Source organism: Haliotis asinina, chromosome 1, assembly GCF_037392515.1.
Source record: "Haliotis asinina isolate JCU_RB_2024 chromosome 1, JCU_Hal_asi_v2, whole genome shotgun sequence".
Lineage (NCBI taxonomy): Eukaryota > Metazoa > Mollusca > Gastropoda > Lepetellida > Haliotidae > Haliotis > Haliotis asinina.
The window spans coordinates 54,280,431-54,410,436 of NC_090280.1; the positions used below are offsets into that span (position 1 = coordinate 54,280,431).

Genomic DNA, 130,006 nt, shown 5'->3' on the forward strand with positions numbered 1-130,006 from the left:
AACATTTTTGACCAAAGACCAACTCTCCAGACATTATCGAATGCTTTAGAAAAGTCAATGAAAGCACAGTACAGCTTGTACTTATTATGTTTTAGAAATTCAGTGACTGAGTTAGGACAAACATATTTTCGATTGTAGAGTAACCTTTACGAAAACCGGCTTGACAATGTGATAATAAAGAATTGATATCTAAGAATCTGGAGAATCTACAGTTACGTATGCTAGTAAAAAGTTTCCCAAGACAGCTTAAGATTGTAATAGGTCTATATGAGCAGCATGCTTGATCAGTGATACCACTATGTCTAATTAGGCAATACTGACACTTGCAAACCACAACTGGCAAACATATACTGTCAAATCATTCATTATTCTTATTTGCATTACGCGTTTTCCTCATTACACAATCTGTCAAATACGTGATATAAGACCATAAATGGTAATTATGTACTATGTACTAATGGCAGCCAGCGTTAGATGGCCAGTTCCGGGCAAATGCAACCACTTTCATGGAAATGGCACCGTGAGCACAGTGAAAAGACACCCTTAAGAAAACGAACTTAAGAAAACAAACATACTGAATCATCATTTTGTTTATTGAACCCAATCAAGAATTACAAAAGTACGAATTATTTTTTGTTTTTATCTCAAGATATCAATACTAACAATGGAGCATGGTACAGAATAATCTGTGAACCACACGGGGTGAGTGAGTAATGATAGTTTACATGTTTTACAAAGGTTCACATGGAATAGTGACATCTATCTCTAGACATCAACGGAACAATTAGTCAGTGGAACATGATAATCAAGAGCAAAATAAATATACCCCTTGAGTGAAAGAGTAACGGAGTAAATGTCTTTTCCCCCATTGAAGACTGCTACATCATCGAACGTGGTGAATGTGCAATATTTTCATCACCACTTCAGATACAGGTGTTGCAAACAAAGACGCTGTGTGCTGTGCAAGTGGGTTTTGGGCACTTCAAATGTCTTCAATCTGAAGTCAGAGGTCTGGGGCAGGATGCGCGTCTCCGTTACTTTGGAGGAGGTCATATTGGTTCTTGAACAGCAGAAGTTTTGCCCCGGGAACCTCAAACAACTAAGCATTGTTGCAGGAGACTCTGAGATGCTTTCTTCTATTTTGAGCCATTCTACGAACCACTTGTTCATCTAGCAGTTCTTCACCAAACTCCTACAAAAACGTCCGTCGTTTGCTTAGACTCTGATGATTCCATTATGGAGAGGAGTGTCATGTTCCTGGCTCCAGAGGACGTCTGTGCTTAGATCATTGCTGTATGTTACACCCGAGATTATCAGTATGGCAGCAAGAGTCAGGATCTCTGCATCATCTGTGTCCACCATCCAAATTGTATCCTTGCTGGCACAGATGTCACTGGCATATCGATTCGTGTAGATGACAATGCTATTAACAATTTCAGGGGTCATGAAAAGTCTAAAGGCATGTCAAAAGAACCATTAACGTTTGTCACCTTACCATTTATTTGGCCTACAATGTTTCGGGGTGGTGTGAGTGAAGTTTGGAATGCCTTTTTGAACCACTGCGAATGATCTCGGCAATATCTGTCAGCCTCATTACGATCAATGATCTGAGTCAGATCTTCAGATTCACTTGAATCTCTTAAATCATCAACCTCTCAAAGAATTCCATGAAATTACTTTTGTTGTGATAGCATACCCAATTAACCTTCTATCAAGTGTAAACTCTTATTAGGGCCCGTGCACACCCCATCTGGAGGGAAAGGAGTGTTGTTGTATGTTCTTTGATTGTAACAACAACTAAAGATATTTCCAAAAGATAAAAATATGTATATGTTTGAATATGAACATAATAATATCATAATTTTGACGTGAACCATTTTAATATCATTTAATAAAAATCCGCCTTGGATTCCGTTTGGACCACGCTGTATTGCACAAGGGTTCTATCCAGTTGGCTTCTTCTGTTAACCGCAATATTACTCCTGACGCTAGAAGACCCACTTTAACGGACATATATGTCTGTCCATTTGACATCTTGGATTAAGCACATTGCGTTTCACGTATGGGCCCTAGAAGAACGGACATATGTTTGGGCAATTACCTTAACCTTACCTTTACCTTTACCTTTACCTTTACCTTTACCTTTACCTTTACCTTTACCTTTACCTTTACCTTTACCTTTTGGGGCATCCTGGATGATCAGTGACAGCCAACGCCATTCGTACAACTGATGACGGACCTACATACATCGTATATATGCTTGTCTTATTGACACCTTGGGTTAAGCACAATATTACTTTTCACTCGTGGATCCTAGAAGATAACTGTTAAAGGACATACTTGTCTGTTCATTTGGCACCTTGGGTTAAGCACGATATTTCCTCTCACGGGAGGACCCTGGAAGAACCTGATTAGCAGTGGTCTTCAGCAATACATGGTCGGTATCAGGTGTTCAGGTTCACTGTCTTGTTTGACGAATGTCATTATGTTGCTCATTTTCCAAAATACTGGATTGTCTGGTCCAGACTCGATTATTTACCGACCGGCACAATAAAGCTAGAATATTGCTGAATGCCTTTCACGTATGTATAGTTACAATTCCCACAAACCTGTTTTCATAGAAACATAGTTTGTTTTTTTTATGATCGTCATTTCATTTCGGATTATGTGATAAATTTCTATTATCTGGACCATTTTCCTACAGAAGATGTCCAAAAGTCACGTAAACAGTTGATCATTTGTATCCGTTTGATTTCTTTTACCAGTGATCGGATTAGGCACAGTAGTCATCGGGCAGGCCTAAACTCAAGTGTAAAACGAAAAACATCCAGTTTACCGTCTTCTAAATCAAAGAAACTTTCTAAACATTAACGGAGACTAGTGACGCCTCCTTCCGCTACTTGTTTTCATTCGGAAATATGTTCACATGTTTTAGTACTGATCGCAAGATAAATACTAAACAAGTTTTTTTAAATTTCATCTAAAAACTCAATTCAAGAATGAATAAATGTTCAATCTAAAGATTATTTATTTGATTTCTTAAGCCATCGCATTGAAGTGAGTGCTGTATGGATTAATGAATTAAATACGAGTGATGTCGTAATCTTCAGCCATTTGAATAAAAGTAACAAAACACTTTCCACATCCCTGCTAAAAGCGGAGTCACATAATCACGGCGAACCAGGAAGAACGAAGATCACAGGATTACTGCACGACCAAGGGAGACAACTCCGTGTTTATAAATCCTTGGTCCTCTGGCTCGTATATGAAAGTACCACTAGAATATATATTACCAGCATATCATCAGAGTCTGAAATGCATACACAGGTTTCAACATATATATGTTATGTTCCAAAGTAAGTAGCCTACTCATGGTGAATGTCAGACATTTTGTTGTTGTCAGTAATTAACATGTATGCTAACTTTCTTCAACTTCCTTGTGACAGTTTCAATCTCGAACATACACCATTTGTCTGCAGCATTTTTTCGCAGTCAAAATTATTTGACATTGATAGTTGTAGTTGTTTCCTTCAGGTCAAAATGTAGTCTTCGTCACAAAAACTGATATGGATTGAGTGTTGTTGTAATTCTTTTCCGTCACGCTTCAAGATAAATTATGGCGAAAATCAGAAATGTGACGCATTTACACAAGATAGATGAACAGGACAGGGCCATGTAATACACAAGCAGTTTAGTTTATCCACTGGTTTGCAAGAAGCTCAGACATCATGGGTTATCTCAGCTGCCTCATGGTATTCGTGTGTCTGGTTGGAAATGGTGTGACTCAGTGGCCCGCGCGGGTAAGTCTGTACGCGGTATGCATATACTGACAGTAGGAAATGACGAAATCATGATCATTTCCCATTTTGAAATAATTTGTCTGAGGAATAGTTACGTACATCAACTGGTGCTAGTTCGACGCTGAGTGGGATGCTTGGGGCCCTGACGTGAAAGTGCCAAAACGGCGTAAAATAATGCTCTGTCAGTGACTTAAATTCGCTTGTTTCAGCCGGGGTCCAGGAGAGCTGAGTGGCTGCGGGTAGTGAGCCCAACCCTCAATATAACTGAGTATGCGTACATCTGGAATGAGTTATCTGGGATCGGTTTAATGTCCCGATCCAAGAGTCTGATTGGGTCTGGCATCTCTAGGAGCCGCACCTTCACAGAATACAACAAGGTAAGGCATGGTGGTAAGGAGATGAGGTGTATATAAGGGGAAGTGCAGACAGGGCATGTCCACTGTATCATATGATTGATGGAGAGTGGGGACTGTGATTTATGGATATACAACTTCTTTTATTTAGTGACTGCACTATATCATAGTCCTCATTCTCAAGGAACTCAACTTCTAGAATGCCTATCAAAGATGTCATATGACTGCGGTCTGGGCAATAAGGATGCTTCAGTGTCAGATGTGGCACATATGACCATTGTCTGATCTAATTGGTTGGGTCCATTGTGTGACCTGACCAACTCTGTTCATTCTGTGGTCTTGTTAACTGGGTTCATGGTGTGACTTGACTGATGGGGTTCATGGTGTGACCTGATTGATTGGGTTCATTGTGTGACCTGTTTGGTGTCATGTGGCGACTTCGCTGATCGGGTTCATTGTGTGACCTGAAGGATTTGGTTTGTGGTGTGACTTGACTGATAGGGTTCATGGTGTGACCTCACTGATTGGGTTCTTCGTGTGACCTGTTTGGTGTCATTTGGCGACTTGGCTGATTGGGTTAATTGTGTGACCTGAATGATTTGGTTTGTGGTGTGACTTGACTGAATGGGTTCATGGTGTGACCTGAATGATTTCATTGTGCGACCCGGCTGATTTGGTTCATTGTGTTATCTGACTGACTGGGTTTATTGTGCGACCTGACTTACTGAATTCATTGTTTTATTTGACTGATTGCGTTCATTGTATTATCTGACTCACCGAGTTTACTGTGTTGTCAGATTCATTAGGTTCATTGTGACATCTGACTGATTGGGCTCATTGTGATATCTGATTGATGTGGTTCATTGTGGATACATTGTCTGGCCTGGATACATTGTCAGGTCAAATTGACTGGAATCATTGTCAGATCAAGCTGACATTATTCATTGCCAGGTCAAACTGACTGGATTCATTGTCATGTCAAACTGACTGCATTCATTGTCAGGTCCAATTGACTGGAATCATTGACAGATCAAGCTGACATTATACATTGTCAAGTCAAGCTTACTGGATTCATTGCCAGGCCAAACTAACTGGATTCATTGTCAGACCAAGCTAACAGTATTCAGTGACAGGTCCATTGTGAAGCCAATGAAACTGAATTCACTGTGAAGCCAAACTGACGGTATTCATTGTCTGGTCAAGCTAAATGGATTCATTGTGGCGTCAAACTTACTGGATTCATTCTCAGGTCAAACCTGCTGGATTCATTTTCAGGTCAAACTAACAGTATTCACTGTGTGACCAAACTGACAGGATTCTTTGTCTGGTCAAACCGACGTGATTCATCGTGTGATCAAACTGACTGAATTCATTGTCAGGTCCATACGTCTGGCCAAAGTGACTGGGTTCATTGTTTGATCAAACTTACTGTATTCATTGTGTGGTCACAGTGACCGGGTTCATTACCTGCTATCTCTCACTGGTTTCATTGTGTGATATTGTTTCCCTCGATTACTGACAAAGGTGGACTGCGTTGCCACAGCTGCATGTTCACACACTAAATGAGAATAAACCGTCTTCTGACTGTTACTTATTTTCAGGCTAAGCTCGCACTCAAGCTACGAAGGGACATTGGTAAAACCTGCTTCCTATTCGACGTTCCTCCTGCTCTCATCGGCACGTTCAATAAAACAAGTACCGATTTACAGGCGCTAGTAAGTAGCGTTCAATCTCGACTGTATCTTTTTAATAAGGGATGGGGTCTTACAGTCGTTGAAACAGAGGGTCACATTCCATAAAAAGAAATAGGAGTGCAAAACATAAGTCAATTTAATAGTGCCATTGTAATGTTTGTTGAACACCTGTCATCAAATGGTATGTCATATGTTCTTGTGTTTGTCAAAAGGAGGGAGGTGTACATCCATACCCCGAAACTCACTATCCCCCTTTAATACCCCGGGAGTTTGGTTGGTTCACGCCGCACTCCACAACACTCTGGCGCTGGTCTCCAAATCAATCGTGTCAGAACCAGGCAAAACAATGACCAACAGCATGAGCATGGATTTACGTAATTGGGATACGATGACATGTATCAACCAAGTCAGCGCGAATGACTACCCGATAGATGGGTTTTTGAAGATATAATGTAACGCTATGGGTTTAATACGCCGGGATCAGACACACATTGGGTGTAGTACATACACTATTGTATTTCTACTCTTTCAGAGAGTACTAAACACGACAGTCGAGAAAAGCTACCAGACAGTGGGTGCAATCTTGAATGCCACCAGCCAAAGAGCATTTGACCTGCAACATCCCTTCATTAAAGACAAGTGTTCCAAATGGGCCTACAACTACATGTCGACCACAGAATTGGCTGCAGGTATGGGTGCTGTGTTTATTTTCTCGGTCATTAGCTGGTATTTTACTGGAATTGGACATTAGGCTTTATTAGTCTCTACATTATGTAAGTAATCAGAAATGCGATGATCTATGTCGATCTGCTAATTTGAGAACCTGTTTGTGTTTAATGATAAGGATTGGTTTTTCTTATGATGGTGGATAATGATTAGCATTGCTGTTGATGATGATGGTGACAATTGATTGAGGAGGTTGTTGTCGGTGATGGTGATAAACGATTAAGAATGTCGTTGATGATGGTTGTTAATGATTGGGAAGGTTTTTGTTGCTGGTAATGACTAGGATGTCTGTTGTTGATAATGGTGGTTAACGATTAGGAACGTTCTTGCTGGTAATGACTAGGATGTCTGTTGTTGATAATGGTGGTTAACGATTAGGAACGTTCTTGCTGGTAATGGTCGTCAATGACTAGGATGTCTGTTGTTGATAATGGTGGTTAACGATTAGGAACGTTCTTGCTGGTAATGGTCGTCAATGACTAGGATGTCTGTTGTTGATAATGGTGGTTAACGATTAGGAACGTTCTTGCTGGTAATGACTAGGATGTCTGTTGTTGATAATGGTGGTTAACGATTAGGAACGTTCTTGCTGGTAATGGTCGTCAATGACTAGGATGTCTGTTGTTGATAATGGTGGTTAACGATTAGGAACGTTCTTGCTGGTAATGGTCGTCAATGACTAGGATGTCTGTTGTTGATAATGGTGGTTAACGATTAGGAACGTTCTTGCTGGTAATGGTGGTTAATGATTAGGAACGTTGTTGCTGGTAGTGGTCGTTAATGGTCAGGATGTCTGTTGTTGATAATGGTGGTTAACGATTAGGAACGTTCTTGCTGGTAATGGTGGTTAATGATTAGGAACGTTGTTGCTGGTAGTGGTCGTTAATGGTCAGGATGGCTGTTGTTGATAATAGTGGTTAATGATTAGGAACGTTGTTGCTGGTAATGGTCGTTCATGATTAGGAGGACTGTTGTTGCTAATTGTGGTTAATCATTAGGAACGTTGTTATTGCTGATGATGGTCGTTAATGATCAGGATGGCTGTTGTTGATAATTGTGGTTAATCATTGGGAACGTTGTTGCTGGTAATGATCGTTAATGGTCAGGATGGCTGTTGTTGATAATAGTGGTTAATGATTAGGAACGTTGTTGCTGGTAATGATCGTTAATGATCAGGATGGCTGTTGTTGATAATAGTGGTTAATCATTAGGAACGTTGTTGCTAATGATCGTTAATGATCAGGATGGCTGTTGTTGATAATAGTGGTTAATCATTAGGAACGTTGTTGCTGGTAATGATCGTTAATGATCAGGATGGCTGTTGTTGATAATAGTGGTTAATCATTAGGAACGTTGTTATTGCTGATAATGGTCGTTAATGATCAGGATGGCTGTTGTTGCTAATTGTGGTTAATCATTAGGAACGTTGTTGCTAATGGTCGTTGATGATCAGGATGGCTGTTGTTGATAATAGTGGTTAATCATTAGGAACGTTGTTGCTAATGATCGTTAATGATCAGGATGGCTGTTGTTGATAATAGTGGTTAATCATTAGGAACGTTGTTGCTGGTAATGATCGTTAATGATCAGGATGGCTGTTGTTGATAATAGTGGTTAATCATTAGGAACGTTGTTATTGCTGATAATGGTCGTTCATGATCAGGATGACTGTTGTTGCTAATTGTGGTTAATCATTAGGAACGTTGTTGCTAATGATCGTTAATGATCAGGATGGCTGTTGTTGATAATAGTGGTTAATCATTAGGAACGTTGTTGCTGGTAATGATCGTTAATGATCAGGATGGCTGTTGTTGATAATAGTGGTTAATCATTAGGAACGTTGTTATTGCTGATAATGGTCGTTAATGATCAGGATGGCTGTTGTTGCTAATTGTGGTTAATCATTAGGAACGTTGTTGCTAATGATCGTTAATGATCAGGATGGCTGTTGTTGATAATAGTGGTTAATCATTAGGAACGTTGTTGCTGGTAATGATCGTTAATGATCAGGATGGCTGTTGTTGATAATAGTGGTTAATGATTAGGAACGTTGTTGCTGGTAATGATCGTTAATGATCAGGATGGCTGTTGTTGATAATAGTGGTTAATCATTAGGAACGTTGTTGCTGGTAATGATCGTTAATGATCAGGATGGCTGTTGTTGATAATAGTGGTTAATCATTAGGAACGTTGTTGCTGGTAATGATCGTTAATGATCAGGATGGCTGTTGTTGATAATAGTGGTTAATCATTAGGAACGTTGTTGCTGGTAATGATCGTTAATGATCAGGATGGCTGTTGTTGATAATAGTGGTTAATCATTAGGAACGTTGTTGCTGGTAATGATCGTTAATGATCAGGATGGCTGTTGTTGATAATAGTGGTTAATCATTAGGAACGTTGTTATTGCTGATAATGGTCGTTAATGATCAGGATGGCTGTTGTTGCTAATTGTGGTTAATCATTAGGAACGTTGTTGCTAATGATCGTTAATGATCAGGATGGCTGTTGTTGATAATAGTGGTTAATCATTAGGAACGTTGTTGCTGGTAATGATCGTTAATGATCAGGATGGCTGTTGTTGATAATAGTGGTTAATGATTAGGAACGTTGTTGCTGGTAATGATCGTTAATGATCAGGATGGCTGTTGTTGCTAATTGTGGTTAATCATTAGGAACGTTGTTGCTGGTAATGATCGTTAATGATCAGGATGGCTGTTGTTGATAATAGTGGTTAATGATTAGGAACGTTGTTGCTGGTAATGATCGTTAATGATCAGGATGGCTGTTGTTGCTAATTGTGGTTAATCATTAGGAACGTTGTTGCTGGTAATGATCGTTAATGATCAGGATGGCTGTTGTTGATAATAGTGGTTAATGATTAGGAACGTTGTTGCTGGTAATGATCGTTCATGATCAGGATGACTGTTGTTGCTAATTGTGGTTAATCATTAGGAACGTTGTTATTGCTGATAATGGTCGTCAATGATCAGGATGGCTGTTGTTGCTAATTGTGGTTAATCATTAGGAACGTTGTTGCTGGTAATGATCGTTAATGATCAGGATGGCTGTTGTTGATAATAGTGGTTAATGATTAGGAACGTTGTTGCTGGTAATGATCGTTAATGATCAGGATGGCTGTTGTTGCTAATTGTGGTTAATCATTAGGAACGTTGTTGCTGGTAATGATCGTTAATGATCAGGATGGCTGTTGTTGCTAATTGTGGTTAATGATTAGGATGGTTGTTCCTGATGATGGTGGGCATTTTATGTTTCTTTTTAAACAAGTGCTGACCGATAATTAAAAGCAATTCATATATACTTCCACTGAAAATTCACATTAAACTGTTTATTGTTGTCAGTATAAAACCCTGCTAGATGTAGAAAAATACTTGAATTGTAATATTTGCTTACATATGAGATCTGCCCATTCCAAATTCAGACGTGGAGACAGGAGATATGAAAATATTGCCTGTAATGAAATATTTTGTTTACTTCGTAAATCAAAAGGTATTACTGTTGTTGAAAATGAGTGGTATATTTTGCATATTTGTGAATGAATGTTTATGATTTTCGAGATAAATATATTGTGAAATATGTAAGTCAGCCTCCGACAATAACCAACGTTATTCACATAATGCAATCTGCTAATGTCGATGTGATTAAGAATTTTTCTCTATTTTGTACAAATTAGAATCTACAGCTGAACATGTTTATAAACTAATGTGTACCGTTCGTGTGATGTGTGATCATGCATTTGACTGTACTATAGGCCAGTGACGTTTTACCATATAAAATTGTCTGCCTGATAAGGATTGTTGGTGGGCTGATGGTGGTGGCAAATTATAGGAGTGGGTGTTGTTGATAATGGTAGTCATTGACAATGATTGTTGTTGATGCAGAAGATTAACGGCAAGGATGGTTGTTAACGATAATTAGGATGGTTGTTAACGATAATTAGGATGGTTGTTAACGATAATTAGGATGGTTGTTAACGATAATTAGGATGGTTATTGCTGGTGGTGGTGGTTTATTATAGTGATGTTTGGTTATGACTATGATGTTGATTATGAGATGTGTAATGATAATAATGATTGTTGACGATGGTTTCCTCTTCCCAGGAGCTGCTCCCCCGCCTGCAAGTGATAAGTTCACAGTTTTCACCACATGGGGGAAGGTGCATCTCTACATCCTTCAATCAACCGGTCTTGTACCCACCACTGAAGCTCCTGTTCTGTAAAGCAGCATCTTGTAGTCTTCAGTATAATGAAACACGATCGCTCCTCCATGTCTGTGTCTTATGTACCTTGATACAAGGCAAACCTCATTCAGTACAAAGGCATATGGTGATGTGATGTGGTGTTAGATGAGTGATGTGATGTATTTCAGTCGTGATATGAAGTGGTTTTTGTTTGATGTTTGCGGAAGTGAGGCTGATGAGAATTGTGTAATGTGAAATGAGTTCGTGTGTGATGAGATGTGTGCGACGTAAGATGAGCTGGTGTGTGATGAGTGATGAGTAATGTGAGATGACTTGGTGTGAGATGAGAGGTGTGTGATGTAAGATGAGCTGATCTGTGATGAGTGATGTGTAATGTGACTTGAGCTGGTGTGTGATTAGAGGTGTATAATGTGAGATTAGCTGGTGTGTGATGAGAGGTGTGTGAAGTTGGTGTGTGGTGAGTGATGAGTATTGTATGATGAGTCGCTATGTGATGAGTGATATGAGATTAGTTGGTGAGTGATGAGTGATGTGATGCGTGATGACAGGTGTATGATGTGAGTTGAGCTGGTATGTGATGAGTGATGAGTAATGTTAGATGTGAGTGATTCAGGTTGTGTTGTCTCGGATGAGTGATGGACCACTGAATGATGTGTTGTGTGACGCAAAATATTGTGACGTCAGGTTGATGTGTGCGGAAAGATAACATCCCCGGTCCGTATTTGTGAAATGGTATTTACCGAATTATACACTTCACCAAAATAATTCAAATATATTTACTGTAGACACTCGGCAATGATTGGTGTGTATTGGTCGTCTACCAACCGGTCGACTTCATGTGGGAGGAGAGCCCTGAGCTAGTCTTAGACATTTAATACCAGGGTGAGACCTACGAACGTGGATACTGTGTTAATAAACCTCCAAACATAAACCATGCCGAACCGGGATTCGAACATCGATTGTAGATTCCGTTCACGCCCAAGGGAAGCGACTCTTCAAAGGTGACAGCTGATATGAAGAATTATGGCAATGGTCAGCAACACATGTATTAATGGTAATACAATATATATTACACAGAACAAAGGTAATGGTCAGCACAGATCAACTGGGTTCAATATAAAGATTATTGGCATCTTAAAGATATCTTTATGTCTATATTGATATAGGCCTTAGAAGAAGAATAAAAAACGCAGACGAATTACTCGGGTCCCGAAAAGACAGGAAATATTTAATAAGTATCTTTAGATTACTTCTGGCTACATGAGTAGATTCTTCCAATTCGAAAATGACTGACTAGTACGGGAAAAAGCTCGCAAACGTCATGTGTCACCCATTGTAGAAAACAATACGATAAAATATATGAAACATATAAGAAGTTTCATTACGCCATTATTGGAAATATTAACAACATTAATTTACAGACATGGTATTTTAAATATTCAAAATAATCATAGCATCAATTCAAGACATGAATAATTAATTTATGAAATATGTATTTCATTGCAGGATATCAGGAATTGAATTCGGACATCATAACAAAACATGATGTATAAATATAATTAAATCCTACCATGATAGCATTAATGTCGATATGGACAAATATTTTAAGGATATCTTTAATTCAATTCAACATCTCCTTCATTTCATGATATCACGAATCGTATTGTAAATATATAATAACTATATTTAAGATATCTAGAACTTTTATTCAAGGTACATGCACACATGTATGTCTAACTTATTCAAGATATATTTTATCTGTATCTTTCTATCACTAAATAATATCGCATAAAATGTGGTAACGTCTGGTCAGATAACATGAAGCTGATGATACGATTTATGTTTGAATACATTGATTTGTTTATTCATTCACATTATTCGGTAATTAAAACATGTACTCTACCATACTAACAACATTTTCCATAATGAAAATCTTTTATTGTGCGGGATAAATCAACAGCATGCCACATCCACTACAGATGAGTAAAAACAACAACAAAAGGAAACATTTTTAACATAAAATACATACAAACGCATACGTTTATGAAACAACAGAGAAACAGTAGATTATTGGAAATGAAAATGAGCTGGTAAATGTTCCTCCACAGATCGACAGGGAGTGACAACTGCAAGAACAACGGACAGTTATATTTATGTGTGACGATTAAAGAATTCTTGAACTAAAGACAGATTTGAAATTATAATTTATCTCATAATCATATTTAGCTCATCCTGCTTTTATTGAAATTGATCTATATGTGGATCTCAACAATCGGGGCCTAGATTTTGTAACCTCTTTTCGCGCTAAGATAGTCGTAAGTTAATGGTAATGTTAGTGAAAATCTAGGTCCTGGATCTTTCAACTCAGCATTCCAGTGCATGGCCCATTTGGAAATTTTCTTCCACTTTACTTGCATTCGAACGTGACGGTCTGTCCAACGATGAACTATCGTTTTCCAATTACAGAGGGTCGTAGAATCACCTGGAGTGGTGAAGTAAAGATAGAATTACTAGGTCATCACCTGTCCTGGCTGAAGGGGAACGATAGGGTAACCAAGTGGTTAAAGCGCTCGCCCGTCACGCTGAAGACCCGGGCTCGATTCCCCATAAGGATACAATGTGTGAAGCCCATTTCTGAAGTTCCTCGCATTGCAGGAATGTTGCTAAAGCTTGTGTGCCATACTTGGACGATGAGTAACATAACGTGTCAATGCGACCTCTTAAACCTTGACATGAACTTCACGTTCACTACCTCCATTCCAATTTTACTGGAAGATAGATTCTTCCGTTGCATGCGGAATGCATACTTTCGCCATAACCCAAGTGTTGCTCTCGTTCTTGAAAGGTACGCGTGATAGGTATGAATATACAATTCGTGGGGATTCTGACGAAAAAAAGTAAAAGAGAAAAGGGACATTTCAGAGCTCATAAAAATCTCAATCCAGTTATGCCACAAGCATGTGGTTATACATCCCTAGTAAAATCATCACATAGTGAAGACACCAAGTGTCATGAGCAGTTTCACATAACCACCCATTGGTTTGTCAAACCTAACTATATCAGGGTGTTGTAGAGTTTCGTTGGATTTCATACTGCTGACCCGTGAAGATCCGGGTTAGAACTGATCTTCATTAACACTTGTTTGTCGCAAGAGACAGCTAACTGGATTGGCAGGTCAGGCTCGCTGGTTGACCGATGTCGATCGATATTCAAGCTTTTGATCACTGGATTATATGTTCCACAGCTGATTATTTACAGACCGCCGCCATGCAACTGGAATATTGCTGAGAGCGGCGTAAAACCTATCTCACTCACTCACATACTGCTGATTGTAGCCTAAACATACAACCAATCACTGATTGTTATGGTAATGACTTATATATCTGCACTGCCTATGAAATGGCCCCATGGAGACTGGTGAACTTGTTAGGTGTGCATGTAAAGATGAATACCTTACAAACTGAACGGTTCATCTTCTCTTGTTTGTTTGTTTCTTTCTTTCTTATTTATCGCCACACTTAGCGAAATTGTAGCTTTATGACCACAAAATGTTAATAAGTAAACCTAGACCAGACAATCGAGAGTTTTGCGTCATGCGCATCGATCTACGCAATAGGGTCAAGATGACATGGCCTGATCAAGCATCAAGCCTTGGCCTAGATTTTCTAAGCTCTTGGTGAGTTAATGTTAATGTATGGCACTTACGACTATCTTAGCGATAAGAGAACTTCGAATCTAGGCCATGTTTGCTTCATCAGGTTAATCGCCTCTTACGGCAAGCATGAGTTACTGTAGACCAATTATAACCCGGATCATCACTGGAGACAAGTATGGGCTGCTGAAGACCAATTCTGACCCGGATCTTCACTGGAGACAAGTATGGGTTGCTGAAAAACAATTCCTACCCGGATCCTCATAGGTTCATCTCCTCTAGTTCATTTAACTATTGACGTAGATGTTTTCGACTGAATCATAGAGATCCCCATCTGCGGACGAGTCATCGGCGATGTCTTTCGCCCAAGCTCCATTCGACGACTCATTTCTTCGTGGGATCTTCCCAGCAGTACCACCAACTCTCTCTCCGGAATTTAAAAAACACTGACGGACAGCGCTGTTGTTAGTGTAAAGGTTTCTAGCTCCAGAACAGCTTGTTGTCATGTCCATAGCATCATTCAAAGGTCGGGACCCATCTTTGTTTCTTCTACGATGTGCGCAGTAGCATGCAGTCCTGTAATACACAAAAAGAGCATTGTCCATGTCCGTACCTCTGGTATGACACTGTGTATCTTTTCAAACACAAACACATACACTAAAGTAACCTACTGACGCGATTTGGAAAGTATATATTGCTTGACCACTTTGATGAAATATTACAGCGCTAGCGTTGCTGAAGTAGTAGGTCGTCTGGAGGTATAGTTTGTCGTCATGTCAATGGCAGTGAACTGTCTATAAATTGGACAGGACTATGAAAATACAATGTATACTCCTCTCCTCTTGATAGGTAGGTGATCATAAAATATGAATACCAAGGATCAGAACAAAAGTCTGTGTTCAGGGCGAAGAGAGGCGATGTCTAGTGAAGACCCGGGTTGGCTTCCTGACATGGGTACAAATCATTAACTTGTTTAATAAAAATGGCATTACACGGAAGGTCGTTTAGTATCCTCTATAATCCCCACACATCCCGTGATATGGACTAATTATGATGAAATATATTCTATTACAATAGTATCAGGTATGCCTACCAGACCAGCGACGTCACGACGACTGCAGCCACAGAGGCGATGACAGCGTACATGATGTGAACTTGTGCTGGGTCTGAAACACATAGCAGTGATTTAAGAATGAACGCCTTTACTCCTTGGAACGAAAACTTCCTAACCTTTGCCAGTACATCTTATTCACAATCCCTCCCTTTTTTCTATTAAATTCTTCTTGGTTCCATTATGTTACAGGATGTCTTAACCTCAAAGAATCAAATCAATGTTTCAGTGATTTTACCTCTCCACAGACCCATTGCGTTGCTGCTTAAAAGCCTGAAATAATCTAGTTTTTCACCTTTTAGAAAGGGGCATGACTGCCATTGCGTAGCTTCCGTCGTTTCAAGTTTGCATTCATCAAAACACTCTCTGCTGTTCTGCCCAATACGACAGCACGGCTTTCGGTTCCTGGACACTCTTCTGGTGGATGTGTCGCAGGTGTTCCAGCCTCCCCAGTCTCCCCAGGAACACTTGGAGCAGTTTCCATCAGTCACCTCTGAAACCAGCATTCCGTATCATGAACACATGCATGGGTATTTAACAAAACAGTATTAATCTATCTGGACGTAAATCTGCTTCTGCTAAAGCATTAAAACGCTGTGTGTGGTCTATTGTCACATGGAGCGGGTTGGAGAGGACTGGAGTTTCGCAGATCAGGGTGAAGCGGAGTGTAGAGTAGTGGAGTGGAATGGAGAATGTAGACAGCTATAGTATGTTGATGCCAAAATGGTTCAAATCCATTATGTCCGAATCACGATATTTGACCTGCCAGTACCAGTACTTGTTCAAACTGATAAGTGTCTACACATATTTTTTTCATTATTTTCATTATTTCTCTCAGCTGCTAGGACATTTTATAACTTAATATAGAATGTTGTTTCACTAAAGCACGTTGTCAGATTCACACCATAAAGATATACCTTTAGAACAGCACTGGCCAGAGTACCCCTGTGTGCAGTTACAGGTGCTGAAAGAGAAACTACCTCCGTTGTAGCATACGTCATTACAACTATCCGACTGAACTGTGTCCTCTTCGGCCAGTCCACAGTCAGACAGACAGTCCTCAACGTTCTGACCTTCACAGCAACATGGTGACCTTGACCTTGACCTGTAACCTCCACCACAATCTTTACTACAGCTGGTCCACTGTTGCCAAGTGTTCCATGAACATAAAGTGCAGCTGGGTCGTCCATCTGTACAATCGACATTCAGTAAAAGTAAACACATAAGTACGTCAACACACGATTAGGAAACCCCAAGGTATCGCCAAATTCCTGAGCGTCAACGTTAAATACACTAACAACATCTTAAATCCGGTGCTAAATCGCTGGAATGGACCACATCAGGGTTTAACTAACCACAAGAAAACAATATGAACTTTTTCAGTACTTTAGCACCTAAACTGAACGAAAGTAATATTTTGGGGAAATATATTCACGAACTGTTTGTAAATGAGAACTCTGCATATAGGCCACCTTACATGCTGCACGTTAATTGTGTTCTCATAGCCTCGCAACTTTCTTTATGGCGTCTAAAATGCATATCTCGGAGCATGAAAGTAATTCACGTGGAAAACGTATGAACCACCTGAATAGCTGTCCATATTGGTGGACGTATTGTGAGAAGAAATACTCCTTTTTACAAACGGCCGCCAAATTGCGTGGACGTTCGATGAAAAGAGTGATACTGATAACAAGGAAACTTTTTTAGCCTGTTTGGAGACACTCGTTTCCATTCAAAGATCAGCTGTGGGAAATAAACTCAGAGGCGAAAGCTCTTGTGACAGGAATTTCATTTTGGAGGGGGGGGGGGGGGGGGGTAATCCTGTGAACGAATGTTGGGATTAGAGTTGTGTTCACAGATATATAACATGCAGTTGATGTTCACAGTTTCCAAGAAGCATGACATATTTGAGAAAACTGGCCTACAATGTTAACTTTGAAAGACCAGTCGACATGATATTTGTCCATTTCACTCAGTGCAGTATGAGGAAGTGCAGAAAAAAATCTCTGTTCATAGTTTGTTACTTCACTTTGCTCGTTGATGCAACGTCCATAAAAACGCCATTTGGCACGTTTCATCAAAGTAATCAAGTTAAAGATATTTATCGTTGTTCAGGGGCAGCAATAAGGCGAGTGTGGCTTGTATACGAATCAATACACAAAGTGGACACATTCCTTACTGACCGTGTGAACTTTCTGGTGAAGGTCCATCTGGTGAGTCTACTTTTGTGCCGCTTTTATCAACATTTGGGCAATATCACGGCGGGGTACACAATAAATGGACTTCACACACTGCACCCATGTAGGGAATCAAGCTCTGGGTCTTCCTCTTGACGAGCAACGCTTTAACAACAGGGCTACTCCCATCTTGTGTTGGGGCTCATCTGCATATGTCACGCGCACTGACAGTTAACCGTGTTCATGAAACTTGCCTGTTCATTTAGTAACATATCATTCGCCGTTGTAAAAAACAAAAACAATAAAACTCTGACTCTGTTTGCTGTCCGTGACGCAACTATAGCCTTTGAATATATGAAAAGAAGATAATTCTTTCAGACCTGTTCCAAAATAGAGGTAGAAATTTGCTACATACATTATATTGTCAATTACACTTTCTTAGTTAAATACAGATTCTAGTACATTTTCGAGTTAAGTCCCATCCTGGATTTGCACTCAAGGCGGATACTTACCATCACATAAAGTCAGCGGTAATCCCAAAATTGTGTTGAATTTGACAACTTTCTAAAATCTTCCAATATGAGATGGTGATCCACTTTAATGGAAATCGTGACTATTGGATCCACTGTATTGGATTGCTGAAAATTGCCATTTTACCTGTACCAACTCTCACCATAACTGGTGCACCGTTTGGTGCAGACCCTCTTCTCAGTACTGTTGTCTCGAAAGTTGCAATCCTGTGTACATTTAGACGAGCTCAACCCTCTTCGACAGCAGCGCCATCTTTTCCTGGTTCGTGTTCCACATCCACAGTCTGTGCTGCAGTCTCCCCAGGAGAACCAGTTGAACCACGTGCAGTGCCGGGCACAGTCACCTGACGCAGCCGTCTCGTCTGTAAACAAATTTTCAGCCCACACTACTTTTTATGTATCATGATTTATCATGAAAGATATTTACGGACGAAAACATTCGTGAAGTCATAACGAAGAAGGGTAGCAAGCAGTGATTATCTTTATTGCAATGCCCTTTTCGAGCAGCATAAGATCTCAAGATCTGTTAGTAAAACACAGGGCTAGGTGACATGAGACGTATACTCCAAGGTAATTCGAAAACCTGATTATTATCCTAAAACTCTCACCTCGTTCACAACAAATTCCATATTTGAGAGGAGGACAGTGACAGTAGCCATCGATGAAGCTACCACCATTGGGGCACTGAGTCGCACATGGCTCTGTCTCCACAGACGTGTTGGGTCGGTGGCATTTGCCGATACAATCTGGAACATGAGCTCCACAGCACATCTTCCGTGTTCTAGTTCTCACCCCAGCACAGGTTCTGGTGCAGGAGCTCCACACACTCCAAGACTCCCACTCACAGGCCTGAAGGCCCGATTCACACACACAGTACACAACCAGAGGCAGAACTACAGCGATGTACACCCTCACCAGATCCATCTCTGGAAACCTAATGGATGAAAGGATAATAATATTATATAAAACTGAAGTTCTTCGAAGCTTACATAAAATCATAAGCTCATGAGAGACATCTGTGTGTGCCATAATCCGGAAGTGGTCATACAAAGGAAAATCCTCATGGGGCTTTAGGGCGCGTGAATTTGTGAAAATAAGACATTGGTGGAAGTTTGGGTTATTGTGTCCAGACTAACCGTGCTAAATTTCTCAATGCATGAGCGTCAATTTTGTTGTGGTTTGTGAATTTTGTAATGATTTAAGTTGATGCTTGTTTGATGTAGATGAATGCAACTTCTGTGACTTATCTTATATATAAACATAAATATAAACTTACACATTCACTTAATTATGAATGGATTATGAACTCTCTCTCTCTCTCTCTCTCTCTCTCTCTCTCTCTCTCTCTCTCTCTCTCTCTCTCTCTGTGTGTGTGTGTCTCTCCCTCTCTTTCTTGGATTGTCTGTTCTAGACTCGATTATTTACAGACCGCCGCCATATAGCTGGAATATTGCTGAGTGCGGCGTAAACCTCAGCTCACTCACTCTGAATATGTCGTACCGACCAAGATGAAAACAGTGCTGTTATCACCTCTGCAAGAAAAATCTCATCTGAATCCAGGCGTGCTCGAAAACTACATTCCGGTGTCAAATGTAACCTACATCTCAAAGTTCATAAAACGACTAGTTGCCTCTAAACGCAGCGAAAATGTCCTGCTAAGTGAATCTTTTGACCCCATGCCATCGGCATACAGGAAAGATCACAGCACATTTTGCGGACCGTGTATGTTAAGGGTTTGCTTTATTTTACTTTATTTATTTATTTATTTATTTATTTATTTATTTATTTATTTATTTTGGGGGGGGGGATATTTGTTTGATATCTATCACAGGCTTTTCTAGAGTACTCTTGCGGTTCGTATGCGATTCCATTACTCATCTGCGAATTGATGCAGTACAGATCAGCTGATTTAGTTGCAAACACATAACTTTTATTAGTTATTTTGCTGTTAATCAAAGATATGATTGCTAATTCAGAAATTACCACAAAAAGATGTTTCAGCAGCGGCTCATTGTTAATTAGTGTTGCATAAACATTCTGTTTTAAGAAAATAGCATTTTAGATAAAGGACTCACGTGAGGAAGGGGGGATAATGGCAGCGGTTTTTAAATATATGATGAGTGCCTTTCTGGGGAAAGCGACATCCTCCAAGATGCTAAAACTAAAGGAAAGACGTTCACATAACAACTGCTGACTCTTTTGCATTAGGTCGACACAAGTAATGTTGTTGCACGTCGTGTATGACGACTGAGTTTCCATATACCTGGAGAGCCGTTGAAACGCATAGGAACTTTTGTGCATGAAGGAGTTCTCACAAGTACAGATTTACCTTTATTCACCTTTACTTATACATTATTTATACATGATTTTCCAAATTATTAATTGTTAGTTTTTCAAGTTATGTTTATATATTTTTGCATGTTGTGTGCATGCGTGTGATGATATTCTGGATTAGTGTCTTTTGGAAATATATAATTAGAACATTTATTAATGCAGTTATTTGTACTATTATGTTTTACAGATTGAATATATTACGTAGCAAAGAGGGTTCGGGTTATCCTGGGGGCGATGGGGTAGCCTAGTGGTTAAAGCGTTTGCCCGTCACACTGTAGGTTGGGGTTTGATTTTCCACGTGAGTACAATGTGTGGAGCCCAGTTCAGTCACTCTGAGTAAGCTCATCATCAGCTCAGGACTATTGCCCTTGCCCTCTTTACACAGAAAGATATGGCAAACTGAAAGAGGTGTTTATTTAATTAAGCATGTAATTTGAATTCTGAAGTTTGACAGAAGTGGTTGGATGAACGGAAGAAGGTGGTTATGCTGGTAATTTTAGACAAAAAACGCGTCAGGGCCGCGTTTCACAAAGCTCTCGTAAACCTTAGATCTCGTAACCTTTCTCGTTGCATCCGCATCTCCTATGCTACAGTATAGTAGGTACAATGGCTACGAGAAAACTTACGTGATCTTAGGCTTACGAGAGTTTTGTGAAACGGGGCCCTGGTATACTGTAACATAGGAGATGCATATGCTGCGAGAAAAGTACGAGATCTTAGGCTTACGAGAGTTTTGTGAAACGGGCTCCTGTACATAATGGAAACAAAGCAACGTCAGGACCTGCCGGCAAAGAATACATACTCACAGAACAAGAGTGATCAGTTACGACATAGAAGCATGCTACGTCTTAGAAATAGGGATTATGAAAGGTGTGTTAACAAATATCAAAAGCAGAATGTGCGTTTACATTATTATGTATCCAGAGTATGTCAAATTGTGTGTGTGCGGACGCGTGTGAGTGAGTGTGTGTCTCTGTGTGTCTCTCTGTCTGTGTGTGTGTGTGTGTGTATGTGTCTGTGTGTGTGCACAGTTCAATTTCATCCATTTCCGCCAGTTTCAGTGGTCATGCGGTGTGTGTGTGTGTGTGCGCGTGCGTGTGTGTGTGTGTGTGTGTGTCTGTGTGTGTGCATAGTTCAATTTCATCCATTTCCGCCAGAGTTTCAGTGGTCATGCGGTGTGTGTGTGTGTGTGTGTGCGCGTGCGTGTGTGTGTGTGTGTGTGTGTGTGTGTGTGTGTGTGTGTGTGTTTTGTTTCATATAATTATGTGCAAGTGGATTATATAGGATTACGTGCGACCTAGAATGCCAGTTCCGATTAGAAATAGGGCCATGAAGATTTGGCTGTTTTAAGTGGACGTAGCAATGTCTGTATAGTGTTAGGTGTGTGTTTGTGTCCAGTGAACTCAGGACCATCATTCCGTGAAGTTTCTTGTGTGTGCAGTATAGTTGGACGTTCGGACGTTTCTGTCCCTACACATGATCTTTTGTCGAGAAAAATCCTTTTAGTTTCATTACTTCAGTCTATCAAACCGTTCCCTTTACAGTTCTACCTTCATTGGACCCTCCCATGTCTCAGCTCGGTTGGTCTCCCTTGCCCCCTCTACTGTGCTATCTGTGTATCCTGTACCAACGAGGGCAAGACAACGGGACAGTGGGAGATTTCTGAACATGGGCGACGGTATAAGGTAAAGCACTCTCACCTGGTCAGAATCCTCCCACGACCTCGCACTCTTGATTCCAGCTACAAGTTAGGCCTTCAAACATCTGCAACCTGTCCTCTCAGAGAAATGCGGCGACCAAACAAATTCTCTTAAAAGCGAACAAAGGTACTCGAAAGAGCCAATCAGACAGTATTAGGGTTCACTATAACAGCAGGAAAAGTGATTCAAGTGTTTCCCCTTTGTATTACTGACAAACCGGACGGCAATAGTGACGAATAGATGTCATTGGATATGTAAATAGCACAAACCAGGAAGCAAGTCGGAAACTATTTTATACAAAGCAGACGACTTAGTATTACGATACCCATTTATTTTAACGAAGAGGCACTTAGAGTTTGTTTTCTGAAAACGTCTTCTAACTGTCGAACTCCATTAGCGTTTGCGAGTGACCCTCTTGAGTATCAGTATGAAGCATTCCTCCGACACCAAAAATGCAAATCATGGCAGTGTCGGAAACAGGTCAAAAGGGCCAAAACTGCAAGAGTCAAAAGGGCCAAAGGGGAAGTCAAAAGGACCATAGATTAAAGCCAAAAGGGCTTAAGTTTAAGAAAATGGTAAGATTAGAAGAAATTCATTCCATGTTGTTGCAGTAGTTCTAATCCTATACATCTCAGAGTGGTTAAATGTTTATTTTATAAGTACAGTCAACCATGCAAATGTTTGTTTAATGACTACAGGTTTTACCACAGTCACTGTGACAATAAACACTATTCAATAATTCAAACACGATTAACGATTTAATTAGATGTAAATGGTCTCATGACTCAGAATGTTGTAGAAAACAAGCAGTTCAACCACAATTCAGACTGGTAACCATACGTTTAAACTGAGTTGTTTATGACAAGACACTTAGGACGAACCAACATGCCCTCGAGTGGAACAGTTCTCAGAGATGGGCCCATCGTAGCTGTGACACCAACATGACCAGAGACCCTTGTCCTTTGGCCCTTTAGATTCTAACCCGGTAACAGACATCAAGACATTACCTCGGGCAAGAATATAATTCGTGATATTGCAGGAATTCTCTGAAATGTGTATGCTACAACCTCCCGCAGTACGTGGCCGACACTACACGGCGGGTGTTTCAAACGGAAACCGTTTGTAAAAATGTGTTAGGTATTAAAGGCTGTTCATGGCCGGAGCTGATCGTGGTCGTGTTAGGTCGTCATCACTCGCCCCTTTCCGCAACCTGCAAGAAGACGCATTCCCCTATCAACGAAACAGTTGTGCGAAACCAAGATTGTAGTATGATTTCCAGTACTTTGGGCAAGGAATCCTTCAGAATAGTTTTCATATACGTTGTTGTATCTAGAATTCTATTATGACTTTAGTGAATACTGAATTGTGATTGGTTGACTAAGGTCATTGACAGGTATGTAATCATGTTAAAAAGGTCTATATTTTCAGTGCGCAATAATACATAGTTTACGGTAATTTACGTACGGTTTACTATAATTCAGTTTGCTTGCCAACATGGTGGTCACCAAACAAAATACCGATATACACATGTCTTTGAAAATGGATTCAGCGATGGTGATCTCGACACATTAATTGAGTAAATCGCAGAAATGTGTGATAATACAAGTACAATTACATCACACGCACGGAAAAACAAATATTCAGCCGACAAGATCAAAACATCGTCTTTCTTTCGAGTTCAGCAAGCAGAATATGTTGCATATTCATGCAATGTTATACCAAAATGACTGAACGATACTTTCTTACACGAGTTCCACATTAAATTCATCATGAGACTTCGTTGACATACTTAAATTAAATTTAAAGGTATTATAATGCCGTTATAATACCTATAATTTAAAAACAGCGTGCTAGTATGTTTTCTCTTTAATATACCGCGGTCTTGCAGGTAAAGCGTTCAGTCGTCAAACCGAAGTTCGACGTTCGATTCCCAAGTTGCGTACAATGTGTGAAGCCCATTTGGTGTCCCCTGCCACGATATTGCTGGAACACTGCTAAAAGCGGCGTAAAACTAAACTCACTACCTAACCACAAGCCCAAGTGTTCTTTCAATAACTTTATCTTTTCGAGTAAAAATTTGTTTTGAGAGATGGCAAACCTATACCCCAACTCAGCACTAAAGTACCTAGTCAGTCAGCCCCTGAACTGCATTATTGTCTCTTTAGTACCCAGTCCTGCCTGCCTGGTGTGCTAAAGCCATAATGACGTAAGTCTGAATCTCCCAAACCAGTGGAGTATAGTTTCAATTTATTTGTTTATTTGTTTCTGTCAATACTATACATATTCACAGACTATTATGACGATTAATCTTGTCGTAAAGAAGTGTATGATCATAGGAACGAGCTTGGGGTCCGTTCAAACTTTATGGCTGAGGGTGGGAGAGAAAGCTAAGGCCACCTACTTTGTTCAGTGGAGATGTGTGTTCATCATTTCGAGCCCGCACGGACGCACACACGCACGCGTACGGTCCCTAGGTATTGTTGAGTATCCCCATAAGAACTCGTGTCACTCTCATGCTGAAATCTAAGTAAGAGGGTAAATGGAAAAATCAGTTACACCCCATCGTCTCCTCCACCTCCCACCCCTCCCCGTCCATACTCAAGTCTTGTAACGGGTGGGGGCTCTTCGGAATCTCCGTATTGGTCGGTAAAATGGAAATATGCAGCCTGGTTTACAGGATTTAATTCCTAAACATCGCAAACAGCTAAGTCACCAACCGGAAGAGAGAACCAATGGGGTAAGATCTGATGGTAACTTACCCTGGTAACACAATGAACCCTAAGGATGTAATTGACACCCGAGATCAACAGAGCAAGACAATGGTGTGCAAAGCAGCGTTGTTTTGTTGTTTTTTATCTTCAGCTTGATGAAACAGTGCGATAATTTGATTACAATAGCTAATTGTTACACTTCAATGGCGAATACTTTGATTTTAGTACTGTAACAAACAGATCCGCCGGAGTGGATATCATAATATGTGTCTTTGAGGCGATCAAACTTTCAAAAGACGATGACAGCCGTGGCAAGTCTAGATGGAGCAATTTGGTTGTCAAGGGAGGACAACTCTCGCTTTCGCGTGACGTCAAGCAGTCAACATGGTGAATTCAAGTTCCTGTTGGGCCTGAATTTATTGGCGACGGAAGAAACAGGCGGCACATCGACTGTGAACCGAAGACTGAATAGATATTGTTCGTAATATGTGTGATATTTATTCTCGACGTAATGTTTAGAGGATGATATTATCCAGGCGGGAGTCGTAACTTTAGATGTTAGGCGAGACCCTGATTTTGACGATTGTCTTCGATTTTGACCAGTTTTATCATCGATTACTGATCATGTGATTATAATCACTCACTTGTCAAATAAATTATCACGGTGATCCAGCAAAATATACTAAATTATTCATGCACCATGAACTAGGTCAGTCTGTCAACATCTTGATACAAATGTTGATGAGATACCTACACCCAGCTGGTAGCTGATACTCGATAGTGATGAGAAAGGCATGTCATTTGGCTGTGTATAGGGTCCTACTCCATGGACGACTCTTGGGTCAATAGCAGGGTGTTTCGACGTAGAGATAGTTAGGCAGGTGAAGTTGGTTCACATTTAGTGTCGCTGGTATTTAGTCCATATTACTTATCCTAGTGGTGTATACATTGGTACTGGTAGGAAAATGGTCCCCAGTTGGCTGAAGTATGTATATATATGTTTATAATTTGTATTTATATTTTTATATTTGACTTTCTCTACCCTGATCAGGGTCATGTCTTGACTGTATAGGACCACATGACAGATCTGTCTGATAGGGATAACCACAAACAGGTGTTCAATAGCTCACTAGCTAACTATTTTGTCAATACCAAGTATATGACATGATATGAATTGCACAAAAGCCGTCTTTTCGTATGAATGTATGTCTTTGATTGCCCTTTCCAATAACCGTTTCAAGGTATAAATGTATGTGGTTATAAAGTGTTAATGTGACGTTCTTAAATGATCATTTGTTAAGTGAGATGTTTTCATGGTAAATGTGTAGGTTCAAATTAGAGACTTGAATGTCAGGTGCTAAGAATGAGGTACTTTGCAACTACCCCAATAGATTTTGCTTTGAAATGTTTCCGGAATAAATTGTAGCAATTTAGTTGTCACTGTGCGTAACATGTGAGGTATACTCAGAGATTTAAAGATTTGCATTTTGTACTCTGTCCTGTCATAACTTTGTCCCAACATATACCACCCAGATACACTTGCTAAGTTAGTTAACAAAGTACATGTGTACAAAAACTTCTGCTTGAAAAACAGTTATTAGGAACAGTTCGTGTGATGTGCGTCGGTTCCATTTACAATAACAGCCGATACCATCAGGACTTGTAATGTCTGCTTTCAGTCTGTGCCATAATTGCACAATGCTTTGGTTCCTCATGTTGATACAATTGTTTCATCCCACAAAAAAATGTTACGTCAATACCACACATTCATCTCATAAGTCAGGGGAAAATATAAAACTCCTTATATCATCCATTAGTTTTCTGTTATCATGTGGGGCCACTGGGCTAGCCAGGTGGTCAAAGCAATCACTTGTCATGCCAAAGACCTGGGATCTATTCCACAAATGGGTACAATGTGTGATGCCCATTTCTGGTGTCCCCAAACGTGAGATTGCTGGAATATTGCCAAATGCTGAAGTGGCGTAAGACCAAACTCACACACCTACTGTTATCATGTGTGACTCATTCCAGTCACAGTGTGGATACTATATTGCTGATGTGACTATAAATTTTCACTCACTCACTCACTCACTCACTCACTCACTGTGGCAATAAGATATACTACACTTTTAAAATATGTATAAGAAGTATGTAACAAAAAGCTACTGAACTGAACTGCAATCTCTGCTCCTATTTGGCTGAAACTATGCTGCTGTTTAATGAGAACTCAGTCATTAGGATCCGAGCCGATGCTCAATTGTGTACAGCACAGACTCCATATTGTCATGCCAGCCAGTCAGCATGCAAACTACTGTTTGTCAGTATCAGGAAGTGAAGAATTCAAGGAAACGTATCTGATTTTCTATCTTAAAAATAATATAAACTGACAGTTCCTAATAGGAAATAATGGTGACTGTGCTCATTCCATATACGTTTCATGTTTCTGGCCAAATCAAAGAATTGTGTTTCATTTCTACTACACTAAAATGTAGTAAGAACTGCCATGACATCATAGGCAAGAATGTCCATCAGATCATGAAGGCTCATGCTTAAATAACTTGCTCTGTCATTGGCTCAGAGACCTTTGCATCCTGTATTTTGATTGGTCGAAGTTTTACTGAAGGTGTTCCTGAGTTACACCTTTGGGGTTTGCCAGATGTATATTCCTGTCATTATCTTTTCATTTGTTTGTCATATGCAGGACTGGAGTGTTGACCTGTGGGCATTGATGCTTTGTGGGTGACTCGGGTGTGGTCGGATGGGGGCGGGAGCCGTGGGTGGCCAGCAACAGCAAGGGACAATTGTAACCAATCAGGAGATCTTGTCAAAAACCATGGCATGTGAGTCATGTGCTACGGAGTTCACAATCTTCAAACGGAAGGTATGTACACATTGTGTTTAAAGAACAACTGTGTGGTTATTTGACATACATTCAAACTATATAAAAATCTGTAAATAATCGAATCTGCACCTGACAATCCAGTGATTGACATCATGACCAGTACTCTTCACAATTTGGATTGAGCGTGAACCCAGATGAAGATATCATACAGAAACTTGAAGGCCTTATGGTGCCAGTTAAGTTGGAACATTCCTCATAATTTATGTGTGACAAGAACAAAACTGTTAAACATAGTTTCTACTTAAATTTCAAACTGCACATTACCACCTGGTGTTGCTCTCAATTAGAAAGACAGAAACATAAACTCAGGTATTTCTTTTATTCAATGTAAATAATATAAATTAGAAATGATGTCTTGAAAGTTTCTCATTCTTGGCATATTCGCCTTTATCAAGATTTAACACTGATGACCTGACAAGATTCTTACATGTATGCTCTGTGTTCTTTCCAAAAGCTCAAGTAACCATATCTTAACTATTTTTTGAGCTGTAAGAATTAATTTCTTTATGAACATTATTAAATACATGTATAAACAAACATGACACCTATCAACATCTAAGATGAACATGGTCATGCAAATAAATGTTACAGTAAACTAGTTATAGGAAGCTCAAAGGGATCACTAGTTTTATTTGTCATATCTGAAGCTCATTATTGGTGCGTCTTCATAGTTTATATGATTGTTTGAACATCTTTGTGGAAGTTCATGAGTCAAAATTGAAGCATGCAACTGTATTGATGACAACGTCTTGTGTATTGCATCTATTTGGTCAACGAAGATACTTGTACCATTATTTGGTCAACGAAGATACTTGTACCATTATTTGGTCAACGAAGATACTTGTACCATTATTTGGTCAACGAAGATACTTGCACCATTATTTGGTCAACGAAGATACTTGTACCATTATTTGGTCAACGAAGATACTTGTACCATTGTTTGGTCAACGAAGATACTTGTACCATTATTTGGTCAGCGAAGATACTTGCACCATTATTGATACTTGGTGTGACGATACAGAAAATTCTTGATACGATGCGTATTGTGATATCTTGGAACAATATAATGTGATTTGATGCACATCATGATATGCTATCTTTTGCTATTTCTTTCAAAAACGTATATTTTGATATCCAGTAAAAGTGTAATTTTTTACATCACCATCAGGTTTTAGTGAAGATGAGCAATTTTTAGGTCAACAATACATATCATGATACGGACAAAAGTATCGATATATTTATCGTCCAGCAAAGTATCATGATTATCGATACTACGATATATCTTCACAGCTTTAGTAAGAATCTACATTGAAACATCACTCTTTGCAACATACAAGAAGTTGTTTTCAATAAAGTTGTATGCGTCTGTACAAGCCATATGATTTCATTTTTGAGACCTATGAATCGCTCACTAATATAGAATCTAATAATTGCCACAAAACCAAATTTTGAACAGTCACATGAAATCAACAAACCAACAGTGATGATTTGTCTCATAATTTTGGACACCCTAATAAAAAAGTTGTTAAACAAATAATTCATGACTTTGTTGTCACGTTTTACTATTTTTTACGAGAGGAGACCACTTCCTAGTAGTACAACAACGAGGTGTGGGAGTTGCAAGTGTGGAATTGACATTTCACTACATGTGCTTGAGGATTGCCTGGCTGTTCTACCAGCAAGTGGTCCCTCCCCCATACAAAATAGCCAAAGTGACAACAAAATAGAGTTTTTTGATATTTCTTTTAATTTAGGTAATGGTGTGAATAGGTACACTGAGTGTAAAAAATTTGTTAGACACAAAACAGTCATTTACTTTTCTTATGTATTATGTTTGTTTTTTAATTTTTTTTTCAGAAAATGTGCAGAGATTGTAAACGTCAATTTTGCTCAACTTGTCTGCCAAAAGAAGCAAATAAACGTGATAGACAATGTGAAAAGTGCCGAATTATTGTCTCTGGGAACTTTAGCCGCCAAATCTTGCAAGAGTGGAGGGTCAAGGACATGCGATGCTTCCTTGACAGCCACAACATTCCAACCAATATGTGCCGTGAAAAACATGACCTCATTGACCTTGTGATACTCCACTACAGCCGAGGATCTGTCTCAAACTCAGAGGTTGAGCATGAGAGACTGGTACAGCAGTTGGTGGTAAGTCCTGCTTGTATTGGGTAGAGAAGGTGGGATTTATATCTGTCAGTCAACTCAGGGAGGCGCAACGTGAGAGACTGGTACAGCAGTTGGTGGTAAGTCCTGCTTGTATTGGGTAGAGAAGGTGGGATTTATATCTGTCAGTCAACTCAGGGAGGCGCAACGAGTGAGAGACTGGTACAGCAGTTGGTGGTAAGTCCTGCTTGTATTGGGTAGAGATGGAAGGATGTATATCTGTCAATCATCGCAAGAAGGCGGAATGTGAGAGACTGGTACAGCAGTTGGTGGTAAGTCCTGCTTGTATTGGGTAGAGATGGAAGGATGTATATCTGTCAATCATCGCAAGAAGGCGGAATGTGAGAGACTGGTACAGCAGCTGGTGGTAAGTCCTGCTTGTATTGGGTAGAGATGGAAGGATGTATATCTGTCAATCATCTCAGAGAGGCAGTTGAGATAGCTATATTGCTGTTGTCATGTTTTTAAGATGAATTTTTCTGCATCCTTGTTTGTTTACAGGAGCGGATGAGAGAAGACAATGAGTCAGATGTGCCCCCAACAGATACACAGACAGATGTAGTCATTCCCCCAGAGGAACCCATGCAGGTACTTAGTTTACTCCAATCCATAGTGATTTGAACCTTAATGACCAGGGGTTTGTTAAAAAGTGTTTCTCAACAACTAGATGAGATGGTTATTTATTTACCCAATTCAAGAGAAGTAGTAGTAGCAGTGGAGAGTATAAAATATGTCGCTCAGGTGACAGATTTAGTAACACCTGCTTCATTTAATCTTTGAAGAGGATTACAGTGAAACAGTTTAGCTGTGGCAATGACCAGGGTTTGCAGGGGCTTGGAAAAGTCTGAAATTGGAACGTTGTAACAACAAATATGTCCTAAGTTCCTTTGAGCCGGGGAAATGTTCAGTTTGCCTGTGGTTTGTTCAGAAAAAGGCCTTATTTATCAAAATTTGTCAAATTATAGAACATCGAATATAGAATGGAAGTGTGTGTTGATTAATTTGCTATCATGAAACAAAACCATCCCAGTGCCATGATGTAGCTAAAAGTTACCTCCCTTTATAAACCCTACAATCAACCATGTGTTTCTTCAACTACTTATATGTTTTACATATGCATTTCTAAACGAGCTTAAAGTTGTTGATTTGGCCTCAAAAGGTGCCTTAAGTTTGAAGACTGTAACAGTTGTGAATGAGATGGTGAGACAGTCAGCTTCACTTTTAACGTACAGCATGCTTCAGTATTTTCCTGTGGAGACTAGCATTATCATGGACACTCATCACTGCTATAAATAGACACTGTGAACATGGACAAAACGTTTTAAAGAATATATTGTGTCATTGTTTCTGTGAATATATTGAATAATATATTTCTGATGTGTAATTGTATTAGTTTCCCCAATCCAGTAATTGTTAAAACTGTCCGTATCATAATCGTCTCGTAGTTGATTCACTGCAGTAAAAATCTAACTGGCTGACATCCGAAATAGTGAGAGGCTGATATCAAAGAACCTTGGATAATTGTTTCTGTTTTCTAAACGATACATTCATTGAAGACTTTAGTCATTCCTTCTTGACAGATTTAGGTCATAGAGGCCTACGGAATTATTTGATTTAAATGTAAGGTTCAAACACTACCATGAATCTCTTAACCTTGGGTATTGCAGGACTCACCTGTGTTAAATCAAGTTCCCCGTATGAGGCTTGATAATATTTCATCTGTGGAGGAGGTTGACACACTGACAGTCAGGCAGTTGAAAGAGGTCCTTGCAAATAACTTTGTGGATTACAAGGGGTGCTGTGAAAAGTCAGAACTCACTGACCGAGTGAAGCGGCTGTGGAATGAAGAACAGATAAACAGAGACAAAGGTAACTAGGCAGTACAGTGTATTTTGTCCACAGGACTGATGAGGTCACATTGTCGGTGAGGGATGGTCAGCGTTTCTTGGTCATGCTGAAGACCCAATTTAATTCCTCGTGTAAAACCCATTTGTTGTATCCTGTGATATTACAGGAATATTACTAAAAGTACATGCACAAACAGCATACCTGCCATGCTCACTCTCACTCACATCTGTGGTGAACAAAAGGACTTTGAAAGCTTGAATTGTAATGTTTGTCTTGAAAAGGTCATAATCAGCAGGGATTGGGAAAGAGAACTTTGACAAAACACCATTTACAGGATTATTAGCCATTTTCTGTATTTTGAATGGGCCATTGCCCTTGTGTCAATTGTAAACTTCAAAATTTTAATGGGTCATTTTTAATTCTAATGTGCAAAATGGCCCATGAACCCTGCCTTTCCCTGAATCAATATCGTTCTATGCTTTTAAATACTTGTTTTTAGAAGTCCTGGAATTATGCTCTTACTACACATCAAAATTCATTTATATGCAAAATACAATCTTTTTCGCTATTGTCCAACAACTTATGTGATGATGCTGTACCAAACTGAGCTGATTTTGCATGCCTAGTTTGTATGATTGATAGGGCTGGATATAGCCCTGATTTTCATACTGCAATATTTTGCAATGATTTAAGAGATATTGGGACACGTATTGTGATACATCGACTGGAAGGTTTCTGTCCAGGTGTGTACCATAATTTCATAAAAGCTTTCTGTGTGCAACACCATTACCTTAGTTGCTGTTACACCATACTTTCAGGCTACTCGTCCCAATTATGTATGGTGGCATGCCAATGCATTACAGATAAATAAAATGATATAGAGCCTTAATGTAGAATGTTTAATGGAAGTCCTGTATTGCAAGAAAGTTGCACGAACATAATGCTTAAGGTAATGTAACGATTTTCATGATCAGTGTTGCTTTCTTCTACATAATGCACTCCAATGCACCAATTGTGTAATTATTGTTACTGCATGTTAGTGATTCATCGGGAATCAATTCAGTATTAGAACTTGTATGCTTCTCTCGAGGGTAATACGGTCTGATGTACGCCTCTTTGTAGCAAATTTAAAGTTACCTGAGCCAGTAGATGGTAGAAGGGGATAACACTGCTACATAGAAGGGTACATCAGACCGTATTACCCAAGGGAGAAACATACAATTCATTTATTTATTTTACCACGATGTTAAATGTACAAAAGTAATTTTATTTTATTTGGAAAATCGCTACCAACTCTATGACACGATAAAAAAATGGCATCTGAGTCTCGACTGGATTTAGAATAGTGAAACATAATCTGACAACCTTGAAACTGCAATAAAAATGGTTCATTATGTTTAAATTGAGTGTTACCTCCAGTAACTAAGATCCTTGACTACAATGTCATTATAGTCCTACAAGGTTTATAAGACTTTGAACTTTATGATAAATTAATAACATATGTCCCATTATAACACAAAGTGGTCACCCAGCGCCAGAGGCTTTTCAAAGAAATCCAAGGAAAATATTGGTCAAACCTTTGGATGGTATTTAGAAGAAGAATGCAGACTAGTAGTACAAGATGCATGGATGTCAACTAGTTTACTATGAACAGCACGACATTTCAGAGTGTATGTTTGCTCCTTTACTACCTGAGAAAGGAGCAAGCATACACGCCAAAACATGTTATGTACAACAATCAGCTGACATCCATATATCTTGCTTTCCATAAAAGATTGGTCCACTTTAGGTCACTTAATGCTTCCAAAAGGTCACATCTGAAACCATTCAAACCCACAAAACTTAAAGCATTTGGTTGAATATACATTTTGGGCTTTTTAGCCATGGCAGTCAAGGACAGATAATCTAAAGGGAGCTAACTTGGGATGATCCGATATATTGCAGAATCTGCACCATATCATGATAATAGTGTTGCTAGATACTGTACGAGAATAATATTGCACAGCCCAAATGATGGACAGATGATGTTAGCTTCACTTACAGTGTTCTACCCGCAGAGTGCAACTATAATATTGGATTAGTTACTTCCCCTTTATATTACATCCTGGCACTGTATATTTACACCTTATTTGTGTTATTTATTTGCCTTGAAAATTTCAATGGAAAAGCTTTAATGTTGTTAGCGACAAATCTGTTGATATCACATCATCATGGGTGACATAATTCAGGACCAGTCACATGAAAATACATTTTAAATTGATAGTGATAACATGAGAACATTATTCAAGTTAGTGTGGCCTCAGAGAATGGGTACCAGCTGGGATTGCATGTTGATGTGACTTGACCGAGCATCATCGACATCATCACACTAGTGGAGACAACAGATATTGGGCAATGATAGTGGTGCTAGGGTAGCCTTGTGGTGGAAATTGTCTCATCATGCTCCAGGTTTGGGTTCACTTCCCCAAATGTAGTAGTATAGGGAATAGGGCTTCTGGTTCTTTTTTAATACTGGACCCTTGGAGGGACCTGGTCCAGAACCCTCATTCCCTATACTACTAATGTGTTTCAGTTTCATGTGACCCAATGTGATACGTGGCTGGGTTTTTGTGTATTGTAACAGCACTCTTTTCAGCATAGAATGCATCTTGGAGAGGAAATTGTTCTGAATATTATTAGTGAAATTTTGGTAAACATGGAAGTATATTGAAACCAGCTTGTCAGTGGAGTTGTATTTTGGTTATTGTTTGCAACTTTCTCACACTTGTTCTTCAATTTTCAGCTGAGAAGATGAGGGAGAATGCAGATAAATTAGGTAAGTATAAAAAGTTTCCTTCAATCCCCATGGCTTGTGGTGTAGCCTCATGGGTAAAGCATTGGCTTCTCATGCTGGAGACCCTGGTTCGATTCCCCACATGGGTGCAATATGTGAAGCAAGGGGAAATTCAGTAAGATCAGTGATGTGCTAATGACAGGGAAGATGTAAATAGAAAGCCATGTGATCACTACACTCCCTCAGAGTGCGGAAAGAAAAGTAGGGTTCATCCTCAAAAACTCCCACAAAATCCCTGGATGAGGAGAGCGATTTTTGAATGTCTGGGTAGCCTTGTAGTTAAAATTGATTGATTGGTTTGTTGTTTAACGTCACACTCAGCAATATTCCAGATATGTGGCGATGATCTGTATATAATCAAGTCTGGACCAGACAGTATAATGATCAACAGCATGAGCATTGATATCCGCAGTTGGGATAGGATGACGTGTCAACCAAGTCAGCGAGGTTGACCACCTGGTCCTGTTAGTGACCTCATATGACAAGCATGATAGCTAACGATCTAGGTTCCATTTCCCTCATGGGTAGAATGAACCTATTTCAGGTGTCTCCTGATATGATATTCCTGGAATATTGCTAAAACCATACTCACTCGCTCGCTCACTCACTCACTCACTCACTCACTCACTCACTCACTCACTCACTCAATCACTCACTCATGTTCCTTCTTCCATTTCAGCAGGGACAACGGCCAGCTCGGAGCTGGACCTGTGTAAGATATGCATGGACAATACTATTGACTGTGTTTTGCTGGAATGTGGTCACATGATCACATGCACCTCCTGCGGCAAGCGTCTTGCTGAATGCCCCATGTGCCGACAGTACGTGGTGCGTGTTGTCCACACGTTCCGGTCATAGCCCTAATGATGGTTCCGGTGACAACCCTCGACATCAGACAGTCATAACTCCTAGACCATCATCAACTATTTTTATAATGTGTGACAAGATTTCCTGTCATCACATTGACAAACAAATCTATTTGTATGAACTGAGTCATCAAAGTTTTTGTTATTATGAAGATGCATGGCATTTAAGTATTTTAAAAATTTGTATGAGAAAGTATGTTGCTTCTTCAATATTTTGAAAATATATTTATTTTTTGTTTTTGCGAGCCAAGGTATAAATCATTCTTGTCGCCAAACATGCTCCATCCATTATGTACATATGCTGCAACTAAGTGCAATCTTCATCTTTAGAGCTAAGATGATAGGGTGTCCACAGCACCAAGGTGCCGGGTCGTGCCTAAACACTGTGATTGTTAGTTTAGTCCAAGATATATCCTTACAAGGCTTGTAAGTCTTGCAAGGCGCAACTTACACTACCAGGCTGGACCCTTATTCCCGAAACGGGCTTAACCCTAAGAATTGTTAACTTTGATCATGTCCAGTTTAAGAATGGGCTTAAGAAGTTTGTAGGGCTACAAAAGTTTCAAGAATAGGTCTGCTGGTTCACAGCTCCCTTTGCATTCACCAACTTACTTCCGGTACCAGATTTTTAGTGACAATACATTCAAGAACCAGTTCTGGTTCCAAATTACACAACCTCCAAATGTTACTTTATTAGATGCTTGGCTGCCAAAGCTTTTGACAGTCATAATATTTGCCTATTTGGGGATGGATTGGAAAATTTGTTATTCCTGCAAGGATTATCAGTGCCTTACAGACAGCTGACAGTCCTTTTGAAAAGGTATGGAACGTTTGTTATTGGAAGTACCAAGGTCTCTCGAAGTACTCTGACCTACTTCTGGCCCTATCGTTTACCAGGTCTGTCTACAGCAGTTGTCAGGCCTTCCTGATGTGTGCTAGTGCTGTTTAACAGAAATATCGTTGAAATTAATGCTGAACTCAGCCCAAGGTGTATATTGTGTACAATGTATCCGAGAGCCTACATATTCAAGTTTAGATGTCTGAAGTTACCAATGCTTAGAAATGTGTTCTTGGGAAAATTAGAAATTTTTAGATTTTGAAAACCACACATAATTGTTGTTGCAATATTTAGATGTACACAAAAACTTATGCAGCAGATAACTAGCTATTTTGCATAAAACCTAGATACGCAAAAAGAACAGCTCAACTGGATATTAAATGGCGTGTTTCAGAAAGTGAAATGGTGGTGTATTTATGTAACGCTGCGTCAGACTTATAGTTTAGGGGTACTACTACAGATGGGTCAGTTACCTGAGATGAGATATGACTGACTGGGGTGCTACAAGAGATGGAGTGTTACTGACGATAGGGTTATTGCTGAAGATGGTGGTGTTACTGGATAATGCAGAGCACAGGGGTGCTACAAGAGATGAAGTTTTACTGAAGATAAAGGTATTACTGAAGATGGGGACTTGTTACTGGGTGTAGGGGTGTAATGAGAGACAGGGTGTTCCTGGAGATAGGAGTTCAAGAGATGGAGTGTTACAGGGTGTAGGGGTGTTATCAGAGACAGGGTGTTACAGTATGTTCTAAGAGATAGGGTGTTACTAGGCATGGGGGTGTTATCAGAGACAGGGTGTTACTGGAGATAGGGAGTTCTACGAGATGGGGTGTTACAGGGAATAAGGGTGTTATGAGAGACTGGGTGTTCCTGGAGATAGGGAGTTCTAGGACATACGGTAGGGTGTTACAGGGCATAGGGGTGTTATCAGAGACAGGGTATTCTTGGAGACGGGGAGTTCTAAGAGTTGGGGTGTTACAGGGCGTAGGGTTGTTATGAGAAACATGTGTTAATGAAGATGGGGAGTTACTAGAGATGGGGAGTTACTAGAGATGGGGAGTTACTAGAGATGGGAAGTTACTAGAGATGGGGAGTTACTAGAGATGGGGAGTTACTAGAGATGGGAAGTTACTAGAGATGGGGAGTTACTAGAGATGGGGAGTTACTAGAGATGGGGAGTTACTAGAGATGGGGAGTTACTAGAGATGGGAAGTTACTAGAGATGGGGAGTTACTAGAGATGGGAAGTTACTAGAGATGGGAAGTTACTAGAGATGCTGAAGATGTTTTAAGAGATGGGTGTATTAACACTAGAAAACAGGCTGCTATGGGGCTGTTATCACATAACTACCAAATATTGGAACAGCAAATTAATCAAAAGGAATTGTCTAAATCTAAATCAATCCAAATGAATTCTTTTTCTTGAGACTTGCCTAGGCAACTGCATGAATTTCTAAATTGCTTCACAGGTGAAAACTGGTTAATATTGTTTACTATGAGTCGATCTAAACAAATATATGCAATATATAAACTTTATTTGTTTGATTTATCACCTACTACACATCACACATTATTCTGTTGTTTTTAGCCATGCCACTGGTATAGGAACCCATGAAATATATAGTGTTTCATATGTATATGTGATATTTTGATAGATTTTGATAGATATGTGATAGATTTTGTTGAGTTTATGTTGTCAGTTTGCATGTCCTGGCCGTTAATGAACATGTGAAGGCTCTTAATGTTCAGATATTCGACCAAGTTCCCAATCCACTAAATATTTGTAATGTTACAACCTGTTGTAACTCTGTATTTTATCATAGGCTTGCAAATCTCCTACCCTTACAAATATTTTGTGCATTGGGACCCTGGTCCAGTTGCTCAATCAAGACTATGATGTATAAAACATTGTATTGTATGTGTGGAATCCAAATTCATGGGTTTCCAAAAATATTCAGATGATATAGTCCTTATCTTTCTTGTTGAGGATGCTGTTCAAAGCATTCCAATTTGAAGAAAACATATTTTTAAGAATTATGCAAAGTCCTTGTTTGTCCTTTAATAAAATTTAAAGAGAAATATGTTAGAATCAGTTTTGTTTGACGTTCATTGAGAAATAATTAATGATGTTAATGAGCCCTATGTTCAGTATTGTAGTTTACTATTAGAGTATGCAAGAGGCCACCTTTAAGTCAAATACAATGGTAGATGTTCTTGATCTTTGTGGTCAGGCTGCTTTGAAGCAATGAGTTGGACTGACGTAATTTGTGACAATCTACTCGTTCTTGATCTGATAACTTGCTCTATGGTGCTGTTGAAACTATTTTGCTGTTGGACAGTTTTCATGAACCACAGTTCGAATTATGATGCTCACATTGGCGCCTAATGAGTATGGAAGATGTAAAAGTTTGATCAAGATAAAGCTGCTCAGATTTCAGTGTTTGTATATGTTCAGATCTCAGAAAGATTTTTTTATACAAGTGATCTACTGTAAGTTAATGTTATGAATGATATTATTGTACAAATCAGTCTGATGTGTCAATTACATAACTTTGCAAAGGAACTACTTATTTTGTTTCTTGTTTTTCAGATCCGCCAGTCAGTTTTTTAAGAAAAACAATAAAAATATATGTAAGTTTTCCCTGCTCAAGGACAAAAATCCTTATGATTTTATTGGACAAAAATGTAGAATTATAAGGAAATTTTTTTTAGATTGTATTTTGCCCCACATACGCTTCATAAGATGCCAAAAGTAAAATATTTTAGACATTTAGAAGAAATGTTGCTTTGACCGTTTATTTTATTCATATTTTTTCCCTCCTGCCTTTAGGAGGACAAAAATCTGTAAAACAAGAAATGAAATTGATTGGGTCAAACCAAAGTTTATCGTACATATTTCGACTGTTATACAGGGCTATTGTAACACTACTTTATGTCTATTAGTCCATGCTGTATGAAAATTAAGCATGTTCATTATAAACATATTTTACGGTACACCCATGTATAAATTAGGCACCATCATATTTTGAAAATAAGATGTGATGCTACAGAAAAGTTAGGGTTTAGTCATCAGTTCAATCAACCTACAGTTGAAGAACCTTTATCCACTGACAGTTTTACAAATACCATAACCTTTTCAATCATTTATGAAAGAATATGTTGATGAAAATGTGATGGAAACTGAATTTTACCCAAAACAACTATTCGTCTCCTGCTGAAACTACTCAATAAAATTCAGCTTTGACCCAAATTATCAACTCGGTGTACAGTCAGATCTCATTTATCCAAACACTTTCATTTTTTATTGTATTTATGGGATAAATTATTCAGATTCTGAATCCGGACCTAGGCAGTTGGCTACACACAAAACATCTAAAAATAACATTGAAACATAACTACATCTTTATTTAACATAACATGCATAACATAGCGAAGGCTTGCAAAATTCCTTGATTGATGATTGTTGCTATGGCCGAAAGTCGTTAAAATTGTCTTTGATACAGCATTCGAAATAAGCACTAGCCCAGTAGCCTGATGCTAGGTGAAACTTCCCAGGGCTAGTTATAATAGAATGACTGTAAAATTTTCAATTGCAAATGGTGCCATGGTCTTGTCTCCACCCCGATTGAGTGACAGAGTGCATAGCTGGACTGTCACTGTTTGAATAGTTATAAACCTGAAATTTGTGCTGCATCATCTGGTCCTGACAATCTGTAACGTTCATGTTTACTTTGAAAGAAACTTTATGAAAGAAATAATAAGTAACTACTTTTGAGAGTTTAATTTCTTTGTTTAAGTTTGGCTTGTCAATTTTCATTTGGGCTTCAAAAATTTCCTAGCCCGGTTTACTAGTAATCCTGAAAAATAATTTCATACACTACTTTTATTTTGTCCAAACTAGCTTGGGGATTAGACTTTTCAAACATGTAAATTTCTTTCTTTTCCTTGGTTGTAATGACAGATGACATTTACACATCAAATAAGCTTTAATTATGCATTTTCAGGAAGAGCCTGAATGTCATAGAGTCACACCTGTTTGCAACAATTCAGTCTGCTAACTGACACATTATCACATTAATAAGATTTTGGAATAGATCTTTTATGATTTTGAGTTTATTACAATGAATATATACTTCTTGTGATAATAACTGCTCAAAATTACTTTTTTTGTGCAAAGAAGCTTACTGCATTTTAAAATTTTATGTTTTTTCAGTTTAACTGAAACTTTTCCTATAAACTTTCATCCATTCACAATAAATAACAAATTTATAGGCCACTTAACAATCAGTAATTACTTTCACTTTTCAAAATAAGGTAACTTGTTTTAGGACGGAAAAACGCCAGTTTTAAATACAGATAATGATCCTGATTAAAGTACAAGTTAATTTCAATGATGTTTTCATTTTTGATATGTTAAAAGAGTTTAGAATTTATTTCAGGCAAAATAATTGTTAAAAATACAAAGAGTTGCTTATATATGTACATGTTACCTGAAATTTCTTGAGTGCGTAAATTTTCAATTGTAAAGATATAAACTGATTATTTGGTACAGTTGTAGTTAGACAACAATACTGACATTGCAAGTCAAATTTGTCAACACTTTGATGTAAAGAGAATCTCTACTGTCTGTGTGTGTTCATATATTTAATATCAAAGGCCTCAAGGATGAGATTCTTTCATCACCTATTTTGTAAACAATAATAAGCAGTGTCTTCAGGAAATGTACGGCTGATATGCGTCAATAGCAAAGATATTATTGATGTCATTTGATTGTGATGTCATAGTATATGATGTCATAGTGGTCAGCAAAGCATTTTGATGCAGCTCATTTTATCAATATTTCCTGTGGAAGATTCATTTCAAAGATGAAAGATCCACCTTATTCAAGACCAAGAACTGAAAAAGAAAGCTGTGATCTTATTGAGGAATTTACATCACTCTCAGTTTGTTGCCAGTATTAGTAGAATGTTATGTGAATTATCCTTAGCAAAAAGCATAATAGTACTTTTGTATTTTTCAGTCCATTTGTAAACAATGTAGTTTCCTAATCATATGTTTTTTGCAGTTAGTTTCATTTGTTTCAACGTTTCCTTGTTTCCTGTATTGGATTGTTCGCTTCATTATGTATCCCAGTGTTATGGATGATTTAAAGTTAGTAGCTTTAACTCACCAGAATCTTTGCAGGGGTTCCCAGGGTTAGTTTAATGTAGGGCCAAGTAGTTGATTACCTCAGAATGGGTGGGTTGGGGGTTGGGTTGTGGTGGCAAGGTAGAGTGTTTTCTTTTTTGTTTTTTTCTTGTTTTCTTCAGGTTTTTTCTTGTTTTCTTCAGGGTTTTTTTTTGTTAATGTGTTTGTTTTTTGTTCGGTTGGGTTTTTTTTACTTTTGGGTTTCTTTCTTTTTAAAAGAACTGAGAATAATAGAAAATGTGATTGGACCCCTCTCTACATGACAAATTGTCAACCTCAAGAGAAGAGACATAAAACAAAATTGGACCTAATTTAGTATCTTCATGGATATTTGATGTTGTGGGTGCAGTTATTCCAAACAACTTTAGTGCCAACACTAACACTAACTCTTAAGATATAGGAATTACAGTCACCTTTGTGCTAAGATTGCTTTGCATATTGGCTCCATCTTTAGTTGGAATCACATTTGTACTGAGACAGACAAACTACTGGCATCTGTGGCTCTGACTACCTTAAGTCTGTGTTAAGGTATTGAATGGTCACCTGAGAGCTAAGACTACATTTAGTCTATGCTAAAATATTTAATGGTCACCCTAGCACTGAGATTGCTTAATACAGTAGCACTGCGGGCTTTAGTGGGAATCACATTTGTAAATTACTGGCATCTGAGGCTTCAAAACATCATTTGTATTCTGACATATAGAGGAATTCTGAACGTTTTCACTGTTCTGGTTACAGTGAAACCCTGAACTTCCAAAACTTCCGATATGGCTCCAAAATGTAGAGTAGTAGAGGTCATGGATGTTTGGAGAATGAAAATAAAATGTTCGGGTTATCTAGTTGTTTTAGAATGGTAATACTGAGAAGATAGTCTAACATGGTCTTTGCCTAATGGCTGAATGTTCTGTAAACGGTAATTAAGTACAATTCCATCCATCAGCAGTTATCAAAGCTGCTGCATCAGCAATTATTTATCTGTGTGTGCAATCATTTGTTTGTGTCTGTTTCTGTTGGTGTGTCTATGTCTTTGTGTGAGAAAGAGTAAGTTTTGCACAACATTTTGCAATATTCCGGCCATGACAGGGGATACCTTGTTGGGAATCAAACATTGGTCCTATTTGTGATGAGCCAACACTTTCAACGCATGACCACCCACCTCCCATTGTCTGGCGGAAAGAGGTCTTTCACACATAAGCTTCCTTGGCCCAGATTTTCAAAGCTCTCTAAGCGATAAGATAAGTAAATGTTAATGTTAACTTATGACTACCTTAGTGCTAAGAGAGCTTCGGAAATCTAGGCCTAGGTTGTTTTGACATGGGGAATTTTCTTTTTATTCAGTAGGAAGAATGTTCAAGGCGATTAACATTTTTAAAGATATGTAAAAGCAGGGATCATCACTTTGGGGATTTATTTTATCACATGCTCATGATCATGTTGAATATCTACAAACTGCTGTGTTATCGTAGGTACACATGATGGCAGTAGTGACAGTCTGTATTATATGAAAATGTCTAGAAGAATAACTTAAACAGAGGGTTGTACAAGCAGAGTGTAATATGGGTTGTTTGTGTACTCTGATCACATTGGTGATCACATGGGTGATAACTGAATGAATATCACAATTACATTCAAGATCACATTGATGTCTCATTGAAGATCACATTGATGATCCCAGTGATCATGACATTGAGGATCACATCTCAGATTAAAATCGCATTGACGATCTGACAGGTAACTGGATTATATTGAATAAGGAGATCAATGAAATAGACTGCACAGTGATGCACTCACCGGGTTTTATGATACTGTCTTTCGACCATGCTGACATTTGTATTATTGACTGAAACAATGTTCACACTCTTCTGCTACATGAGTGTTAAACCAAACGTGGTGATCCCTGCTTTATTTGTTCACCTGTTATCCTTTCCACAACACCTAATGAAACAAGGCAAGATTTGTACTTTCAATCTCATTAGAGATGCCCTTAAACTTAAATGGCATTTCCTTTATAATATTCATAGTCATAATTTTAATTCTATATTTTCAGAGACTAAGCATTGTCAAGTTCTTTAATACATTGAGATGGTTACACTGTGTTTCTGCATGCAAATAAGTGTAAGTTCTGACTTGCAGAAAGATTGTGATTGCTGGGATAAACAAAATGATGGGTTTTCTCTGTACAAAGCTAATGTATCATGTGGATGTATTTTGCAGTGCTGAAGTATTATATTGACCAGATTTATGAATGTATGTTTTGTAACTGTCACAATAAAATATGTGTTCATCACATGGCAAGAGTAGAAATGTTCTTCAGGAGATGTGTTTGTATACTTTTCAAAATTAGTAGGGGATATTTGATTTACAAGATTGACAGAATGCAAATGTTGAAGCCAAGGAGGGTATAAGATGAAGAAAAGTTAAGGAAAAATGTGACAATTTATTCCATTCTTTTTGAATCTGTATGGATGTATAGTACTTTTGTCATATGCATTGGCAGTGGTTTGTGGTATGCTCCCAAACTGGAATATCCCCTACATTATTTGACTGGTATATTTTAGTGTTTCCTCAGCTCAGGACAGCTGTCCACAGGGAAATCAGTGCCTGACCAGCCAAGTCACTGTGTGGTCTGTTGTGACCCATCCTCGATATCTCCAGGGTATACGTTCCGATAAGTCTCCACTATACGCTGGACGCGTCTACGGCTCTGCCAGATAAATTTATTACCTCCCTTGACTGTCTTTTGATCCCGTCAGGTGTCTACGCTGGAAAATTGAGCAAACCAATCACAACTCACTTTCGTTTTTTGAATTATCTAACCGATTATACTTGTCGACAGAAACCATGCAGAGGTTCTCTGGAAGAGGTCGTAGGCATTCTTGCATGTGTTGTTTTTAAAGTTTCGGACCTGTCAGTTTGTTTGTATGATTTCCCTAAAATCCGGGACGTACTGCGAGCAAACCTTCGCAGTTCCGACCGCTACCTTTGTTGACACTGGCAAGCTCTGTTATAACGGCGGCCTAGCTGATTGGCTACTGTGAGAAGGCGGAGCCAGCAAAGGGAGGTAATAAATTTATCGGGCAGAGCCGTAGATGCGTCCAGGGTATAGTGGAGACTTATTGGAACGTATACCCTGGAGATATCGAGGATGGTTGTGACCAGAACCAATAACTAGTTACCAAGACTCTGCTCTCAATAATAGGTTCTTTAAAAAAAAGTATGGGGACTTCATTTTTAATTTATGATTAAAAAAATGGCAGATATATCTGAGTGAATCAATGTTGATATGATAATAATGAATGTTGAGATCTCATTAATGGGAGAGACGTTATCTACACTATACAGGGAATTTCCACTTCAAGTGGATTGATGTTCATGCAGTTAGTCACTGGATTGTTTGATCCAGACTTAATCATTTACCTTCTGCTGCCATATAGCTTGAATATTCTTGAATGTGGCATGAAATACCAACCGATTAATGCACTGTTTGTGTTAGGTGTAGTGAAGGTCATAATGGCCTACATCAAAGTCCCTGTTCAGCTTCTTTGTGTTTCATTCCACAAGCAACCTTGCACAAGCACTTTAACTGTCAAAACCCTTTGTTGACTACACCATCTTCTAAAAGATGAGTGAATATCTTTTAACAAATTTCCACCCATAGGGGCTTGTAGCACTCAACATCAAGGTATGTACCGGTACTGTCACTAACAGGGTCTGAGCACTAAAGAAAAGGAAAGGGATATACATTACACCAAGTTCGTTTCAGAGCGAATTCAACAATGTCCATTGTACGTATCCCATTAAAAGTACCTGGGTATGCACAAATTTCAAGCCATCAGATTTACCAACAAAATTAGACAAACAGCACAAAAATAGAAGCATTACTTTGTGAGCTAGGGACTTGTGATTTCCCGATCAGAAACCATTCATGTCAGGTCATGCCTTGATAGCAGTTTTCAGCATTACAAGCCCCTGTGATTCAACAATATCCTATCAGGTGCTTATGTGGGCAATCAAACACTTGTCTTTACTGTGACTAGCAAACACTTAAAACACTACACTACCCCAAGGCACTATATTCCATAAGGTAAAATGAAAGATATTCTTCATTTATGATGCACAACATATTGCCACATCTCAAAGTATAAGCTCTGAAACAATACATGAGAAATGTCCTACATGTTTTTGATTGCTCTAACATGCATTTTCCAAGTTCCTTTCTTTCATTTTAAACAGAACATTAGACAAATGACAAAGAGTGTTGCTTTATTCCATTAAGTAACAACACTTCAGTGTAAACAGACTAACATACAAATCATTGTTCTTTACAATTTCTTCTGCAAACACCACAAAGCACATACTTACAAAACGGGAAATTCCACAGTATGTGAAAAAACAATGATGCATAAACTATTATGCTGGTCCTACTCTACAAAAAAAACCGATTGCAGAGCCTTGTGAAAGATATGTAGCAGTTATCTCCCCTTCACACACTCAATCAGGCACGGCCTTATATATCACAGCTGGTTGTTTATTGTCTCTGATGGGTGCAAACAGAATCATATTGCAAAAAAACAAAATTTCAATGTTAAAAGTGAGTTATCACTTTCTGTAACAAAATGATGACAAAGCAGAAATTCAGGTATGTAGGTCCTTGTCATGAATCTTGTCATGATGGTCTGTTACAGTGAGCATATGTAGTGTCATTCAGTCAAATAATAACAATAATGTCAGTAGTATGTACACCATGAGCACTTCAGTCATTCTCAGGGATACGTCATTGCTAGAAGCTTTACACAGATCGACATTCTCAATTATATCATTCTGATACTCGAACACAAGGACACACAAGTGTCCCCGCCAACATCAATAGACCAATCAATTTCATTTCTTTGTGTTAACCAATCAAAATGCACTGTTTATGCTTCATCTTCCTCATCGCTTTCCCCAGTTCTGCGCTTCTTGTATGGCACCACTCCACCAATGAGGCCATTGGCTGTGTTGAACAGGTTGATTGGTGTGCTGCCATCTGTTATGAGCGTGGACTTCAATCCCAGCGACTGCAGCAACTTCACCTGCAACTCCGGCCCTGCGGCAGCCATCGTACGCAGAGTGTCTGCACCCACTGCATTGACCATCTCCTTGAACTTCTGGGTCTCAATGCTTGATATCTCACGAGATTTCTCAAGTTCAAGGTCATTTTGTTCCTTGACATACCTCAGTTCAGCATCACGTGCTTGGGTGAGACGTTCTAGTTCGGACTCCTGCATTCAAAATATCGAAACCAAAATGTCAATAGCGATACTAATAAAGACCGCAACAACATGTAATATATCATTCGATGTAACTTATGATCCAGAAAGAAAGTATAAATCATTTCAGTCCAATCATTAGAATGATTTCTGTCAACCATGTCATTAATGTAATCAAAGCCTTCATGCTAGTAATAAGTTGACAGATTCCATCAGGAAAGATGACTGCCCATATTACAGAAATAAAGGACACGGAGACCAATAGACATTGCAGATATGTTGGAGTACCTTTGGCAATCAGGCACTGAATAGCAGAAACTAGTCAAACTTACAGCTTCAATCTTCATGGCCTGTGCCTTGAGCTTAGCCTGGTCTACAGCAGCCTCTCCCTCGATCTTGGCAGCTTCAGCACGGGACTGAGCCTCTGCCTTGGCCTGTCCAGTACTCTCCACAGCAGCACTGTTGGCCTGCAACTCAAGGAGCTCCTTGCGGGACCTCTCAGCCTCTGCCTCATCGCTGATCTTCTGACGCTCCAGACGACCCTTGGCTTCCTGCTCTAAACGCTCAGCTTCATGTCTGGGAAGTCGAAGTAGTAGTGAGTGAGTGAGCGAGTAAGCAGGTGGTTTTACACCACTTTTAGCAATATTCCAGCAATATTACAGCGGTGGACACCAGAAATGAGCTTTACACATAGTACCCATGAGAGGAATCAAACCAGAGTGTTTGGCATAACAAGCAATTGCTTTAACCACTATGCTACCCTACCGCCCCCACAAAGATAAGCAACAAATGATTGTAGAACTGTTCTGTGATGGAGTAGGATTAATCAAACACCTAATGCTGGTATTTAAGTATATTGCAAAAAGCACTGTCCCTTACATTCTCCAACTTTAAAGCATTTTAAGCATTGACCATTGATAAACACTAACAATTCAATGTAAGTTGTTAAATGAAACGACTTCCATAAAACGAGTGGTTTTATCTGCACATCACCCCTCCCTTTCTAAAAACTGTGTAACAATAGTTTCTTGTCTCAATTAGCCATTTTATGGAAAACATGGTTGCCATAGTTACCTGGCAGCAGCTTCCTGTGAGTTGGTGGTGATTTCAATGGCGAGCTGCACAGACTTCATCAGAGAATCCCGTGTTCGCTGATCAACAGGCTCCACAGACTGAATGTCAATACTGGTGATGAAGAGGTTGTTCTGGGGGAAGGTGAACTTCTCCTTCACTTTGTTCTTGTCATCAAGACCAAAAACAGATGCACGGATGATCTTGGCAGAGTTCTGTAAAATATAGTAGATAGATAAACATATTTGTTAAAATAATTAAAATTACATAACAACATTAAATTATGTTTCTTATCACTGACAGCTCAAGGATGATGGCTGAAATTTCTGTAAGATTTTCAAACCAGGGATTGGCAGTATGAACAGACAGCTCAGCAACTCTTTCAGTCCTCCATTGCGACATTCTACAATCTCAGCAAGACTTTGACCTTAACTTGCCAAGAATACCGAAGAGCTGTCCAACATTATATGTCTTAAATATTCACTTGACAACTGGAACTGACGGAGCTTGGTCGGGTTTTGATGTTGCAGTTAAAGAACTTGCAAAAAACATGAGAAATAACACATCTATTATGGACTATAATGGACACAGAGACACACACACACGCGCACGCACGCACGCACGCACGCACGCACGCATGCACGCACACACACACACACAAAAAAAAGAATGGAATAGCATAACATCTATAATCCATATCTCTATTGTAGTGTATAAAACTCACTTTATGGAAATCATCGAACTGGACCTGCGCGACAGCTCCTCGGACACGTGAAGCAATGGCCTTGCAGGCATCACCTGTGAAGTCTGGAACGCTAAACAGTTTAGCTGCCTCCCCTTCAGACTTCTCAGACACTTCAAAATGCCTGCACAGGAAAACATGATGTCAGAAATGGTTCTTTGTCTGACTTAATTCACAAGTTAGGAAATGGACATTACCAAGTACCATCTGAAGATGCTGTGATTAAGCAATTAATTGTGGCCCTATGCACAGAGTCCAGGTCACTAATCAGTTGGAAGTTAAGCAACAGTGGTCACAGAAAGTCTTTGAACGTGTGACAGTGTTTCGTAACATGACTCCTGAGAGTTTTTAAGACTTCTGTCTCATACGTGTCTCTTCTAAGGCAAGTGAGTTTTTTCAAACTTGCCTCTGTTTACAGAGCAGTGAATGGGTACTCGGTGGGATAAGTCAAATGACTGTTCCCCTTCTCTTCACTTCACTGACAGCTTGAGATTAAAAATTATGGCTCAGCATTTAGGGAAAGCATAAGTGTGGGGGTGCATGTGCTATATAAATGGCCCTTACTATAATGTGAACTTTGCTCCAACCAATCACTATCACTAAACAGCTTCCATCCTTGCATGTATTGCTCCTAGGAGCCAACTCACCAGTTGTATGACAGCTGAAGAGACAGACGGGCGTGGTCAGCTGTCTCCACAATGATGATATCAGTACAGAAATCTGGTCCCAGAAGCAAGCACAGACTCTTGATGACGTTGGGTTTCTTTGGCTTGCCACCAGACAGACTGAGCTGTGTGAACTGCTCGTCAGGTCCCAACATCACCAGTTCAGGTCCAAACACAACCCTGCAACACAACATGACCTTCTTGTAAACTGTCCATCAGGTTAAACAAAACTATACGTAAATGCATTTTACGATCAAAGACTTGATGACACGACTGAGAAACAAACATGATAATGAAGATTCAAATACTGGACGTGGAAATCAAATTTTTTCTGTAACAAACAATCTCTTCCTACAGAGGTTACACCTGTCATATCTTCCTTCCTAACCTCTGTTCTAATATGGCCCTTTCATGGTGCGACTGTTCTGGATTCTGTTGCAATCAGATTTAGGTGTGCAATCATCGACCTTGTTTCAAAATTGATCATTTGAAAAGCTTTGACGATAAAACTAGAAGCAATTCCCAAGCACAATGCGCCAACATTTCATTTAGACAGAACCCACTCATATATCTCAATGGTATCTCCACACCTTTTGTTGACAACAAACAAGCTATCCATTAAATGTCTTAAGTGTCACATCAACAAAAACATGTTGTTGATTGATTCCTGCACTCTCAACTGCCTTAATTTCTCCTTCTAAGTTAAACATGAAATACCAAATATATCCTTGGCACGTTGATCAACAAACTCCATGGCCGCCACCATATATATTGGATCTGAGTCGATATAACATGTGAGCAGAATGGATAGGAAGAAGAGAGATACTTTGTGTTGTGATTTTTGGCCACTAAGGGATTTTACGAGAAAACGGAAAATGTAGCCGTATCAGAACAGTGGTTACATAGGAACATATGACAGGAGTAACCTCTAAGGGAAGAGAGTGCCATAAGGATGTACTGGCTAAATTCTTTGACACAAGGGGTGTGGGTAGCCTTTAGTGAAAGCATTCCCTTGTCACACCAAAGAATCACTTGTTTGTTTGTTGTTAAACACTGTACTAAGCAATCTTTCAGCTATATGGTAGCTGTCTGGACCAGACAATCCAGTGATCAACAGCATGAGCATCAACCTACACATTTGGGAGACAATGACCTGTCAACCATGTCACCGACCCTGATCTTCTGATTCCAGTAGTCGGCGCCAAGTGAACCCAAAACATCATTAATCAATTTGCATTATATCAAATGGTTCTGCAAACATCTCATTATCACCTGAATCAGAGAGCAGTAATTGTGTGGAATCACAAATTTTTCCATCTGATTGAGTGTCTGTTTCAGAAAATCCCAAATTTTTGTCTGGCATTGAAGGGCAACTCACCTAGCCTTCTTCTCCTTGTAGTCGTAGATCTGGACTGCTGCATTGTGGGGTACTCTGAAGGTCACAACACGTGTCTTGTCCCGTGCCTTAGCTGCAACTTCTCGTCCCCTGTCACCACGGTCAGCAAGAGGGTCCTTGCCCTGGGCGATGAGATTCTCTACGATTGGAGGAAGTGTCTTTTCCCACAATTCCTCATCCTGATTCAACATGTAGGTCTCTCCCGTGATGGCACGCACCTGAGATCAGGTACAATAGAGGAAGGTCATGTTGCGATCTGGGTATCATTCATTCTTTAGCAATATTCCTATATGAGGGCAATTTGTAAATATCTGGGTCTGGGCAAGAAAATCCAGTAACTGACATGGTGAACATCGACCTATAACTTTTGGATGTCATGCAGCCAACAAGCTGTTGGTTTCACTTTTTAAAAATGAACAAATCAATTTTCATGTACCTTGCCAGATTTGATGTCCCGGACATATATACCCTCATTCTCGTCCAGTGGGATGGCTTGGCGCTTCATCACCACCTCCACCTCTACAGGAGGAACATACTCTGTGGGCCCTCGGATCATCCATCGATCGCCAGGGTTGCGCTCACTTCCCTTCAGAAAACAAAAACCACATTAATCTGCGTCCACGAACTTCAACCATTCTTATTCTTTTCAATATTTTGTATGTCACTATTATATGCAATGACAGTGTGGCTGAATAAAGGCTAGATACTCATACTAGTCCACTTCTCTGACATTTTTACAAGTACTGAGGACAACTATAACTAGAACGACAATAGTTCTTTATGACTGGTAACACTTGTTGGTATAATTCTCATACAGTTACATTTAGGTAAGATCGCACTGGACCTGTGAATAGTGTTAAAAAGGTCAATTTCACATCAGTATTTTTGACATATCACCAATGGTACACAGAAAATGAAATTGCTGTTGGGGTTCCAGTGTGGAAAAATGATGTTACTGTGTTGTCAGTTGTGTAGAAAATAGTTTTACTACTTACTGCATCCTTGTCCTTGAAGCACTCATTAGCCCTGAGAATGAGACCTTCATCTTCTCCCAGGATGTACACGTTCTGAATTCCCTTCTCAAGACGCTCTCCAGGCAACAAGAAGAATGATTTCTCTCCCTGAAAGAAGGAAAAAAAATTTCATTTTGAACATGCTCAATCCAATCAGACACAGACCGCAAAAAGATGGTTTTTAGAATACATTAAAAATGAAAATGTAATTTTCTTGAAGTTTATGCCTTTACAAGATGGGTAAGAGACAATTTGGGTGTGTGTAATGTTATGGAAAGAGAGTCACCTTGATGAGCTTCTTTCTTCCAAGCTGTGGTTTTCCACTCTCGTCCGTTGGGTCCAGGATCACACAGTACTGGCGGTTGGTTAGAGTGGTGATGTTCACCACACCCACAACCTGAAACACATACACACTGGTAACAGCAGGTACAATAGTTGTATGATCCCCAGGGAGTTGAGATTGATAACAAAATGTGCCATCTGAGATTGACCTCCAGTCATTGAGGGAAAGACAAAGAGCCTTTGACCAACTGAACTGGATATTGATGTTATACAAATATTAGAATACACTGTAATACATCAAGTGCTGGGTAACTGGGATTAGCCCAGTGTTTAAAGTGTTTGCCCTGAAGACCCAGGTTTGATTCCCTTCATGGGTACAATGTTTGAAGCCAATTTCTGGTGTCCCTGCTGTGATGTGCTGGAATATTGCAAAAAGTGCCATCAAAACAAACTCATTCGTTCAGAGCTCAAAACACTGAAAAATGACCTATTAGGAACACATTTTGACATGAATCTATTTTATGGGTAGACCCTGAAAGTATCACAGCTGTATGGCTGACAGCCGAACCACTTGACCAGATAGGGCCATACTCACATGCACAGGACTGACATAAGATTTACTAACAAATGTGCTTCTAAATGCCCATCAGCCACATATTTCCCATACATATTTTTCCCTCAGGATCAACAACATTTTTAAAAATCTTTTAGCATTCCTGAGAAGTTAAAAAAAAAAATTACACTTTTTATCATTTTGGGGGAAAGTGCATGGAATGTCAAGGGAGAACAATGTAGTATTGTGTGTATGTTTCAGCATTACCTCCTCGTACACGCCGGGGATGTGGGTCTCGGTGTCCTTCATGGTGATCAACCATTCTTCACCATTTTTCCTCACGATGGAGAAGTCATCTTTGAATGTCTTCAGTGAACGCATGTGAAGGGCTTTCTGCAAACACAAATCAATACAACAGTGATAATCATGATCTCCCCACATGGAATTTCTTCCACACATCTGCCAAAATATTCAATGATCAACAGTAACTGACACTTGCATTAAGGCAAAAACATCATTTTGCACAAAAAAGTATATATCTTTGAAATAACCCTTCAGTTGAACACAATGTAAGTCCTACTCAGATGAAACAACCATAAATCTTTTATGAAATGGCATAATATTGTCCTCCCATACCACAGAAACTCATACTACACGGAGTCATGATATCAGAACTTGAGTTGAAAACATTTCACAGTGTATACATACTATGGCACGTTTCTTTCATTGTTAGTCAGTAATACTTAAATCTATGACGGTCTGATAGAAATAATTTAATCTGGACCAGACAATCCAGTGATTCATATTGTGAAGAACAAGTCATGGTGTCTGTCAATGATGGAGGGGGAAGGGATGTTGCTGAATGCCCCACCCAGCAATATTCCAGCTGATGGGGGTCTGTAAATAATTAAGTCTGGACCAGCCAATCCAGTGATCAACATGAGCATCGATCTACGCAACTGGTATACGATGATATCAGTCAACAAGTCAGTCTACCCGATCCTGGAAGCTGCCTCTTACAACAAGCATGATATGCTGAAAATCAGTTCTAACCCGTATATTCACAAGTTTATAAATAAGCAAAATGCAGACAACTTACCTTCTCTGTGAGGACATAAGCATTGACAACATCGACAACCTCCTCATATGCTCCTGGGAGATAAGCTCCGGTCTTCTTAACCAGCCATTCCTCCCCTGTGACCCGGGCACTGCCGTCACGGTCAAGGCATTCTTTGCGAGCCCTGAGGCGGATAGCCTGATTTGGCTTGATGACAGTGGCTCTGATTGTCTCCTCAACCACTACTTCTTTGCGAGGGATGTATGTGCCTGAAAAATTATGTTAGATTTAAATTCATAATCCAATCAAAATGGATTTGACAAATAGCAGCTCTGACTCTCAACTTAACAGTTAAAGCATGCCAGTTCAATCCACACATGGCCACAATGTATGAAGTCCATTTCTGGTGTCCCCCGCCATGAGATATTGTTGGAATATCTCTAAAAGTAGAATAAAACTAAACACACTATCATGTAGATATGCATTTTAAATGGATGAAAACAACCTTGTTCTCTGAACTGATATATAACCACTCCAAGTTTCCAATTATATCACATGATGTAATATTTATCACATAAATGTAATAATTTTCACATTATCTGGGTTTTTTTAAGGATCAATGCCAAAGTATCCATTTTCTTCAGTCCCCATAATTTGTTCCCACAGACACTGCAGCAAGTGAATAAAACTCATTCATATGTGGTTGAATGAACAATGTCATCTTTGTTTTAAATGTAATCCATTATACACAAGCTTAACCAAAATGTGTAACTGTTGTAAGATGTGACATCACTTTTGTCAATATGTTTTACATTTTCACAAACATGCAAATAAAACCCAGTTGGAGTATATCAGGAATATACATCCCTTGGTTCTGTTTATTGTGTACCATATCTAACTGGCTGCCTACACTGTTGAAAAATGACACTAATTTATGTCACTGTACAAGAATAAGCCTTAGTCATGTAGAATCAGATTTCCCAGAGTTTCATCATGCCTTGCACCACCATCTGCCAACACTCTGTCTAGGCTTGTTACCTCCCCTGGCACCTGTCATGAATGCCTTTATCAAAATCTATTTTAAGAGACTGATTCAGGGTCTGCTTGAGCTACAGTTCTGGTGCTGTACACATGACCAAATATGTAAACCTGCTTGTGAATTAACATAATATGGTTCGTTCAATTCTCAGGCTGGCAAAACCAAACAGTATACATGATTTACATAATGTAATATATTTCAATAGAACTGAATACAACACTTTTTAAGCTTAATTCAACCTTCAATTTCTTCAGCTGTTTTTATCTGATTTGTACTTTTGTCATTAAATTGCTAACATCAAACAACACTACATGCCCAAATGCACAAAACGATTATAGTACTAGTATCAGTAGCATAAAGTATGTTAAAGTATGGGCATTATTCTGACTAGCAATGCTAAAAATCTGGCAAGTAGATTTGTTTTGATGTCCCAAAGGTGTCTCTGCTTTACATATCATTTTGTTAACACTTTTAATGAAAGACCTGAGGTCATTTTAACTGCTGTACACACCTGGTCCCTCAAACAACCACTCGTCACCAGCTGTCCTCTTCTCCCCAGTCTCATCTTCAAAGTCCAAGATGGACCTCAGACGGAGTGCCGAGTTTGCAGGAACTACTTTAAGTGGTGTGACAGGCTGCAATGCAGATTTAAGTATCACATAAAGAGTATATACCATAGAATACACATACTACTCAGATAGCCAGATATGGATTGTATGGATTAACAAAAAACATCCATATCAAAGGTTGTGCAGCATATTCCAAATTCTATCAACTAATTAGTTCATTTGAGTTATTTTGAAGGATAAAGCACTTTTTTTCTTTTCATAAATGAGCTATTAGCCTCTGTTAATATAAATCTCAAGTTGGGTTATAAATCGTTTATAGAATATTCTTCCATGTCAGTACCAAATGTAAACAAACAGACAGATTGGTCCTGCTGATATCAGTATGCATTCCTACCTGTTTAAGCACCTCTCCAGGGTACAGGGGGAAGGGGTCCTGGGCAAGACGGATCTCCTGATCAGCGTGGAACAGTTTGGCCTGTCCACTCTCATTGCACACAATTTGGTCGTCCTTGTTACGGACAACAGGGTTCTCAACGACGCAGTAGTGCCGAGGAGGCACCACAATCATCTTTTCAGGACCAAGGACAATCCTGGAATGAGTATTTACAGTCAAGAAATGCCCCCATACTTAGTATATAATACAATACATCCACAGTGTAATATCTGAAGGAAATAACATTTCATATCAATCACTTACTCCCTGACTTTCAAGACAATGTTTATCATCACTAACTGACCATGTACCAACATTTTAAATGTTACAATGTTTACTTCACAGAAAACAAAGCTACCAAGCACTCTTCTGACATATTGATATGCTTTTCTCCAAATTCCTCTCCATGTATTTTGATACGTATCGAACCAAAATGAAGCTTGAAAATATTGGTATTTTTGTTCAAATTATGTTGTTGGCATCTGAAAAATGTTCTTTCCTGATTCAACTTTCTTCAGTCTTTCCTGCAAATACCAAAAATCCCATCTCTTTTCTACCGAACTTCTCTAAGACTCACCTCTCATTGTCTTGTCTGATGTATGTCTTTGGCCCAATCTCCAGCCGTGTGACATTGGTGTTCTGGTCCAAGCAGTGTATGTAGTAGTATGGAGGGATCCTGTACAAGGACTCCTCCACTGATCGTCTGGGTGCCGACATGGTGACTGTCTATAGGGTAACCTCAGCTAAACAAACAACTCTGAGTCAACATACTGGTCTGGCCACTGTGAATGTAGACAAAGGGACTGAACTCATGGTCATCCTCGTTATTTAACTGATGTGGTATATGTGCACACACAAACAGTTAAGAACATGTTCTAAGTGTGCATAATTTCAACACAATGTCATTTATTTATCTCAGCTTTCACTCAAAACATTTTAATGAGGAATAGATAGAATTACTGGTGAAACAATATTAATATTCCTTGAGAAAGATGTGGTTCCATCTTCATATATGAAGTGAGTGAATTTAGTTTTACGCCACACTCAGCAATCTTCCAGCTATATGGAGGCGGTCTGTAAATAATTGAGCCTGGACCAGTCAATCCAGTAATCAAGAGCATGAGCATCAATCTGTGAACTTGGGAGGCGATAACATGTGTCAACCAAGTCAGCGAGTCTGATCACTCGATCCCGTTAGTCGCCTCTTATGACAAGTATAGTCGCCTTTCATTGCTGAAGTCCTATTCTACCCTGGACATTCATGGGTCTCTTCCTGTATGAGTGTGAGTGAGTTTAGTTTCACGCCGCTTTTAGCAATATTCCAGCGATATCACGGCAGGGGACACCAGAAAATGGGCCTCACACATTGTACCCATGTGGGGAATCGAACCCGAGTCTTCGGCGTGACGAGCGAACGCTTTAACCACTAGGCTACCCCACCGCCCCTCTTCCTGTATGAAGACACACTGGAACAAATGCCCATTATGGTCACCACAAGCCCAAAGCTAAAGCTAACCCCTAACCCTAACTATGTTGGAAGGGACACTGGTATATTAACCCACACTCATAGGCTAAAGGTATAGCGATCTGCAGATCGAAGCTATCAACGTAATTGGATGAGTCCAGTACCACTTCGGCTCAAATTATACATTCTGATACTTCATTTCATGCCTCAAATACCTCGTAAAATTCAAAGGATATATGCTATAAACATTTAGGAGAATAACACATAGGATGAAAGTCAAAATCTTACAACAATCTTAGTGGCTGAATAAGTGGCGATAATAATGTTTATTAAATCTGCTAAAAGTTGGAGATAAACTTACCTAATAAAACAACTCGTCCCTGCCGTAAACTGCAACAAGGAAAAAACCTGATATGAACAAAAGCCTTCACATGTTTCAGCTCAGAAGCAGCGGAGACAAGTTTCACACATACACTACTAACTCACTTCTGCGTAGAACGAGAAGTCCGGGGTTTATATGACGTCTGTTTTGCTGCGCTGGCTCTATCAGTCGGGAGAAATGACGCAGTTTACAAGACACAAAACCCGTGACCACTGAACCGAAGAGACAGGCTATCACTGTGTAAGTACCTGACAACGCCCCAAATCAGCCTCGTCAGCGATTTCGACGACCACTGAGTACAGTATTTCACAATGTTTACTTCATGTTTCTACGAGTCGGCGCATGCGTAGCATATTCCGTACAACTGACATCAATGCGGATAACCTCAAGGCCGTCTGTTGCAATATCAACAGCTTCGTTGAACATAACCGAGTCGATCGTATTTCAGAGTACGTCAGTAATAAATGCCATTCTATACACGGCACCTTTTGAAAATTTATGAGGGGAATGCCATATAACAGAACGGATAGAAATGGTATAATACAGTTCATTTTGTTACATTCAATGTTGTTCCTGGTAGTAGTTGTTCTAACGGTGCTTTCTTGTGATAGACCTAAGCTTGCAAGCGTGATACTGTGTAAACGGGATTTGACGCATCATTCGGTCATGGGCCATTGCATCTGATTCGTTTATACATGTGAAAGTAATACTGGATTGTCTGTTAACAAAGAGCCCCTATAAACATTACATTTAACAAAAAAGTTAAACGCAATGGAGTGTTTGTTATTATGTATGTTATCATTCCTACTGACAATACGGAGAAAGAAACATATTTGGAGAAAGGACTATTGTTTTGAGCAGTCGATACTACAGTGCACACTCTTGTGGAAACAAGACACGGTTATTGTGATAATCATGCATTTCATGGCAAGGCGCATACTTATAATCACGTAATGTGAAAGATGCATCAAGGACTGACGATGTTATTCATGCATAATTGCATACCATCCAATCTGACAGTCTATATCGACCGAGAGGTCAAGCAATGCCTAGCAACCCACACACGTATGCCTGTTCAGCAGATATCGAGGCGCTCTAGGCCACACCATCCGTCACATGCCGCTGAACAAAATATCTATACCCGGAAGTTCATGGCATTTTCATATGCTTTAGTGGCGGAAATTTATTTCCAAGCAACTGGATTCTAGGAGGTTTCATCTGCCTTATGTTGGTGAACGCATTATATGTCTGATGATATGTTATCACGATAAATGCATGTTCAAAGTGGGCGTGTCCATTTAGCGTGCTCAGTCGACTTAAGACTTAATTGCATGCCCCCATTTCAATAACCAACAACCATGCAAGTGAATTCACACAACTTTAATTACAGTTTCATATTTTGTATATTTTCACATTCAAAGTTGTGTAATGTATATTATCAACCTGAACATGTTTCACAAGAACAAAGGTTTGTACGAAGAAGAAAGACGAGCTGACCCGCTTTACAAAATTAAGTATCCGGGTCGGTTTTGATAGCATGACATGTATATTCGGAACTGTCATCACATTTTGTCAAGCTCAACGTGATCTTGATTACTTATGGAACGAAAATCATATGATGAAACGGAAGTTTAAATGCCAGTATTATCAAATAGCAGGACAAATTGGACCGACAGTCCGCCACTTACCTTGTGTATTGTGGTGTGTGGTGCAAGACCGGCTGTGGTGATCAACCAATCAAATCGCTGGAGCCTGAGTATTATCTAAAATTAGCTGTGACATCACTTCCCCAACACATTCCAAGCGGGGTTAACCTCTAACTTAAAGTAAACACTACTAGTTCGAACTTGCAACGCTTACGCACGTGTTCGAATATCAGCTCACGCACTATTTAAGACATACATTCGTTGTATGTATATATATTCTTGTGATGCGATTAAATATACCTACATATATAAATATCCTGAATGGTTTGTTTTATTAGTATTTACATGTAATGGTGTTATCGGATTAGTTTTATTCAGGTCGTTCTGACCTGCCCAATAGAGAGGATAACGCAAGGGGCTGAACGTTGTTTCATACCGGGTTAGTTTCCATGAATTAGTGAGTATGGTTTAGGCCATACTGAAGCAATATCAGCACATTGCTCATGTGGAGATTCGAACCCGTGTCTTTGGCGTGACGAGCGAATGTTTTTACTACTGGGCTACACCATCGGCCTTGCTTTGGATTCTTGAATCAAATATGCCAATTTGAAGTTAAGTACATTTATATGATGGATCTAACTGCACATGTTCTTGTGTTTTGTAGGTCCCTAGTTACTGGAGAAAACATATTCTCTGTGGGATAACTTTCATCTGTACAGTTATGACGTGCAGTGAAAACATGTTAAGAATCTTGCATTGTAATGAATTGACAGACAGGCGAAAATGGAACAGACACCCTAGTTGTTGTTATTTATTTCGCAGTCAGAATCCAGGATTATCGATTGTCACATTCCAGTCAAGTCCTTAAGTGACGTATGCAGGTGTATTGACAGAAAGAAAGAGTATTTATAGAAAGTACTAATTTCCCATGGGGCATTTCATTTACCTATAATCCGGCTTCCTTTGCTGGACGAAACAATGAACGATCTGGGACCAGATTATTCGAGATACCCCTACATTCGGTGCTGCCTGGTTCCTTCAAGTACTACCGGAAAGTGTACGCGATGGTGTACACCCACTTAAATAAATCAACATTTGCAAAAACTGTAAATGTATCGATAGATTATTTAGCCTTGACAGTATATAATGTTGACACAAATGCATATCTCTAATTACACTGACGTGAGGTGGATACCAATTTGCTTGAACACAGGGATAATCTAAACGTTTTTCATTCAAAGCTGTTGCGTTAGACATTTTATGGCGATGTCTATCTTTCTGTTCCTGAACCATTTTCGCACCGTTATTCTTCCTTCCTTCCAGCTCTGTAATGCTGAAGCCTTTATTGAATCCCCTTCTCATAAGGACTCGTTATCAATATACAAGCACATGAATTTGTTTCTATCACACACGCACGCATGCACACACGATGTTTCATTTTTGGCGAGTCAGCACATTTAAGTAAACTCTTGTAATGTACTGGTTAACCTTCATTGGCCAAAAATAAAACTAGCGAGAGAGCTGGTGATACGATAATTATGATGTTACGTACCGACCCGTGAAGAATTGATTCTCAGAAACCGAATCTTAATTGTCATCAGAGACTATTGTTACGGGATGGCTGGTCAAGCTCGCTGACCTGGTTGGCATGTTCTACTTGGGTAGCTGGATGCTCATGCTGTTGAACACTGGATTGTTTACTGGGGGCCGTCATATAGTTTGAAATTATGATGAGTGCCTGCATGGTGGAGATTACACTGGATATCGACCGCAGTAGAGGGTTGTAAATAACCCGAATCCGTTTATCATGTTTTACTTCAATTTTAGTATCGTTTGTTTCAATTAGGAACAAATCTGTACGCCATGCGGCGTTCGAAATAATTGCTGACCCGGAGGTCCGTCGCCGGTTGTTATTGTATCGGTACGCGGTTTCAGATACTATCTGTGATGTGTCTGTTCAGCTGGAATCTTTCTCATATTGTTTTCTTTATTAACATTCTGGAATCATCAATGATCCAGCATGTTACGATTACTTACAGTTTCACTTCCTGGTATTTCAGGGCTTTGGGACGTCTACACAGGTCTTCAACAAACAAGACTTTTATCAGCGCCACAGGCTTCGCTAACTGAAACTGTGAAACGGTGTACAGTGTAGTCTATTTTGTTTTTATTGGTTTGGTCTTAATGCATTTGGCCTGCAGATTTCCCTGGGTCACATGCAAGCAAAAAGTAAAATATAATTATAACTCACTTATCACTTATTCGTGATATATAAAATGCATTTCTGATGAAGAAAAAAACAAAACAAATAAACACCAATTATAAGCTTGCGAGAATGCAAAAATGCAATATTTTGTACTTGGGTATACCTCACGCGAAACGAAGCAGTGTGCACTCAAGTGTGACGAAGCCTTTTCATTGGACATTGGTTCATTTGCATAGCCGGTTCTTTGTTTATGGCTTATATACCCGATATATGGTGTTAATTTCAAATTGCATGTTGTTAGTGTTTGAAGTTTGCAATGCATATTGTCATTCGCAGACAGAAATCCTCACGACCTCATACTCCGAGCAGGCATACTGTTTCAAGCTTCGAGAACCTATTCACTGCACATGCGTTATGAGCTAGCGCAGCATAGCTGTTGAAACCACTTGGGGTTCATCGCTTTTTTCAACTTTATAGGTTGAACTGGCATCTGTGATGATTTGTTTCGGTACGTATATACCGAGGGGTATCAGAATCTGCAAAGTTGTGTTTTACGTTGCATGTGACCATGAGTGTTGTCATGTTAATATAGAACCAGGAAACAGTCAGGGTTAGGGCAACAACATCGTCGCCGAAACAACTGTATTTCCTGTAACAGTGAGTGAGTTTAGTTTTATGCCGCTTACAGCAATATTCCAGGAACATCACGGTGGTGGACACCAGAAATGGGCTTCACACATGTATTGCAGTACTTTTGCAACATATGTCATATTTGGGATTTCACTTTCTTAGTAAAGTACAAATTCTAGTACTTTTTTCGGTTGAGTCCCATCCGGGATTCGAACCCGCACCCTCAGAGTCAGGCACCTAATCGCCAGCACACAAAGTCAGCCGCCTAGCCTGCTCAGCCACCGCGACTTCCACAAAATGAAAGTCGGACAACTGGTAGTCTAGACTGCGTACTTTGTGTACCCCTCTGATGAGTGTAAATTGGCACGGCTCACACGGCCGAAAGCTATGATTACACGATGCCATTTAGAAAGTGGTCAAATGCAACATATGTCATATTTGGGATTTCACTTTCTTAGTAAAGTACAAATTCTAGTACTTTTTTCGGTTGAGTCCCATCCAGGACTCTGAGGGTGCGGGTTCGAATCCCGGATGGGACTCAACCGAAAAAAGTACTAGAATTTGTACTTTACTAAGAAAGTGAAATCCCAAATATGACATATGTTGCATTTGACCACTTTCTAAATGGCATCGTGTAATCATGCAGTACTTTTACCAACTTAAATTAAGGAATCGAACCCGGGTCTTTGGTGTGACGAGCGAACGCTTTAACCACTAGACTATCCGTCCTGTAACAGACGCCCAGGTATGTGTGAATGATCTTGCTAATATTAGACTTCAAGCCTGTCTGTATCTGACATGTGGTGGAGTGTCCTAGTGTTCAATGCGTTCGCTCGTCACCACGAAGATCGGGATTTGATTTCCCCACATAAGAACAATGTGTAGTGTCCGGCTGGTGATATTGCAGAATAATGCTGTAAATGGGCGAAAACAATAACCTCACTCATTCTTTATACGGTACATAGTACTGATGGTGATGTGAGCAGTGGGGTTGAATAGTGTTTCAAGCGTTCACTCGTCACTCCGAAGACCCGGGTTCGATTCCACACAAGGGTACAATGTGTGAAACCCATTTCTGGTGATATTGCCGGAATATTGCTTAAAGTGGCGTTAAACATGACCCACTCACTCTGACTGTAATGGCAATGATTTAGAGATTTTACGCGCGCTTTCCGACATGGATGTGTATGTTTCCCGTACCGAGTTCTGATCGATTTTAGACGATCATTTGAGCCCACTGGACGAGGATATTTAATTCACTTCACTGGTCATTACAGACTTTATTTTAAAAAGCAGGTAAATATCCCAAGTTTGTGGGAGATAAAGAAATGTCACTGCTCTAACCCTACGTGTCGTACTATGTGAGCACAGTTATATTACATGTATATTTTCACATATAACACTTTTCTCAAAAACATAAAATCTCGAGGATGAAACTTTAGCTTTAGAATATACGTATACAATTTCTTAAGTTGAATGTCCAGGCTATTTTCTATCTGCTTTGACGTCTAGTGTTAAACATAAACGCAAGATGCGCCTAGAGTCTGATGTGTATAGCTTCAGGGGTATTTATCTTCGACCGTTTATATCTTTAATGAGTGATGTATTTGCAAGTACATCGGATGGAAACATGAAAATGGTAGCGTAGGTAAGGTTCTACGTTACTTTTGGCAATAGTCCAGAATTATCAAGACGGGAACACCATTGAAATGTGCTTCACACAATTTACCCGTGTGGGGAATCGAACCCAGTTCTTCGGTGTCACCGTGTGAACGCTTTAACCACTAAGCTATCCCTAAATGGCAGACACTAAACATTTGTGAAAAAGTCGGGACCGTATATGATCCCATAGCTCAAGGAGGGACAAAAAAAATGCTTTCAGGTTTTGCTGTCTCTTATGCTTCACTTAGTTTTGTCTGCTGTTTAACGGTGGTGTGTGTGTGCGTGTGTGCGTGCGTGTGTGTGCGCGCGCGCATGTGTGTGTGCGTGTGTGCGCGTGTGTGCGTGCGTAAATAAAAAGGTATCAGCAGAGTTTTTAGTGATTGACTTAAGTTGCGTATAATAGGAACACGATGACATGTGTCACCCAAAACACCAGGCCTGACCAGCTGACACCGTTAGTCATCTCTTTGGACAAGATTTCTATCCCGGACCTTCACTGGTCTTGCTGTCTCTAATCAGGTTTGGAACGTGCGCAGCGCAGTAGCCACATATACATTGGGTGTCATTCCTGATTTTGGCGGTATTCAAGAAGGTCGATAACTGAATAACTGTAGGCCATTGAGTTTGACAACCACCTTGCATCACATAGTTGTTATAGTGCTTGTTTCTCACATTTTTAAAGTGAATATCGCACGTATGCAACTTGTCCTAAGAACGACATTTTCATGACATATTTTGGTCCAATGTTAGTGAAACGATACTTCGTTGCATGTCGTGCATCAAATACTGTGGAAATACTCCTCATAACGCTGTTCTTGAAATACTTATTTCACATTATACCAATCGCATGTTAGGTGTGAACCATATGATCATACCCCAAAACATTAACTGAAAAGGTACAAAATGATGTCATCTAAGTGAGAACTCGTCATATGACCCGTGTATCCCCACTTCATTATTCACGTTGTATAAGGTGAGATGAAAGTGGGTGTAATGTCACACTTAAAAATATCTCTCTCATATGACCTGTGTATCCCCACTTCATTATTCACGTTGTATAAGGTGAGATGAAAGTGGGTGTAATGTCACACTTAAGAATATCTCTCTCATATGACGTATGAGCACATCTGCATGTGTATGAGCCTATGTGTACGTGTGGCCGTTTGTACTACCCCAGCCTAAAGCTGGTTTTATAGAGCCAGCTCTCGGAGATACCACGCCGCAGTTTAGCATGTATACCCTACTTAGACACATTCATTGCGACTCACTGCGGGCAGATCAGTCCTTGTTTTACGCATTAATGCCGAGCACGTGACAGCAGAGACCATATAATATTATATGGTCTCTGGTGACAGGAAACAGAATTTTTTTATTATTTTTTTTGCTTTTTTTGTGATTTATTTATTTATTTTTTTCGTATAGACTGCCTGTTGGTTGTTAATTTGATCTACGTTGATTCATAACGTAGCTCAGTATTTTGGTTCATACCTCAGTGAACCGAAAATACGCATTCGCATTCAATCAAAATATGAAAGCCAACTTAGAAATTAAAACGAAAACAAACAAAGTGATAAAACATTGCTTTTTTAAAATCAGACACAAGCATATCTTTTTTATTAATTGTTGTACAACACTGAGCTACGATGGGATTTAACTGAAACTGCTCAGATTAATTGAAGAAAGAACATGCTTTAAACAGAACAGAATGAAATCAAAATAAATACTTCAAGCGCAATCTTTATTAATGTACGTACACACTACACAAAATGGTACCTGAGAAATACCGACAACTGTCTAAAACTTCGGGAACCATTTCCGTGCATGTACACGTGTATGGTTTGCTATAAACTCTTGTATGAATGAAATAATGCCGCTGAGACGCGAAATCATAACTCACACACTCACATTTATAAACTTCAAGTCGAGATTTCAGATCAAATAAATCCACAGCAAGTCTAGATTTATTCCTGCTTGTTTACTTCCGGGTTACGAAGGTTAAGGACAAGTAAATTGTGGATGTCAAGGCGAAACGTGAGTTAGTTACATGACGCTGCATTTTGGTGTGAAACGTCGAGGTTTGCAGCTTTAGCCGCCACTGGCGTGTCGAATGAGTCATATTAAAGGACATAAGAGCTTGTCACGTCGCTATAATAGCTTGTCATCAACGTAAACATAGCCCTCTCTCCGCGCTGTGCGCCTGTGTTCGTGTGAGTGCCGATAAGGGCTAACGGCTGGGCCAAGTAACGTTGACTCGTCTACCATCTAACCTAGGTATACTTTGTTCCAATAGATGCCAACCGACAGATATAGACCCACAAACTAACTACAGTGGATCTCACCTGAAGAACAGATTGTAAACCCGGGAGACAGGCATAGAAAGGTGAGTAGCGCTTTCTTTTCAGCAATATTGGCAGTGTGGGGATGGGGGAAGAGGGAGGGGGAACTTCATTTGGGTGAGACAGTTACGTCATGACCTGTGATCATTGATGATGAAAGACTTCGGTCGTGTCGCCACTGTATTTACACATTCGAGGTAACTCCCGACCTGAGGTGACAGAGGTCAGTCAGGTCGTTGGCTATCAAGTATTGTTAAAACAGATGTGATTTATTTCAGCACGCCGATCTTCAGTGGACATAACCAAAATTGTCACACCACACATAAACACATAAATAGCTGTACTTTGGACAATGCTATTCACTTTGGACCCTCAACAGTGACATAATACCTCTCAACATGGAGATTTATGGACACCTGGGTTTCATGGGATGAGGTGGTCAGTTTTTCTGACTTAGTTGACACATCATCTTATCCCACTTGCACCCATGCTCATGCTGTTGATCACTGGACTGTCTGGTCCAGGCTCAGTTATACAGATTGCTGAGAGCGGCGTATAACAAGAAACAAACCAGAGGTCCAGATAAGCCCAGAGCAGATATCTGGGTAAAATATAAATAGAAAATTTCCAATTATGCATTGAAAAATAATTGTTGCATACCAATTACACATTTAAAATGTGAGATACGCAAACAGTTCAAAACGTGTGAAGAACAAATTATGAAAATCTGTTGCGTTATGAAAAAGACACTGTTGCTTTTAAGGTGTACTGATTTTTATAGCATGATGATGTGTTTCTGATAGAATAAGTCAGTATGGTATTTATTTAGATAGAATAAGTCATTATGTTATTTGATGTTAATGTTTAGTGGTGTGTTTATCGAGAAGTGATAAATAGCAAAGAAAGATAACTCAACTTTGTTAACATTGTGAAAATAAATAGCTACATTTTGAGCAGATATGAGAGGAAATACAAGTTTATTTGCAGTTTGAAACTGAAAGCAGCAGTTATCTAGTATCCAGTGAACAAGTAAGAAACCATTCATTATTTGATTGCCCAAAATGAAAACTGACTTGTTCCGTGTGTCAGGCAGTTTTTTAACCCCAGGTTAGACTGACATATCCAACCTCATGTAGTAAGTCATATATTGCCGTCACTCTCAGTTGGGAAATACAAGACACTGGATACTTCATTGTGAAATTGATATGACACACTTGTGAGTGATAACCTTTATAACAGCAATCATCATATCACCTAGCTGTCACTCATATATAGAGATTGATAACTGAGTGTGGATTTGTATTATTATCATATATTAGGAATAAAATGCAAGCCTTGGCAAGTATAGGACAGTTTTGTTCCTAATGTATATGATATTAAATGTATGGAAAGACACAAGTGTAATGCTCTCTTTATCTTGTAATGGCATTCTTTAAATTACTCAAAAAAGCAGCCAATCGTACGTGATGTTTTGTGAAAAGAATCCAACATTTGCCTAAGAATACTTACCAATGCACCAAGGTGAAGGTCATTCGCACGCCATTTTTGGCAATGCTAGGGAAACCCCCCTGTAACTTGTGACTGCGTCTTCAATGAAATGTAACTTTTTAGGATTCACATGGCTCGTATGCACTTTTGAGAAAGTAGTTCATGTATTGACCCAATTTGCATATTTATCAGATTTGGATACCAAGTTTATAAGATTGCTTTACTGCACTGATAACATCCTCCATAATATGATCAATTCAGTTGTGAACACACAGCTGATGGATCCAAGTTGTGAGTTATTAAACAACAGATGCTGACAAAAACGATCAACAAACTGTTTTGTGTGAGTCATCATGGGCAACAGAGTCTGAATATCCTGTACGTACAAAGCAGATGTACATTTTTTGATGCAGAATGGGAAGAGTGAGTGAGTGAGTTTGTTTCCTATACTGTTCCTGCTTTTGAACCTCCATTCCTGATTTTGTATTAAACATGCGGTCTTACCATGTCTGCATCAAAGCAAAGTTGGGTTTAAAAGCTACTTATCTAGACAAAGCTTTAAACACAAATGTAATTTACAAGTGAAACAGTGCATGAAACATACACCACATTATGTTCACAATTAGAGCATAGCTTTTCCATTACATACTTTACGGGTGAGTCTGATGTCTCATAAGGTCAAAGCTGCGATGCAAACGTCACATGCAACACGTGTGACGAGTGTGTGTTGATTACTACAGTAGTGTTTATGTAGAGGTGATAACTGCATTGTATGTGTAAAGAAAGAGTACAGAATATTCCCCTTGGATGATTAGTGTTGGAACTTATGTTCAGTCACTCATGCATGTCATCAGTGACTAAGAGGATAGGTTGTTCAGACTCGATAACTCAGTGACTCATTGTGTGAAAAATTGGTGACTTGGTGATTCAAAAATTGAAGACTCGGTGACACAAAAATTGGTGACATGGTGACTCAAAAATTGAAGACTCAGTGACTCAAAAATTTGTGACATGGTGTCTCAAAACTTTGTGACATTGTGACTCAAAAATTTGAGACAAGGTGACTCAAAAATTTGTGAATTGGTGACTAAAAAATTGCTGACTTGCTGACTTAAATATTGGTGACTCAGTGACTTGGGGATTTGTTTGTCAGAGTTGGCAAATGTATTAACTTTAGTTGTTTCAATCATCAATTTTGCTTATCAGTGAATCAAACCACTATGAGACAGTGAGTTGACAATGGCAAGTTTGGTTCACTGGTTTCTTTGGTTTCTAAAATGTTGGCTTCATATCCAGGTTAGCTACAGTGAAATGCACTGTTTTTTGTTAGCTGCCACATGTTTGCATATTGTTATACAAATTTATAAAGACCTACATCAATATATAAAGTATGGTTTGAATTACACGTAATGTATTCGCCATAGTGAACGTCCTTGCTAGTGGGGGCGGTGGGGTAGCCTAGTGGTTAAAGCGTTCGCTCGTCACGCAGAAGATGGGTACAATGTGTAAGGCTCATTTTCTGGTGTCCCCTGCCGTGATATAGCTGGAATATTGCTAAAAGCGGCGTAAAACCAAATTCACTCACTCACTCACTCCTTGCTAATGCCCACAATTATAGGTCCTAAGCCTAAAGGCTGATTTCTGGAACATGCGAAAGAAGTTCACCAGATAGGTATAAATAATGATTGTTTCGAGCAGACAATGTACCTGTGTAAAGTAGTATTTCACCCAGGACAAGCTGACTAGTGTAGAATCAAACACTGTTGCATGTGCTGTTTTCAGTGCAGGTTCACACAGGTTAATATTAGTGATGCCATAAATTCAAAGGAAGGTTACTGGTGTGGATGTTAGTGCATGGGGATGGTCCCACTTACTGGTAAAATCATGCATTGATTATTTCCTGTTGTAATATGATTGTATTTACATAGTTGGCAGAAACAGATCTGTTCGCTGATTTATCCTTCATTCCTGCTCGTATAAAGTCACATCACACAGTTACAGCCAATATCGGCTATTGATTTTCAGTCAGACATATTGACCCTCCACATACAGAAAGGGGCACTTGCTTCTGTCAGAGGTTTACAACAGGCAGCAAGGACTTAGGTACAAAGTATCTTCTGTAAGTGTCAGCATTTTTCTGTTTGATTTGTTTGTTTTAGGTTGATGTTTAGAAAATATTATGACAAGAAATGTCTAAGCTCATTTCTGCTAATATTTATGTGTTTTCATTATATACTTAGATTTTGATTTGAGAATTGTATATTTGTTGTACATACTGTACACAGCAAAATGTACCAAATTAATGTAATCTAACTCGAATGAAATCAAAGGCAGGAAGTTCCATTTAAGTTGTATCAGCTGAAACAGGTCACTGCAATATTGGGCAGGTTCCATGTGTTTGGTAAGAGAGTTAGCATGCCCCTTTGCATGTAAATCAACATGGTGATGTTATCGTTGTTTCATTGATTCTTGTTTAACCCTGCGCTCATCAATATTCCAGTTGTATGGCATTGTGCTGTTATCACCATGACAGCTGTTACTGTACATGGCCAAGATTTTCTAAACTCTCTCAGAACTAAGATAGTTATGTACGTTAATGTTAATGCATGGTTTAAATATGTCTTAACACAAGGTGAGCTTGAAAAATCTTGGTCCTGGATACTTAAGAGTGAAGAGAATATTTGTCACTGTGTTGACAACTCTGTCATGTTGACTTGACACAGCAGTTGAAGACATGTCTATATCTATAACCCGATTCTATTGTTTTTATTAGCTAGGACACCCTTTTCACAACCACGTGGTGTTGTCACATATTTTTCTCAGATCCACCTGTAGTTTTCAGTGTTGTTTTGCCATTATGCCCAACAATTACATTTTAGGAGAAAATTTCATATTTTTTATGGAATTGACTTTTTATATTTGTGGTTATTATTATTATTTATTTTTTTATTGAGGTAGTAGAGCAGCCTAGTGGTTAAAGCATTTGCTCGTCATGCCTAAGACGCATGTTCAATTCCCTACATGGGCACATTTCTGGTATTCCCACTGTGATATTCAGTGTGATATTGCTGGGATATTGCTAAAAGTAACATAAAACCTCACTCACTCACTCACTCACTCACTCACTGTTATTTTTCTGGCTACACAGGCTTCTGACCATGTATCCTGATAAGTTCGAACAGAAATATGTCACTGTATCAACATGAACTGGAACAGTTGTGTTAATGAGAAGCAAAAACATGCTCACATTAATATCATGATCTACAATACATGACATATCAATACATACTTTTATACTTAGAGATCAAACCTGTGAACATCCAGTTATAACTGATCTTCTGCAAACCATGCTTGTTGTAAGAGACAACTAACGGAATCAGGTGATGAGACTCGTATCCCAGTTGTGTAAGATAGATACTTGAGCCGTGAATCACTGGATTGTCTGGTCAAAACTCAGTTATATGCCATATAGCTGGAATATTGCTGAATGCTGCATAAAAGAAAGAACGAAGAAAGATATATATCCACAACTCCCAAATTATTATCAAGATAAACAAAATATGCTTGTCTGAATTCTTGGCTCACTGTTTCCAGGAATTTATGTATTAAACATTGTCATTACACGGAAGGGTCATGCTGTTTGTCACAGGATTGTCTCAGTTAACCAGCCTTGATAATTTATGAGTGCCGCCATATTGCAGGGATATTGCTGACTGTGGCGTTAAACAACAAGTCATATAAGAGGTCAAATACATGATTTACAAAACGCCTCATCAGATATTGTTACGCTTACAGATGTGATACAGTTCAGTGCAAATATAGTTCATTGTGGGCTGGTTATCTGACTGTTCTCAGAAAGCTGTTTGCTACAGAATAGTTTGTGGTGTTACACTCAGGGCTGGTTTATTTTGCTTTCTTTAAAAATATTAGCAAATGATTTATCATTTTGTTTCAGGACAGTGAAATATGATACACATGGCCTGACGCATTGACTTGGTAATCATTTTCGTCCTTGAATATAAACCTTATCATCTCCATATGGTGTGTTCTGTTTTCCAGAAACTGCAGAACGTCCATGATGTCGGACTCAAAGCAAGAAGGAGCTGGGGAGGTGTGTATTGTCTGATGTTGGCTCAAAATAGATAAATAGTGTATTAGGTGGTGCATATGGTCAGATGCAATACGTGCTGAACACACCCTTGCCATGTTTTAGGTGGACAGTTAAGGTATGAATGAAAGTCAAGGTATGATCTCATTTCAGAGGTGATATCTGAGGACTGTCAAAGGATGGCCGGTTGCATGAGCGAGTAAATGAGTGAGCAGGTGGGCGAGAAAGTAGTGAGTGAGTGGATGAGTGAGTGAGTGAGTGAGGTTTTGTGCCACTTTTATCTCGTGTGCAGTATCACTTCACACATTGTGTGCAAAGCTTATGTGGCATTATCGCATTTAGTCATGTTACTGACTTCATATTGTCTACATGCCTGTCTTAATGACTTAATAAATCAGAAGTATGTGAAGAGGTGTGTTTCTTGATAATTAAAAATTTGTAGAAATAGACTTCTTATTAAATTTCATTTGTGGAACTAAAAATGTTAAATGCAAAACAACACATATCCATGCAATCAGTCATCTCAACGGCGCATTTTATTATCAATCTCAGCTCCCTGGGGAATATCCCAACTCTTACAGCCACAAGGTACACCGACTAGTGTGTCGGCTTTACAAGGTACCCATTCAGAGCTGGGTGGACTGGGACACATAGTCACAGTACTTTGTTAGAATATACTGCAAGATGCTGTACCCACAACTCTGTGTTAGTGTCCATGGATTTGTGGGTTCTTTTAATAAGTACACAGGCATGTGAACTGTACTCTAGGGATTGTGACAACTTTGAAAGAGTATGCTCACAAGGTTGACTTAAGGGATGCGACTTCATGGATAAGAACTTGCTTTTTTATTGCACAGAGAGACAATTCAACAATTACATTGCTGTCAAGCTAAAAGGTCTTGAGAATTAGAGTTGCACATTGTTTATCATATCTATCAACTTTATGTTTGAACCATCAGGGGAGTAAGCTGTGGGGTGGCCGCTTTACCGGAGCAACGGACCCGATCATGGAGAAGTTCAATGCCTCTATCTCCTATGACAAGAGGATGTGGAAGGCAGACATTGAGGTACTTCCTGTTTTAACACAGTCTTGATCATGGCGCCAGTTTGACTATAAAATTGTAGACCATTGTCCCAAAGTTTCAGGTGTTCAGATTATATCTATTTCAAAGTAAAGGTTTGATACCTGTGTATTTATCATATATATTCATCATTTTGTGGTTGTTCTGACCCACTGATGACTCTACACAGAGAATCAGTGTAGATCCTTTAAACTTTGACACATGTGGTTTGGCTCTGTTTACAATTATTTTGATATGTTACCCTAACGACTGCACTTGTTGCAGAGGTCCATTTTGCTTTCCTTACCTAGCTAAATGGCTTAGGAGGGTGACTTGAAGACAGGAAATTATGACTCCTGGATGCAGAGTGTGTCCCATAGATGACATTTTTTCCTTATTAACCTAAAGCTGCTTACAGTTTTTAAAATGGTCACGTAGACAGATTGTACAGCAATGGATCAAGTCCATGTGTGAATCCCATAACAGGATATTGGTAATGTCACAGGTGATTTTGGTCTTTACAAGATGTTGCCTTTGTTTCAGGGAAGTCAGGCATACGTGAAGGCACTGGAGAAGGTGGGAATTGTGACAGCAGCAGAGAGGGACTCCATCCTGGATGGCTTGCAAAAGGTGACGTTTACACACATAAGGATGATTGCTGGTGTGTCACAGAGAGGTGATATGTAGTATAAGAGTACTAAAAACAAAAGTTTATTCATTCTTTACCAAAAATATTAGTACATACACATTGAGAATTATTACATTTAAAGACTCCATGGCAGACAGCTTGTGTCAAACTGTCCAATACGTGTCAGTATAAGAAAGTGCAGACAAGAAGGTTTGATTACAGTGCTAATCCTATCCTAGAAGCAGAGATACCATGAGCAGCCTTCCAACATTCATCTATCAAAGGTTTTGTTATCTTGTGTGATGGCATAGCACTATTACTGTATATTTACCACCATCAGAAGTATTGCTGTCTAAGGCATTTAACAAAAGATAAACAAACTTGTTGCATATTAGTGCATTATCACTGAGTACATTTGATTGAAATACCAAAATCATTGTTAAAAGTTTCCACCCACATGGTAAAAGAAAAGCAACAACGATCAGAAAACAGCGTGTATTTCAACCAGTTCAACCCAGGTGAAGTACAATATTGAAAGTATGTTTTCTCTGGGTCTGGCTACAAAGATTGAAAATTGGGAATATCATTGATGGGAAGAGTTACTCACAATTATTCCTTTTGAAAACTGAGTCATTCATATTATCTATAATAAGTTGTTGTTTAGTGCCTGCACTTAGCTTGGAATCTCACATAAATCCTGAGGCGTGAGCACCTGATCCTGAATGCCTGTACCTGGATGAGTACCTGCGATTGCCTGCGAACCATCCTCATCGCCAAGCAAACAAAGATGGCGACCTTGTTTAAAGGAAAAAAAAATTCAGATCATCATCATTAGTTAGTATCCTCCTGATGAAAGCGAAAGGAATAGCCAAGAAACATTGTGTAAACAATTAAGAAGAAGTTGACTTCAATAATATTTTGTCTTATATGTGTTAAATGTCATTTGTCACCACTCACCCCCTTCCATAACCTCCAACAAGAAGACGAAAAGCTATTCTGCTAGTCATGGAATAATACAAGTTGGTCATGAATGGTTTAATGTAACCAAGCGCTCACATCCATTCAGGACCCATGCCAGCGCTCACGGGAAGCAATCACGCTCGTGGCACTCATTGGTCTGAACACACCTCTGGTTTGACTGTGAATGCTTAAATATATTGAATATTGCTCAAACTATCAACTGGTGGTTTGCCTGCTTTTATCTGATTTTAAATATATGATAGTATTATGATGCTGTAAAATCTTTACTCCCACACTCATGAATTTACAATGTGTTGTATTTTCAGGTGAAAGAGGAGTGGCAGAAAAATGTGTTCGAGTTGAAACCAGGGGATGAAGATATCCACACTGCCAATGAGAGAAGGCTCAAGGTCATTAACCAGTTTTGATTCACAGACAGAAAACTGTTTGAAAGATTAAATTGAAGATGTTCAGGGATTTTTACTACATGTATATTAGTAGCTTCAGGATTCACTGAAATGTCAGTGTAGTCGACGATGTCCATGGTTGTGTCAATGTTCCAGGAGTTGATCGGTGCAGCAGGGGGCAAGCTTCACACCGGTCGGAGCCGGAATGATCAGGTAGCGACCGACATGAGGCTATGGATGAGAGACGCCCAGCTGGAGCTCCGCACCTACCTTACCAATTTCATCAGCGTCATCCTCGACAGAGCCAAGTCGTGAGTATGTTGATGTGTAGCATGTGAGGTTAATTTGAGGCATGTACCAGGTTAGAAGAGAGGTCAGCAGAAGAAATAGGCATGTTTTGTGTTTCCTGGTCCCATGAACGTATGCTAGTTGTGGGATCTCAAGTTGCAGTCCGTTTGGCTCAAAATTGGACCAGTGAAATGCAGTCTAACTCAAAAACTAATAAACATAACATTGGCCAGGTCTGTGGAGATGGCACAGCACAGGTTAATGAATCAAATACATTGTCAGCAAGTGTGCATATGCTTCTTGAACACCTGGCTGTCCCTTTCTCTGCACTCCTCCCTCATAACAAACAGTGATCTGTGTCAGTATTTAAATTTGTTTGTTAAAAATCATTTTAGGACATAAATTTTGCAAAAGAAAAAAATACATTATTGGCCTGATGTTTTGATTATGTTCAGCCTTTTATTGAGGATATTTATGTTTATTAGTTTTCAAGCCGCTTGCAATTGCATTTCATTGCTCTGCTTTTGAGCCAGACCATAGAAGGCGTTACAAACTGCAGTTTTCATTTCAAAATGGAACTTGTATGCTGGTCATGGAGGAGACTGCATGTCAGATTTGTTGACTTTGTTGAATCACTTAGTGCCTTCAAATTCCTGTACACTCTTGCTTTTATTATCGATTACTGGTTTGTCTGTTCTGTTAACTCATTAAGGCCGAGAGCCGCATATATGCGGCAAATTAATTAGCTTCTCACAGCGAGAGCCGCGTATTGGGGGTAATAAAAAGCACCTCTTATTCAGCGAGAGCCGCATATTGGGGGTTATGAAAAGCACCTCTCATTCAGCGAGAGCCGCGTATTGGGGGTTTTACATTTTATATTCGTACATTACCTTTAATTTCAATCAATTTAGCAGTAATGATCAAAGATTAGCCTTTCTTACTAGAGAGATTACTTTCTGTGTTAATCAGAAGAACTATTAATGTGTTTTGATAACAATTGCTTGCAATGTCGGGGGCTTATACAGGCAAATGAACACATGTCTGCGAGAAAAGGGATTATGAGATGTTGTTACAGGAGGTACATGTTTGTTACTCGTCATTGGGAGTGAATACTAAGATACTATGTTTGCACATTGATTGAATTAACGGTGACAAGGTTACGAAACCTTCTTCTAAATTAAATCATTCATTCATGCATTGTAATAGTTCATATAATGAATCGTAGACATAAATAGCAATACTGTATTACACTCATGTTCGTGTAGATTTGAAATAAACCAAGTTACTAATTTAGACCTAATTCATTTGCGACTATTGATTTTGAAAGTTGACAATAATACATAATCGAATATGAAGTGATAACTCTTGCATCTACTCATAATATACATATATAGTACACATAAACCATACAAAGGTAACTGGGGTATTTTGTTCAAGCTGTTTCATGCTTATTTGAAATGTGATTTTTCAATGCAATTTACATAAGCATTGTGTAAGAAACGTTTGTATTTGATCTCTGTAATTATCTTATCCTGTGTAATGAACACGTGTATCAGATCTATGGTCAATAAAAGGAGGAGAATATATCAGTTACAGAATTGATGCGTATAATCATTCAATCAGACAACACTAAATATATGAACACCTCTTTCAACCTCAAAATAACAGCCTCTGGTCGAATGCATGTCCAGGTAAACTTGTCCTGTGACAAGTGTAAAACAAACTTATGCGCTGTTACATCATTGGACAACCTGTTTTGTGGAGTCACGCCCATTGCCAATCTTCTGAACCTCGTTTGCTTTCAAAACAAATATAAGTATGCCCATCTTCATAAATATTTGGGGAGATTCAACTACAAGTGTATACATCACAATAAATCAGTATCGTGTTACTTTTTTTAATTCTATAATACATGTACTTGAATTATGATATTTATTCATAACAATGACCGCGTATGTGTTGATAAAAATACAGCACACACTGGCAAAGGGGTATGAGAGACACAGGTAATAAATTACATGAAATGCTGTAATATATGTATTCACATCGGCCTCTTTCCCATTTACATCTTTACGAGACAATTAAATAATCAGTACTTGTTTGTGAGACTAGACAGTTTCCTGTCATATCCGAGACCTGCCAGGGAAATCAGGCATGATTATCACTAATTAGCCTCGTCGCAGCAATCAGGCAGTCAGCGAGGGGTGCCAGGTGTTGGGCAGTGGAGCGGCTCCAGGGCTTAATGAGTTAAGGAAGAGTAGGGGATATTCATTTTGTGAGCATACCACAAGCTAATGCCAATGCATATGAGAATGTGTAATATACATATCAATGCAGATGAAGCCTTTCCAAAGGAATGGAATAAATTGTCACATTTTCCCATAATTTCTCTTCATCATGTTTCCTTCTTGACTTCATGACATGCATTTCTACTTTATCAGTTTTGTAAATCCCCTACTTTTTTAATGGTAAATATGCAGACTGCCATCATACAGATGGAATATTGCTGAGTGAGGACCAACACTGTGCATGAAGTTGTAATTTGTGTGAACTGATGTGCAACTAAATACAGAGAATTAATGCTGTTTTTGTATTGTGAACAGTCACTGTTGTATTCTTGCTTGAATCATGCTATGTCATGTGTTACAGAGCATGAAGTGACAGCATTATCTGATGTTTTACTTTGCTGCATGTATTACTCCATGCTTGTGGCGTTGATCACTTGGTTGTCTGGTCCAGACTTGATTATTGTTTATGTTGATACGAAGCAGAAAAAAAATGATGCCTGCTTTTCTTTCTCTGAATTTTGCCAGTGACTGGATTGAAATATATTTCAGAGAAATTGACATCTTACTCCCTGGTTACACACACTTGCAGAGAGCACAGCCAATCAGATGGAGCCATTGGTTGCTAAGGTAACACTCTTTAATCTGATTATGGGCTAGGATTGTAGTTTCTGATAACAATGGAAAAACAGTCATAAAGAAAATACATTTGTTTAGAAAATAATTGTTATGCAATGAAATATTTAACAAAATAGTTGCATTATTAGAAACTATATTTTCCTTGTAGTGAATGTCTTCTTGGTGCACCTCTTTTGTTTCTTTGCTACAATCATGGTCAACGTATTACAGTGTATGAAACTCCTAAAAAAGCCAGGAAGCCCACAGGGCTGATAAGTAAATAATGTTGCAGGCTCTGTTGACATATATTAAAAATAGGAAATTGAGATATGGTGTTAAAATGATGTAATTCATGGATTACTTATAGTGAGGTAAGCTTTAAACATGTGGAAAAGCAAATAATAATAAAACCATAACTTACTGGTCAATGTTGATTCATTTAGTGTCACTGCCATCTGAATCAGAAAAGTGGAAAAGAACGATATTGTTCCTTGGCCAAAAGGATTATCTAGATCAGTCACATTTAGTGTTAGATAAATGTGTTGGCTGATCTGTGGAAGTTACGGTTTGATTGAACATGAACTATACAGATGTTGTCAAGCTACGACAATTGTAAATTATTTTCGAAATATTTCGCGAAGTCAGTGGCATAGTCAGATATATACTCTTTGAAAATGTATTGGTTATAAAATAAAATTGCAGCTGGCCGCCGGGCAGGTGCTGTTTCATACACTGCATATTATGACAGTACCATATCCATGATAATGTTTTTCATGGTGAAGGAAATGTTCCTTAATCGCAGTCCTGTTCATTAAATTGGCAAACCATGACTTTAGTGAAAAAATGTTTAAAGTGTCATTCAATCCAACCGATATAATAAATGTTTACATCTCCTTCTTCATCCATGTTCTGCTCAGCTATGGATGGATGCTGCAGCGAGATCTGAAGAGACTAGACCAGCTGAGAGAGAGAACAGCAGTGTTGCCCCTTGGCAGGTCAGTACAGAGTTGTCTCCCTCTGTAATGGGCCTGTCACATGAAATAGGCAACAGTATGTTTCAGAGTGCGAATAGTTTTCAAATTTGCTAGCCAGTTGGCCTAGCTATGCTTGAAAGTAATTCACACGTCAAAAATTTGAATCTAGGTGCAGGTTTCATCATTAATATACACAGTAAATGTGTGTTATAACTAAAGAAGTCGTGAGAGTGACGTATTTACAAAATGATCCAATGAAAATTCTCAAGCCAGTTTGGCCATTGACTGCTGAAATGTACAGCAGAGTCTAGGTCAGGCAATCTGATGATCAACACACTGACCAAATGATCCCATTAATGGACTTTACTGACACGCATGGTAGCTTTAGACTATCAAGGGATGCTTATGTACTAAATCATTTTGATTTTACCTGTGTTTGGTGTTGGGTTGTATTTTCAAAAGTCTTTAAATATTTTTCAAAGAGCCCATTAAAATATTGTGCGTGTATGATTTTCATTGACTCTGAGAATGGAAACTGAAAATACACTGGTCCAATTCCTTGGGTAATAATTGTCTGCCTACAACTTGACATTGTTTTATCTTCATAAAGTACATGTTAATTATGAGTTAAGTTATGCATTCTTGTGAAAACAATGAACAAACTTTTTGTGTTCTTTACACATTACTCAGCCGTTTGGAGAACGAAAAAAGCCTTCACTGATCATAGTGATGTACCAATCTGATTCACTTCTTATTGTTGTTTAGTGGGGCCCTAGCTGGTAATCCATTTGGTGTGGACAGAGACTTCCTTGCTAAAGGTAAAACAAGCTTTCAGATTTCTTGGTCACCCTCAAAGATATTGTTTAAGCAAGAAGACACATCTTAAATAAAACTGAAAATAATTCAGTGGTATATCCATTTCCATTTGTTTCCAACAAGGGAAACAAGAGATACCTCACTCGTACCCAAAATACTCTGATTGGCTGACAATACAGACAGCAGGTCATGTGTTCCATTATTGCAGTCAGTGACATCATCGATGTTACATTGTTTCAGAACTTGGTCTAGGGGGAGTGACAGGAAACAGCTTGGATGCCGTCAGTGACCGAGACTTTGTTGGTTAGTTGTTCTTGTTTCTACAATGAAATAAATGTACAGCTTTCACATAGCTCAGACCCAGAAAATGATTCTTCGTACAGTTTCCTTTCTACTGAACAGATTTACATCAGATGCGTCTCATGAAAATAAAAGGAGCATGGAAAATATTTGGAAAGGACATTGTTTTTCTTTTCATTAAGAAGATACATTAGAAGGTGTATAGACACATAGGCGTTTAGTAACATAATTCAGTTTTGATAAGGGCTTGTCATGTACCTAAAATTTGTGATGCATAAATTAAAGAAATTAAATCATTCCAAAAAATCATGAATATTTATCAAGTTTACTGATTTAGAAGCAAGAAATCCCAAATACATAAAGTTAGGGTATCTATTCTTGAGTTTGTGTCTGCCATGTTCCAGTGGAGTTCCTGTTCTGGGCCTCACTGCTCAGCACGCACCTCAGCCGCTGGGCAGAAGACCTCATCCTTTACTCTACCAAGGAGTTCAACTTTGTCACACTCTCAGACGCATACAGGTTAGTGAGAAGAGAATGATTCAGTGGGTGGCCATTTTTTTAACCGAATTAATCAGTTTGGAGGTATGTGTGTGGAAGCAAGTGGGGAGAAGGAAGGAGAAGGATGTGGATGAGTGTCAGAATAGAGAGCAATCCTGTCGTGGAGATTTTCAGAATGCAAGAATTCAATCAGTGGAGTGGGTTTATTTCAGACTAGAGTAATTCATTTCAGAGTTGTCAATAGATACCATATAGATTACATTCCCAGAGCATTGTGAGGACCATTCCTTCACGTCTTGTCACACATTTCTTAGCCTTGTACCCAATACTGGGATGTCATGCTAGTTAGTCAAAATTTGACTTTTTGGAAAGACCCTGAATCTTCTTTTGTATCAAAAATATACTTCACTTAACAACTTTTACCACAGAATAAGTTGTGTTTCCAATCCACAAATTTGTAGAGGTAGGTTATGTTTCAATATTCAGGATTTCAAGGCAGTAGTTTGGAAATGTTTTGTTAATCCGTGAAGTCGGTAAGATGATGTAGGATATATGTATTGTTAACATGGTGATCATGTGTTGCCTCCAACAGCACAGGCAGCAGCCTGATGCCGCAGAAGAAGAACTCGGACAGTTTGGAACTAATCAGAGGGAAGTCTGGCCGACTGTTTGGAAATGTATGTGGAAGAGTGGTTATGCCATGTCAAATCTGCCTACCTGGCATATTTTGACGTGTTATGTATGATTTTTTATCATTAAATATGATTATACACTGACATAGCAGATTGTAGACCAGAAGAGTTATATTGGTAAAAAAATAGTTTCACTCTACTCCCTAGTTCAACTTTTAGTGTTAACCATCATTGTCTGTTCTTCCAATATAGTTTATCAATGTCATCAACACGCATACCCGAGTCCTACCGATATATTCTGATTGCTTACAAATGGCAACATCATGGCTGACCAAGCCATTGACAAACTCCCGGATATGGAAATCCAAAATGATCATTTGATCAAACGTTTATTGAGAAATACACTTCCATCCCCGGAATAAGCAGGTCAGCTGAAAGAGCCAAGTATGTGTATCGTATGTATTGCCGTGGAGTCATTAATATTGTGTATTCAGGAAACATGCTGGGAGGAGCCAGATTATATTCCTATGAGATTGTACACTTTTACACTTCAAAATACATGTTTTCGCCACCATGAATACACCTTAAAGGCAAGAGGGGTAGGCAGGTCTGCCATGGTGTCAGATCCTGCATGCCTGTGTTTATTGAGATGTTGAAAAACGATTTGGATGTCCAGATACGAGATATTGTTGATCATATCTCATGGTAGTCTCTAACTGGATTACTCTCAGTTCACAATGATATAGGTGGATCACTGGTGTGTGGCGTAAATCAACACTCACTCATCATTTCCAGAACCACTTCTGTTCATGAATCCCTTGGAAATATGTTAAAATGAAATTTTGAAATGATTATTGCATGAGAATGAAGATTTTTATGGATATCAACTTCTTTATGAGAGAACACAACGTTTCGGAGTTAATGCTTACTCCTTCATCACCTGATGAAGGAGTAAGCATTAACTCCGAAACGTTGTGTTCTCTCATAAAGAAGTTGATATCCATAAAAATCTTCATTCTTATGTATTTTCACTTCTAAATGACATTGAAAGACTTGATTATTGCATGAGGCAAATCGCAAGGATCAACATGATACTTTCCTATTCTGTCGGTGATCCAAGATTAGCGTCGAAACAATTTCTCCTTTTGCGAATAAAGATAGGTTTCAACCTGTTTACATGAGTTCCATTTCTGATGTATTTTTGATGGCGTTGCAGTGTTCTGGGTTTATGATGTCCCTGAAGGGGATCCCCAGCACCTACAACAAGGACCTGCAGGTAATGGACAGGACAGTCACATCACACTACAAAGGGAAGAGGAAATGAGTCTGTGGCCACCTATCAGTTACAACTCTTGGTGACCAGTAGGGAGGTCCACGGTGGTACTGAGCATGTGCTTATTAACACCTTCAAGCCTGTCAAACTCACCTGTCTTCCTCATATAAATCAGGGGCTTTAGGGTAGATAGCGGTTAAAGTGTAGGCTCATCGTGCCGAAGACCCGGGTTCGATTCGCCATGTGGGTACAATGTGTGAAGCCCATTTCTGGTGTCCCCTGCTGTGATATTGCTGGAATATTGCAAAAATATTGCTAAACTGCTATTGCGTATCACCATACTCACTCACTCACTCAAATCATGTACAGCACAAGTGCTTATCATATAAGATATGAAATTTTAAGCAGTATGAAAACATTTGTGTGTTAGACTTTCAGTGATATCTATCAGGATTGCAATGTATACTGTGATATATTGGTAGATAAAGTGTTTGAAATTGATTGTTATGCAAATAATACATTCTACATATAAATTAAAAAATACTGTGTCATATTAATCGTTGTCACTTGCTCCCAATTTCTAGGCATGGATACAGGGGAGATAAATCATGTCAGACATAGTCACTGATCCAGAATAATGGCATGTCTGCAGGGGCAGCTGGGGAGGGGATGAAATCGGGGGTGAAGGTGCCAGGCTATGAGGTAACTTAGCTGTTTGCCCACTGAAAATATTCATATATATATTACACTGAAAATTTTTGTATTTGCTGTAGGAGGACAAGGAGGCCATGTTCGACACTTATGACACCCTGGCTGGCATTCTGCAGGTGGCAACTGGTGTCCTGTCTACGCTTAAGGTACGTTACACAGTTTAATTTAGTCTGTCGTACAGACCCTAAAGCAAATATATCCAAGAAAGCCCATGCAAGTCTAGAAAATGTGGCAAATCTAGATTCCCTTAGCTTCTGAAAAATAACTTCTTTAATACTTCTTTAATGGGCATTCTAGAAGTTGGTGAGTCAAAAATGAAACATACAGCTTTATGGATTACAACTTCTTGTTTATTACGTTGAGCGACGAAGCTATCGAAGTCCAATGCCACAAACCTTTGATTCGCTGTATGTCGCAACATACCATGTATATAAGCTTCTCACTATTTGGTTGTATTCACATTTAGCTTGAAAACGATGTAAGAATCTACATCGAAACTTCGCTCAACATAATGAACAAGAAGTTGTAATCCAAAAAGCTGTATGTTTCATTTCTGAAAATTAAAGCTATTTTTTAACTATGAACTTTTTTCAGTAAAATATGTTCATTTCAGAGACTAGTTGTTAGTCTAAGTTTAACTGCCCCTTGAGAGAAAAGGCAGTAATACTGCTGACAATAGCAGATGAAGCTAAACATGGCTATGATATTTGGAGCAAAATAAAACTACAGTGGAAGGAAACCCTAAACCTAAAAGTGAAAACTGCAATAAACCAATATATGACTGGAATATTGCATGAAAATAGCTCCAGAACAAACTCTGTCGGAGGACCAAGTGTATTTCAGCTTTCAGAGTGGTAGAATTCTGTCCATCCTTGCTCATCTTTCTGAAGATATGGGCTAGCTCACTGTTGACATGTTGCAGATCTACCCAGATGCCATGAGTGCAGCTCTCAGCTCCGACATGCTGGCGACAGATGTGGCATACTACCTTGTTAGGAAAGGGGTAATTATTGTCCATGTTTTTTCCAAGATTTTGTGATTGATATTAATCGGAGAAAATATTGCCATTTCTTACAATGGAATTACCATATCGGATTCCACGTAGGGTAAGGTGATAGGGGATGGGTACCCAGATAGAAGATTTGGACCCATCCCATCCCTAAACTGGACTATGATGTGTGATAAATTCAGTTTTATCATCTGAAACTGGCTTCAACTGGCGATATCCTAGTAGATGACACTCCTATGAAATTAATCACAGTGTTTTGCATTAGAGGGTAGACTCATGGTTAAAGCATTTGCTCAGCACACCAAAGGCATGGGTTCAGTTCCCAACGTTGGTGCAATCAGCTCATTTCTGGTGTCCACCACCATGATATTTCTGGAATATTGCTAAAAGTGGAGTATCACTAAACTCAATAAGTCAACTTCATAGTAGTGTTATCACAATGAAAATAATCATTAAGCTCTCCCTTTTCAAAGATGGTGACAGCCAGTGTTAACTGGAATCTCAGCTCAATTACTTATTACATCAAAACTATCAACACCCAGTAATAAAAGTATTAACTGTTATCTACCAGAGTTGATACATTTGTTATTGTCATTTGATACGTTTGATATCATCAGTTGATACAAGTGATATTGTCAGTTGATACATTTGATATCATCAGTTGATACAAGTGATGTTGTCCATTGAATCATATGATTTCATGAGTTCATACATTTTATATCATTAGTTGATATCAGTTAGATTCTCTGTTTCCCTTTAAAGGTTCCGTTCCGAGAGGCCCACTCCCTAGCTGGAGGCTGTGTGGCTCTGGCGGAGAAGAAAGGTTGTGTCATGGAGAAGCTCCTCTTGGACGACCTCAAGACTGTCAGGTACAACAGTGTCAGCCATCCCAGAGGGTTGCACACTATATTAATTTGTGGAATCCTGTCATGTATTTGTTATGATATTTTGCAGAGGATTTGTCATTTTTGCATAACCAGTTTCATGAGGTATATCTATCAATGCCATTGGGAATTTCAAAAAGAATAATAAAGATTCATACTGCATTGATGTTTTTCCATGGATTTGGTTATGAGGAATCGGTTTAGCATGTTACATCGGTGTTCAGTTAAAATTCATTTTCTGGTAAATTTATCAAAAATAGTTTATCAGGACATGTTTGGGGTGATGGGGTAGTCAGGGGTTAAATGTGTTCGTTCATAACACCATATGCCCAGGTTCAGTGTGTGGTTCTAGTGTGTGAAGCCAAATTGGTGTCCTCCAGGATGATATCTCTGGAATACTGCTTGTGTGAGGTCACTGATTTTGTATGTGATATGCAAGAAGGGGTCACTGGCTTTCTACGTTAATTTAAGGGGAGGTCAGTCACATTGTAAATGCTTCTGCATATAAATCATCGTCACCCCTCATGCCATACATTATGAACAGTCCCTGAAATGTAATATTCATCTTGATTATTATGCGTCTCAGCACCACAATTGTCCTGGAAAGTTTGTTTTAGGAAGAAAACATCTGGAACTTTGGTCACCTCACATTATCAAGATTATATTATTTTTTACTGTGTAAGCAATTTACAGACAATCCTACTTATTCAGTCATGTTTATTCGGCAGTCCTCTGTTCGAGAGTGATGTCGCAGATGTCTGGAACTACGAGAACTCAGTGGACCAGTATACCGCATACGGAGGCACCGCCAAGTCAAGTGTAGAGAAGCAGATCTCTAACCTGGAGACCTGGCTCCGTAACTGCCAACTTTAAACATGGGTTCTTCTGTAAAAGACACGCTATAAACAGTGTCCAGTGAGAGCAGAGCAAGTAGATCTGTGGTGAAGGTTAAGATGTGCACTGTAGATGGCTTTGCCCTGAGTTCTCCACACCCTGGGAATAATACTTTGCCCTGAGTTCTCCACACCCTGGGAATAATTCTTTGCCCTGAGTTCTCCACACCCGGGGAATAATACTTTGCCTTCAGTTCTCCACTTCCTGGGAAGTGTGTTGTACCTTGTGGTCTGTTATCTTCAGATCAGGTCGTAACTTTCAATTCTAGACTCAAAACGAAAAAGCTTAAATGAAAGTTTGTGATAAGAAAGAGAGAAAGAAAGCTTCACGTACTAATTGTAGTTAAATATTCATTTTGCACTGCTCTGCCTATATTATGTTCATGAGCCCAACGTCTTAAACTTTAGGATGTATCGTTCCATCCCACTATGTTCCTGTACTGAGAGAAACCTATACTTCTCTTACTTCTTTTCTCTCCCACCCATGTGTGGAACCCATTTAAGATGAGATAATGTTTTATTATCCCAATGGACATTCGATTTGGATGGTTAACATTGAAACACTTACAATAAAACAAAAGATACACATACATAAGACCCCCAAAACACCCATGCATATGTCAAATAGTACTAAAACACCAACCCATGCTTGCCATTAAAGGTGACTAGGCTTGTCGTAAGAGGCGACTAACGGGATCGGGTGGTCAGACTAGCTGACTTGGTTGACACATGTCATCGGTTCCCCATTGCGCAGATCGATGCTCATGTTGTTGATCACTGGATTGTCTGGTCCAGACTCGATTATTTACAGACCGTCGCCATATAGCTGGAATATTGCTAAGTGCGACGTAAAACTAAACTCACTCACTCACTCACTAAAACAGCTAGCAACAATGGCCAATATGTGAGGTAGAGATAAATGATGAATATATGATAACATATTCAAGATTCAGAGCTATATAATGACATTAAGATATTCACTCAGGAACATTAGCACTGAAAGTATATTAATGTAAGAGTTTCAAACAATTGATAAAGTATAATAGAATTATTAACAAACATAAAAATAATTCTGGTGCAAAATAATTTCTGGTGTCCCCTGCCATGATATTGCTGGAATATTGATAAAAGTGGCATTAAACCATACTCACCCACTTTCTTCATAGAAACGGAGGAGTCCACAACTAAACACTGACTGGAACAACTGGCGATTCCCTATCCAGGGTAGTCTTATAAACAAACTATGTTGGTTGCTGTTTACCGCTGTGCTCAGCAGTATTCCAGCTGTATGGTGGCGGCCTGTAGATAATCAAGTTTGGACCAGACAATCAAGTGATCAACAGCATGAGCATTGATCTATGTAATTTGGATATGATGACGTCTCAACCAAGTCAGCAATCCTGACAACACGTCCTGTTAGTCTTACAGATCTCTACAGGTTCACAGACTATGTGACTAGGAAAACTCTAGTTGATTATTGCTGTTGTTTTATGCAGGTAAATAAAATGTGCTCTCTCGTATCAGTCAGACTAGTTTTGAAAAATTGTTGTCATTATTTGAAATGGCATTTTGTCAGGATGACTTGAAAACTTTGTCTTATAAAAGTGAATATCAGTACCTTGCCACTGTTTTCATTGCAGGTGATTGTTATCTCAGCAGACTGAGAGCCAAAATTTATGAGGACCAAATAGGGTATTTCATTTACACTTATTCAGGACAAAGATATTTTTTCAGTATTTTGTGATCAGTTTGATGATTTAATCAAATTTATTCAAATGTATATGCATAACGTTGATGTGTACTTGTGACTGTCTCATTAATGAACTGTATAATTGGCTTAATATGTCATTGTATAATTGGTTTAATTTGTCATTATGTAAAGGTTTGTGCAGTCGAACTAAAACATGTGAAGGTTCTATCATCCACAAGGATTTAACAAGGATTTGAAGTTTGTCATTAATATACTGAGGGAAACAAATAAGGGAACACCACTTCATTGGCAGTGTTCCTGTATTCTCATACTTCCTTCCACAGCACTATTCAAAGCTGGTGATGAACACTGGAAAATGTAAAAGTAATGCTTGAATTGTCCTGCAATCCTTTATTTGTTTCTCTCAGTATATTACAAGACACACATGCTCAATGTTACCATTTTCACTGACATAGTAGTCTAGAAGTTAATGTGTCTGCCAGACCTGCTGAAGTTCTGAGTTTGCTTCCCTACATGGTTACCATCTGTGAAAAGTCCAATGATATTTCTCGACATTGCAAAGAGAAAACTGTGAGCCCCTGCTCAATAATAAGTGTTATCATTAGATAAATTTGACTTTATATGTATTAGGGCGCTTGGATTGACTTCAGGTTACTTGTATTTTATAGAAATATGAACCTGCACATGTAAATCGCAGTTATTTATAAAAAGTCAATGGTTAGCAGTTATCTGTTATATCTGTTATAGCAAACCCATTTTCTTTTGTGATTTTTACCATGATTTTAAATGTGCATGTATTTTTATTGATCAATTTAGTTTTTGCCCATATGACAGTGATAATTTTAAATTGAATACGGTTATAAATACAACTGAATACAAAGTTCTTGGACGTTAAGCTGATACTAAAAAGCGAAATGTTCAGTAGAAGTCAGTTACATTCTTAATATGTTTTACCAGTGTGCTAGTTTTGTATGCTATGAACACAATCATTCGTAGTGTATATTGTATATACTTTTAGTCACTTGTTTTAGCAGTGTCTCAAGAGTCTATATTATGGCTGGATGACATGTTTTATCTCAGTATTTGAAATGTTTCACTTGTAACATATGTGACACTTAAATAGATATTTTTATCTGTTATAATATGGGGACATAATCATAACATTGTGCAAACAAAATACACATCAATTAATGCCAGAAAAGTGAACTGGTTGGTAATATCTGGATTTAGTAAACACAGCAATATGAAACATATTTTCTTAGAATTAGTTTGATGTTTGATGTTTCATTTTTTATAAATAATAATTAGTCTTCCAAGTCCATCATATGGCCTACATTTTCACTATTTAAACTTAAAGACTACAGTGATTTGTTTTACATGTACTTAATATACTGCGTTTGGTTTCACAGAAGTTAACATGAGCTAGTCACAAGGCACATACTTCCTGGAGATGTATAACATATATCCAGATCTGTTGTTTTGTTCATTTGTTCAAACAGCTTCCATTGATGTTGCTGCAATCATGATAGTGTTTGTTGTTAATTGAACACCCAGTGCATGCTTGTGATTTGTTGAAGGATTAAATGCATCTGATGTGTTTTTGTAATTAAATATTAGTCATTTGCTTGATTATGTCGCTTGTTAAAGGATTAAATGTAAGCGTTTTGTTTAATGATTAAAGAGGTTAGATACTGTGGTTTGTGCACATACCTTATGTGATGGGGTGTGACAGTAGGAGCACGTTATTATGTTATGCATTTATTTCCCTTTATCTTGCTTCATACTTCGTACGTCATGATATTTTGGCCACACAAGCATTTATCCAGAGGTAAACTTGTGCAAGAGTTATCTCCCCTTATCAAATTTATTTTGGATATGCTGTTTTGATTGGAGATAGTATTGATACCATCTGGTTGAATATATTTTTGTTTATTTTTGAATATTAGTCTTGTGTGACTTTACTATATGAACATTCCTGTTTAAAAAATCTTCTTATCATTAAACTTTTTTCATTGATGAATCAAATATTTTAATAGTTGAATGATTATATTCTTGTCTTGTTGAATGATTACATGTGACTTGCTTAATGATTAAATGTAAGCCATTTGTTTGATTATTAAATGGTGGAATGATTTAAAACTTGCAATTTATTTTACTTTTTTTAAGCCAAGCAAGCTATATCTTCTCCATACTGGGAGTTGTGATTATTATTGTCACAAACTGCACACTTGAGGTGACAGCAGCTTCATGAAAGAGACTTGCAACACCAGGACTTGAAAATGGCACTGTGAAATTGCTGATCACAGGCTTTTTACAACAAAAAGTATCTGTATTTTGGGATGATTGAAATAGTTTTTTTAGAACATGCATAACATGCATCTGTGTGCACGTTTTGTAGGTCCAGCAGCTGTATTATATTCAGGTGAAAATAGTTTTAACAAACATTGGTTATTGGGATCTGATGTTCACAGCCCCTTGGAGTTTGTCCAAACATGGCTTTGAAATCCATTAGTTGTTTGTAGGTTGCATGACTTCAACCACTTGTTTGCATGGTGAGGAAGAGTTCGAGTGTTGCTTACACCCCAAAAATGTTCACACACCTACTGGTCCTTCCTCACTTGGACACGTGAAGGTCCGGGGTAGAAAAGGCCTTCAGCAACCCATGCTTCTACCTAGGTCCCGGGGTAGAATAGGCCTTCAGCAACCCATGCTTCTACCCGTGAAGGTGCGGGGTAGAATAGGTCTTCAGCAGCCCATGCTTCTACCCGTGAAGGTCCCAGGGTAGAATAGGCCTTCAGCAGCCCATGCTTCTACCCATGAAGGTCCCAGGGTAGAATAGGCCTTCAGCAGCCCATGCTTCTACCCGTGAAGGTCCCAGGGTAGAATACGCCTTCAGCAGCCCATGCTTCTACCCGTGAAGGTGCGGGTTAGAATAGGTCTTCAGCAACCCATGCTTGCCATAAAAGGCGACTGTTAGAGGCGACTAACGGGATTGGATTGTCAGGTTTGCTGACTTTGTTGACACATGTCATCGGTTCCCAATTGCGCAGATCGATGCTCATGCTGTTGATCAGTAGATTGTCTGGTCCAGACTATTATTTACAGACCGCCGCCATATTGCTGTAATATTGCTGAGTGCGGCGTAAAACTAAACTCACTCACTCGTTCCTCACATGACGTCACTGCGGTTCGCTGCAGGGCTCTGGCGACAGAGTTACGTAACCTGTCTGTTATTTCGTTGGCGGGCGAGAGTGTACCAGACGACTTTTGGGCAACTTTTAATCGCTGGGTTTTAATTGACCACAAGTTTTTAAAAGATGAAGTCCTTCATATGTAATGGTTAAGTAAACCCCAAAAGTTCATTCGTTTTTAACGATAATAGTGTGTGCTGCTCGTGTTCTGAAAGTCACACTCAATAATATTCTAGGTGTATGACTTCGTCCCGTCAGGGATACCCTACAACAGGGATAGGTCACTCGCTTGCTTTCTTTACCATTTGTACTAATTAACGTGTGCCTCCTCATGCTCCGACGCACACAGTGACTTGGCTCGTTCCCAGCGCAACTTAGTTGTGTTTAACAGAACTTCAGCCAGTTTATTGTATCAGTCGGCATTTTACAATGAATGAACGAATGAATTCTAGTAAGAATTAAGAGCAAGAATTATGAGAATGAATGAAAGAAATAAAGAAAAAGAATAAAAGATAGAAGTACATATGTGAATGGCGGATCAGAACAGATCGGCGAAATGTCATATTTTTCACACACCTCAATTATACCCTAACACTTTTGTAAGTCATAAAACTGTAACTATTACCTGCAAATATCTTTCAACTAAAGGCATGGTTTCCTTCTAAAAATTGAATGAATGTGTGAAAGAACTTTTTATCGGCACAATTTAGTCTTCGCTATGCCTGACCTCTCGATTCACTTCTTTTGAACAGCATAAGTTCTTTACAGCCTCACCCTGTTTTCTCATAACATCAATATTAGGAATTCGTAGATAATGATCACAGATGTGTACAAAAATGAGGAGTATGCAGATCAGCGTCAAAATGTCCGTCATACAAAATCACATGTACATCCCGTTGTACAGAAATATAACTTACTTATGACTATTGCCAACATTAACCTGGGGGGCGAACTGGCTAAAGCGCCAGGCTAGTGATCCAGCGAGGTTGAAATCGGGATCGAGCCCACCTGTGAACCGGTGTAAAACCTTGGCGTCAACTTTGTGTGCAGACTCTTTTCCGTGTTGTCACAACCCCTAGTGTACGGTTACCAGCCCTGTGCACTTAAAAGAACCCACGAATCCGTTGGTATATGGCCAGATGCTGGCCACGTGAGTACGTGCACACACCTAGTTGCGGGTACAGCAACGTGCAGTAAGTTGGACAAAGTACTGTGACTATGTGTCCCAGTCCACCCAGCAAGAGTTGTATACTCCCCAGGGAGTTGAGATTGATAATACGATTTGACGCTGAGGCGGGCATCTTACCTGGTCCAAATTTGATTAATGACAGATGATACAGCGATATATGCTGGAATGCTGCTGAGTGCCGAGTCACACAAATGATCGTGATGTTTAATACAAATATGATGAAGCGACGTAAAATCTGGCTACTTTGCCCACAGGAACTCGTTCCTGCCATCTGTCAGTACACCCAAGCCGTACATGAGTCATTTGTTTTAACGCTATGTATAAGATACCGTATCTAATTTACATTCAGAGAAAGTATGGAAATGTCAGGTTGGAAAATAGTTCATGTATTTCCTCCAGAATCTGTAAGCGGAGAATTGTGTTTCCATGGCGACAAGAACAAGAGTCCACCTGTGTGAGCGGATTCCGAAATGACCCACATTACGTCGAACGATAAACCAGATAGCACATAAGTGATGCTCATTATGTACAATGTCGGCCAACCACGGTATCGTGGAACACGGCCGGGGATTGACATACAAGCTGGCGTTGTGTTCGTGTAAACATAGTTCAGAGCGGTGTGTTGAAGTGCTGAAACAGTTTTGTTGATTACAACACGACAGGATGTGGTTGCAGCGTGCCGTCAAACCATGCAATCTGCAGCTGTAATATCGCGCTTTGCCATTTATTTTAATTAAATGGAGACTAGGCGTGAGCCATTTGGGAAGCCGAGCAAATCGGAATTAAGTCATTGAAAAACTGAAGAGATATACGTCGGTTTTATCTAGAATCTTAAGGTGCATGTCTATCTTAAAGTCAGTCGGTACTGAATAGTACACGAAAAAGTAAGTACAACGCAGATACATTGCCTATAAGAGAGAGAGAGAGAGAGAGAGAGAGAGAGAGAGAGTGAGAGAGAGAGAGAGAGAGAGAGAAAGTATACGAGCCTGGACCGGAAACAAGTGATCAACATCATGGTCATCGCCGAACGTTAAGAGGATGCGATGACATGTATCAGCCTAGTCAGAGAGCCTGTCCACCTGACCCCGTTAGTCGCAACTTCCGATAAGCATGGGCTACTGAAGGGCAAGACCTTCACAGAGCGATCACGTTAGCGCTAACTGGAGCGGGTTCCAGCTCTATAGATCCCAAGGAAGGACATGCATGAGAGGGACCTATACTGACCGTAGTCACAATGTATCATCATCGATAGTTATTAAACCCAGTCAGGGAATGTCTTGCAGGCTACACAGACAGAAATCACGTCACGATCCGCCACTGACAGGTAATGGGAGATAAGCAAAATACAGCTAGGTATACCATAGCCTCAGCCTGGTTCCCAGGGGATGTTGAGCTTATACGCTTTCAACGACACTGGAAACGTGAGCGCAGTAGACGCCGGGAAGCTGGCTTACCAGCCTTCTATCAGTGTCGTCCTTCTCTTTTTGACTCCTTGTCGAGCGACGGCTGAAGCCTACCTGACAGGTGTGTTTGCAGTCATATACGGCGTGTTGTTGGATATTGCTCACTGCGGCGTAAAACAACAAACACAACAAAACTTGCATTTATCGCTTGTCGAATACTAGTATAAAAGATAGGAGATTCAGGAATCAGTCTGCTCTATTAATTCATTTAATTCATCAAACTGTGCCCACTCTCTCACTTAAGCGGCAATCCTGCAGCATTTGACATGCGACAGTCTGTTACATGTGAGTATACCCAGCTAACGTCACACAACTGGACCAATACTGGCCCAATTAAGTCAGAAAAATCAGGCTTTCCGGAGCTGTGTCTGTACTATTTTGTACCATTTCGCTGGTTGAACTCGACCAGTACACGGCCGTAACGGATGCACATTGGTCCTCGCAGTACAGTTTGGCCGGCACTGGTCCGGTTAAGTTTAATACAGTGTTCCTACTATTTAAAACAAACTGATACCAAAACAAACTCTGGAAAAATAGAAGAAAACACAGATTTGTCCATATGAGTTTAATTCAAGAGACCAGATGGATTGAAAACACAATGCCTGGAACTCGGGTGTACTGACTTCTGATTTCTCGCGTCTTTCACGTGCCCGTTCCTATCCTGGAAAATAACGTAATTTGCCATCACATCCATCAGCTACCTCATCCTCATCTTCAGTCTTACCTTAATCATCAACAGCAGCATCAGTAGCATCATAATAATAATCAAAATCAACGTAGCATTACCACTGGGGAGACTGACAGATTTAGAAATTTCAGTCGTCCCATCTGGTCTTCTAGTTCAGTAGTTTTCTCCAGTGTGTGTGAATAATCCATTCTATTTTGTTCAGGGGCGGTGGGGTAGCCTATTGGTTAAAGCGTTCGCTCGTCACACCGGAGACCCGGGTTCGATTCTCCACATGGGTACAATGTGTGAAGCCAATTTTCTGGTGTCCCCCGCCGTGATATTGCCCGAATATTGCTAAAAGCGGCGTAAAACTAAACTCACTCACTCACTCTATTTTGTTCTTGATGTACCCGTGTATTGCTGTGTGCGGCGTGAAACTAAACTTTGATGGCAAGCCTGGGTTGCTGAAGGCCTATTCTACCCCGGGACCTTCACGGGTCCCCACATGTGGTCCGGTACAGTTTTGTCTCGAAGGGGCCACTAACAGAAAACAAGCATTGGTCCAGTAATGGCTCTATACTGTTAGGACAGAACGATAGGCCCGTACTGGACCATTTATATGATGTTCCATGATTTGTATATAAAGCTATGTTATGCTTTCCCACCCTGTCATTCAACCCAGGGAGGGGGTACACAGCAGACCTAAAACCTTCGAATGCCATTTAGGGTGAGTGAGTGCATGTGTGTAGCTGTACACTGCTTTCCAGGCAGGGGCTGGGAACACCAGAAAGGGGACACCAGAACGGGGACACCGGGAATGGACACATATAGGGAAGCCGAACCTTGGCATGGCCACGATGTGTATGTAAAATGCAAAAGCATGAAATCCTTCTTCTTAACACCCTGGCGCCATCTAGCTGGAATATTGCAGCGTAAAACCAGGGATACTCTATAACTCTATATAGGCTCCCTGGTAAAACTAAACCCAGTCACTCTTTACACACAGATCTATGTTTAGTTGACACACACGTCAGCAGCAGCAGTGTATAGAAGATACAGTATCTGAATTTAAATCTGGAGGAGTTATAAAAGAAACCAAATGTGTTTTCTTTCTCCGTCAAACTTATCACTCGGCAAATGTGATTAAACATGAATGCCCTTCACTTCCGCTATGACGATATCGATAGCCGATTCGAATTACGCCAGGCAGATTATCGCGTGCTTGTTAATGCTTATATGACGGGATACTAAATATTTAAACACTAGGTTGTTAGTCTCATTACTTAACGACCTAGGCTTGACCTTCATGTTCAGCGTTGATGCTGCAGATTAGCTTGTCGGCCTGTTTCACATTTATTAGATTGTACCGTCTAGTCTTTGAATAAACACATTTTACATAAATAAAGTTTTACATTACATTGACAAAAAAAAGGATAAAAAGAAGCCCAGACACTTCCTTCATTTCCGAAACTGTGGTAATCTAGACTTGCCACACATTCTAGACTTGAAAGGGCTAAATTGGGTATATTTGTTTCATTGTTTCACAGAATTTTTGGTTACAGCTCGGCTACCGAGAGCTGGCAGTCACACACGACTGTGTAGATAGTCTCTGAATATATATAGGTTTGCTAGAAACAAACAATCCAATATTCCAGCAATATCACACCGGGCTACATCAGAAAAGGGCTTCACATATTGCACCCACGTGGGAAATCGAACCCGGGCCCTCGACGATCGTTGTAACCACTAGGCTACCCGACTACCCCCTTTAGCTTTTCAGAACGGGCAGAAGGGAACATGCAGTTCAGCCACTGTGAGACGCTGAGGTAACATCTACCTTGCTCTACTATTGATTGTTGTTGACGCATATGTTCATTCTATATCACGGCGGTATGGACTTCATCGATATTGCCCAGTGGTTGATAGCATGAACACCGTTCATTGTGTACTAGAGAAATTTTGTGTTATGGATATTATATGATGTCATATAGATATGTCGACATTACCATCAGCTATGATATCTTATGATATCTTATTACCCTTAGGATACATTTGTCGAAATTTGATTGGCTAATAGTCAAAGCATACGAAACCATGTAGGCGTATTTGTCAGGATGAACCATATATCCTGTCAAAACTGTCACGCGTATACAATTATGAGTATAAACATTGAAATAAAATTGTTGCCGTAGGTTCTTGGGTTTTTTAGTCAAAATTGTATGCAAACAACAAAATGTTTTTGTGTTTTTTTTGTATTTCACGTGTCGTTTAACAAAACCTCAATAATTCTTATCTTAAAAAAATATAGTGATCCGAGATATCTCCCTTTATGACCGTTCAGGAAGCTACCATAGCAAAACATTTTGCTTTTCATTCTGCTGAATGTTGAATGTTGCTGTTTGTAGATAAGCTACTTTAGAAGAGCAATAAGTTCGTCACACGGTGTTTTGAAAGGGCGTAGGGGACTGTAACAACTGATCCCAGTTGCGTAGATCGATGCTCTTGCAATTGATCACTGGATTGTCTGCTCCAGACTCTATTGTTTACAGACCGTCACCACGTACCTGGAATATTGCGGAGTGCAGCATGTAACTATATTCACTCACACGCGCATACTTGAGCCGATACTGGTCCATATGCGCTATATACTTTAAGATAGTGAGAGATCTACTTACAATAAAACATTGTGCAGAGAATCTTTCATACCTATATGAATACAAAGTTATTTACTTCGTGTATAGAAGTGTTTGACTCCACGCTGCACGAAGACCCTCGAGATGTCCCGGCCGATACAATATCATCGTTGAGGACACTGATTCAAAACGTCTGCTTCAAACAGTGTACTCATTTTGGGAATCGAACCTTGGTCATCGTTCATGACGAGCTAAAGATTTAACCACAAAGCTTCCCTGCGTCTACTCTCTTGCAGACACGGGTAGCGTAATGGTTATAGCATTCGCTCGTCACTCCAAAGACCCGAGTTCGATTCCCCACAAGGGTAAAACGTGTGAAGCCATTTTCTGGGAGTCCCCGCCGTGATGTTGCTGGATTATTGCTAAAGGCGGCGTAAAACTACATACTCACTCACTCTCATTCTTGCAGAAAAGACATCATCCGGGTACATAAATCGACCGAAACAACTTTCACGCTGTATAATATTGACTTACTACAAATGACAAATTGAGATATTTCAAGGTTCACAATGTCTATATTAGATATTAACTGGACCATGTTTCATGAGTCTGTGGAATATCTTTGGTTGAAATTGGATACTACCTCCTGCCGATGACTAATCTTTTCCGAAAATGTGTAAGTACACCTGCACTTAAAATTTAGGGTTTTTCACAATGGACAATTTGACATTTAGTAACGATGACCCAAATAGACCGAGACTGAATGACATTAATCTTGTGTCATCCATACAGTTAGGAATACCATACAGTTTATTATTCCTATTGTGTTTGAATGAGTTCGCTTTTTTACCACAACTAGTACACGGTGAAAGGCCATTTGAGTATGGGAGTGAGCATATCCGATAATCTCCATACACTATTATATGAACTACGTGTATTTATAACCGTGTCGTTTGTAACATTTTGTACCGTAGCCGTCTTGTAACGTGTACTAAATGTTTACACGGAGTGTAATTTTGCGTCGTTAAATGACGATTGAACCAACATTTACTTCTTCACAAAACTAGAGATTCTGCTGACATTTCTAAGGTAAGGGTAGTGGAACAACACGTGGAAAAACGTTTTGTTCACTAGTATATGAAATGAGGCCAGTCCGACTGTCCGACGGTCCAAATTTACAGCTATCCAAATCGATGGTCTGGTAAATTTGTTTTTAGATGTTCCACGCAACTGAGTAAGTTCTTCATATCTTGGTATCTGGTCTGGTTAAATCTATTTTGGGCTGGTGCCATTTGAAGGTACCGGTCCTGATGTCTGGATGGCTTTTTGGCTTTTTTGATACACTGTGTCCACATATACAACATGTGGGAAACTGATAATTTCAGTTACTGTCATTCTGAAGTGGCGATTCTGAGGTACAATGGGACCAGCAACTATTGTTTGTCCTGAGACCTGACCAGTTTGATGTTCCACTATAATGTAGATCAGTAATCATACTGCCAGCATTTGGATATGACTCAACCCAGACTCAGTTACTGACAATCTGATTGAAATATCATCATTTATAATTATGTGAACGATCGATGACGTCACCATAAAACTGAATGCAAGGGCCTGTAAAAACTTACAGCTTATAAACTTTCTCTGAAAGGACATGGACATGACAAAGGTTTCAAGGCCTCTGATCAGAAACACTCCGGATTCATCAACTGTTGTGAGAATTTCGTACCTTTGAAACAGACCGCAGCTGGTTTCCGGCTCCCTTTGCCCGCCTCAGTTTCATTGCATACCATGCAAGAGCCAGATAATGCTGAGTGACGTGTAACTAAGGCTTAATCTTCTGTTAAGTTAAGTTAGTGGAAATATCTTCTTCGATGAGGAGTAGCTGTGGACTAGTCAAGAGGGCTTCTCTCCTGTGTGAAGACCTGCGTCTGATTTGATGAAGCCCATTTGGGTGGACAGAGCAGCCTTGCAGTTACAGTGTTCCCTCGTCATGTCAGAGTCCCAGGTTCGATTTCCCACATGGTTACAACTTGTGAAGCCCATTTCTGGTGTTCCCCGCCGTGGTATCGCATGAATGAAAGCAACAAAAAACCCAACTCCCTCACTCAGTCACTCTTCAAGCACTTATGGCATCAAACCAAAACGATGTCTGATTCTACCAAGCTGACTTATTGAGATATAGCTGCGATTTACCTTGAATATTGTACATACTAATTCATATGCACTGTGATTGAGGTTTACAATCTATTGGGAATTGTGTCAATAATCCACATCAGCAGCAAATTATGGTTCTTCATGATCCATACTCACTGAACACGTGTTCATGATCCCTATCCAACATGGAGCGTTGTAATAAACCATATCCACTGAGATAGTCGTGGAGCATAATGAACAGTACTCACACTGTACACGTGTTCATGATCCATATCCTACATGAAGCGTTGTAATAAACCATATCCACTGAGATAGTCGTGGAGCATAATGAACCATACTCACTGAACAAGTGTTCATGATCCATATCCTACATGGAGGGTTGTAATAAACCATATCCACTGAGACAGTCGTGGAGCATAATGAACCATACTCACTGAACAAGTGTTCATGATCCATATCCTACATGGAGGGTTGTAATAAACCATATCCACTGAGACAGTCGTGGAGCATAATGAACCATACTCACTGAACAAGTGTTCATGATCCATATCCTACATGGAGGGTTGTAATAAACCATATCCACTGAGACAGTCGTGGAGCATAATGAACCATATTCACTGAACACGTGTTCATGATCCATATCCTACATGGAGGGTTGTAATAAACCATATCCACTGAGACAGTCGTGGAGCATAATGAACAGTACTCACTGAACAAGTGTTCATGATCCATATAATACATGGGGGGGGGGGGGGGGGGGGTGTAATTAACCATATCCCCTGTGATAGTCTTTGGGCGTAATGATCCATATTCTGTTTGTCACAATCAATATCTTGACTCTCCACCCTTATAGGTATTTATTATGATCCCAATCTGTGATGGCTGGTTTCCATTTAGTCTGTTTCACAGTCCCTGAACTGCATTATTTTTCCTGATGTTTTTTTCCTTATGTCTTCACTGGAATGTTAAGGCTGTAAACATCAGCATATGAAGCAAATTTGTATTTCCACAGGTTCTGAATCTCCTATCTCACTGGACTACCAATGAAAGATGTCGACCATGACAGCAGTTCACTGGCATGTCTAGGTCTAACTTCCGACTCAGCAAAAAAAACCCACAGGACTGATGTAAACATGTTTACTTTTTCAATATTACCAGCATAGGAAAATAGGGGACAATGGGGATATAAATACAAAATAACCAGGCTGTGACAAAAATATATGCACACAAGTTGTCGAGACTGGTGACACTATTGTAACGATGTGACTTCAGAAGGTCTATAAATGATATAAATAGTTATAACAATAACAATGAGCTTGGTCACAAAACACATCTACATGTCACAAGGTGACCTTCACATCACTTCAAACACTAATAAATCATAGTTACCATAAAAAATGCAGCATACTTGTGACTACACTTTATTAGTGTATTCATAAACAATGGATGGAACATTTACATAATTATATAGCAAAGGTTAGGTGTTGGCCAGTATGACAATCCCAACAGTATTGATTCAGATCCAAACTGAGCCATAAATTATGGAGCATTATCCACACAGTACATCTAATGATATACATGAGTCTTGGATAGGCATTGGTTAATACATTTAGGCAATGTTCACCTGCTGGAGGGGCACAAATGGTAACATTCATTATAATCAATAAAGTTGCAGTCCATAAAATATCCATATGTTCACATGCGCATACACCTTTCCATAAGTACACTTATCCAACCAACACAGAACATGAGAAATCATTCATAATTCTTTGTTCAACTGAAATAAAACAAATAAATAATTATCACTAAAACACAATATTGGGCTTCTATGGAAAGACAATATAACTTCATCACAACCATCAAATGGGTACAACATCACTGCCCATGTATAAAGGAACAAAACAAAAGAGGCATGTCACAGTTTTGGTCCTGTTTCTATTACAAAGTGAGGGAGTGAATTTAGTTTTATGTCGCATTTAGCAACATTCCAGCAATATCATGGCAGGCACATAAGAAATGGGCTTCACACATTGTACCCATGGGGAATCAAACTCGGGTCACAGATGGTAACCTTGCGATACTCTTAGACATTTAAATGCAGAGGTTGAACAGCTTATACAAATACATTTTCAGGATTCAAACCTATGACCAATGACGACAAGCACTCAACATATATATTGTCAGCATTTTGTGAAAGCTGACTACAACACCATAACCTCAAACCCAACAGGTCCACCTTTGAATCTCTCAGCCGGTGCACATTAATCATTGTTCAATCTGTATTTTGATCAATACCCCTCAGAATAACAATTAAACAAATACAAGTAGGCTTAGGAGTGAGTTAGATGTTTGTTGATCTTTGACTGGATATCCTACATATGATTGGGATGGCCATAAGCATTCTGCCATACACCAAAGAAGAAATAATACAAGAGTGATATAATAACTTAAACATTGGTGTTCACTGAGGTTTACACATAAAGGCGAGAATTAATGTCTCATGACATTTTGCAGGATATTCTACTCATTCATCTTCCTTATTCACCTGATCACTTAGAACAAACTCCGAAATGCAGTGTTTCTTCAAACTAAAGAAGATGATATCCATTACTTCCTGCCTTTATGTGTATCACTTCTAAATGCCATTTAAAGAGTCCTACATGGAAAACATGGTCACAAGTGGACGTAGGAAAAAAGCCCAAGCTGCTTAAGGTCATACATTTTTACTCTTTGCGTAAGCTGATGAGAAACCCGGGATCAGATTAAACACATGATCAGTGAATCCTGGTACTACCAAGGGCCATAAATCTGCACAGTTGTTTATGATACCTTAGACCACTGGGCTACCATAACACTGCATTCCTAATTAACTTGAGTAGCATGCCAGTATATATAGCAACATCTGCATGCATGGTTGCAGGTAAGGTACAGGTAAATGCGGTCAGAGTATATATAAAAGAGTATAGTACAGGGACCATATCACAACTGAAAGAGTGGATCTAATACTGAATACATATCCGAAGAGTAAAGGGGGCAGCGAAGTAGCCCATTACATAAAGTGCCTGCACACCACACTGAAGACCTAGGGTCGATTCTGGACATGTCAACAAAATATTCAGCCCATTTCACGTGTCCACCACTCTGATATTGCTGGAATATTTCTAAAAGTAGCATAAAACCCAAATCACTCACTCAAAGAGTTCAAACATGCATTCCAAGTTCAACTATAAGTATTTGGTATGCATTTACAGTGTTCGATACGCATTACAAGTGTTCAGTACACATTACAAGTATTCACTACATATTACAAGTGTTCAATACATATTATAAGTGTTCAGTATGCGTTACAAATGTACATCATGCAGTGTAAGTACTCATGTGTTCACCACCCAACACAGAAATGCTGATCGTGAGTTTCCAAGACAAAGTTCAGTCAACACAAACTGCACCATAAGCAGAAAGCTGTTGTGTGTGACCATCATACATGATATAGAAGAAACAACTGGCCCACTATGAAGCTGTCAACAACTGAAATTGACCAAACACCCATGTCACTGTCAACGATGCTATCTCAACAGTCAAGCAGTTGCATTCCATTACTCTGCTACCTTAAGGTTCACAAAAACAGAAAGAAAACTAGCCTGTTTATTATTATGTTACTAGCATTAACATACTCAATGAAACGCTGATCATTATCAAAACATCATACCAACTGTGTAAGGTAAGAGGAGAATTCTTGTCCTAATAATAAAAAAGTTGTTTAACAAATTATCATGAAAATATTTACACAGTTCACTGTTCAGTACGAGGAAGGAGTACAGAGAAGGCACTGCCAGGTGTTCAAGGAGCATGTGCACACATGCTGAAAAAGTTTTTCATTCATTAACCTGTGCTGCGCTGTCTCCATGCTTTCTTGCACACCTGGCTGTCCCTTTCGCTGTACTCCTCCCTTGTAACAAACAGTGAACAGTGTCAATATTTTAATGATAGTTAGTTAAACAACTTTTTTATTTTAAGGAACAATATTCCGCAAAAACCAGAGTTGGTATGATGTTCGTATTATGATCAGCATTTCACTGAGTATGTTATGTTTATTAGTTTTCAAGCTAGACTGTAATTCAATGGCCTATTTTTGTGCCAAATAGACTATACCACTAACTGGTGCTTGCAGTCTGAATTTTTAAAAGTATATTTAGATATATTGTCTCCAAAGGATGTGTTAAAAAATCACAACTGTTAAAAGGACAAATTTGACTTGATTTTGTATATTTCCTTCAACCTTTTGGCAAACTATCATTAACATCAAAGAAAACAAAAACAGTTTGCACATTTTGTGTATGTTAAAAGAAATAAGTGATTCAAATTACAGAAAATGGTTGTGTTTACAAATGGCATAAACATCTACAAAGGTACAGGCTGAAAACACTTCCAACACTATCAATTATCAATCAAATATGATTTGCAACTTGTAGACAAATTTCTGACAGGTTTGTCCATAGTAATATTTACATTTCCGCTTACTCTCGTGAGGCTTGACATTAAACCCATCCTCCATGAGATCATTCTCTAGACATTTCATAAACACTTCTTCATCAGCCTGTGCTTCCCATGGCCCGATACTGACATGTGCTGAGTCCACAATACACCCATGGAGGGGATTAAAGTTCTGAACCTTGGCCTTGAACTCTGTTTTGAAAGCACATATCAACACTTCACCTATTCTGTTGACTGACGCATTAGCAACTGCTGCTCGGATGACATCATTCTTGGCATCCTGGTACCCAGGAAACTGGGATCGATGTGACTCTTTGACAATAATTGAAGCAATTTCTGGTCGCAGTTGTAGCTTTTCAACCAAGGATTGCAGGCCATAGTACTCAGCATCTCTATAGACAGCTGTGGATGAGTCAGAGGGTGGAATTGTTCCGTAGCGGAGATATTCCAATATGTGACCAAACACAGCACCGTTGGTGTCCAAGAAGTAATGGCCATCTTTGTCCTGGTCGACCTTGTGACGGCCACTGAACATGGCCGCAAGCATGGAGTCGGAGTACTTCAGCAGCGTGGAGAGTCGCGTCTGGTACACCATTCCGCCAACATTCAGGGATATGATCGGAGGAAACTGGCCCAGTTTTACCACATTGTCCCTTGTCTGAAAATAAACCCCCAAAACATAATCTGCAAGTGACATATAGTAATATTAAGGTTTTGTATAACCCACATATAGCCCTGTGTTTGAAAAAGTGATTGAGTTTTGTTTTACGCTGCACTCAGCAATATTCCAGCTACTTTGTAGCAGTCTGTAAATAATCACGTCTGGACCAGATAATCCAGTGATCAACAGTATGAGCATCGATCTGCGCAATTGGGAACCGATGACGGGTGAACAATGTCAGCGGGGCTGACCACCCGATCCCGTTAGACGCCTCTTACGACAAGCACAGTCGCCTTTTATAGCAAGCATGGATTGCTGAAGGTCTATTCTACCCCCGGCCTTCACGGGTCTGAAATTTATATAACTAGCTCAAGCAGGATAATTTGTCCGAAATAAAAACAAACAAACAAACAAAAACAAACATGCATAATATGACATCGACAATAAAGGGTAATGTGCAATAAAGAAAATAGTTCATGACATCTATTAACCACAAACAACATGAATGCCGGTAAGGATGATTTAACGATTCATCACACCTGTACGCACCGTGTAGTGATTGACACCTGACTGAGACTGAGGTGATGATGGCAGGGAACGAGCACCTGTCTGTCGCCGCACTGAATTTACGCCGGACTCCTCATACCCCTCTCTGACATGCGTGATGAAAGGGTGCTTAGCCCTTGGAAAAGGCTTTGGTGCGATTTCTCGCATTGAAATAATTTCCTCAACAGAGGAATCATCTTCATCTGTCATTTTCAATATTTCTTCAGCTGATGTTTTGGCATGCAGTTATTGTCTCCCTTTCCCTACATGTATATATTTAGATATAGACTAGTTTCCTGATAACTAATTTCGACCATCAGAACATATACCGGTGAAGTAGCTGATCCGCTTTTCACTTGCTCAGTAGCCAAGTAACAGAGACAAAATTATTTGATTTATTGCAATCGCCTGTATACATGACGTAAGTGAGTCAGTGATTTAACACGGTCGCTTCAATATTATTTCATCCATGAGAAAAAAAAACACCCGCGCTCCTTTTCTCCCGTAAACGTTTTGACTTTATGACATGTTATATGTGCACATACCTCACTCCTAACCGAGGTAATAATTAATGCTTAAATAATAATTTCTAAACAATATAGATAATTAACAGACTGGTGTACTGTCCACGTATCTATGAGCTGGTATAATTGCCTCTTTAAAACTTAGATTTACTATACACTCGAGGGCTTAGCATTCAGTACAGCCTTGGAGCAAGGCTAGTCTTTTTACGAAAGAGCAATAAAACTGGGTTGTTACTCACACAATATATAAGTGAGGTGTCACAAACACTGGGGTGAGGTGGGGGTGTTAATTCAGATTGTCCCCCAAATCACTTCCCAACTTTAGAGCTTATAACTTAATTTATAGCTTGACAGCTTTAGAGCGTATGACTTAATATATAGCTTGGCAACTTTAGAGCTTATAAATTGGGTTTACTGAGCCAAGCGAGTTCACTTTCCTTATCAGTGATTGTAAACCTCTGTGTCTTTGGCGCTAACGCCATCCACAGCAGTACTACACGAAATTAAACGGATGAGAGGGTCGGACTGTCAGCTTAACCTAACCTTACAGCTTTGACATCATTCATGACATCAACCATTGGTTTGGCACAGAGAAAACCTTAATATATTTGTGATATCAATGATTACTTCAGAGAGGGATGTGTATATAAGCTATTGCATTTGCATGCAAAGAAATAGAAAAAGAATTATGTGTGGGTCGTTACCAGCTCAATGCATATTCTGTCTCACAGTTCCTGAACCACATTATTTTCGCTTCTGTTTGGCAAAGTCCAAATCACAGAGAGGCCTCCTTTTCAGTTGCAAAACACATGCACGCACGCACGCCACCTAAACGTTATTTTATTGTTTTAACATACCGGTATATGCAATACGTCCTCGATATTATAACAGTACAACGTTATCCTTGATGTGCATATTTTCTTCACGTGATCTCGATACTTCATGTAAAATGCGTAAACTGTTGTTTGCCCCTAGTTTTTAGGACCGTTGTATTGCATCGCATGAAAGAACTTGTCAGAGGTTAATGAGAGATGATTTTTACAATTAGTTGTTTAGGGTATAGTATTCAATGTGGGCTTTAATATAGACCAATAAAACGAGCCTTCTGTTTAACTCCGCGGCAGCAACATGGATGCCTCCAGCGAAGTGAGACCTTTGACAGTTCCCCATCTACCATCATTACCCAATTTAAGGGTACTGTGTAGCACAACGTATGCCAACTGTGCACGACCGACTGGACTTATATACCGGTCATCGAGGCCGGACCTCTTGGAACCGAACGACTTACAGAAGTTTCGTAATCTAGGGATTAAATGCATCATTGATTTTCGAGGAAGGAAAGAGTATGCCAATGCATCAGGATCGAAACCTTTGGATGCTGACTTCGATTTATTCCAAATTAAACCTCCAAGCGGGAGTGGGAGAAACTATAAACCGCAAGAATGTGTAAACTTTGTGCCTCTTGAAAAGAGAACATGCAATAAAAACAACAGTGTACAACTGACAATGAAAGACATCAAAAGTTCAAAGTTCAAACAACCACACTTTCTGCTTGATTTCTTCGCGGGCAGTTATGTATGGACAATCTTGAACAGGGCGCCTTGGTACAAGAAACTGTACTCTATACTGTTCCTACTTTATGACTTTGTGTTTGGTACAGGCTACAAGCACTTCGTAAGATTTTTTGTGATCAATGTACTAAACTGCACAGGAATTGTAGGCCAGTACAAGGATATTGTAGACCTAAGCCAGAGAAGCATTTGTGCAGGTAATAGCTTGTATTAATTGAACCGTAGGTAATAGAAACGTATTCACCAAATGCTAATCAACAACGTACAAGTACACAGAGCTCCAGACAAGTGTTTGGCCATGTGGGTGTGATACCCATACTTGTGAAACTAAGTGGGTGTTTCCAAAAGTGGGTATCTATACTTTTTGAAACCCATATATTTCAAATGCGGATATTTATTTCAAATAACAAGTTTAAGAATTGTAACTTGTTTTCTTTTGACAATAGAGATAATACAGAATCTTTCAGGTTAAAGATGATTAACTAATAATGATAAATTATAGCTAATACTAGTAATAGCAACTACAGCTTTATCAACTCTTGCTGTAAGAAATAATATATGCCTTGGTCTGGTTTGGTGCTGTGAACACCCTAAGTTACAAGTTCATTTCACAGTCAATTGAATCACAGCACTTGCCTACTAATTCATCCAGCAGTCCTCTTTTGAAATAGTTTTCTGTTTGTAGAAAAAAAACTAGATATTTTAGTTTCAGTGTGTTTAAGATTTCAACCATGCTTTCACGACATTATCATTTATTTACATCTATTTGATTGGTTGCTATGTATAGATGGGCCAATCAGTGAAGGGTTAACAAACCATGATTGGGATTCTATCTGTGTTGCACATCTTTAATCCACTTTCAATTATTCAGGATTCCTTTAATCATGAAAATTTGGAGATGGAAAAACTGGTTTGTTTCGATTGGCTTGAATTGATACAAAACTCAACATGGTTTTGATGTATTGGGGAAATACGCATTGTTATTTTGACATAGGGTAAACATAAACATTTAGGGTTTTTTAATGCACTGGCATTTATTTTTCTTGTGTATTTCAACTTTTCTACAGAGTATTACAGTATACACAAATGCGCAACTGGAGCTCTGAGTACTGTATTATTTCTGTTATCAGATTTAAAAATTTTACCATGTTAACACAAAAACAAATTAAGTTTTCTTCAAGTTCATTTTAAGAACGTGTTGTTTAGCTGTCAACCATACGATAATGTTTGAAACCAAATGCACAGTTTCTTCAAGATATTTAGTAAAATATTGAGGTGTGAAGGACATGATCCCATGTAACCATGATAACACTGCTGAAGAATATATTTTTTCAGCTATGAAAATAATGTGTGATGAAAACAATTTCCCCATCCTCCTCAACTGTGCTCATGGGAAGGATCGAACTGGAATTGTCTCCGCACTTGTCATGTCCTGTAATGGCAAATCCAAACAGGAAATTGCTGAAGAATATGCCAAATCTGAGGTCAGTACTGTTTGTTGTTGAGATTCTGTCTCTGAAGCTTACTGAACACTAAAATAATAATAGGTAATTATCGCCATCAGAGGACCAGTTATCACCAACTCTCACTTACCATGCTTACTAGGGCTGCAACAACTACAAAATTAGGTGAATATGATATGTATCATAAATATTTGGTAATGAATATGAATAATAATTCATGAATACAATTTTGTAGCTAAGTGACTGATGCACAAAACGGAACCCTCATGTTGACTGTTAATTTGCTGTAGTAATAACTAGAGCTGTGATGAAATATTGTAGTATTGATAATCATGTTTACTTTACAATAAATATATTGATACTTTTTTTCGCATCATGATATGTATCAAATTGTTAATTTTCATCAGAAATTTAGTTATTTCAAAATTTACACTGTTACGTGATATCAAAATATGTGGTTTTAAAGAAAACAACTAAGGATAGCATATAGTGATGTGAATCGTATTGTATGATTCCAATATATCGCGATACATATCGTATCATGAAGTTTCTGTATCATCGCACCTCTAGAAATAACCAATGAACTGACATGACAGTGATGACACTCAAATTTGGTATGTAATAGACTAACAGTTATAGTCCACAGGAACATGTGCAGCCATTGCAAACTAACATGACTTGCACTACTTCAAGGCTAGTGGTATATATTCTATTTTTCCATAAGGGCTCACATTGTTAAAGAGAAGTGGTTTTTTTCCTAATCCGATTCCGCTCCATGATACCCTTTCATAATCCACACAGTAACTGTAAGGAGTTTTACTTTCCACCCTTGAATCCAACTTTTATGCCTGATGCTATGTGAGCCGAGGCATGTTCAGAATCGCGAGCGCCTGCGAATGCCCGTGAGCCCTCGATCCTGAATGCCTGTGCCCCGACGAGTGCCCGCGGACCATCCTCACAGCTGCCTTGCCAAGAGAAAAAAGTTAGCGCCCATGTTTAATGGAAAACAAACCCATCCAAAACCCCATCATTAGTTAGCATCCACCTGACAAATGAGCAAGGAATAGCCAAGAAACTTTGTGTAAAGCATAAAGAAGAAGTTGACATCCATAACATTTTGGCTTATACATGTTTAATGTCATTCGTCACCACTCACCCCTTTCCGTAACCTCCAACAAGAAGTCGAAAAGCTATTTGGCCTTTCTCGGAATAACACAAGTCTGTCACGAATGGTTTATAGTAACCAAGCGCTTGCGGGAGACAATCGCGCGGGTACTCGCGGTTCTGAACTTGCCTGTGGACAACATGTGGTCTTGAGTGAGAGCGTATATGTGTGTGACACCTTCATGCCATGTGACCTGGACAACATGTGCTCTCGAGTGAGAGCACATGTGTGTGTGACACCTTGATGCCATGGGCCCTGAACCCTGAACCAGTGAATTAAACTAATGACACCAGAACCAGCATTTCCTATTTTTCACACATAAAACATGCTCCATTAAAACATTGTGAATAATCATTCATATTTGATTCTGGTGACCACAAATAACAAACTGAATTCATGAAGGGCTAGGGTTTGATTCACCGAATATGTGAGTGTATCGTAACAACCTTAATACTGGCAGCAGAGAATATGGTCTTTGCTTACAGCATGCAGTCTGTTGTTATTTTTTGTGTTTGTTTACATTATAATATGGAAATATTTATACAAAAATGATGTGCAGAGTTGACACTGAAGATTGTTGGCTGACAGCAGAGAAGCACAGGGCTCAGCTGACACATTAAAAATTTAAAGTGATTGTGTCATGTGACCAATGGACATGGAAGTAAAATTAAATTTAGTTGTAAATTTAGCTTGGTTTTGTTTGTGGGAAACTAAACATTATTGCCATTTAGTAGATATTCCAAAATATTGTTTTGGTGTAAATTTCAACTTCTGAATAAAGAAACTCTATTCACATGTGGCATTTTCAAGTTTGAAACAAGTGCAGCATAGCTTTCAAAACAGCGTTCTGATTGGCTGAGGGCAAGTTGTTGGCCTTTTGATTGGTTGGTCATTGTTATCCCAGTTGTTTCTGTTGTGGTAAGTATTGTTCTCAGGTGTTTTTGGAGCTGTGTTGAAAAACCTGTTCTTAAAGAGATTATTCAATTTAAAGTCTTGAGATGCCATTTGAATGAGTAGTTTTTGTGCAGACTGGTGTGATCCCTATGCGAGAGCGGATGAACAAGGAGATAGTGGAGAGATACCACATGAGTGAAGATTTCCTGACTGCCAGGGCAGAGACGATGCTGCAGCTGCTCAACTATATTGAACAAAAGTAAGAGCATTGTCATATACATGACTGACCATTTCTGAATCATGGGACTTCCGGGTAATGCTACTTCCCCAGAAACTTATGCTGGCCGTACAATGCAACTTAGTGAATCTGCTGGACAAAGTCAATGTGGGTATGTTGTCTGGATGTAACAAAAAATTCCATTTAAATCAGTGTTTAGCTTTATGTTACTTTTAGCAGTATTACAGTGGGGAACACCAGAAGTGGGCTTCATGAATACCTTTGTGGGCAGGTCAACATGATGCACAGACACAGTATCCATCACCCACATTTAATTTGAAGAGGAGTCTCAGGGAGACAAATCTGGGTGGGCTGGAAGGAGGGGAAAAGAGTTTATTCAGGGAATGTCAGACACAATATGAGTTGGATGGTTATTCTTTGTTTATGGCGTAAGGGTTACAGGTAATTTTTCAACATCAGGAGTACATACTCCATATTATTTTAATATAGGAGTACTGGAGAAACTTAAGAGTACATTATTTTTAGATTATTTAATGGAATTTGATGGAGTGGGACTTTGATAAGATAAATGAGTGATACTGGTAGTAGTATGTACAGCAGTATGATTACATAACTCGTCGCCTGAAAACCAGAGTGTTCCAAGTCCACTTTTTGAAAAAAATGAGTTATGACTATTGTACCAAATCTGTAGTGTCATTCTATCTTTTGATAAAGTTTCACATGGATATATGCACTGGAAGTGTCATTTTTAGATTTTAAAATTGTTTCATATCCACAAAATCAGGTGTTTTGTACGGACCATAGTATTCTAAGTGATGGTCCAATCACTGTTGAGTTTTGAATCACATGACTTGGAGATAGAACAATTTGGCATTGACAATACAGAGCAAGTCATGTGGACATGGTAAGTACATTTTTATTGATTTTTGCCCAAAAAATGACATATGGCAAACTTAAAATTAAAACCAAGTGATTATTTAATGCATGAAGACAACACATACCTCAATCTATTGTGCTATTAAAAGTTCCGTTGTTGACAAAATCTTCTTAAAATGAATATTGGAGATAGAACACTTTGGATCTCAGGCAGTTCTGAATGTATTATGCATATTCCAGTTGTTTTTAAGGCATATGGAACAATTAGGTGTCAAGTTCAATTTGACTATCTTTGATAATTTTTTTTTAGAATTTTAATCACTTTCTTTTCAGAATCAAGCAGCTCCTCTACTGTTTCTTCCAGATGAAATCCTCCTCCTCATCCTGTCACTTGTACCAATTACGGATCTGGCATGTAATGTTAGCAAAACCTGCAAGCATTTCAGGCAACTTTTAAGGGGAAATAGAACCTTATGGAAGGACATTTCATTTCCTTGTGACACACATCTAAGTCTTGGGCAAGTTAACAAAGTCTTGAGCACATCATGTTATTTTGAGAGTCTTGATTTTGCCGATGTGACTGTTCATGGATGCCCTGCTGCGGTAGATTACACATTTACCATAGGACTAGTCAGGGATGAGAGGCTCTTATGGCTTGATTTGACAGATTTGCAGATATCAAGTCTGTCATTTCTTGTGAGTCTGTCTAACCTGGAACTCCTTTGCCTCGAAAAGTGCAAAAATCTAATTGACGCAGATTTTCAGGTGATCAGGTCATGTTGGAAGCTTGAACATTTAAATGTCAGCCACACCTGCATACAACCCTCTACACTTGTAGACATCTTCAGGGGAACAAAGAGATGTTTTAACTTGGAAGCCATTGGTGTGACGTTTACATTGAATGAATGTTTGGACTTGATGTGCGAGGCCCATGAGTCCTTGATGTTCTTTGATCTAACTTTAGATGAAAGTGTTTCACTTCAGGAATTCCAAGACTTTGTCACTGATGAATTTGTTGACTGCAGAATTAAAATAAGGCCTGAATGATATACGCATCATGTCTGCCATATTTGAATTAGACAAAGTATTAACTCTAATTAATAATTCTGACAATGAGGATGAGACAGAATGTGATTTACTGGAAGTTTCACCCGTCATCGACTTGCAGAGTGATCTAATTGTCACTGACGAATCTGAAATAACCCTTTTGCACTCAGTTGATATTCTGTCTGAAGGTGTGGAAGACTGCAAGGATCTCGACCCAGATTATGAAATTGTTACATCGGAACTGGAATCGGAAGAGGAAGCAAATAATGTGATGGTCGAAAAGAATGTTACAGCGCAGCAAACTGCCACTTCAGATCATAACAACAACGAGATTTCTGAAGAGAACCCAGTGGAATCGTCCATACCAGCATCGGATGAAGGACGGAGCAGAAAACGAAAGCGAAATAAAAATAACAGGAAAAAATCAATCAGAAAGCGGATGAGGCAGTCAGGAAAGGAGTATGTGTCTGAGAGCGGGAGGAAAGTAACGGCTAAAAACGTGAAGACAACAAAAGATTGTCAGGGTAAATGCAAATTTAAATGTGCTCAGAAGCTCTCGCCAGAACAAAGACAAAAAACTTTTCAATCTTTCTGGAACCTGTCTGATAGTGAAAAGAGCCATTTTTATTCCAAAACAATAAACAGAGAACAAAAGAAGAGAAGTCGAGTAGATGGTCAAAATAGCAGGACATTTGCTTACGCGTATCATTTGTTTAATGGGAACGACAAATATCGTGTTTGCAAGGAGTTTTATCTGACAACATTAAGTATCTCACAGAGGAGAGTTTCCTATTTCTTTGAGAACAAAGTTGACCCAAACACAAATGTTCCAACGGGTGGTGATTGCAGGGGTAAATCAACAAGAGACAGAATACCTCCAGAACAGAAACAAGGGGTCCGTGACCACATCAATTCATTCCCCCGAGTGGAATCACATTACTGTAGAGCATCTTCACGTAAGGAATATCTCGCTCAAAACTTATCACTTTCCACTATGTATCGTCTTTATCGTGAAAAGTGCCAACTGGAATCGAGGACTGCAGTGTTGATCCACACCTATAGAAACATCTTCAACCAAGAGTTCAACCTTACATTCCATGTACCAAAGAAAGACCGCTGTGACCGTTGTGAAGAATATAACATGAAGTCTAAACATGACGATGTTGATGAAGAACTGAGGGCGGAATACCTGGCCCACTTCCAGTCTAAGGTGGCAACAAAGCAGGAACGTGACAGAGACCGTGAAGACCGTGAAAAACTTGTTGTATGCTTTGATCTGGAAAATGTCTTAAGTTGTCCACAGGCAAACATTTCAAGTTTCTTTTACCGTCGAAAACTTAGCGTGTATAACTTAACTGCTCATTGCTCGCTGGATTCCCAGGGATATTGCGCAATCTGGAATGAAACACAAGCAGGAAGAGGTGCGAATGAAATTACCAGTGCCTTAATATCCATATTGACCAAGATAGTGGAAAAGCACCACCCAGAACACATCACCCTTTGGTCAGATTCCTGTGTTGCGCAAAACAGAAATGCTGGAATTACATTTGCACTGAAAGATTTTATGGCAAACCACAATATCAAAAGCATTGAACAGAAATTCTGTGAGCCTGGACATTCTAGCATTCAGGAGGTGGATGCAATACACAGTATTATTGAACGACAGTTGAAACGGTCAGATGTCTATAGTCCTCTTGGAATCGTAAGATGCATGAAGTTGGCAACTGAACGGAATCCCCTCGATATCATTCAGCTGAGACAGAATCACTTCAAAAAGTACATTGAAGCTTCCAGATGTTTGAATTTCACTCAAGTGCCCTTTACAAAAGTGAAAGCTATTTTGAGCACCAACGAGGAGCCATTTACAATTCAGTTCAAGACATCATTCGATGAGAAAATGACAATGGTCTGCATTGGTCCCAGAGAAAATAAGAGAAGACTGTCATCACCAACGCGGAGTCCTAGTGACCAATGGCCCCAAGTCAAAACCTCCATGAGTACTTTCAGCATGACAGATCAGAAGGCCAAGGACATCCGTGCAATGCTGAAGTTCATGAATCCTGTTGACAAGAAATTCATGACTGGACTTCTCCCCAAAATGAGACCTCGTTAGTATATATGAGAAACTGACAGACATCCAAGCAATGCGAAATTCATGGATCATGTTTTCTAGATCAGTAATGAATGGTTGGCGTTTAGAACACTATTCATTGTTCTGTTAGTTAGTTAGAAATATTTCATTCCAGCATTCTCTTTTTTCTTGGTAGTTGTTATCAAGATTGTTACATGGAAATTCTAATTGATCGTTGCTGCATCGATAATAGTGTTGTTATCAATCATTTCAGATGAGCATAGTAAAACACTATACCACAAGAGCATCCACTATTCATAAACAAGATGGAGAAGTAAGCATGGAGTCAATGCAGTTGATATCTCGAAATGTCTTTCTCTTAGCTGTTGAAGATGTACTGTTTCTTGTTCGAGGCTTTATTGAAATACGTTAAGGATATCAATGCTATAGACAGATTCATTCACGTATATCTTCCATGCGCCCTTTAAAATGTTATATTTTTGTTACAATTACAAAATCCTTCAAATAACTTGTCTCACTTGTCATGCTTAGTTGTTCATTCTGCAATGAGTTCTCATAAAGAATATATTAAACCTACACCGTCCAGTTAATGAAATGCACTTCTATTATGATGTCATCCACCAGTGCTAATCTTTGTACAACTTAAAGGTGCTCAGGGAAAGTAAAACATTTACTGTTAATGTTAATGAGGTGTTCATGGTTAAACCTCAACAGTTTCTGTTTTGATGTTGATACTTTGTCAAATAAATAATGTTCTGTAATGATGCTGTTGTTTTGTCTTTGAAAATAGTGGCTTTTAAACAGAACGACCTCTACTAGTCTACTTCAAAAATGCTTGAGGAGCGGAACAGGTTTCATGGAATATAGAGACCCCTATTTAGTCTCTGCAAGGAATGTTAATAATTTTTCATAGTCTGTGTAATATATGTAATTTGAAATTCATTGCAAACACCTGAAAAACATAGTAATGGTTCAATTACATCAACATTAATGCACATTTCCCCCTAGAATATGCTCTTGGAACACTTTGGTTTTAACGAAACTCCACTTTCATGTAAAGTGAATGTTCTATCTCCACACACAAAATGACAATTAATCAATTATGCCTATTCAATTTGGCAGAATTAAGGTTTTGAATGATTAAGAACACTGTCTTTATCCTTACATCTTAATGTGACTCACCAATTGTTAACAATTGGTAAAAACGTCGCATTTCAATGTTTGGAGTCCATTATCTCCAAACTAGGTTTTAGTGACATGGAACACTCTGGTTTTCAGGCGACGAACTGTTTACAGGTTGTTGAGGCACAGTCTTGTTTCCACACGTGCTCAATTTTGATTAATCACATTTAACTGAGTATTAGCTGTTGTATGTGGTTTCCTTAGCAACCAAGGTTCTCAAAGCATGACAAAGGGACCCCAGTGTGTTGCAATCAAGCAGTTCAGAGATGGACATGAGTTGAAATCAGACTGATATGTATACATCTGTAAATGATTTTAAGTCCCTACACCATTGATGTGGTGGATCTCTCGTATGCTTTCAAAATTACTCCCTATCGTATTGTGCATATTTTATCTCCGTACATTTGCTGATTGGGTCCTAATCTGGAGCCCTGTGACATGTTATACTCTGATGTGATAGATTGTTGCACATGATATTGATCACTGGTTTCAGTGGAATATTGCTGAGGAGGTTTTAAACAAAAACAAACATATAATAAAACCAATAAGAAATGGTCCCTTTAACTATTGTTAATTGTTCTATGACTTTAACACAATTTCTTTCAATTTTTTACCAGGTATGGCTCAGTTTCCACCTATCTGGAGATCATCGGCTTTGGAGCCTCTGAGCAGGCTAAACTCAAAAGGATTTTGACAGGAGAAGTTTGTGTACCACAGTGTGAAACATCCTGATGTGCTTTACTTATCAAGGTGTTGTCTTCAAATTTTGGTCAATCATTATTCCGATTTCACCATTATACAGACCGTGATACTTAATGTGTGACAGGAATAATCAGTGTGAAATTTTAAATATTAATGTGAATATTATTTGTTTTATATGTTTAATAATCAGTGATAATGGAATATTGTTTGTTAGTGATTGTTAATGTTAGTATAGGATACAAACGGATTAATCATTCCATGTCTAAGGAAAGAAGATCAGATGTATGTCCATAGGAATAATGTAACTGAATTATTGCAGTTTGAGTGTTCATGTTAGGAGTTTGGTTATTGATTTTACATGTCCGATGTCAGAATTTAAGTTTTAAAGTTTAAAGATGATGTTATTGTTAAAGAAATGTCATCTTTTTAATTACATCAGTGTTCACGAATGGCATCTGACCCTGTGACAATTCTGACAGGTAGACAGGTAGAATTCTACTACCTGCTGGTCCCATTGTCTGACAGATTATTTCACTTTGACTGAAGTTGTTACATGTGACATGTCACTCTTGTTTGCTGTATATAAATCTTATGTTTGTTAATAGTTTCAATGCCAGTTATAAGACATGCTAAATCTGAAATGCGGGTTTAATGTTATTCTGTGGACCCTGTGAATTTTCAATGGGTCAGAGAGACATCTGAAACTTATAGCACCCAATGTCCTGTTTCTTAGAAACGCCCATTCATGAACTCTGATACATTACGATACTTACGATTGTCTTACCACTAATTGAAATTATTCTTACATATCACATCAGGGTAGATGCATTGGTCATATTCAACTAGTCTGTAGATCATACAGACCAAATTTATAGTGTATAATCTATGAGCTTCTGGACTGTTTAGATTGTTACTAGACTCAGACTAAGAGAGCAGTAGCCGTTTCTATCTTTGATATCCTAAGGGCAGTTGATTAAAATGAGTTAGTGTCAACATCTGTTCGGAACACAGACTATTGTGCCAAAATCTGTTGATTTTTGTAAAGATTGAATCCCGGTTACAAGTGAAAATGTTTATTTGTTCAAAATCTTTTTACGCAACAAACAAATAGTGCAAATGCATATGGCTATGCTTGTTTTTATTGTTTTTGAACGAGCGGTGTTTTTGTTAGTAATACGTGGGGTACATCTAAATTGCCAACATGTGAAACTATTTCAAGCATTTTTGCTCAATTATTTCTCAAGTATGTCTACTCTTACGGAAAGTAGGGGAACTTCATTTTTAACTTACAGTTGAAACTGTTAGGCGATATATCAGATTTATTCAGTGTTGATATGAATGTTTTGAGAGTGCACCACCACTGGCACTTCCTATGACCATAGCTGATTTTCATTTTCAAACCGAAAAACCCTGCTAGAAACCATCAATTAGAAAGACTTGTCAAAATTAATAGTCTACAGTGATTTATTGACCTTCTTTAAAACTGTCAAACTCAAGACAGTCCATGCACATGTATAGGGCTCCTGCACTGCACATGTTGATTCCCATGCGTTATGTTTAGGGGTGGTGATAAAGAAAAATGGTGGTGCATTCATAAGATGTGTTTTTGAAAAGTTAAGGTGTACATTTCCTATCCAAGCTAAAAGTTCAGTTTCCCCTACTTTTTTAAAGAGTATATTAATGATCAGTCAAGATTTAGTCAACAATATTTTTTGTCTATTATCAATAACCATTAAAACTCACATAGTTACATAGTTCTTAGTGCTTGGATGGCATAAAAAGCTCTCATAGACTAATGTCATTGCCAGGTAATCTTCGACAAGTTTTGTGTTGAGGAGAAATGTCTTTCCTAAAGTCTGACCAGCAAACTACTGTGTAAATCTGTATCATTTGTGTACATAATTTTGTCAACTGTTTCTTGAATAGATTATGTGATTTTACCTTAATCATAATTATAAGCTTTTGTGATATGTTCAGTGTTGTCATTACAGATTTGCTTTTAAAATATGTATCCAGTATGCTTTTTGAAATAATGAATCAGATGTTGCTGTAGGGGTTATATTTTGTTTCAAGTATTTTGATGATATATTGTAAGTTATTTAGCAGCATTTAGCAATGATTTGCTGCCACAAGTTGACAGTCAGTTAGAAAAAAACATTTGTTTATGGTGATGTTCATTGTTTCTTCCATGGGAAAGTATTCATTTTGTAGGCAATTTCACCATAAAGATGCTGTCATTGTTTCTTCCATGGGAAAGTATTCATTTTGTAGGCAATTTCACCATAAAGATGCTGTCATTGTTTCTTCCATGGGAAAGTATTCATTTTGTAGGCAATTTCACCATAAAGATGCTGTCATTGTTTGGCACTCTTCATCAGTCATAGTGAGGTAGCCTGGAGGTTAAAGCAAAGCTTATCACGCCAGTGACCCGGGTTCAATTCCCCACATGGTTGTAATGTATGAAACCCATTTCTGGTGTCACCCATCATGATATTACTGGAATATTGGTAAAAGTGGCATAAAAACATACTCACTCAATCTCCTGTCATAGGGACTGCTTTCCGACAGAGATATCGAGCTGTCTCCACCATGTACAGTCCACAAATCTCCTTCCTCGCCCTTCTCGCTTTCTCTCAACTTCTTGTTCCCTTCAGAGAGCAAAGATCCAGGTGTCATCTGAAACTTAGAGGAAGTGTGACGATAATATTTACAGCATGTTTGTGTTGGCTGTGCCTTTGAGAAAATTTCCAGTGAAATCTGAATCTGTAACTGTTACTCATTTACAGTTTCAGCCCACATGTAGAAATCTTAGTACTGCAATCCATCAATCCGAAATCCAAAAGCCACAATCAACATCTCACAACCCAAATCCTACAACCCACATCCTTAAAGTTCTACTCTTATGTCACAACTCTCATCCAACAGCCCACATTCCACAATCACCATCAAACAACCAATTTCTTACAATCCACATCCCACAATCCACAACCACATCCTACAACCATCATTGCACAATTCACAACTATCGTCCAACAATCAACATTCTTAGTAGTATACTATCATTTTAGTTTTACGTATTGTTGTTGTTTCATAGATCAGCCTTCCTGTTAGAAATTATGAACGAAGTAATGAAGTGCTTTTTACAACATGGTTATTGTGATCATGTAAGTTTTTTTCTCCTTTTTTAAGAAATGGTATTTTACAAAAATCTTTCAAATAAAAAACTATTTCCTACCTCTAAGAAAGGTTTAGAAACAAGAAATTACATTACTAGACACATTCTGCGAAGTGATGTTTGGGCTCAGATCACTGTGGCATTGGACACCTGCCTCATAAACGTTTACAATAATGTATACATTTATACAAGACTTGTTTATTTCAAACCCAGATTAGACTCAAATGATTTCTATATTAGTTACTATACAGTTAAGTATGCACTCGTTTGTCTGATGATGTTCTGGGAAAATATTTGTAATATGTATACGCAAGCAATGTCATTGTTACTTTGTTTGATATATATGTAGTATTGCAGCAAAGATGTCCTACATAAATGTATAGGGACTGTTCATAATTTATGTCAAAGTGGGGGTTGGGGGTGGGTGATGCTGATTCTGAAGGGGTGGGGGTCAGAGCCATCACCCAATTTGTTTTTGGGAGGGTGGGGGCTATTGTGTCATCAATTGACACTATGTGAGGCGGTCATTGATTTAATACATGACATCTAGGGGCAGTCACTTGCTTTGTACATGAAGTTTACAGGGATAGGGGGAAGGGTGGTGGTGATGGGGTGTCATTCACATTCTACATGCTTCTCCATAAAAGTCATCATCACCTCCCTGCCATAAATGAACAGTCCCTAAGGTAGGCACAACTTCCATACCTAGCACCTTATGATAATCAGATTGCTGCCAGTATTAGTTTTTGTCCGGACCTGTTTGGATATTTCTTTCTTAATTTATTATGTTTGTGGCTTTGAATGTTAGATTTTTAGCATCACAAATCAGCAGACTTCAATAAGATTTTGAATGACTCCAATGAAATTTTTTGTAGGTTAGTTAACTGGAGCATAGGTATTTTCACAGTCATCTTAATAATTATGAGCTGATGCAAATCTGGAATTGTATGCTGAGCGGAAACATACTTAGGCTGAAAAAGCATTGGATTTCTGTTAGTTTGTGATGATAATTTATAGTCGTGTGTTCTTATACATATATAGTAGACTACTGGCTAGCGACCAGTATTTGCCATTTTTTGGCAATTTTTAAAGATTTGCTCCATTGGTTGTTAACGTAATGAAACAAAATTTTTCTTGATGATAGATTAGCTATTCACCGATGTTCTCTGCTTGTTTACAGTTGCCAATCATGTCTCTGGGAAACATGTCCAACAGGAAGAACGGTAGTGCAGATTGTGTTTCCCGGCAACTAACAAGACAGTTGTCTCCCTTTCTTAATTGTTCATGTTATTCGCCAAATATGACATAAACTAGGTAAGAAAACTATGGTGTTTCAAACCTGGACATACTGAAGAAATTATGTAACCTGAATTAGTTTTTAAAAAAAAAAGAAATTTAAACTAACAGAACTCACTCTCATTGTGAATGGTGACGTGACATCCCTCTAATGTGTTTGGGTCTAATCTTTGCAGGGGATTCATATTTGTAGCATCTACATTGTACAATGCTTACAGTAATTTTAACTAGCAGTGTTTTTCTTTCTGTTTAATGGCTAAAATAAATCCCACCTAGTATAGGCATCAGACAGCTTTCACAGCTTGTTTTCTGGGTCCATTAAAACAGATATTGACTGCGTACAAAGTGTATAATTGTAGTCCCCCAGAGTCATGTGGTTTCCTCTTGGAATATGAACTCTGATGCTGCTGGATTTCATGTAAATATTTACTGTTGGGTTTCATGCATAATAATCAGCTTAATATTCTTTCAGCTTTGAACTATTCACATGGCATACGCATAGATAAAGATATAAGTATTTATAGCCAGCTTTGTATATTGAATAACCAGAAGCTGATATGATAGAGTTGCCCCAGAAACTTACATGTAACCTGTTGTAGTTGTCGTCAAACCTTGTAACCGTGGCAACTCACTGCTGAAAATATTGTATTTACTGTGATGTTTTAAACAAACTGCTTCGTTGGAGTGAACACTCCTCTTTGGAGATAATATATTCAGAAACTGATACACTGCTGGTCCTGTAGACAAATACCAGTTTGAGTGTTTACTCCATGGGTTCATGTCATTGTGCCCTTACTACGCAGATCGATGCTCATGATGTCAATCACTAGATTGTCTGGACCATACTCAGTTATCTACAGGACTTTGTCATATTGCTGGCATTACAAGTGTAGGGCAAAATGTGAATTTATGTTATCAAGGGTTTCAGGAAGATCCACCTTTCAAACATTATCAAATAGTTTAGTTCTGCAAATCCAGCTGACAGAAAAAGGTAAAATCTACGAAAGAATCTGCTAAAATTACTTTTTCCTGTTGGTTGGTGGCGCATCGTTTGACAGTTTGGTACTGTTCCATGAATGTTTTCCTGCAGAGGGGAAATACCAGTACTGCCAAATTATGGCCACATTTGCAGTAAACCAACTGATAACAAATAAAATTAGTATTATCATGTCTAATATTGACTTGTTGTTAGAGTCGGATCTGGACAGGTGTGAAACTGAAGAACGTGCCTAGCTCTAGGGCTGTTGTTGATTGTGTGTGACAGTAAAAGTAGGGTTTGCCTTTTTTTCATTTTTAAGTTGTAACTTTGGGTATTCTGTGACCATATTATCATATCATTTTTAGGGTGACTGTGCAATCTTTCTATGCATGAAATTGTTGTATTCCATGAATGAATGTTAGCAACATATTTCATTGGGGAACATTTGTTTAGATACTTAATTGAAATGTTTTAACCATACACATATTTTTCTTTAAGTTTTTTTAAAACATTATGTTGAAGTGGAAACAAAAAGTTAATATGATGCTAAATGCTGCGCAAAGGAGGTCAAAGTTTAGTTTGTCATGGCACTGCCTATGTGAGAAAACACATTGATCCTTAACAGTTTTTGAGTATATATGTACATGATATTTCCTTATCGAGAAAACATGAGATAAATTATACTCATGAAACTAGGTACACTTGAATCCTTGGATACAGAGGCATTTGACCTTATGTTGACATCTTCCCAAACATGGTATAGGCGTGAAAATGGCAGACTGATGCAATCTATAAAATATGGGTCAAGTATCTTTCCAATCATGGTGATCTTCATCAGTAACTTGTCCATAAAGTATGTAATCATGTAATTTATCACATCAACATTCCATGTCATGTAATCAATTTGTTGCTGTTTTCTGTAACCATGGCAACAATGCAAAAAGTTGGTTCTGACACCAATGGGTGTTCTCAAGTGATGTTAAAATACTGTCAGCATAGTGTTAAACCCAGATCACTTACGTTTTACGTTTTTGTCATTGTAATCTGTTTTTGTTATGCTTTTGAATGATAATGTTGATGAAACAAGCACACTGTACGCATAGGGATTCCAGTAGTGTGTAATTAACAGCTTATAGTTGGCTTGTATATGGGGCTGTCACACTGCAATTATATGTAGCTGTCACAGAATCAAGCTGCGTATGTTTTACAACACATAGCAGTGCCTCTTGTTTCAAAGTTTTTCTGTCATCCCTGGGGATAATATAGAGTTTGATCACATTTTGATTTCCTTAACTTGTAATTCACTTAAAGGCACGAGTAAATTTATAAATCAATTTTAATAACTTAAAATCACTAAATGTTACTTTTCTTGTGAGAGGCATTTGGAAGTTGTAAAAATAAAGGAAAACCAAGTATTTTGGTTTGTCAACTTCTTTATTGCAATGAGTGGGACATTTGGTGTTACATTTGGTGTTTGATAACAGTGTTAGTACCTGCACTGGAACATCACTCATTTGATAACGGTGTTAGTACCTGCACTGAAACATCACTCACTTGATAATGGCGTCAGTACTTACACCGAAACATCATTTACTTGATAACGGTGTTAGTACCTACACCGAAACATCACTCACTTGATAGTGGCGTTAGTACTTACACCAAAACAGCATTTACTTGATAATGGTGTTAGTACCTACACAGAAACATCATTTACTTGATAATGGCGTTAGTACTTACACCAAAACAGCATTTACTTGATAATGGTGTTAGTACCTACACAGAAACATCATTTACTTGATAATGGCGTTAGTACTTACACCAAAACAGCATTTACTTGATAATGGTGTTAGTACCTACACAGAAACATCATTTACTTGATAATGGCGTTAGTACTTACACCAAAACAGCATTTACTTGATAATGGTGTTAGTACCTACACAGAAACATCATTTACTTGATAATGGCGTTAGTACTTACACCAAAACAGCATTTACTTGATAATGGTGTTAGTACCTACACAGAAACATCATTTACTTGATAATGGCGTTAGTACCTACACAGAAACATCATTTACTTGATAATGGTGTTAGTACCTACACAGAAACATCATTTACTTGATAATGGCGTTAGTACTTACACCAAAACAGCATTTACTTGATAATGGTGTTAGTACCTACACAGAAACATCATTTACTTGATAATGGCGTTAGTACTTACACCAAAACAGCATTTACTTGATAATGGTGTTAGTACCTACACAGAAACATCATTTACTTGATAATGGCGTTAGTACTTACACCAAAACAGCATTTACTTGATAATGGTGTTAGTACCTACACAGAAACATCATTTACTTGATAATGGCGTTAGTACTTACACCAAAACAGCATTTACTTGATAATGGTGTTAGTACCTACACTGAAACATCACACTCAGAAGAATAAAGAAGTCTATCCATAGAACTTGGTTTTCCTAATAAATATTAGATTCAAAGACCGTGTACACAGTATGTGGCAAAGCAGAGAATGGTAATGCATACTGTTTATCAGGTGTTGCCTAATGTTTTCCTCAGTTATAGAACATTTTCAGTAATGACGTGTTTCTACAAATTCAGTGTGAAATATACTGCTTAAAAATGTTTAGAACCATCCAATTCTTTCATATTACATAGTTAATATGACATGGCACTAAGTTTCAACGATTGCGTTATGAAAGGAAACAGTGCAGTCTAAGTAAACTTATCCTCAGTACTTTTTGTTACACTCCACTACTGAGTCTAACAAAACCTTATAGGAGGTCGCATCAGGTAACCTTTGAGATTGACCAATCAGAACACAGCTTACCAAATCGCAAAAATGGACATTCGCACATATGTTTTGAACTTTTTATTTCGAAAAGGTTCGTACCCGAACGATTCCCAGTGCTATTTAGCGTACGCTCGATTCTGGGTGATGCACACGAAGTATGTACAACCATGACAACAGTGAGTAAACAGTCGCTGAAAATAGTGTTTGACAATATTCAAGTATGTTATCTACGGAAATATTAGCTAATGGTAACCATGTCAACAGAAACCCCAAAGCGTATATACTGCAGGTCAAATAACTGTGTTATATGCAGATTTTTGTTTGTGGAGAGATTTGTGTCAGTGAGCTGAATATTTTGAAAGTCCCTCCGATCCCTAAATAGTAGCCGTTGTCTGATTGGTTAAATCTATTTAACCGTCTAGCATTTGATCGGACAGTCATTGGTCGCTCAAAGATTACCTGATGCGACCTTCCACTTTTGTTTGACTCAGTGGTGGAGTGTAAGTTTACTTAGACTGGGAAACAGTGATCCTTAACATTTTGTGCATAGTATAAGTACATGCATTTCTTTTGCCTTTGAGTATATGTTTCTGTCCATGACATGTGTAGTTGTATTACTTTGGTGAGAAGTGTATGAAATCAGCTGTTGATTTAAAGCGGATCCCTGGTTTTGTGTAGCAGCACACTACACCTGTCAATGCTGTGGAGATGCTCCCCACGCAACTATATATAAAACACTTAACCAGTGTTGGTGAACAATTTTATAAATCAAAATATTTTTATTAGTGACTATATATATTTCCACCAATATTAGAAATTTTGTATCCCTTATACTGACTATTGTACTTTTACATATTAATTGACAATAATTATCAATAAATATTAATGTATCTTAACAGATTGTTGTGATTAATGAGAATGAATGAATCACTGTACTTAAGGTCCTGCTTAGATCCCTTGGCAAATATTTACCTTGAATTAGCAGTCTCCCACATGCATACAATCAAAATTATTGAGCACACTAATAAACCTTGATGGTGCAGATACATTGAACATACTGAATTTGCTTTTTAATGTGTATATGTTGATGTATGACCATTTTAAAATCAACTGACATCCAGAATTTCAGACCTAGGATATTAATGGAAAAGAGATGTGAAAGTATGCACCTGTAAACTTCTAAACAGCATTGTGTAATCATGTAACAAGAGTCATCAGAAGATGACATATCCCCCGGCCCCCACATATTTGAAAGGACAAATCATCTGACAGTTACTTATTGTGTTTATAGACCAAGACTGAATTGTTTACATGGAAGTCTGTAATCAAAAATAGTTCACCATTTCAAGAACTGTCAACGTGTTCATGGAACAGAGAAAATAATGCATCATAAAAACCTGTAAATAGCAAAAGGCACCACTTTGAGGTCTGCCACACATAGCTAACAAGTTACACTGACAGATATTAAGACGTTTTTGAGTTCTGCTCTGGAAATGAAACACACCTCTCACTTTTGAGACTATATCTGAAACATGTCCATGGAAACCAAGAAAATAATAAATCACAAAAACCTGTAAATAGCAAAAGGCACCACTATAGGTTCAGATTGATGTATCTACAAAGTTTTGCAGAAAAACATTTTATGGTTTTTGAGTTCTGCTCCAGAAACAAAGCCCATCCCTCCATTTTGAGACTTTTGAGACTGTCCGAAACGTTTCCGTGGAAACCAAGAAAATAATAAATAACAAAAACCTGTACATAGGAAAAGGCACCGCTTCAGCTTCTGACTGATATATCTACCAAGTTTTGCAGAAAAATATTGAACGGCTTTTGAGTTCTGCTCCAGAAACGAAACACACCTCTCACTTTTGAGACTGTGTCCGAAACGTTTCCATGGAAACCGAGAAAATAATCAATCACAAAAACCTGTATATAGCAAATGGCACCACTTTAGGTTCTGATTGATATATCTAGCACATTTTGCTGAAAAATATTGAACGGTTTTTGAGGTCTGCTCCGGAAACGAAGTCCATCCCTCCATTTTGAGACTAAGTCTGAATTTCCATAGAAACGGAGAAAATAATAAATCACAAAAACATGTAAATAGCAAAAGGCACCACTTTGGGGTCTGCCACACATATCTATTAAGTAACACTGACAGATATTAAGAAGTTTTTGAGTTCTGCTCTGTAAACAAAACAGATCTCACTTTTGAGACTATGTCTGAAACATTTCCATGGAAACCTAGAAAATAATAAATCACAAAAACCTGTACATAGGAAAGGGCACCACTTCAGCTTCTGACTGATATATCTACCAAGTTTTGCAGAAAAATATTAAACGGCTTTTGGGTTCTGCTCCAGAAACGAAACACACCTCTCACTTCTGAGACTATGTCCAAAACGTTTCCATGGAAACCGAGAAAATAATCAATCACAAAAACCTGTATATAGCAAAAGGCACCATTTTAGGTTCTGACTGATATATCTACCAAGTTTTGGGGAAAAATATATAACGGTTTTTGAGTTCTGCCCCGGAAACGAAGCCCACACCACCATACGACTAACACCAAAATGTTCCATGGAAAAACAAAAAAATTATAAATGCCAAAAATCTGTAAATAGCAAAAGGCACAACCATAGTCTGAGATTACTACTTCTATCACATTTGGTCTAAAAAGTATTGAACGGTTTCTGAGTTATGCTCCGGAAACAAAATGATTACGGACGGATGGACGAGGCGTCGACTATATCCCCCCGCACTAATATGGATTCCTCACAATCATGACCGAGACTAGTTAGGCAATCATATGTATAGGAGCACAGTTAGGCAATAACATGTAAAGTTGCACAGTTTAGGCAATTACATATAGGTGCACATAACTTCAAGTTTCATTGCTAAGCAATAACATGTATTGGTTTACAGTTAAGCGAATAACTGGTATAGTAAACAGCTGGCAACCTTTCCACAGCTATTCATCCTCATGTAATTTCTACATCTTGTGGACAATCATAACACACGATGACAATATGTAACACGAGTTTATTTCTTACCTGATTGTACACTCAGTATTTTGTTCAAAAACTTGAATTACATATTAAATGTTATGTCAAACAAAGTTTCAATCTAAGAGTCATCGTGAACATGCTGAGACAAATATACATTACCTTCAAAATCATGCCTCCAAACTTTCACATCAGAATTGAATACATAATTGAAAAAGACTTACACCCATCTTGTTCAATCAAATTATATTCAAAAGTCATAAATTAAAGGCTAGTTACAGATAAGCTAAATAAAGCATACTGACCTTTTCTAACCATAAACCTTTAGGAACTGAGTGGCTCCAAACTGCACAGCAGTAATGTATAGTCATATGACAAGTTTGTTTATCTTACCTCGCACATAAATGTCATGTTCTGATTGGCTAGGTGTAATTCTATTATTTTCAATGTACACCACTTACAAGCAAGGTACATTTCAATGTACCCCATTGCCAATAGCAAATATTTGGTACTTCTGCCTCAAGGAACATGAACAAACATTGAGGGTACATCAAGCCATGCCCTCCTCGTGACCAGTGAATAACTTATTATGTATAACACACATGGAAATCACAGCACAGCAGAAAACAACATGAACAAAATTACCTTGGTGATATGGATAACATCAAATGAAGATTTAATGAAGCAGCCATTTGATTGTTTGGTGGGTGTCATGGAATTTTGGGTTGAGATCAGCATTCCTTTTTCATATTTGGAGCACAAAATGATTTTGCCTGACATAAACAGGTTCTCTATCACTTTCTTCATAAACATACTTCATTTTATGTATAGATCAGTTGTAATTCCCAATTTGACTATTTTAATACATACCATGAGTTCAAATGAGGATCAGATAAAAAGCCATTTTGTTCAGTCTGGCACAATGCCTTCACCATTATCACACTTGAAAAGCCATCTTGAAAGTTTCCTGATCATAACAGTGTAAAACAGAGGAGTATGTTTTATCAGTTAAGTAAGTACCCATGAAAATCAGGGTTAGAACTGATTGTTCGTTATCCATGCTTGTTGAAAGAGGCGACTAACAAGATAAGGTGGTCTGGCTTGCTGACTTGGTTGACACATGTCATCCTACCCTAACTGTATATATCGATGCTCATGCTGTTGATCACTGGATTGTCTGGTCCCAAATTTATTTACAGGCTGCTGCCAAATAGCTGGAATACTGCTTTGTGCAGTTTGAAAGTAAACTCACAAACTGAAAACTGTCAATGTATATGGCCTGGCCTGCACTTGTGTCAGACTGGTTCGACACCTGATAATAAAAAATATGGAAAACAGTTCAGTATTATCCAAAGGATAATCACATTGTTTACCTGACCCAAAATATACTTTGATAATTTTGAATAAGAAAATAAACTCAAGAATAGGAAAACATACCATTTTAAATTGCTACAGCAGGGAATTCTTTGAACTGACATGAAAATCCACACTCCAATTAGTAAGAAATATAGAAAATGTAAAAATGTCAGTCTAGTTTTCCAAGGTTACTTAAATTCCGTGAAAATTTCCAGATTGATAAGTATCATTGATCTCTAACCTTCCGTAACTGTTTCAGTGTAACTTCTTCAAACAACCCTTGACTCTCTTGTATCTCCTAAGAAAGAGAGGTAATGCAAATATGTCTGCGTAATGACGAATTAATGTAATATGCTCAACAATCATAATAAATACTTTGAAAAAGACAAAAAGATAAACAACAATTGTATGTTCTGTAGTTAGGCAAGGACACATATATAACTGACTGACAAGACAAGCACTTCAGTGTAATTTAAATATGACAATGTTGAAGAATACATAATTAATGGACGTATTCATTCATACCAATCATACAATCTTGAGCAAACACACTTTCTTATTTACAAATTTATACATATATCTCCACAACAATCAAGCAGTATGGCCTAGAGGCTAGTGTCTGCGTAAAATCCAAACTCAAGCAGGCACATCCAAGCTAAACACTGCCATTACACAAACCCATATCACAGTGGATATCTTCAGAACACATATGGACCAATCTGCTCCTCAGTCAAGGATATGAGAAATATGGACCCCTTTCAATCTGAACTATGAATTCCTTCCTCACAGATGATTACTGTTTTTATTGAACAATAATTGTATATTTTCATAATATAATTATAAAATAACAATAGATTCTGGCATCACTGAAAATTATTCCAAGAATACTTCCTCTTACACTAAACAACACAGCCATAAATGGTGTAATTTGGTTTTGTTTGTTTTTTGGTAGCAAAAATATGCTGTAATTTGGTAGTCATCACACTATACAGTCTTCAGATTTGCAGCAGACATACTCTTCATAGTCAAGTATCCATGATT

The 130,006-nt window shown here is 38.7% G+C and overlaps 8 protein-coding genes across 14 annotated transcripts; 5 read left to right on the forward strand and 3 right to left on the reverse strand.

Moving 5' to 3' along the window:
- The first annotated feature begins 3,654 nt into the window (after positions 1-3,654).
- Positions 3,655-10,856, forward strand: LOC137280970 (uncharacterized protein 6-like). Its single transcript, XM_067812146.1, has 5 exons — positions 3,655-3,800; positions 4,010-4,177; positions 5,755-5,868; positions 6,380-6,536; positions 10,695-10,856. Exons 1-5 carry the CDS (start codon positions 3,729-3,731, stop codon positions 10,811-10,813), a joined length of 630 nt encoding a protein of 209 aa, XP_067668247.1. The 5' UTR covers positions 3,655-3,728; the 3' UTR covers positions 10,814-10,856.
- Positions 10,857-12,005: 1,149 nt separating this feature from the next.
- On the reverse strand, positions 12,006-22,401 carry LOC137280980 (A disintegrin and metalloproteinase with thrombospondin motifs adt-2-like). Its single transcript, XM_067812152.1, has 7 exons — positions 22,300-22,401; positions 18,874-19,199; positions 18,409-18,627; positions 16,476-16,748; positions 15,854-16,051; positions 15,541-15,613; positions 12,006-15,023 (listed from the first exon to the last, which is right to left on the reverse strand). Exons 2-7 carry the CDS (start codon positions 19,187-19,189, stop codon positions 14,735-14,737), a joined length of 1,368 nt encoding a protein of 455 aa, XP_067668253.1. The 5' UTR covers positions 19,190-19,199; positions 22,300-22,401; the 3' UTR covers positions 12,006-14,734.
- Positions 22,402-25,401: 3,000 nt separating this feature from the next.
- Positions 25,402-35,714, forward strand: LOC137280990 (E3 ubiquitin-protein ligase RNF34-like). 2 transcript variants are annotated; one of them, XM_067812167.1, is made up of 8 exons: positions 25,402-25,487; positions 27,712-27,891; positions 29,770-30,030; positions 30,413-30,445; positions 30,580-30,666; positions 31,746-31,947; positions 34,709-34,741; positions 35,439-35,714. In XM_067812167.1, exons 2-8 carry the CDS (start codon positions 27,769-27,771, stop codon positions 35,615-35,617), a joined length of 918 nt encoding a protein of 305 aa, XP_067668268.1. In that variant the 5' UTR covers positions 25,402-25,487; positions 27,712-27,768; the 3' UTR covers positions 35,618-35,714. The 2 variants fall into 2 exon arrangements, with proteins under 2 accessions (XP_067668268.1, XP_067668264.1); XM_067812163.1 differs by lacking the exon at positions 30,413-30,445 and having other exon boundaries at positions 29,770-30,063; positions 35,439-35,713.
- A 10,184-nt stretch (positions 35,715-45,898) lies between these two features.
- Positions 45,899-59,315, reverse strand: LOC137294110 (major vault protein-like). 5 transcript variants are annotated; one of them, XM_067825076.1, is made up of 16 exons: positions 59,257-59,313; positions 57,561-57,576; positions 56,299-56,476; positions 55,683-55,878; positions 55,231-55,354; positions 53,723-53,949; positions 52,891-53,016; positions 52,075-52,185; positions 51,771-51,896; positions 51,212-51,361; positions 50,758-50,993; positions 49,362-49,559; positions 48,697-48,838; positions 47,976-48,187; positions 47,234-47,477; positions 45,899-46,913 (listed from the first exon to the last, which is right to left on the reverse strand). In XM_067825076.1, exons 3-16 carry the CDS (start codon positions 56,436-56,438, stop codon positions 46,569-46,571), a joined length of 2,577 nt encoding a protein of 858 aa, XP_067681177.1. In that variant the 5' UTR covers positions 56,439-56,476; positions 57,561-57,576; positions 59,257-59,313; the 3' UTR covers positions 45,899-46,568. The 5 variants fall into 5 exon arrangements, with proteins under 5 accessions (XP_067681177.1, XP_067681204.1, XP_067681195.1 ...); XM_067825103.1 differs by lacking the exon at positions 59,257-59,313 and adding an exon at positions 57,673-57,925 and having other exon boundaries at positions 56,299-56,464; positions 57,548-57,576; XM_067825094.1 differs by lacking the exon at positions 59,257-59,313 and adding an exon at positions 57,673-57,921 and having other exon boundaries at positions 56,299-56,464; positions 57,548-57,594.
- Positions 59,316-65,685: 6,370 nt separating this feature from the next.
- LOC137294144 (argininosuccinate lyase-like) lies at positions 65,686-89,731 on the forward strand. Of its 2 annotated transcripts, XM_067825126.1 has the most exons (18): positions 65,686-65,743; positions 66,003-66,092; positions 71,596-71,647; positions 72,604-72,711; positions 73,249-73,335; positions 74,620-74,703; positions 74,857-75,011; positions 77,826-77,903; positions 78,809-78,886; positions 79,631-79,683; positions 79,922-79,984; positions 80,386-80,500; positions 81,072-81,156; positions 82,328-82,387; positions 83,158-83,241; positions 84,018-84,098; positions 84,867-84,973; positions 85,717-89,731. In XM_067825126.1, the coding sequence occupies exons 3-18, from the start codon at positions 71,612-71,614 to the stop codon at positions 85,859-85,861; spliced, it is 1,419 nt and encodes a 472-aa protein (XP_067681227.1). In that variant the 5' UTR covers positions 65,686-65,743; positions 66,003-66,092; positions 71,596-71,611; the 3' UTR covers positions 85,862-89,731. The 2 variants fall into 2 exon arrangements, with proteins under 2 accessions (XP_067681227.1, XP_067681235.1); XM_067825134.1 differs by having other exon boundaries at positions 65,710-66,092.
- Positions 89,732-100,015: 10,284 nt separating this feature from the next.
- Positions 100,016-104,845, reverse strand: LOC137294073 (BTB/POZ domain-containing protein KCTD7-like). Its single transcript, XM_067825010.1, has 2 exons — positions 104,597-104,845; positions 100,016-104,044 (listed from the first exon to the last, which is right to left on the reverse strand). Exons 1-2 carry the CDS (start codon positions 104,801-104,803, stop codon positions 103,337-103,339), a joined length of 915 nt encoding a protein of 304 aa, XP_067681111.1. The 5' UTR covers positions 104,804-104,845; the 3' UTR covers positions 100,016-103,336.
- Positions 104,846-106,245: 1,400 nt separating this feature from the next.
- On the forward strand, positions 106,246-117,467 carry LOC137294089 (uncharacterized). Its single transcript, XM_067825036.1, has 4 exons — positions 106,246-106,885; positions 108,024-108,172; positions 110,345-110,469; positions 116,263-117,467. The coding sequence occupies exons 1-4, from the start codon at positions 106,246-106,248 to the stop codon at positions 116,375-116,377; spliced, it is 1,029 nt and encodes a 342-aa protein (XP_067681137.1). The 3' UTR covers positions 116,378-117,467.
- On the forward strand, positions 111,978-114,514 carry LOC137294080 (uncharacterized). Its single transcript, XM_067825023.1, has one exon. It carries the CDS (start codon positions 112,382-112,384, stop codon positions 114,482-114,484), a length of 2,103 nt encoding a protein of 700 aa, XP_067681124.1. The 5' UTR covers positions 111,978-112,381; the 3' UTR covers positions 114,485-114,514.
- Positions 117,468-130,006: the final 12,539 nt, after the last annotated feature.

Bases quoted from the DNA above. Each gene is read 5' to 3' on its own strand.
- LOC137280970 (XM_067812146.1), top strand. From the start codon at position 3,729: ATGGGTTATCTCAGCTGCCTCATGGTATTCGTGTGTCTGGTTGGAAAT. The intron at 3,801-4,009 runs GTAAGTCTGTAC...CGCTTGTTTCAG, and splicing joins TGACTCAGTGGCCCGCGCGG to CCGGGGTCCAGGAGAGCTGA. The intron at 4,178-5,754 runs GTAAGGCATGGT...ACTTATTTTCAG, and splicing joins CCTTCACAGAATACAACAAG to GCTAAGCTCGCACTCAAGCT.
- LOC137294110 (XM_067825067.1), bottom strand. From the start codon at position 56,438: ATGTCGGCACCCAGACGATCAGTGGAGGAGTCCTTGTACAGGATCCCT. The intron at 55,355-55,682 runs GTAGGAATGCAT...TCTGCATTGCAG, and splicing joins CTGGAGAGGTGCTTAAACAG to CCTGTCACACCACTTAAAGT. The intron at 50,994-51,211 runs GTACATGAAAAT...ACCTGATCTCAG, and splicing joins GGGACATCAAATCTGGCAAG to GTGCGTGCCATCACGGGAGA.
- LOC137280980 (XM_067812152.1), bottom strand. From the start codon at position 19,189: ATGGATCTGGTGAGGGTGTACATCGCTGTAGTTCTGCCTCTGGTTGTG. The intron at 16,749-18,408 runs GTGAGAGTTGGT...TCGATTGTACAG, and splicing joins CAAACGGTGCACCAGTTATG to ATGGACGACCCAGCTGCACT. The intron at 16,052-16,475 runs GTATATCTTTAT...TGCTGGTTTCAG, and splicing joins TGGCCAGTGCTGTTCTAAAG to AGGTGACTGATGGAAACTGC.
- LOC137294080 (XM_067825023.1), top strand. From the start codon at position 112,382: ATGTCTGCCATATTTGAATTAGACAAAGTATTAACTCTAATTAATAAT.
- LOC137294144 (XM_067825126.1), top strand. From the start codon at position 71,612: ATGATGTCGGACTCAAAGCAAGAAGGAGCTGGGGAG. The intron at 73,336-74,619 runs GTGACGTTTACA...TTGTATTTTCAG, and splicing joins TCCTGGATGGCTTGCAAAAG to GTGAAAGAGGAGTGGCAGAA. The intron at 84,974-85,716 runs GTACAACAGTGT...TTTATTCGGCAG, and splicing joins GACGACCTCAAGACTGTCAG to TCCTCTGTTCGAGAGTGATG.
- LOC137294089 (XM_067825036.1), top strand. From the start codon at position 106,246: ATGGATGCCTCCAGCGAAGTGAGACCTTTGACAGTTCCCCATCTACCA. The intron at 108,173-110,344 runs GTCAGTACTGTT...GTTTTTGTGCAG, and splicing joins AAGAATATGCCAAATCTGAG to ACTGGTGTGATCCCTATGCG. The intron at 110,470-116,262 runs GTAAGAGCATTG...ATTTTTTACCAG, and splicing joins CTCAACTATATTGAACAAAA to GTATGGCTCAGTTTCCACCT.
- LOC137280990 (XM_067812167.1), top strand. From the start codon at position 27,769: ATGGGGGCGGGAGCCGTGGGTGGCCAGCAACAGCAAGGGACAATTGTA. The intron at 27,892-29,769 runs GTATGTACACAT...TTTTTTTTTCAG, and splicing joins TCACAATCTTCAAACGGAAG to AAAATGTGCAGAGATTGTAA. The intron at 30,667-31,745 runs GTACTTAGTTTA...TGGGTATTGCAG, and splicing joins CCCCAGAGGAACCCATGCAG to GACTCACCTGTGTTAAATCA.
- LOC137294073 (XM_067825010.1), bottom strand. From the start codon at position 104,803: ATGACAGATGAAGATGATTCCTCTGTTGAGGAAATTATTTCAATGCGA. The intron at 104,045-104,596 runs GTGCGTACAGGT...GTTTATTTTCAG, and splicing joins CAGGTGTCAATCACTACACG to ACAAGGGACAATGTGGTAAA.